A 144,179-nucleotide genomic window follows, 5' to 3' on the forward strand; every position below is an offset into this window, starting at 1 on the left:
GACACGCTGCTCTCGTATTTAACACAGAAATCAGGGACACACCTCCCCTCCCACTCTCCGGGAGTCGGGCCATGGGCCTCTGAGACCGCCACACAGCAGACATCCAACATGCAGAAGGAATAACGCTGCAAAGCTTTGCGCCTCTCATTCAAGCTGCGCCATCCACGCACCATCTTCCCATTTGCACGCAGAGATCACGTTGCAGTTTGTTTTCAGCAATCGGCTTATCTGTGCTCCCACTCCATCTATGAACCAACTGGAGTTTATTGGCTCAGCGCTGACTTTCCTCTTTTCTTTCTAGACAGGATTGTGTGCGGTGAAATGTCCCAATGAATTCCAGTAATTCTACTGAGTCACTGTCAGGCTGCTGGGTCACATGGAGGAAAGCTCTCTCTTTGGCCTAAATCAGGAAAGGGATTCCATCTGAGGCATTTGTTTAGGTGTGCCACAGAGTGTAGGAAATCCCTTACAAACACCTACAGGCTGGAAAACAAACAGAGCCTGTGTGCTTCAGTAATAACGAGTGGACGGCGTGATATTCAGGTCTTGTCGCTCAGAGAAAGCAGAGTGAACAATTTTTTTTTACATTGCCAGTTTTTATTGCTCAATTTTATCTTCCACTGAACATGAGATCATCAGATGGACCAACCAGATGGGTTTCTACTTACTCAGTGGAATTCAAAGACAAGACCTTGAGTCAAAATTTCTCTGTCATGTCTCCGATTTTTATGGCCTGATGGCAACATCTCTTCTCCAGTCCGCTGGTGAGAAAGGAACATTGGTCAAACCGACAATGTTTAAGACCAAGCTGGACGGATCATACATAGTCTGATACTAAACATCTCACCATGAGAGCCATGTGAGCCCATTGAGCTAGGACAGTAGTTCTAGTACAAAAAACCACAGTCAGGCAAAGTATGTGTACAGTAAGTGACTTGCGAGTTCAAAGTCTTATGCTTCTGCTGTTAATTTCACAGTCACATTATTTATTTCATTGTGAAGCTCCAGTGTTTCCTAACTCCAACTGTGGTTTCTCAAAGCGGCCGAATTTCGACAGAAACTGGCTCCTCCTCGTACGCATAACAACAGTCAGAGGAAATTTCATTTTAATGATGTCAAGACAGCCTGAGCTAGATGCAGAAAAACATGAACTTTTTGATGTTTCTCATTAAAAATGCTGTAAATACCAAAAGGCAGCACCACAAACAAATATGTGCATTTTCTTGGGTCAGTTCAGACAGAAAAGTCTGAGCAGAAAACCTCTTTTTGTAATGTGGGACAGAGCAGGAGCATCAGATAACAACAACTAAAGAGGCCTCCATCTGCATGCACCTGGTCCATCACACTGAAGGGCACAGACTCACATTTAAAGCTGGGTGTAAACATTAAGAGTCACTGACTGACTGTTGCTCGTGTGGCTGTAAATCTTCCCAGGCGCTATCGAGAAGAGTGCACTAGCTGTCATCAAGCATCTTGTCTTCGTTCTACTGTCAGTTTCTACTCAAACCAACCCAGTTTGGAGCCTGAAGAGCACTAATTGTGTTATTTCTAAATTTTCAGCCTTTTTTAAGACACGAGAATCACAAGAATCTGTTATTGTCCACTAAGTATATATGTTTAAATAATTTGTTTTGATGCAATTGACATATCACTACCTTATTGACACACACAGCTAACATAGAGCAACATTAGCTGCTGCTAAATGCTCCACTGTGTTCACCAGCTAATGCTAACTTTGTCTGTCTGCTGTTTGGTGCCAGGCAGTGAGTCTACAGTGGATTTATCCAAAGTTTTATCTGATGAGATTGTTCAGACTGAACCAAAACAATAAAGTTGCAAGTTGAGAACCAAAACAAGGAGCTAAAAGACACCAAAAAACTGTAAAGTTGAGGCAAACTGCAGACTCCCATCACTACATGTGAGTTCTCTCACTTTAAACAGTCATTAAAATCTAACAATTCTGATTATAGCAGCTTTAAGATGAGGAAGTAAGATAAGATGGAAGTTATACAACCCTGATTCCAAAAGGGTTGGGACGCCGTGGAGAACATAAATAAAACTGAACGCCATCATTTGCTAATCCGTGCTGACGTACACTCAATTGAAAACAGAGCAAAGACAATGTTTTTACTGTTTGACCTCATCAGCTTAATTGAATTTGATGCAGCAACACGTTTCAAACAAGTTGGGACAGGAGCAGCTAAAGACTAGAAAAGATGTGGAATGCTCCAAAAACACCTGTTTGGAACATCCCACAGGTAAACAGGTTGATTGGTAACAGGTGATAGCGTCATGATTGGGTACGAAAGGGGCATCCTGGAAAGGCTCAGTCGTTCACGAGCGAGGACGGAGCGAGGTTCACCACTTTGTGAACACATGATTGGATAAAGGATATTACTGCACGGGCTCGGGAACTCTTTGTAAGTGATTGCATTGTGTTTTTAATTTACATTTAGCGTCACACTTTTTTGGAATCAGGGCTGAAAAAAAAAAACATTTCTCTGACTGGTCTTTTCTATTACTTCTTCCTATGATGACAAACACTGATCATCTCACTCACAAACACTTCGTGACAATCAGCCTCCCTCTCCTGTCCGTGAGTCTGTACACCCTCATTACCATGACTCAATTCTACTGACTCATGTCCCAGAGCAGATTGTTAACAGATTTCCTTCAAATCTGTGTCTTCCACTGTTGCTATCAAGCCTGTTGTGTTTGCATGTCTCTCCATCATCGCCCACTGGCATACTGCGTTGTATTTACCTCCATCTGTTTGTTAACCGATACACTACAGGATTTGTTCATGTCTTTAAAAATGCAGCCTTTGTTAAGTTGCTGCGGGAGTTGGGACACTCGCTGGCAGAGACCAGACCCCTGCTGGCAGCCGAAAGCCCCCCCTGCTTCGCTGAGAGTTAAACACACCTCCATCGAACTTAGCATTTATACACAGTAACAAATCCACAGCCTTAAACTCCTCCACATGAATACCACATGTCTTGTTAAGGTTGAGGGGTGCTCACAGATGTCACAGCGAGACCCCCGCCTCAGCCACACACACACCAACAGCCACACAAACACACACTTGACAGGGGAAACAACAGGACTTGGTGGCAGAAGGAGCAGCTGCTCTCTGAGGTCAGATTACAGATAAAGAAAACATTTTAGGTTCCAGGCCAGGAAAGCTGCTCTCTGACAAGAGCTGGAAACGCTGCCTTCTTCCTCCCGACACACAGATACACACACAAATGCATTTACAGCAAAAGCTGCATTGCTGCTGCTTAATGCAGGAAATAAACTGAAGGCGATGAGCTGGCCCGTCTGCTCAAAGCTCGCCGCCGACATCGCTGCCTTCCTCAGACTCATGAAAGCATGAGCCCCATCTCCAAAAAATCAGAGTCACCGCCCGCCCCTCTCCCTCCTGTGTCTGTGTTTGGCCCTAATAAATTCTCTCCAGCTCCTCCAATAACTTCCTCCTACTTCCTATCTGGCACGGCGCTCAGGAAACAATCAGAGCCGAGAGTGAGAGGAGGGCTGGACAGCCAACAGCTCACACGGCAAGAGGGAAAAGTTGAGACAAACACACACACATGAACACACACCTCGTGAACCCCTTGTCAAGTCAAACATTTGCAGTTTGACTCCAGCTGCATGCCCGAGAAAACCAACGATGTTCAGAGCAACGTCGATCTGAGTCGGAAGGCTCCGACATCCATTTTTCAAACATTTGCACCATAAAACTCACCGCAACCGATTCTTATTTGTTGTGTTCTTGTAAACAAATCACACGGAGAGGAGGAACGCTGAGGTAAGAGGAGGTTACTGGTTTCCTAAATGAGTCACTGAGAGACTCAGGCAGATAAATGAGTATCACACGCCGAGCCAGAGCATGAACATAAGGCCCTATTCATTCATTGTTGTATTTTAACAGTGCTGGCTATGTGGTCTACCTTGAATTGTAACACTTTGAGAGAATTAAGGCTAAATCCAGTTGAAGAGGGAAAGACTGACACAAAACAGGGCGAGTGCGCCAGAGAGCTGTTTTTTTTTTTTTTTTTAACAGCCTGAATCAGCATTTTAATCGGAAATTTTCCAGGGAACGCAGCGGAGAGGCCATTCTAGCCTGAATTGGTCATTTTGTGGTGAGGGGAGCGGTTTGAAGCCATAATCTGTGAAACCTTTAAGACATGCATAACTTTGCAGCAGAATGCACCAGCCAATAACTCATTTAACCATATAAATTGTGGAACAAGGCATTAAAAGCAGCCATCGCTTTGATCGGGGGCATATAGAGGAGATTTTCACAAGGAAAAACTATGATTACACATAAAAAAAAGTGAACCAGAGACAAAACTTGTTGCACATTTAATGCACTGTATGTACACAGACTCATAAAAGGCTGATTGCCCTGAAAATCACTTGGACACCTGTGTTGTTTTATATTAGGAGCAACCATGACGAATAACTCTGGGCTGTAGAAGGAGATCATCCCCCATCCCAAAACACTGTGAGCACAGGGATTAAAGGGGTTTCACATGAGTGCCCTTGGGTCACTGGAGCTCCAGTGTGACACACAGGCCTCACACACACGTCTCTGAAACACCAGACGGGCCCAGTGCGAGAGTGAGCCCCATGGTATCCGTAACGGAGGCTGCAGAAGCCACAAACACTGGCACACATACCCCCACAGACATTTTTTATGAGCTCTTCCTCTTTAGAGTGCATATTATGTGGAACATCATTCCCAACAGTTGGTCGCCAGAGAAAGAACAACTAAAACGTTTAGCAACTTGGGGACAGCTGACACAAAGACTATACTGTTCTAGGCCACTCCCCGGCTCCTCCCCTGAGCGGTCCGAATAGGAGGCCAGGAAGCTTATCAGTTAAAACCTCATGGTTTGGAGGATATGTAAACATGTGCAGTGCATTAACGTGAAAACAATGTTGATCAATTGTCTTGCAGAAGATTTTTTAGGGTGAAGCAACAGGTATACGTTTAAAGGCATATTTGTTCGCTTTTTGCTGGGTGATACAGCAGCAATGCTTGAATTCTTTGCATTTCTTTCTTTTGCTGTATTACTGTAGCAAATAGCTCAAAGCACAATATGCTCTTCATCAACACAACTGCACTCTTTAACCCAAATCCTGCTGGTTAGAGTGCACATTGTATTCCAGATTGTCATTAATGTCCTTCTGCTGAGAGCTGCAGGCTTTTCTCTGAGGCCCTCTGTGTGCTCACCACGCAGACATAAGTGGTATTTGTTCAGATCTGGGTTGACAGAGGGGCAAGTGTCCACCATTTGGACAAGCGCTTCTGGGGATGGTGCTAAAAAGCGACCAACGTCTGCACAAATGGGCAAAAGCTCATTAGCCGTTCTGCTGTGGGTTTAACACAAACGGGCGAAGCTGCTGCTGACAAACGGTCAACAGACCTGCACTCGAGTAAATACTCTGCAGAGCGAAGACAGGATGCTCTTCAGCACTGGAATCAGCCGCAAGTGATTTGAAATACCGACAACAAAGTATCCAAAATAAAAGGTGGGACGCTGTGTAGCAATCAAATGAACTGTGCTTACTGACAACAGTTTTACAAAGAGTTCCTGAGTAATATCCTTCATACAATCATGTGTTCACAGAGCGGTGAACCTCGCTCCATCCTCGCTTGTGATCGACTGAGCCTTTCCAGGATGCCCCTTTCATCCCCAATCATGATCCTATCACCTGTTACCAATCAACCTGTTTACCTGTGGAATGAGTTTTTGGAGCGTTCCACATCTTTCCCAGTCTTTAGCTGCTCCTGTTCAAAACTGTCTGAAACGTGTTGCTGCATCAAATTGAGAATAAGCAGATATTTACAAAACTAAATGAAGCCGATGAGAGAAAACATTAAAAAATATTGTCCTTGCTCTGTTTTCAGTTGAGTTTATGTCAAAAAAAAAAAAATCATTTGCAAGTTATCACATTCTGTTTTATTTATGTTTTACACAGCGGCCCAGCTTGTTTCGGGCTGCACGGTGTCTCTGCAGTGTCTGATTAAACATATGTTTTAAAAATCAAAAACATCTGAGGATTATAGATGGTTGTTTTTTTTTAACCCTCATGAAGACAACACATGCTCATTAACTCTTCCCTCTGATAAACGGCCCGAAGGAACACAGATGGGGAGTAACAAGAGAGAAAACAGCCACTTGAGGATATTACCCCAAGCAATCTAATTGACCTCCATGACATGGGTTAAGTTGTAAAACTTTCCCCTTGCATTTCACTCGCACGAGTACACAGTGTACATGCTAAATGCACAACGGCTGAGAAACATGAAGTACGGCGAAGAAAAAAAAAGACCACATTGTACATTGGGAGGCCTGATGCATTCATGCTGCATAAAACAATGAAGGGGAATCTGTCAGAGCAGCAGAATGCTTAATCCTTTCCAGATTTACCCATCAGCATCAAAATCTATTATTAGGCATCTTGGCGTGTCTCATTTACCAAGGACACACAGTTGGGTTGTACTGGCTGGCCGTTTCATTTCAGAACATCATTTCCACATGTTACTAGAAAGTACTTCTTAAGAAGGGCTCAAACTGCCGACTTAGCCGCTCAACCGTGACCCAACACGACCAACGGGGAAAGAAAACTTGCCATACGTTATCTGATCATCCTCTATATCGGCGTTGCATCAAAAGATTGCAGCTCGAACAGACACTGCCTGACTTCAAAGAGCCCATTGTATTTAAATTCACAGCCATATGGATTAAAGGCTGAGCAGTGAAAGCTGGCGTCCAGTTGTGGAGCTTCTTACCCCACAAACCTGATGAAAATATTAAAAAATAAACACATACTGTTAACATATTACATTTTAAGACTTCAGGGAGCGTTGCTTCAGTGGAAACTGATAGCAAGAGGCAGACGGCAGTCAGACAGAAACATTAACAGGTTATTCTGCTCACTGCGACCAACCTGACACACCGCATTCTGTTGTTCAGTCAAACCTGTTGACTGGCTGTGATTTAACTCTGCAGCTCATATGACTGTACAAATTTAGCATGAAGGAGGTGCTAACATGTCATCTTTACATTTCTAATCTAACATTTGGCTCGGTCGAAACACACACACACACACAAAAAGTTTGCCCGAGCCTGAACCAGCCACACAGACGGAGAGCAGGTGTAGCCTGAGGTGGCCTGCATATAATTACACAATTAGCCCGCATACATATCCATGCATCTCAAATCCTCACCTGTGAATTATGTACTTAGCAGGACTTTGCAGAGTATCATCACATGCCCTGATTGTTGGCACGAAAGAAAGAAAGAAAGAAAAGAAAGGCGGTTTCTATCTATTTTAAATCTGAGAGTTTAAATATCCATCTGTTTAAATTTTAAGCAACGGCAGGATGACGTGACGTAATTACACAAGAAAACAAAAGTTATTGGAAATTCAAAAAATAAAGATCCTGCTGATCAATACAAATAAATTCATGTTATGTGCTGAAATTCTAAGTGAGCACTCACAAAATCACAGTACTTACATAAACTTTGTTTACCTGGCAGCCAGAATTCCTCATAAATTGACAAACATATTTAAATTCTTCATGTAGGTTTATTTTGGGGGGATCGGCTAAAGAGTTCTGGCATTTCTAAATAAAACCTACAGACATAATAGCAGTGATGTAAGAGAAATCATTTTTGGTATGCAGACCTGTAGCTCTGGATTGGTACATCATTTCTTTGTATATATATTGAACACAAATTGTGTGCATGTTGCGTGTTCATAAATAAAGTTTCTTGAAGAAAAAACAACTAAAATTAGGATATTCTTAAATTAATGAGCCTCTTGATAAACATGTGAAAATGTAGTGAGAATAGAAATGTGTGTTCAGTGTGTGAAAGCGAAATCCTCTCCCCGCCAGACAAAAACTAAAGAGGAAACACATGTTGCTCAAACCTCTCTGAAGCAAAGCAGATATTAAATTATCGTCTTGTTATTTCTGTGTAAATAAGCGAAGAGCCTGTTTTTGGCGTTTTCTGTGAAATCCTGCTGAGCTGTGCTGCTCTTCCTTTGACTGTGCTGACAAATGAAGACGTGCTCTTACCTTTGGGATGCGGAGGTCCAAACCAGACTGAAGTTGTGTATTCCTCCAAATCCTTTTTGTTTGTCTCTGTGCCTGTAAGGTATAACTGCTGGGTTCCTCTTGAGGAACAAGGCTGGAAGTGTCGTCCAGGTACGAACTGTGCGGGACAGAAAACAAACATGTTGGTCCACTTCTGCGCTGTCAAAAGACGCTTTTTTTTTTTTTTTTTGGAATAGTGTATGTCAATGAGCGGTCTGCCGGTGGAAATATGATTGTACAGAGCCTGTCAAAGATATCCCTGCACACTGGCAAAGTCAAACACAATGGACTATCAATCTGCAAATGTTTTCTTCCCTCCCAACGCGCGGAGCTCCGCGGAAAAATGTAAAAAATGACAATGATCTGAAAACTTCACCGAGACAAGCGGCATGAAAAAACTGCCCAGAAAAGGGCTCTAAACAGAAAGAGGGCACATTAGTGGGGAACTCACCTTTTTTTATTCTGGCGGTCACCCTCTTCTTCTCAATGAGCGCAGATGGTCAGATTAGTTAGTTTGTTAGAATTTGGCGCCTTGTTTTTTTCCCGTAATATTTCTCAGAGGTTTGACAGTATAAGTGGAATGTTAAGTATGACTTTGGTATGAAATCAACGCACTACACTGGAAAACGAAGGGGGAGGGAAGGAAAAGACTTCCAAGGAGGAGCCACTGGTGCGCGTCAATCACCAAGCTTGGGGGGCAGTGACTTCTCTGCAGGCTCCGCCCGGCGCGGCGCGGCGCTGCAGGCTCGGCTGCAGCTTCCTGCCCTGAAAGCAGGCTCACACCAGCGTGTCCCTTTACAGGCACATATTAACGTGCATCTGCACGAGCACTGAGTGTTAAATGGTGATAAATGCATGATTATTATTTTTTTTTTTTACACTCGTCTTACACTGTGCAGCCAAATATTATGAGATTACATCCCAAATATGTCAGGCTGCTTTGGGAGAATGTGCATGAATGCAATGATGGATGAAGTACTTAGATCCTTTATTTAAATGCAGTAGTTTTACCACAGTGTGTTACTACTACAAGTAAAAATCCTGCATTCAAATTACACTTGAGTGAAAGTACAGAGGTATTATCAGCAAACGTCAGTTTGCATAAGTTTGATTTATTATAGGCCAACATACAAAATGCTTATATAATCATATAAAACAAAAATATGAAATCAGCATCATAGCTGCATTTCAATTATGTAGTTGATCAAGGTGAAGCTAGTTTTAGCTACTTTATAACTTGTGCAACTTCTCTTGCGCAATATACATTTTTTTGTTTTACTGTGCAACAGCCCGAAGACACTATATTTTACTATTCATGTTGAGTTCATGTGCAATTCAAAATCCACAATGAAACTGAGCCATTCCTAACAAGGCGATATTTTAATACAGTTTTATATATAATGTACATGTACACTTTATAGTTGATTTTATTTAGCTTTTTTTTATTGTCTATTTGTTCTTTTTTTTTCTACCTTTTTATTATTACTTTTGCAAAAATTGACTGTCCCCAACATGGAATCAGTAAAATCTTGTCTTCACATTTTACTGGTCTGTTTCATCCATAACAGCACTTTTCATATTTTAGAAGCTGTTCATACGTTTTGTGTGTAAACTCCTTATCTGTAGCTGTAGCTGTCCAATAAATCCAGGGGTATAAAAAGTGGAATTTCACCACTGAAATGTGAAGTAGAAGTATAAAGTGGCATAAAATGGGAGTACAGCTACCTTTAAAGTGTGCCTAAATACAGCATTTGAGTAAATGCACTTAGCTAAAGTATATTGAATAAATGATGCAAAAGACATCGAGCCCTGTTCAAAGCTCCTAAATTGCCACCCACATCTCAGATCTGTTCAGCGATTCAAAAACTACAATTAAATGGTAATTAAAGTCTGAGTCTCGGGATACGAGCCATTCAGAATATTTACATTCGATGGAATAGTGCAGGACTGAAAAGAGTCAAACCAAAGACACAAACAGTCTGGGGTTTCACTGTAATTATTGCATACAGAAGAAGCTGATAAAGAATATCAGTGTGGAAGAGGAGGATTTTTCAAGCCTTAAAGCCACTGTAAATCAAAGGGTCAAAATTTGGGGTGTAGATGCTCATTAGTTAGCAGAGTCAGACTTTATGGAATAAATAGAGGATTTTTTCATATAAAAGTTGCTGCAGGTCAAAATCAGTGTCGATGGAGCGGTCACACCCAGGAGCATCATTAAGACTGTTTAAATGCTTTAATTATCGAGCAGGCTGAAAGGGACTACCAGTCACAAAGGTGACTACTTAAGTGCTCAAGAAAAGATTTCACCACCTTTCACTTGTAATAGAATATTTCCCCACTCGAGCGCTGATACTTACCCTTAAGTAAAGTCTTTGAACAGGTTTCCCAGCACTGAAATATTTCATAACCGTGAGACCTGTAAGACCGCTTACTGACTGTTAACTGTGAGGCTGGTAAACTAAAAATAAGTATTGCATACACAGCTTGATTTGATGTGGTGTTTGTGTAGCATACATGCTATAATTATGCACTTGCATGCAAGTCTGCTTTTTGAAATATACATCAAAACTGCAGCTGGATCAGTACTTAGCAGATAAATTAGAAAGATGAGCAAATCAGACTATTTTTTATCAGAACGCTTAAATACACTGAATGTAAATAGATTTTATATATTCTATAATAGTGCTGCTTTTTCCCTTCTTTTAGGGCAAAGTGATTTATCTAACAACATAAATTTAGACCTTGAGCACATTTCCATCCAGCAACAGCTCCTTCTGTTGGTCAACAACGTGGTTGCAACACGTAACAGTGTGTATTTATCCACCACTGAGGCACAAAAGCTGCAAATGCAGATGGTGTGAGAATGACTCACTTGTTGATGCATTAATTGCATTAGCATTTAAGAATGACAACAGCGAACTTGGCTGATTGTTTTGCTGGAACTCACGTAAGAGAAAAAGACAATGGGAGAGGAAGAACTCACCTTACAGCATCTGTCCAGAAGAGCTGCCAGCTTTCAGGCTTCATTTAATCTGCGAGTTTGGACAACTGCCTGAGCAGGTTCAGGCAGAATACACACCTCTCACTTACTCTGAAGGCCCTCGGCTCAAACAGGTTTTTCATCCTGAATGAAGCTCCTCTCAACATGTCAGGCAACTGCTGCAGAGCGGTGTGGGTGTTCCTCTAAACTTGCAACAAGAAGGAATCTTCCTGACTATCTGCCAGCTCAGAGAGGTGGACACATAAAACATATGACAACAGTATGCAGCCTTAAAGACTCTCTCTGGAGGAGTTTGTCTGCGAAATACACACATTTATAAATGTTATTTTTTGTCTATATTTGACAGTGATAGTAGAGATACAGATACAGATACAGATGGGATGGAGCGCAGCAAACGTCCCCGGCTGGAATCAAAGTGGGCATGTTGTATATGCTCAAAACCCATTAATTTCTATTATATGATGGTAATTTCTAAACATTTAGGGTCACAGATTAAATGAGATGTATTTGTATAAATGTTGACTTCAAGAACATGAATTCACAGGCTTTATTAAATAACATTATTACATGCCTAGAAATGCAACAAAGGCAGTGTTCAGAAAAATAATTGAATTTCACAAAATGTTAGAACCAAAAAACACGTTATAGAAAAACCTACAGGAGCTCAGATCAGACCCAGTCATCTAAGATGGGCAGATAAATAAAACGACACCATGTTATAATACGAGATACCAAGAACTAAAAACACTGCTAGTCCAAAATATGACACTTAACGTTACTCTAACTCTGCCTGACAGCTGGACTTTATGCTTCACTGAGCTATGGACGGTCTGTGTAAGACAGCTGCTATGAGACTTGATACCTGTTCAGTCCTTATTCTTTAAAAGCTATCAGTTATTTTGAGCGTAACTCTTGTTGTGACTTCATTTTTGGTGTGTTTGCATTTCACAGTCACATTGACATTAGTGACATATTTAAGCAATACAACACAAGACACCACAACATATAACACAGGTCAACAACTGTTAATAATGTGAGTAATCTTAAAACACCTTCACCATCGAGGAGCACCATCACCCCCTCAAAAAATCCATAACCCTCCAGTCAATGAAGTCCTTTGAAGCCATGTGAGTCTGTGTGTGCCTGACAGTTAATCAGACATTTCCACTTAATTACTCTCCTGTGCCAAGATCAGATGATAACATGACGCCAGTTGTGTCACTCCTGGAGCGAATCACACGCCCATAAAGGCAGCAGCACAGCACAGAGTCCTGTGACGATCAAGGAACCATCGTTTGTTATCAGTGCCCATCACAGGAAGTGTTGAGGGCGAGTCCAAAGACGTGATTTGTTGTGATGTTTGTGTAGGTGTGTAGCATACTGGTTTCAGCGTGGGTAGACAAAGGAGGATGTTTCTGTTATTCACACGCGATTTTGCCATCAAAGCTGGAGAGCGCGATGGCAAACGCCTGCACGGCACACATCGGGTAGTTGTAGTCCAGTGTGAAAATGTCGTCAGCTATTCGGCCAAACTGCATCACGATGTAGTCCACTGAAAAAGGAAAGGAATTGTGAAAGTTAATAGAAATGAAAGTTAAGCTAAATACAAATGTTGGCTGGCTCAAACTGACAATGCTAACATGCTGGCATTTAGCAGTTGTAATGTAATGTCGTTAATTAGCATGCTAGCATGCTGACATAATTACAGAATTATAATTCATCCTGAGGGGAAAATGACTGTACCAAATTTAATTTGATAATCCATTCAACAGATGTCAGGATATTTCACTGGAAGCCATACATGTCAACCTGATGGTGGCGCTAGAGGAGAACTCAGGTGATCACCATCGTTGGACGCAGGATTCGTCTTCTGCGAACATGAATATCTGCACAAAATCTCATGGCAATCCTCCAAAAGACCAAAATTCTACTCTTCAAGGAGGATATGTTTGCACGTCACTTTGTTGCAGTTTGCTTGTTTGTCGGCAGGATTACGGAAAAACTACAGGCCCGATTTTCATGAAACTTGGTGGAAGGGTGGAGCATGGGTAACGGAAAAACCCGTTACATTCAGAGCAGATCCACGAATTGTTTTTCTTTCTTCTCATCTTAAATTCCAGTAGATGAGACAGAAGCTCAGCATTCATTCCTCATCCTCTGAGGTAGTCGACACATGTAGTTGCTCAAACTTCATACAGAGAGCAGTCGTTACGGTGCGTTCAAGGACAGTGGTTTCACAGGAGAAGCAGCAATTTTCTCAAACTAAGGTAAAGAGTGCACGACTGGCCTTGTTGGAGGTCTTCACCCTCCGAGCGCCCTACTGGCTTTACAAGATTTTACTCCTTTGTCTTGTTGGTAAACTGCTGTTTTTCTTTAACTAATAACTTCACATCTAGCTGTGAACAAACAAACAACAAACAAACAAGTGCTCGTCTTCATTCATAGATATAAACTGCAGAGGACAGCACTCACGGTCTTTGCTGTGGACGATCTGGAAGTTCTTGATGGAGGCCTGGGTCACTCTGCCGTTGAAGTTGAGCACATGGGACGCAGTTTCTTCGTTCCACACGGGCGTCTTGTTGTGAAGCTCGATAATATTTTCCATCCTTCTGTTCTGGTGCCTTATCAACAAGCCGTCACATTCCTGCCAAGAATTGGCGAAGCACAGGTCAGGAAAACACCAGGAAAGAGTAATATGGTTTCATCCTCGGCTAGAGGTGCCTGCTTGATAATCCCAATTATTAAATTAAACTTTAAATGTTTTTTTGTGCTTTGGATGAACTGATCATTTAATAACACAGGACATGGTCTACAATAACAGCTGTATGCATAACGGACAGTGAAGATTGGATGCTTCTTTTTTTTAAATCCTATTGGAGACGATGACAGACATAATGTAGCACCACCATTTTGCTATATTATATTCTGTTTTTCTTTCTTTTTCATTTTACTCTTCACTCAAGCAGAGGAGACTTACTTTTGATAGTTTTTTTTGTGTGTGTCATTATGTAACAGAGTTTGTATATAGTGTTTGTTCCACTTGCTGTAATGGCTGTATGAGGATAATGTTGTATTCAGGTGGTTAGATGGCTCAATGTCGCCCCCTCTCAGGCAGTTGACAAATGCTCTCTGCTACTTGAAAACACTGCCAGTTAATGAGAGACGTGACCGAGGTGAGTTGTGGGGCGCAGCACTCCGTACAAATTATGTGTATTACTGTCTGTTTACTGTCCTGTATAAGCATAGGTGCACGTTGACTCATGGAGATGTTATTGTGAAGAGTTATGAGTGAGTCGCGGCACTGTTGCGTACAGAAATATACGGTTAACAGCATAATGCACTTTCTGAGTTAGCTAGTTAGCCTTTGTGCTAACACGCGCTATCCCTTTTGTAGCATGCTGCGTGTAAGCTGCCTTGTGAGCCAACTGACCAGTACATATCCTGTTCCTGTTCAGGTACACAATTCATTGTTATTCTATTTTATATGTGATTTTGTATTGTGAAAACACGGCCAGTTAATGAGAGACGTGACCGAGCATGCTGCGTGTAAGCTGCCTTGTGAGCCAACTGACCAGTACATATCCTGTTCCTGTTCAGAATAAACGGCAACATGAACTGTAAACGAGTATCCTGTCCATCATTCAACACAACACAACGCAGAGTCCGAGTTTGAACCAGCCGGCTACAGAAAAGTGCAGCTGCGCATGGTTACAATTACACACACAAAAAAAACCCTCGTTATGTGTTGCCCCTGTGACCCTGGTCCATACGGTCTTTATGACTCTACTCAAAGCAATGAAAAAAAGTATTTGTACATACAAATCAATCCATTCCTCTTACATTTCGAGGTCGGACAGCAACTCTGTCGTTGTCTTTGTTCATTCCTGGAATGACAACCGTCATCCTTCTGGGTCCTTTCATCCCTAAGACATTTGTTTCCTGGTGCCAGAAAAAAGTCAGATCAGACCTAAAACAGCACAGTGTGGATCATTTATGACGAGCTGTCATGACTTACGTAGATGATGCCTGCGAGCTCCTGCCGTGCGTTAGACATGTCCGGAAGAGCTCTGTCTGGATTCAGTGCATTGTCAAATACGGTGAACTTGGTCCCCATTAAATTGGACCTAGACAACATATTAAAGGATGAGAAACTCACAATGAAAGGATTCATTTTGTTTGCTGCTTTTGAATGAATGAACGGCTTTTACCTCAGCTTTCCTACAAAGTTCTCTCCACCTCTTGACAGATCGGTGGCGTCGATGGAGATGAGGTAATTTGAAGTTGCGCTTTTCTTTCGTTTCCTCCCGGCCAACAGGAACGTCTACAAAGAAAGACGAGACAAGCTGTTAGATTTAAAGATAGAGAGAGCGATCTGATGTACACATATCCATATCTTGTTCTACTTGTTGAGACATTACTGTTGCTCTGATGGCAGAACATATGACCTTTTTGTCGTTGTCGAGGTGCAGGTAATACAGAGGATAGAGGCTCTTGTCCATCCCTCTCTGGTCTCGAGTCACTCTGCATTTGATGGTCACGCCCTGCGGAGCCGGCTCCATCACAAACTTCTCCAAGTCGTCAAACTCAATCTCAGGTGATGGCGATCTCTCCTGTTAAAGACGCGGAAATAAGGTCAGTTTAATTAAACCCATGAATGTTTCATCTCACTCTGAAATTGCTACCTGTGTAACGAGGCATTGAACGGCTCTACTGATGAGTGAACTGTGAGATGTGAGATACCTTTTTCTTCTTTCCTTTGCCTTTCTTCTTCTTTGATTTTTCCTCTTTTTCTGACTCGGAATCATCGCTCTCTTCTGCCTTTCCTGAAACATGCAACAAAAATACTCAGATACTTTTCAGCGAGTCAGAAGGAGGATGATGTTGCCGGTAAACCTGCCTTTCTTCTTCGTCTTCTTGTCTTTGTCCTTGTCTCCTGATATTTGGAACATGGATGCGGAGCCGGCCGCGGCTTTCTTCTTTGATTTGGTTGACTTGGTCTCTTCTTCGCTGTCGTCGCTGTCTGATTTGGCAGCTGCTCGGGAAACAAGCGTCAACATTAGCATTCAGATGCATAAAGTCAACTAAGATGTGAGGTCTCATTGGCAACAAAGGAGGTTCAATGGCTTAAGGAAGGACAAACGTTTGAGCTGTGACACTTTATCAAACTATAATCACCTTTCTTCTTGCTTTTTGAGTCTTTTTCTCCGCTTATCTGGAACATTGAAGCTGGTTCTTTCTTCTTCTCCTTCTCCTTTGACTTGGACTTTTTTTCCTTCCCATCAGAATCTTTGTCCTCTGGGAAATGGGGAACAAGTAAAATTTAAAAAATGTTATCTGCTCTTGAATGTGACACCAAACTGGAGGATCGTGTGAGCACACACTGAGGAATTTAACCTTTATATCAAGGGCAAATCATGTACATTTCGTTCAAGTGGACTTGGAGACAAGTATGGAGCGCAAAACAAATTCAGACTGCCATGAATCAGAGAGCAAAGATTTGAGGGACAGATTTATAAGTGTGCCATCCGGATTTTGTATGTGTTCACATTCAGGTTTGACCAGGACACACCCGTATCTGGCTGCTAGGTTTAAGTCTGGGTCATATCTTGTAAGTGTTTTAGAGCAAAGCAGATGAAGCACACTGACTGACATTGCAGATATTTGCTCTGCTCTCAGTCACAGTTGACATGCAACAGAAACAAAGTGCCAAACCCAAGAGTGCATAACTTGGAAAATATCGAGGAAAAGGATGCCAAATTCCTCCCTCATATCTAGTGGCACAAGTCTTGTGTCCTCAAAACCTCGATTACATTCATGATACTGTCAACACTGGGTCTTAAAACTCCTTCCACAATGATGAATCAGTCCCAACGTGCTGTCGTATCTCGACCTGTTGACAGATTAGTGCTCAAATTTGGTTGTGTTCGCTGTGTAGTTTCGGCATAAATGAACTTTAGGAATTGAAGGAATGTGGTTAAAAATCTGCTTAGGTAAGCACTTCAGCAGTAAACTCGTTCCTCAAAATGTGTCTATTCACCAGTGAAAATGGCTTTGACTGGTTGTCTAAATGTTAATGAGTGTGACCAAAGATTTAAAACACTTAATACATATGACAGTGAAAGGCCAAAAAATGCACAGTTTGTACATTTTTAACCTGAAATAAGTGATTTTCTTTTACTTCTTTTTTTTTTTTTTTTTTTTTGGCCATGTGGTGGCAGCAGAAACACGCTATAAACACAGCACTTACATATCGCCATCTTCAAAGTTCAACTGGTTGACGAACAGTTGCCCATTGACTCATTCAGCAGATTCAGAGCAACATCAGCTTTCCTTTGGAGTTGTGTTTCTGACCACCTGATGAAGTTATGTCCAATGTGGACTCTCATTTTAGCTTTGTTTTTGGCTTTTTAGCTGTTAGATGATCTGCTGCACTCAGCAGCTAGCTGCTAAATTTGACTATTCCACATATAAAATACACAATGAAATAAAAATAATTATGAATTCACAAACATGAAACCGCTAATATTGTACAAGAGAGAAAGCTAACGAAAGCAGTCATAAATGCATATTGTCATAAAGTAGACGACTGATATATCATTAAATCCACTTGGGCTACCACAGACAGAGCACCTGGCTTTCCTTCAGAGGAGGAGCCACAAACACAAGTTCGAGCAGGTATCCCTGAAATGACTGACGGCTGTTCTGAGGTGGAGGGAGGTTAAGTTAAGCTCAGAGGCAAAAGCTCTGGAGATGATCCAATCAAATTAATAAGAAAGAGCTGCAACACTCTGGGCTATACCATGCAATAATTCAGCACTGAAGTGTTAAGTAGCTCAATTTCAAATTAAAACTCTGCACTAACACTCAATTTTAGCTCAAGTCAAAGAATAATGAGCCATAAGTCATAATTGACATTTGGGGTTACTACAGCCATGCTAGCAGTTCTGTGAGGCTGAACTTGGACACAGAGGTGCTTTGAGCTAAATGCTCACTACCTTAGTTTAGCATGTTAGCATGCTAAGTGCATTTAACACAAAGTGCATCTGAGGATGAAGAGAAAGTCATTAGTTTTGCAGGTATTTGGTCATGAAGCAAAGTACTAAACTCATGAGAACTATGACCTGACGCTGCTGCTAGACGAAACGTTTGGGCATCACCAAAGTCATCATAACACACCCTGAGGGGAACATGAATGTCTGTACCTCATTTCATGGCACTCTACCCAATAAATGACATATCACTCAAACCCACAAATGTAATCCTCAGGCTGGTGCTTCAGAAAAGGTCAAGGTATCGCCGAAGTCATTAGAATTCATCCTCTGGGGACCACGAATGTCTGTACTAAATTTAATGGTAATCTACACAAGAGATACTTCAGTGGCGGACCAGCCGACATTGGTCAAGATCAGCAAGTCTTCAGCTCTTCTCACTGGGGTTATAACTTTGCCAGCTCGTTGGCAAATCAGTGTTTTCTAATTACGGTTACAAATTGAGAATGTGTTCTACAGTTTGGAAAAACCAACGTCAAGGGTCTGACCTCAGTTTCTCCAGATCTCCTGCAAAGCAAAAGTACTGCAAAATGCTGCAAACAGACCAATCAGACCAAATATTTCCTCTTAAAATGGTAAATTTTAAGTGGGATTAGAAAAGAAAATTAGATGATGATGATGACTTAAAGGCAAGCCACTCACTCGATTTGCTGTGTTTTGTTGCCTCTGCCACCAAGTCAGTGTTTCCACTCACTCACCATTACACCATAAAATCATCTAATCCTCTTAACAACATTAGTCTGCTCTAATAACTGCTGTTCAGATCGCACTCTCAATGCCTTTAGAGAACACTTTTCTTGCTTCTTGCCGTACCTTTAGATTTAGATTTCTTTTCTTTGGCAGAATTTGCGGATGGAGAGCTGTCCTTTGTCGTCTTTTTCTTCGTCTTCTTTTTGGGGGTGTCTTCATCGTCGTCATCATCATCGTCGTCATCTGTGCCTGAACCTACAGAGATGGAATATTCATGAGTGTTGTTTGCTTTTTATCAGGGTTGATTTCCAAATTACGTAAATTACGTTAAAGTGTATGGAATTTAATTAAAGTTAAGTTTTCACACTGGTGACGTACCTTTCTTCTTTTTTGGAGCACTTTTGGCTTTCTTTTTTGGCTCTTTTTCTTTTTCCTTTTCTGGCTCTTCTTTTTCTTTGTCTGGTTTCTTTTTCTTCACCTTCTTTCCATCTATAACATTGATAAGGTTTAACCAATGATGAGATCACAGTAAAAGCATTAAAGTAGCACAGTTTGCTTTCTGAGTGAAAAAGCTTAAAAACATCATCGTCTCTTTAACGCTCCTCACTTTGGATGGCAGGGCTCTCGTCTTCTGACACATCTTCAGCTTTCTTGGTCTTTGTTTTTTTGGGCTTGGCCTCTTTTCCATTCAGCTTGGCCTCCGTTGTGCCGTTTGCCTCCTCTTTCTTCTTTTTTGGCTTCTACAGATTTTCTTTAAAGAGAGAAAACAGATCAGAGGTGAGAGGAGGAGGACAGGAGGACAGATGAAAGATGGCAGACACCTTTTAAATTAAAAAATAATCTTAGAATACTTTAAGGAGCATTTAAGGATCTTTATCAATAACAATAACTCACCATTATAAAGTCAGATGTGAAGCGAGGGGCAGAAAGGGAAAAAAGATTTAGAACAATTGACTTGTTAGTCCTTCTACAGCTATTAATACTGTTGTTCTAGTATCAGTGCAGTAAGACAGTCAGAATGTAATAGTGAATGCAGCAATAAATGTGTTTAGCTTCTGGCAAAGCTGTGTATTTACTTCGTATTTACAGTTTAGGTGCAGGAAGTGAATGAGACAACAGGACCTACACACTCAAACCTGCATTTTCTAGAACTGAATGATCCATAAGTAGTTTTGATAATACAGTTTTGTAACGCCCCGCCAAAAAAAAAACACATTTTGTAACTGCTTTATGTAACTTGCTCAGGCCTCCTCCTGAGTTCTGAGTAAGAAACTTAAATACGGCACAACCGCAGAAAATCGCAGACACACTTTACATCACACATATTAGGTAGCAAGTCAATCCCTTTATGAAAGAGATAAATGAGTGAGCCACTGAGGACGACGCCAGCAGAGCCAGAAAATGTAAAGAAAGAATCTGAAAGTCAGTTGAGCATAAATGTATTGATTCTGTCTTATCTGTTGATCTGTATAAAATGCTGTTCTTTCTTCATCGCCTGCAACATAAGCTTTCATCTGTCTCGTCTAAACACAAGCTTAAGGTAAACTCCAAAGGGGGCTCCAACCCCTGACCCTTGGTCCCCCCACACAATATCCATTCATGTGTTCTAAATGAGGATTTTTGTACACCAGGGGCTTCGCATGAAACATAACCATGCAATAATCAATAAAAAGCCTGTCTTACTGAGCATTTCATAAGCATGAGGAGTCCGATGACTAAACCTTTGTGCAAAGTGACAGGAAGAACGTGTCACTGTCCAAGTCACGCAGAAGGAGGTCAGTGTGATCGCGGTCAGCGGAGACGGTAAAGGTAATCCTATTAGATGTTAGATCCTGCATGATGGAGGTCTATTTGTGTCCACAACTCACTATAATGACGGCAGAGTTGACATTTATCATATTGGGATGAACGGTTAGGTTAAAGGTAATGTAATTTAAAGGTAACACCCATCTAAATGAGCACATTTATGTGTCTATTAAAGTTTTCTGCTGAACTGTTAAAAGAGGACTCACTACAGTTCTTTTCTTTGTTCATTTCTGTTCACTGTATCAAACGCTTGGTTATAACTGATCTATGTAAAACTCTGCTTGTGACCTTTTTGCATTGCTTTCTAAATTCTGGATGACACGTGTTGTCGAATTATTGAAATTGCCTGAGAGTATTTGAATTTAACAAAACAGTTTTCTGAAACTATGAGCACTATCTCATACTAATAATCACCTTTATGGAAAAGCAACAAAGATTTCAACCTGTAGCTTCTGCATTTGATGATCTGAGGTGTGTTTGACAGATAGCTAAAAAAGTTGATTTTTGATATATATGGTAATACAAAAATAAATAAATAAATAAATAAATAAATAAATAAATAAATAAATAAATAAATAAATAAAACAACCTTCAAAGCAAACAGAGCAGGCTTTAAAGAAGGAAATGCTAAAGGAAATAAATGCTGTTGCAGCTGCGGTTGGTTGGGACGGCGCTGTAAGTGGTTTGGGTGCCTGGATTACTGACTGCCTTCAATCCCTCATGCATGCTCTTGCAGATGCATTTCTCAGCAGATGAGCTCCATAAACTCTGAATACCTGTCTGTCTTGGTGAAATACTTCCTTTGCTGGGGTTTGTACGCAGAGCAGTTACCTCACATGTAGATAGGATTACTTTAAATGTCTTTGATTCAGATATAAACAGCTGAAGTATTCCACATGGCAAACTCAACACAAAGCAAACAAAGATATGAAAAATATGTCATGAATGCTTTGCATCATAACTCTACACTCTGCATTGTCAGTGCAAGGGTAAATGTTGTTTTTTGACTCTTTTTAAAGTAACCTTTTTTCATCTCTTAGGTCTCACTCTCCAAATATCTTTACATGTCATCTCTAGGCAGCTGACTGAACACTGGAAGGTAATCTTATTTGAAAGTCATTAAAAAAATGCACAAAAACATCAACCCCACCCTTTTACCTTCTCTGCAGACATGGCGGGAATCCCACTTCAGCTCTACCGCTGCTTCTCTTTTAGAGGTGAGAAAATAAAAAAGCAGGCTTCTCAGCGGAGATAATGAAAGAGTGGGAAAGCCCTGTACTCACTGCGTCTCCATCAGCAGAAAGTTGTTAATAGGATTTATGTGTAAAGCCATCTGCTCTGTAGAAACACGTCAACGGGAGAAACCAACAAAGGCCCGGGAGGAGGGAGAAGATTTGTTTATGTGGTGTGTCCACTATCCACAGAACTAAAACTCATTTTTGTGTCTGGGATACTTGTGGCTGTCAAGATGTTTGTATTTTTTCCCCCACACCTATTATACTATAGGTCAGACTGCTGGTAGCATCTGTTGCTTAAGTCCAACATCTCGGTTCAGTGTTTCCAGCTTCAGTAGCAATTTTATATTTTTTCAAACTGAAATAAAAGGTTTACCTGAACTTGAAGCTGCAGGGCTGAAGAACCCTCATCCTCTTGAATCCTGGTGGGGTAAAAACAAAGATAATTGCATGTTATAAATGAAATCTAATATAAATCTAATATTAGTAACTTAGCTGTTCTTTATCATAGAAATTCCATCACTTACTAACAGCACATGATCCGATCACTTGCCTTAACATGCACGATGTGGAATAAGGCTGTACCTAACGATTGTTATCATTATCAATTTATTTATTAGGTGTTTTCTTTATTAATCGATTAATCATTTGGTACATACAATTAATTTTTTTAAATTGGCATATTTAAATCACAAACTCTAAATCCCACAGATATTTAGTTTTACACCATAGAAGAAGAAACGTGCAAATGTTTACATTTGAGAAGCTGGAACCAGCGAATTTGGGGCATTTTTACTTAAAATCTTTAATCTGGAAACTGGGAGAGTTAAAGAAAAGAGGATCGAATAGTCTCCATCTATCTATAACATATGTAAATAGTCTGGCATACTGTTAATTTCTTGACAGCAAGCAGCCAAGTTGGAGGTGTTCAAGGCTTCTCATCTTACACTTCCCACAGCCGAGTGAGCTCTGTGCTAAGTGCCATTCTTACATCAACAGGTCACACAGGGTATGGGAATTGGGCCTCAGTTGGTCTGCCTGACAGCAACGATTAAAGCCTTCCCCTGATACTTATTGGTTTAGCACCACTTGGCTAGTGCCAGAGGAAAGTGGGTGTGATAAAGCAGTAAACATTCAGAAAACCACCAGGCCTCAGGCAGGACTAATGAAAGGCACGGGGAGGATATCTAACAGTCAGATGGCCTCATATGAAAAACGCTGGGATTACACACACATTAGCAAAGTGTTGTGTTGTTGTGGGGTCCTGCTGACATACCTGTCCTGTGTCCAGGCCTCTTTCACGGTGTGATTGTGGAGGGGCATGGCTGACGTGTGAAGAGGTTACATCCAGATTTTGGTGTGAATGAGCAAACAGGGAGTGTCCTTACAGAAGGATATCCAATGTCAACCACTCCATTTGACCCTGCATGTAACTGGGTATCAGTCTGAGCATAAAAAAACATGCATTCATACAATCTCTCACCAAGTGTGGAGTAGTTTTTCTGGGCAGCAGTGTGATTGTCTCCATCCAGTCTGTGAATGCCCACAAGGATCCATACACATCCTGTAGCCCACAGAGGGGTCACATGACCCGATTTTAAGAGGATTTTTAGCAAAGCAACAGGTCTCTCCATTGACTACCACACAACGATGACGCTGGACCCTTCGACTGGGATTACCCTAATCAGCTACTCACCATCTGTGAGCATTTCTAGGATTTTCATAGAAAAGCTGTGGAGGATTCCATGTAAAAGAAATATGTTGCGAGGGTAAACTCACTGAACTTGGCGAAAGTAAAACAGATTTAGGTTTAATGAAACGGGTATTGTTTTAATTCAGGTGTGTGCAGCTAAACCAGGGTGAAAGTGCACAATCATCAGGAGCTGTAGAGGGTGGTTTATGGCCAGAAGGTCACTTGTTTGGATTCCAGACGGACAGAAAAAGTGAAAAAAAAAACAAAAAAACAACTTTACTTTTAATAATATAATCTCTATTTGATCCAGTGCTTCAGCTACATGTCCTGTATTTGATTAAGTGTGTGAAAAATGCTACAAAATATGACATGAACTTCCCAAAGCGTCGGTACACCGTTACAAACAAAGTGTGATTTCCTCAGTTGACCACCAGATGCTGCTGTTCCCCAAGACACAGAAAACAAAGCAAGAAGCAGCTGTGAGGCACCAGGGGGCACATGGAGGTACCATAACTGAGTTCACGCTTACATATTTTAAAAATGACTGACTAAACCTCAACAGTAATATTTTTAAAAGTTAAAAAATGTAATTAGCCATTGTAGAGGTGGTTTTCTACATCCTCAAACCCCAGCGCAGTCCTGCCTGGTTGTAGTCAGAGCTCACCAAAGGAGATAGGAGGAGAGTAACAGTGGTTGAAGTGAACAGTAACACATGTGATAGGAAATAAAGAAGGAAAAGTAATGTGTTTTGTAGTTTTTTAAGGCCAGACTCTTTGTTTCCCCGCATCACAGTGCTGCTCACGCTGTCCAGTTTGCTGACTGGTGAAAAGGGTCTAGACTAATGGCTTTGCTGGCATTTCTGCAAACGCTTGACAGTAACATGGCAGTTGGCAGGCGGCCTAAGGAAGGCCAGTGACCTCAAGGGAGCAGCGGAGAAGCCATCGGGATCTTAAAGAGACAGAAACTACAGCGAGTTTCTCACAATACACGGTTCCCAATCCATTTTCATGTCACTTGTGTTTTATTACTGTGAGCGAGATGGTAAACATTGTTGAAGCAATGAGAGGCAGCAGGAGTATACCAGAGAGGCTGTAAAACCAGCTCTTACTATACCAACAACTGTAACAACAAGCCTGGATGAAATGAAAACACATTAATCAAAGTTATGGTGAAACCGGGACCATTCAGAGCAGTTGTGCAAACACTAAGCCAGGAAGAATTATGTTAAATACATAAAGGTAGAGCTTCCAGTGGCAGTGACCTGTGTTTGAGGAGCTGGTATGATGATGATATTTTAGTTCACCCACGGGTTCAGTGCTGAAACAGCACGTTGTTGAGGACGTGACCCTGGTGGCACTGTAAAGCCGGGTGAATCATCAACTCGGAGAGGGCCCATATCTCAGGAAGGACAAACAATGAAGACGAAACAGGAAAATCTGGGGTAAATGAATCTATCCCCAAAGGAAGAATTGTTCAAGGAAGGTGGAGGGGTAGAAAAGAAGACAATGGCAGGAGGTCTCGTCCATTCATTATTAATGGAAAGATGCTATTCAGGAGTAAAAATAGTCCCTTGGGTTGCAGATAAAATGAAACTCACAATCTCGCGCTGTTGATTCAACGAGGTCACATCCTGAAAAATGGAAAGACAAGTTTACTATTCTTAGATTCTTATTACTGGTGCGGAAAAAAAACATATTTGTTCTGGCCTACGGGAGGCGCCAGAGGAAGGCGTGGCTATCGGATCAAAAGGCTCAATCTCAGATGGCTTTCATTAGCTGTAGTTTGCCCCCATTGGCTAGGATTTGTTAATAGTGTAAACAGCTCTTCATATTTTTAAACATGCTAATTGTAGGTCCACTAACATTAACATGCTGGAATACCAGTGTTAGCATGTTAGCACTAATTTTCCCTATATGGTTCTCAGAGCAGTGATCAAGTTTGTATGCATCTTAATATCTAGTTAATGTTCATATGTTGACCTTCACTGCTACTGTAGGATGTTACCCTGATGAGAAGTTTTGAGGAGTTATTAGAGAAGTGGAAATTTTAACCTGTTGGTAACGTTGAATCAAAACTCTTTCCTCCCCAGATTCTTCTGGGACCTATGAATGTACAAACTAATGGTTCATAGTTGGTGTATCTGTTCAATATTTGTGAAGATATTTGAAGTGTTGGACCAACAGATCTGTAGAACAGGTGCTTTTTGAGGATTGCACCACTTTCCCAGTCTGTTGTTGCTCCTAAAACCATCAGAAATCAATGAAGCTAAAACAATATATTTATTGTCGTACTGTTTTATATTAAGTATAAGTAAAAACAAGGAAATTATCACATTCTGTTTTATGTAAATCATAAATTGAGCAACTCCAGTTACGCTTATGAGTATGTGTAGTCCCTGTTGAAGGTGCTCAGGTTTCCACTTGGTAAACCTGTTTTAGAGTTTTCTGCTGCTGTTTCAGAAGCCAAGGTATCAAGTTTAATTTCCTCTCAGCACAAAATTATGTCACTGTTTGTACACACGTCGTCTTCAGGATAAGAGACAATGCTGAAACAGAAGAAGGCTCAATGTGCCAAATCTAATAAAGAGCCAACTGAGAACACTCCTTCACTCTCTCTTCCTTCTTAATAAAATCTTCCCAGCAAGGTACTCAGGGATCATATTATGGTTGTACACATTATAGGGCATTACATGCACTTATTGACCCATAGGAGAGAAAAATTGACGGAGGGGCCACTGAAATACACAGTGATGTGCACAATGCACAGTCAGTGGTGATGGCATCACTGCTGTATTGTAAACAGAATCCCATAGTCCCAGTGGAGAGACACAGTCCTCAGACACCAGTGCCACCGAGCCAATTTAGGTCGACTCAATCTTCAAAGTGCATCAGCATACATGCAGATGCATACAGATGTGCAGGTGAATGCACTGCACATACGCATGCACACACACACACAGGATATTATATCTAAGTGTGACTGATGAGCTGCAGAAGAGCATACCAATGATCTGAGGAGATATCTGCACCATTTTCACACCACTCATTGTATCGCACAGCTGGAAGAGCATGTTTTCTCATAATATTCTGCGTTTTTGGCAGCTTCCTGCATGTACAGTATGCTGCTTCCTGCAAATTCCAAGGACAACTGTGTTTTTACAGCCTCTGAGAAGTAGCATTTGTTTCTCCTAATCTTTTACAGCTTTCAGCAGGTTATGTGATCTTTACACCCTTCCCATTGCGTAGATCACTGTGTGAAGGTTCAGTGTGTTTCTGGAGTACGGTAACAGAAGTTTACGGCTTTAAGTCCACCAGGGAACAGAGAGGACGGACGGTCTCACTCATTTCAGAATGTTTACATCATTTTTAGCAAGATGTGCTTGTCCTGTATGTGGCAAAATGTCTCAGAGAACTGCGTCCTCCTTATAACACCTGTACAGCGAGGCTTTACAATAGAGCAAGCACAGAATCAGAGGGAGAGCTTTACCTAAACCTACCATTGTGCACTTTCTAGCACTAATTTTTCAAACTATTCAGTGTAAAATGTGACTGGAAAAGAAACATGGCAAAAGAAAAACAGCACATTTGGAGTGCTATAAAGTGTCGAGAAGGAAGCAATGCGGAGGGTTAGATGAGAATCCCCGAGCCACTGAGAGCAGAAATAAAAGGCAAAGCAGCCAGAACCTTGTGTGAACTGAAACATAAGCAGCGCTGAGCCTCGTGAGAGCTTGACACACATCTGAAATGGAGGACAAAGTATCCAGGAAATAGTGCTGCAGCTTGCATTTCCTATTCTCTGGGTGTCTGTGATACAGACCAGCCTCTCTGGAGCGATCCAGACTACCGTGGATCTCCAGCAGATGAACAGCTGCCTTGACGACGGAGCTGGCCTGAGCTGGCACTACCCTGAGAGCACAGAGTAAAAGTCCTGAGAGCGGTCACTGCCCCGAGTCCCCGAGAGAAAGAGAGGGCGGCGGGAGAGAGTGCAATGAGCCAGCACTCCCCTCGGAGACTTGTCCCCTCCGTTTTTCTGAAACAGGCAGTGCTCTTTTGAAACGGTGCCAACGGAGGCTGGCCCAAGCCCTTGTAGCTGAAACTTTTACAAGCTGTTCGCCAGCAGGAAGAGAAAGACAGAGTTAACATTTGTGAAGGGAGTTTGCAGCTTCTCTCCTCTTCTGCGACCTGACTGAGGTGTCAGCACAATGATTCAGGCTCGCTTTTTTGGTTCATTTAAGCTACAGATTCTTCAAGAATATGTGCAGAAATGTCCCGGAGAGACTGCATGAGGAGGGAAAGGATTTTAAGTATAAGTGTGGAGATAATTGCTTTAAAAAAAAATGAAGAGTCTGTGACGTCACACAGGAAGCTGTCTTGGATATTGCCTGAGGAAAGATACTGATGAGTTTCTGTGGCACTCATCATGGACACGTTTGAAAATTAAAACGTTATGCCCCACTCAGGACTCGCACATGGGATAATTTTAGCTTTTCATTTCTCGGTCCACGGGAAACATCGTCTTTGGATTTGCTCGCTCCCAGAGGTCGACCCTTCCCTTGCCCTTATTTTCGCTTCCGAGCTCCACATTTTGTTACTTGAGGATGTATTGTTGTAAACATCCCAGACCGCTCGTTTGGTTTGTTATGTTGACAGTAAACACTGGTTTCCATTCATGAGTACAGTCAAATTAAATCAGAGCGTCAGCGGTTACCATTCTTTTCTATCAGCTCTGCAACAAATCTGAATAAAAACACAGGCAGGTGCAGAACAACTAAAGTCGTGCGGAGTGACTACCGAAAATGGGAACTGTGAGGCATGTACTACCTGGGAATGCTGCCAACTGCTGACAAAAGGCTTTACTGCACGATTCTGAGAGAAGCCTTTAACTCATTTGCTCTGAAATGCTTCAGGAATATCTGGCACTGAATTGTTTGGCCAACTGTAGATAAATCTGTCAAACCTTTTGGCTTTGTTACAACACAGCATGTAAGTACTCACTTCTGATTCCTTCACTCGAGCTTATTTCTCTGTCTGTCTCTGCTTCTCTCCCCACTCCCAGCCCCTAATCCTTCAGTCAAGTGAGATGTCTATTTGATGATATATAATCTACAGTTCATGTAACTGCTCCCCTTTTGTGTGGCGAGTCAGCTCTGTGACTTCACCTCAAAGCAGAACTGGTCTACTTTCATGCCTATCCCAGGTGGATTTCATATCTTTGGTTGGAGCACGTAAGCACAATTTTGCGACTTCATGATTTCTTTTCCTGCCTCCCTTTCTCCTCGCTGTCTCTCCCTCTTGGCAGCAGGGCAAAAGTGGGCAGGGAGAGAGGAGGGCATGGCCCAGAAACTGCTCTCAAGCCCCAGCCCCTGTTCAAGTGGGGTTGCTTGCTGGTACACCACTCAGCCTTTCCCTCGTCTTGCAGGCGAAAGAGAGGGATGTGGAAATGCATTCTTGTCTCATTTCAACAAACCTTTTTATTTTTTGTGTTTTTTTGTTTTTCCGCCGCCACCATGACCCAATTCTCTGCGAGTGTACACTAGCCTGACCTGTACAAAAAAACTCACCTTCAGGTATTTCTCATTTTTGATTCTGCCTTTGTTTGGGCCTCGATATTCCTCTTTGTGCTGAAGTCTCCCTTTATTCATTTCCGTTGCACTTTTACACCTCTTTCACTGTCACCTTCCACACTGTACACGTGTCTGCTTTGCTTGCAGGGAACACAATGTCTAAATCTCAACCATTTCTGTTCTATTGAGACACAGTGGGATTGTCGCTTCAATAATGTTGTTTCTTGGATTTAATGCATTAAGGAATAATGAGCAAAGCATTTGTATATAGTTACTGTAATGAGCAGTCTGTTTACATCGCATGGTTTGATAAAACAGATGCCCTGAGTAAAAAGAAATTTTAGTGGTTGTGTTACTGCCTCTTAAAGTACAAGACTGTAGTAAAATGCAACATTTAAGTATAATTTATAGCAAGTCGGAGCCTAAAGACACTACAACTCCGGCGGTTTGAACAAACAAATTTAACCCCATCTGAGTGATTATTACCTCTAAGTTTCAAAAAGGAAATTCTCACAGATAAAAGGCATTTAGCCCTTTTTTATCAAACAGTTTGGTTTCTGTGTTGCAGGATTGCTACGTAGGTGCGAGAAACCAGAGGCAGCACAGAATATCCTTCAGCTGGCTACTGTTCGCCATGTATTTTACCACAAAATGAAAAAGGATCTCACACGGGTGCAATCAGCATTGTGGAAAAAAATACATGGTTTGTAAAGCATACAGGCGATCTGTACACTTTTCTTAAATGTTCTTGAATGCTGCTGTTTGATAGACCTGTTCACAAACCAGTATGAACCAGATCCCTCTGTTGGAAGCATTGTTCTATACATGAAGGGGCTTGTATTGTAAGATTGCAGGGTCACGGTTTCAGATCAAATCTTTTCAGTGTGTTTGGGTTTTTTAACCACAAGAAACACAAAAGCCATAAATAGAAATTAAAATTCCCCACATTTACATTTTTTAAACTATTTTCAAGATTATCTAATGTGAACCAGACCTGCTGCGAACTGGCAGTGTAAACATTTTGACACAGACTACTTGCTGTGCAGTTGTGTGTGGTTTTGTTTGCATACATTCGAGCCAGCTTTTGGGTTTGTGTTTGAGTGTGCGATAACGACCGATTATGCACTGTACAGATAGGGTGAATGAAGAAACAGAGGTGGAGGGTGCAGGGAGAGTGGGCAGACACAGGGAAAATGGACTGATTTCCTCCTCCCCCACATGTATCCTCAGATGAACTTGCTAGGCTGCTTGATGACATGTTGTTTGGAAAGCCATATCCTCGCTATTTGCGTTTCTCTCCTCCCCATGGTTCCAGTGAATCTGAGGTTAACAGGATCAAAGTCTGTTTTTTTTTTGGTTTTTTTTGTTGTTGCTGCTGTTGCTTTTAGCAGGTCCTACTGCACACACACGTTCATCTCTTCCTGTTCGTTCACGAAACTGATTCCTGGGCTATCAACAGCATTTGATCTGACTCTTTTGAATACGGCTGTCTTACATAAACTACCACATAAAACTTCTCGTTATGAACAAAAGCCGTGAGAGATCCATCTTGAAATTAGTATCCGGAGGGTCCACATGTCCCACCAGTGTCCTAGAATTAGTTTTAAACTGTGAAGAATATTAGATTGGCAGGTTTCCCCTGACAGAGCCACTTACAACAATAGTTCACTTAGCAAACATTCAAACCTGCGATCGTCTAAACTTTCAGCCACTCATTGTACTGACTTCAAGCTGCTAAATTTGACTAAAACAAACCATAAAAAGTACTTGCTTTCACCCTGGTCTCTTGAGAATGTTATTGCGTGTATAGTAAAGATCCATCTGTAATACTTCACTGATACAACAGAATATGGATATGACACGCAAGCCCAGAGACAGGAAGCTTCCACAGCCTATAACAAAATATACACCACAAAACAGTCTTCTGGCCTTATCACTCTCATAAAACACCATGCAATAAACAAACCCACAATAAAGCACTTAAAACTATACACATAACATAAAAATATTTAAAAAGTGCAAGTCATCCGCACCAGCCTCAACAGCAGTGTACAATCCAATGCCAAGAAAGTAGGGACGCTGTGGAAAACATAAATAAAACAGAACGTGATAACTTGAAAATGCTTTTTAGCTCAATTGAAAACAGAGCAAAGACGAGATCAGCTTCATTGAATTTTGTAAATATCTGCTTATTCTGATGCAGCAACACGTTGCAAACAAGTTGAGACAGGAGCAACTAAAGACTGGGAAAGATGTGGAAAGCTCCAAAAACTCCTGTTTGGATCATTCCACAGGTAAACAGGTTGATTGGTATCAGGTGATAGTATCATGACTGGGTGTGAAAGGGGCATCCTGGAAAGGCTCAGTTGCTCACGAGGGAGGATGGAGCGAGGTTCACCAGTTTGTGAGCACGTGATTGGATAAAGGATATTACTACATGGACTCAGGAACTCTTTGTTACAGTTCATTTGCAAATTATTGCAGCCTGTTTTTATTTTGTTTTAAACAGTGTCTCAACTTTTTTGGACCCAGGGTTGCATATTTGTGCCAATTTAGATATTATGATAGGGTTATAAAGTAGACAGAAGCAGCACAACTTCTGATCACCCACAGCTACGACATGAACACCTACAGCAGAGGACATACGCAGTCAGGTATTATTTTCAATAGAGAAGTGTTTTAACTACTATGACAATAAATTTGAAAACCAGTTTATTTACTTGTCACAAGTAAAAAGTATTTGTAATGCCCACCACCTTTGGCGAAGGGATAATTTCTGTTTGCACATTGTCCATTCAATGCTGTTTTTTCAACAAGCATTAAATAAAAGTGACAGGCGTGTATGTTCAATTACAAGTGGCATGCTAACTCTGAGATGCACACCAAATGTACTTCATGTCAGGACACATGCCTTTTATAAGGATTCAGGTTTGACCTGATCCCCTAAAGCCAAAGCCAGTCCATCTAATGACACCCTGGCATACTGCAGGGGGGCATTTCCTCTCAAATTAGCACCAGACTTGAAATGTCTTGTCCAGTTGCTGGGGATCTGGACCCCAACAAGGGGACGTAAGATTTATCTAAGAGGTTGCATAATGAGGAAATAAGAAAAAATTCTGTTTTTAACTTTAATCACTGCTTCTTCTTTGTGAATTACTGCATAGTTCTACCTCCAACACCATGTGAAAACAATCTGAAATCAAACGATTTGAGAACAGAAAATCACCCTTTGAGTGAACTGTTCACAGGCCACATGACTAAGCACAAACTGCTTCTTGTTAATGGGTCACAAGCAAAAACAGGGTGTGGGCTACTTGTGCAGGCCTAACATCAGATGCTAACATGAGAGATATTTTCCCAAATTAGAACTATATTTCCCCGACTGCCAAAGAAAGAAAGCAAAAGAAAAGGTACCTTTGTAGAGAAATACTGCAAAAAGGGAAGAGAGAGTAAACAGGAACATGGCAAAAAGTAAATAAGGAACTTAAAACTAAAACAGTGACTTTTTGGAGCTGAGTGTGTCTAGTATGATTGTAAGTTCCCTGCAAAACCTGGTTTCTCCAAAAGAAATAGGAAATTGAAAATGGAATTAAGACTCGCAGCACCAACAAAATCCTCAATCCTCTCCATATTTCAATCTAAAACTTTATATTGTAAATAATGGACTCACTGTCAATCAGTTTATAGGCAGATTGGATAGAATTACTCAATTGGCAAGTACTTCTGGTGAGAAAATATAGAGGATAGCTCAGCTATTTGATGCTCCATTGAAATTACAATCACTTTGGAAATTAAGTTCTAAACAAAGACGTCAAGACAGTTACCGCAAGTGAAGACGTGTGGCGGACTGAGCCGACCTGCCAGATGGACATAAATTCTTTCTGACCTGAGTTTATTAAACAGGATGCATCAACGATGATTCAACTGAAACCTCAAGCTCATACAAAACATGACCACTTGCCCAACATATGGACGAAGTCTGCTTATGGAACAATGGACCTTTCTCTGGATGTGTGAACACCTAGCTCGCACAGCACGGACACTGCACTGAGCCTCTGGCAGCAAGCTATGCCACCATACCTTATTGTATGGTATCATACCCCCTTTCTGACATGGCATCCTCTCATTGCTTGGCTGCCAATGCTCTTCTCCTTCCCCGCCCCCCTCAGCGGTGGGTTCTGCCATGCTGCATCCACGACATCAGCCCCTTTTTGTCTCATTGAGATTCAGCCTGGCACGCAGACAATGCCCGTTTCTTGGCACCAAATATTGGAGAGAGCCGCATAAGAGAACCAACCTCAGTCTTTTCCCTCACAGTCGTCCCCCGTTTTTCGCCGATCATCATGGACCAACGCCAACTTGTAATGGGTATTTCTTTTTTGTGCCTTCATCTGCTAAATTCTCAGTTTATTCTGCATTCACTGTAAGACGAGCTGCTCTCGGCATCTCCACCTGAAGCAACAGCGAATGACTGCGTCAGTGATATGCTGATTGTTCTTGTGTTGAGTGAGTCTTAGATGAAGGTCATGGATTTCTAACACCATTCCTACGTTTGACTCTGGAACAGAGCAGCCATTTTCCTATCATCAGCGGCTTGGGGATAGACTGTGAAAGTCAAACCATCACTTCCGAGTGTAAATAAAAAAGAGAGAGAAACAATTGCTTTAGTTTCTGGTTGCAAACCTACATACCAATCCATATGGAGTCGTAATGGAGGTAGTGTTTACCTGTAGCATAGCTTTTGTTAAAAAAGTTAATGCACAATCACAGGAAACAATCAAGGTAAGAATGATTAAAAAAATCAAAGTCTGCATGCCTCACCAGCCTGTGGCTGAGAGCTCTATTCTGCTTGTGAATCACAACTTGTCTGAAGTTATGTTAGCAATTTAGCAGGTTTCAAAGCAACCAAGGTAGAAGAGTGGATGTTTGGATAAGGTACCTTGTTAGTTTTTCTTTTAAATGTTTGCTTTAGATATTATCTGGTTCTCACAGTAATACGATGAAAATGAAAAGACAAAAAACTTTTGACTCGTGCCATCTCTGTTAATATCATAGTGTACGCTGGAAGTAGCCACTAATTTCAATAACTCTAGATAGACAAGTTATCCGCTCCAACCCAGACAACTACACGGTAATGACCCCTCACCACAACAACTTTTCTTGTATAAAAAGTTGAATCCACTCCTGCTTTCACTCCATCCCCTCTGCACCGGCCAGCCAGTTAGAAGAGTTTGATACCATTTACCGTCTAATTAATTCAACATCTCAATTAAGGCCTCCCATTCTCTGATGCCCCTGTGCCTTTTCATTATGGCCCGATGAGCATGCCCTGGCACCACAGCGGCACAGCCTGCCAAAACATTTCAATCACTGTCGGCATTAATTAGGCCAAAGAGGAATTCAGAATGTTAATGAACTGCCCAGCCGCCTTTCAGCGACCATGGTTCACATGCTAATTTATGCAAAGCGTCCTAGCCTTTGCATGGATTGACCATCGTCGTCTACCATAACAGTGTCTGGGATCAGTCTGCTCAGCCAAAGTATGGCTCTATCGGGGCCCAGACAGCTCAGCCCAGCCTGTGTCCCAGACTCTAGCTGGCACAGTAAACAGACTCCTTTTTCAATGGACTTGAAGTGGCTTTCACACTGAGCAAAAAGGGCAATTTTAGCTGAAGTCAAACATCTCAAGCAACACTTTCTTGGCATGGATTTGTGAATCGGCAATCAATGAAATAATTTATGAACAAGCAATTCCTTAAGCCAGACTCAACATCCACCATACCATTATTTAGAGGACAATAAACAGTCTATCTTATGGACAGGGGTTGGACGGAGGAGGAGGAGGAAGCAGAAGCAGGTTGCACCACAGTCCGGGTGCCAAGCAGCTCCGTAAAATGGCCGAGGTACTGCCATTTTCCATCTTTCTTCCTTTGCTTTTTGTTGCTATCTGGTTGTAAAGACGGAAGGGACCAAACTGGAGGAAGACATGCTTAAACTGAGCTATTTTTTTCTGTCTGTGGGGAAATGGAGCTGGAAAGACCCAAGCCAAGTTTGAGAGTAAAATAGACGCTAATTCTTGGCACAGCTGCCCTTCATTACATGCCAATTTCCCTGGAAGTGAGTGATTTTCACCTCGCAGGGTTGCACAACTTACCTCGTCTTTCTGAGGTGACGTGTGTTTTCTCTTTAATGTGCAGGTTATGAAGACAGTGTCTCTTCTGCACATTTAAAGTATGCTAATGTACAGTGTTTCTGTCACATCATTCATTCACTGGTCATATCCAGAGACGGCGACGAGTACAAGTTGTCAGATACTGTGTATCACTTACATAAACACAGTGGCACTGTCAGGCTCGTTGTAAGGTTGAAGAACCTTGATTTTACAACTCAAGCTGAGTCTAGAGAGGAAATTGCTCTTTGAAGGTAATTCCTGATACAACTGTTACCAGTTACCATGGCATGGGTTGTCATGTGAATTATGTGGTTTAACAACATGTGCACATGTTTTTATGATTATGTTGGGTGCAATTTTAGTAGTTTGCTACAAAAAATACATTAAATGCCAAAATGTTTGAAAAGTCACATGGAATTATTTGAAATGACACTTTGACTTAGTCTTTGCAAAGCACAATCTAAAACGTCTAGATGTGGTAAAATCTTCACATCTTGGGTGACTAAAAAATGTGTTTCAACCACTGTTTGTCAAAGGTGAATGTAAAAACTCACATACTCTCTGTTTTCTCTCACAGTTTGAGCGGCAAGTTTCCACTGCTACCTGCAAAAGAGTCTGTTCTTAAGGCTGAGGTAGTAGATTGAATAGTTGTGGGGTCTGGGTCCTCCCTCTGAGATAACTATACAGTCTACTGTCTTTCCTAAGGAGACAGGTTGATCTGCTGTGATGCCGAAGCCTGTATGCACACGGGAAGCTCCGTGGATAAAGGAACTCATGGACTAGAAGAGGAGATCAACACTACAAAGACTTTATATATTTACCCAACACAACGTCGGAACTGGTCTATTCTTACATTATGGATTACAAGTTGGTACATACTGAATGAAGTCTTGTTTTGAAGTATATTCATTGGTGCCTGAAGTTGAGCCTAGCAAGGTGAGGTAGTAGGTTGTATAGTTTGTGGGATGGAGTAAATCCTACTCAGGTGATAACTATACAGTCTATTACCTTCCTTGAGAGGTACAATGAGTGCCTGGAACAAAGCCCACCGACAGCAGCGAAGGAGCCACTCTGATGCCATCTTGTGGACAAAGACTATCATTACTCTGGGACCTCTGCTTGTGTTTCTAGGGCTGTATTCACAAAACATGTCAAGGCTCAAGTAGCTCTAACAGGCGGATTTAGGAGAAACTTCTAATAATGATAAAATAATGAAGGGTGTGCCAGTCCTAACCGAGTGGATTTAAGAGTGACTTACAAAGCATTTCACACTAAAACTCAGCCTTAAGTCTGAGAGAATTCAGCGGCAGTCAAGCAGACTCAAAAGAATAATAATGAATTTTTAATTTATATTTTGATGGTGGCTGTTTAGTAAGGATTCAATCAGCTCACTAACAAAACAATCCAGCAACACTGCAGGCGGTCTCTGCTGTTATGACAACTGTGTTACTTTGCAGTGCTGATGATGAAAGCGTCATCAAACCAAGAGTGCACTCTTCAGACACCAATTTGTTTGACAGCTCACTAGATGTTTATCAAATAATTACTAACTGCCATAAACATAAGTAACACTAACTTCATGGTGATAGCTGGATTATCCAGTAAAACCAGTGTTATATGTGTCTGTGTCTCTGTTTTATGTATGAAATCCGTGACACGATTTCTAATCTAAAATATTTATTAAATCTATCCATCCACCTATTTGTTTCCCACGCACCAGTGTATTGATGAATATCTATATATCTCACATCACATTGATTGTGGTGGACAGAACGAGGAAGTTCACATGCTGCCATCCACAGCGATGTGATCAACCCCACCCTTTCTCTTAGCTCTTGAGTTCTTGTTGTTCTTTACAAAAAGTTGCTCTATAAGCTGCTTGAGAATAACTAACAACTCTTAGTTGGGAGCTCCTGGTGCTGTTTCAGCAGAACTCTGAGCGACAAGATGAAATCCTTCGTGAATATGGCCCCAAAGTAAGTGATAATAATGTTGGATGTGAGATTAAGCTCCACAACAAAAACTGCAGCAATTTCTTTGAAAGAATACAGTTTGGAAATGCGCGGCTGCTTCATAACCAGAATCAGAGTGGAAAACTGATGGACTCATATTAGTGTCATTTATGATAGACAGCAAAGCCAAAAGTGCCACAATCAAAGTCGTGTGCATGTAGAAACAGGAAATGAAATATTGTGGTCTAAGCTATTGCAAATTAAAGTGTCGGGTCACATTCAGCCGCATTGGACGTTTCGTGAAAGTGGTGGTTCGCAAATATGCATAAACTTTCTATGGTGGCAAATGCTAGAAGTTTCAACAGTTGTTTTTGTTTTTTTTTACTTCTGAGTCATTATGTGTATCATTATGTGTCTGTACGCAAAAAGAAAAAGCTGTGTGTAGACTTTTAACTTGAAGAACTGAAACAGTGTAGCATGACTTGAGAAAAATCTAAACCTGTAAAACCTGCAGAAAAGAGGAATTTCAAATGAAATGAAGAAATAAGAAAAGGATGTCTTTAGTATTTTTCAACCTGGACCATATTTTTCTGTGCTGCAATGTAATCCTTCTGGGCCACAGCGCACCTCAAAGTGGTTGTTTTTGCCACAGATTTAGTCAAACTCAATCCTGAATTCACCAGGTAAATGGAGTCTGGTGGCTTCGGTGAGAGTGATATACTGGCTATTTCTTGTTAAACAAAAAGGATCTTTCTCTTTAACAAAAAGGTCCAGCTCTGTAGGCATCGTTTCCATAATGATATCAGACACTTGGAATCTGAGCCTGTCAGTGGCAAAAAGAAACACTTCAAGTGGACATACATTAAATGGGCACAACTGCCCGGAGGGATTACTTTACAGCCCGTTTTGCAGGTGCTGGCTGCAGCACTCTCGTCCAATACTGGACCACTTTCAAAAACTGATGTCCCCATTAGTCACAAAGATGCAAAAACATGGGAAAATAGGATCCAGGTTGAAAGATAACAAAGACACCCCTTAAAATAAAAAAGAGCATAAACACACACAGCATAATGAAATAAACAATGGTGAGTCAAAGAAAAAGTTCTATTCATGTTTTACTTAAATGTACCACCAAATGTTTGTTAGGAGCTGATGTAAAATGTTGACTTGAGAAATATGCATTTTATTCTGAGAAGCTGATGGTTTGCCATCTTTTTTCATTATACACGTATCTCGTTATGACACTGAACTTCGTAACAAAATAGCATAAATAAACATGCGATGCACAAGGGCAAAAGCTGGCATAGGTTGGATTTCTTCTTTAGTTTAGCAGACATGTCTGAATTTCTATGAGAACTTACTCTTGAGCTTGCTTGTTAAAAGGAAAAAAATAAATACATAAGTTAATACAAACCACAAAGTGGCAGTTGGTCATGTATTTTTCACAGATGAAAAATATTAACATCTGTGTAGCGCCATCCGAGCCACCAGCTCTGCTACCAGCTCTGAAACTCGATCAGATGCTGCTGAGACAGAGACTTGCTGACTCAGCACTTCGGTCATTTTTGAGGCTGTACTTTGAGATGTGGTTGTGTTGACTGCTCCGTTTTGAAATGTGCGTCTAACATCCTGTCTAATAATATTTACATGTGGGCAACAACATGCTATAAACAGCTTTCTCTATCATCCAATCATGTAGAACAACGTAACAACCATGGACCTATACAGTGAACATAACGTGACGATTATATTAAGGTGTGTTTCTATTTTTCTGGCCAAATGTACACAGTACAATGCACGTCCTCAAATACATGACAATCATACTTCAGATGTCTGCATTTGGCTTACATGCATTGAGTGCAAACTGCGTGTTTTTTGTTCAAAGATGATGATGGAGTCATCTGCTGACATGAGCAATGAAGAACTGGAACAGAAACAGAAAAACGACAGTGATACGAAACTTGGTGGAAAGCTTGGAGTGGAAGTTGCCCTTTTCCTCTGCAAGACAAGTTTTCGCAATGCACGCAGACAACACACATCCATACAGCCATGACACACAAACACAGATTTCTGAACATTAACAGACCTTTCAGTGCACGTGGTAGCTTTTGGATTTCAATTCGCATACAGTAACTGAGCTTCTTGACTGTTCATACAGTTTTGCAATCATTCTGCTCAACAGTCGATAAAACTTGGTCCTTAAGAACAAAGATGCACACAAACTAGGATTTTCTTCCTTCATTCATTTTTGGCCACTGTTCATGTTGCTGCTGAGATTGTTGTCTGTTGTCTGGCTTGTCTGAGATCCTTGATTTTCCTCTCCACATGCAATGCACCGTCTCCAGATCTTGAGGTACGCGGTCTTGATCTTTTGGATTTTGAATGCATATACAACAGGGTTTACGGCTGAGTTGGCATGAGAAAGCAGGATGCCAACATAGAAAGCTATGTCTGGTACATTATTCGGCCCTCCAAAGTAAGCAATGCAGTTCAATATGTGGAGAGGGAGCCAGGACAGGGCAAACAGAGCCAAGACCAGAGCCAGAGATCCCGCCAGCTGTTTCTCCTTCCTCAGGTAGTTCTGAGACTGGTTCTGGACACCATTGCCTGGTTTCTCTCGAAGGTTTCCTCGAATAGTACAGAAAATGCAGCAGTACAATACAGTCATCACCAACAGAGGGGTGAGGGTGCAGAGAAAAAAGTTGAAGTAAACCAGGTATGACATGGGGATCACTGCTATGAACCGACAGACAATAGTAGAGTTGGCTGAGTTGGACAAGGTTTCATGGTTGTACCATCCAAGCATGGGAGCAAAACTCAGCGGTACTGCAACAAGCCAACATGCAGCAACCACAAGCCAAGAATGTTTCTGTGTTACAGTCCTTTTGTACCTACAGAGATAAACAGTAATTATTGATAGAATAAATTGTTTTCAAAACATGCACAGTACAGTTGGAAATGATATGAAAATATGAAGTCATTGCAGTGATAAATAGTAAATGTCATAAGAGTCATAAAATGACTAGCTTCTGATTTAAAGCCATGCTTAGCAGCACTATTTCACTTTTCTTTGAATAATAAACCATCCAGAAAAAAATCTTACCTGAGAGGGACGTACACCCGGAGGTATCGGTCCACTGCAATAGCTGTCAGAGACAGAACTGAGACGAGGGTGAACAGTATGACCACGCAGCTGATGAAGAGACAGCCATGGAATGAAGTCTCCACTCGTCCATCCACCACCACAGCCAAAGGTATGGCCATGCAGCCGACCATGAAGTCAGCCACAGCCAGAGAGACAATAAGGCAGAAGGTAGGCTGCTGCATGCTCTTACTGGTCCACAGTGCCAACATAACCAACATATTCCCAAGACAGCAGCCAACAGCGATGAGCACCTCCAACAACGTGTAGATCGCTTCTCCAACAGCCATTGTGCTTCCTATTTGGCAAACGCTCGACAAGCAATGGTGCAGTGTGTCTGAATGTGTCTGAGTCTGAATGTGCTGTGCTGTCACTTATCATTCATCTCGGTCATGTGAAACCTTTGAGGAAGTCCTTGGCCACTCTCTTTTTTCTATGTTGTAATGCTTTGTATACAAACTTGGTGAATGGTTACATTTTATATTTATTTGTCAATGTAAGGTAGCATTGAACTTATAATGCTGTGTCAAAAGCTAAAATCAGCAGGCTGTTGCCATAGATCATACGGATGATTTAAAAAAAACTGCACGATAAGAATCCTGATGTTTTTTATGCTGGGAGGAAATGAGACTAATTACATGAAAACAAATGTGACTGGTTTACAGAGAAATACTAACAGTTGTGACGAGGTGCATTTTCATTAACTCACATAAGCAGATTTAAATAATCTTAAATGCATGCAAAGTTTTGTTGACTCCTTGTTTAGCAACGAATACACTAGAGCCTGGAAGGTTAAGTTAACCATGCTGACTCGGCTAACATCACACCAAGCTCAACAAGTCGCTGTAAATCCATCAGTTTCTTTCAGGATCACAGCAAGCCTGAGCTGACGGTGTCCATCATGTTGCAGTGACTTTCACTGCAGTTTATTTCTTTTTGTTCCATTCTGTTGTGGACATATTCATGAGGTAACATGAGCTCCAGTGTGTGTTGGCTTCAAACAGCATGCAAAGCAGCGAAAAGTTTTTTTTTTTTTTTTTTACATCAATGTTTTCTGATAAGCGCTAAATGCAGTTTTGTGAAATCTCCCCCGCTTCTCTTCTCTCTCCCTCTCTTTTGTTCTTGTGGTGTGTCCTCTTCGTGCTGGTGGTTGTTGCGGTGATGGGAGTATATAGGTCATCTAATAACACACAATGCAGTTGCACACATTCACTTCCGACTAACATGCAAGACTATCAGGAAACTATCCTATCAGGTCTCAGTAATCAAAACCATATCTTAGCACTGCACTTTGAAATGATCTAATTTTGTTTCATCCAAACGAAGAAGAATTACAGTAAAATCTCCCAAAATTACACTTTACAAGATGTAAAAAAAACATGTGTGTTCAGTTCTTTGTGGCTGTTGAACTCTTCTGCAGCTATGCAGATTTCACTGTGAAATGACAGGAAACAGCTGTGGTCGCCAGCATTATATGTTAATTCTACGGTATCGTTACTGTATTTACCTTACAGTACTGCTGTACTGCAGACTGTGAGGGTTACAGTGTAATGCTCTAGCTAGTCATGCCTGTACTATATTGTATTTAGACATTATTGCTGTCGATATTAAAAGTTTCTAGTTGTATGTTTTAATTTACAAACAGTTATAAATATACAAGCAGTTCATATTCATATTAATAACGACACCTGTGAAATGCAGGCAAACGCTGTAAATAAAATTAGCTCAGTTCTACATTAAAAATGCAGAACCACTAAAACACCTTGCACAAAAGAGGATGCAACAAGTGACAGCTTTAGGGAACTGAACATTTATTCAAAGGTGGCACTGTATGACAAATTGACAGCATTGTACGACAAAGGTTTTATTTTAATTCTCAGTATCTTCGATACCAAATAAAATATGACACACTTTGTGTTTACTTTCTTCTTGCTTTTTTTTAAACAATCAATCTAACATTTGCACTCAAGAGAAAGCAAATATTCAAATGCTCTCTTGTGCCTGCCAGGTGCTTGCTAGCACCAGTTTAATGTTAATGTAACCCATGTAGCCTGCTTAATGGTCATAGTGCAGGAAAATGAATATTGGACCGGAGTCTAGACTCAGAGAGAGGGGCTGAGGATGAGTGAAGGACAAAAATTTGTATCAGGAGCCTGAGAGATTGAATATGGTAAACTGTACTGAAAGAGAGAAGAAAGATGCACATTGACTGAGGAAATGAAATGAAATTGTCCTAATTTTATATGTTGTAATGACACAGTTTGAATACTGCTTCCCTCTAACAAGTAACTACAGCGGGGGTTTGCATCGGGGTGGAGTAGAACAAAACATTAGGAGAAAAAGCATGATTTCATTTGCTCATTTAGTTTATAATGGGAGACATGAAAGCAGATAGAAATGGTGCCAGCCGGACTGGATCACCAGTTAGCCTTGATTTTCCGAGATCGTATCCGATTGTAAGCAAACTGCATAGTCAAACTGACAATGACACACTGAAGCAGAAAACTTGCCTAAATATTCACCATATTCACAGTATTTCAGTACAGCGCTACAGTAGTAGTAGTAGTAGTAGTAGTAGTATCACTTCAACTTCTTAATAAACAACTTTCAGTATCTTCATTTCCCTTTTCAAGGAAGTGCTCCTTGAGTATTGATACGATCCTCAAATGCTGATTTCGTTGGCAAGTTCCAGGTTAAAACAAGTTCAGTCAGTTTCAGATCAGTTCTGAGCTCTGAGATCGGTACTTGTTTTAGTTCAAGTTTGGGTGCACACAATAACAACTAACTAACAATTAATAATAACAACCAAGGGAATGTGGGCTTGTGACACAGTCCTACCACACTGGTGTCATCAAAATGGGGGAGTGAAGGAAGAGATGATTTACTCCTCAGGAATGAGGGATGAGGAGGATCAACAGTGGCTCTTCATCATCTCCGTCAAGGAAACAATCCAAGATCCAAATCACTTTGAAACCTGTATAAGAACAGGGCTGTTACTTTGACTCCCAAAGTTTCTACTATCCAGTGTCATTATGAATTATCATGCCATTAAAAAGTTCTATATAAGCACCTTTACAGTAACAGCAGATATAGGATTTCATCGTTTTAAACCTGGACAGTATTTTCTAGTAAGAAATGTATTTTGTTCTTCTCGTTTTAACCTGTTATTTACGGATTTCAACATTTTACCAATTACAATTATTATTCACACACAGACCTTACATTTTAAAAACAACATGTCGGTGCATATACTTTCACTCTCTCTCCTTATGCACAAATTGAACTGTTTTAAACACTGGCTGTACTGAACCTGAACAGCATCATTCTGCAAAAGTACTCCACCTCCAATTAGCTGCTAAATAAAAGTAACACATATTTACATTCCGTTTTATCGTAAATGCAGAAACTACATGTCAAATGTAGCTTTGACATCTTACAGCAGTGCAATTCAACAGGTGTAGCTCACAAATTTCAGCCTGAAAAATACAAACACTCTTAGTGCAGTAGCACGTTGGTTGTCAACGGCAGTTAGCTAACTTATGCTAGCTTAGCTTCGCTACAAATTCACTCACCTGGTCACTGTTTCTGTCTGTTGTCGTCAGTACTGCCCGGTTTCACGGACAAATTCATCAAATTTAAACTTCAACTGACTTTCTTACTCGCGCCACACTTTCTTCTTCTTCTGCTGCTGCTGCTGCGTCTTCGTCTTCTTATTCTTATTCTTCTTCTTCAGTTACGGTTGGCAAACCAACTTCGGGAGGTGCATGACTGCCGCCAACTGAACTGGAGGATTCTTTTAGCTAAATCTTTATACTGTGACCTAAAGATGAACTGTGATAAGAAATCTGACAGTGAAAAGTCAAGGTGCTTTGCCCTCTTTGATGACTGAGGAAGGTGATTTCTCTCAATACTCTATTTCCTACAGTGAAGTAACTGTGGTTCCCTACAATGTGTGCGTTTTCTGCTTGGGTGTTCTCATATTCTTTGTCTATTTTCATATATTTATATGACCTATTCTCTGGGGAGTGATCATATTTTCTTCCCTTCATTTGCAGCCCACCATTCTCCCAGCACCATGTCTTTGTATATTATATACTGTAGATGTGTAGCAGTTTCTCTGTCCACACTGTTCATCATTGGTAACTGAGAACTTGGTTTGATGCCCCCAGTTCTTCTGATAATGCCCAACATCCTACAGCTGTACTTCTCTTTCATTCTTCTCTTCATACATCTGTTTGCTCTGGTCTCTTGGACAGCATCCCAGTTAGTATTTTCCAGTTTCCATCTGGGAATCTTCTTTCCCTCATCATCTTGTGCTTGTGTGAATGAAGTCACTACAGGGTAGTGATCAACTGCACTATGTTTTATCACACTCCCTTTGCATACACCTACTATTGCACTGGATACATATGTCAGGTCGAGCTTTGCATGCTGTTACATCATCTTCCTTCCCCTTTATAATACACACCAGACAGTGATCATCTTTAAACTCTTCAACAATGAAAACCCTTTGCATCTGCGCTATCGCTCCCCCATAATTAACTGTGTGAACTGAAATCCCCACACCACTTTACACTGTCTTGCAATGGCCCCTCACCATCCCTTAATATATCTTCACTTAGTTTAACACTCAGATTGTCATAGTTAATCATATCTATATTACCTCTGTCGGTTTGTACCTTAATCACAACTGATTCATGATCCGTGCTCATGTGTACACCCTTATTACTCATTGTGTGTGAATGTTGCAACTCCTCCACCTTTGCCAAGGTTCCCTGTCTCTTCTGACTGCAGCATGTCCCTTTATAATAAACTCCAACTGCGGATTCAACCATGTCTCCTGAATACAAATGACATTATGTTTCTCTCCCAGCTTATCTTTATACTCCGGACACTCTTAGCCATTCACAGTTAATATTATTGCATTCCACTGACGTAGAATTAACACCTTCATCGAAAATGTTTGAAACTGTTTCCCATCAAGGTACTTCATCTGCCATAGAGAGAACAACATCGCACTTACTCACTATCAGAGTTCTGCTTCATCAAATGTTATCAGAACTGAAAGACTCACATTTAATCACATTTCTCTTTGCTTTCAGAGGTTTAACCTCACTCACATTTACATTTCCTTTTAGATCCCCTGACCAATTTTCTGTCACTCATTCTGACTGCCCTCCCTCGCTGTCCTCCATCCTTACACATAATCAGCACTGATCCATTTCTCGATATTTCATTTCTCATTTATTTTTACTTACTTTATACCACTCTTCATACCTCCTTCCACCTTCTTCCACCTTCTTCCATTTCTCCTAACTCGCTTCCTGATCCATCATTTCCTTCTGCCATCTCCTGTCCAGTGACAGTCCAGTGCTCCAACCTCTACGATGACGCTTCTGTCTTCCACTGAAACAAATAAATTCATGTTTTCAAAGTACTTTCAACGTACACACAAATACTGCATAGAGACTGTGCACTGTCCGAGTATTGCAGAACAGTATCTGTTGTATAGACACAACAACAATTCCCTCTTTGGACCGCAGTTGGTCAGTTAGAGTAAAGTTACATAAAGAAAAAAAAATGAAATGTTGCAAAAGTGTTCGGAGGGAATAAACTAGGCTACGCAAAGTGTAGTTTAATCAGAAGATGGAAGTATATGCATGGACGTAATAAAGAGATCAGAGGAATTAGAGACTGTGTAAGAAGAAGAAGCAGTGGAAGGAGAAGCAATAGCAGAAGAAGAAGAAAAAGCAGAAGAAGCAGCAGCAGCAGAAGAAGAAGAAGAAGAACCTGTGGCCTTGGCTATCTAGAGAAAAATGGAGACAGATCTTCTGGAACTTTTTTCACCCAGAACAGTTGATCAGTCATGAGTTCCATGTTCTCCCTCAGGACTCTTTAAGAGGTGTTTCCATGTCCAGCTATGAGCATTAACTCTGTTTTGAAAATGTTTCCGTCAAGGTATTCAAATGTGATTCTTCAAAACGCACATAAAAATATGATGATGGAAACAAAACTGACATCCAAGGTTGTCATCGCCACCCTGGCCTTTTGTCAGGAGTGTGTGCAGCAAGCTGTTTTGCATTGTGTAAATCATCAACCCTGCACTGTGCATCATATACTTATCAGGACGCATCATCATGAGTTATCAGCAATTCAACAAAATCTCTTCATGAAACAAGATGAGAGAGACCTGAAGCAAGTCAGTAAGTGATGAAGAAACTGCAAACCAACCAAAGACCAAACCAGAGCAAGAACTGACAGAGGTCCTACATCCAGTGGACAGGGATGCAGCCAACGGGAAATATGTTCTACAACAATTACACGGTAGGATGCGTTTGTTATGGAGTCTATTTGTCTCATAATAGTCAAAAATTGCTAAGTGAACTTAATCAGGTGCACAGATTTTGTTAACGTTCTTCGTCAACAATAGAGTTACTGCTGCACAATAACTGCCTTAGGTTTGATGGGAAGGTGAGGCTCTTTTTTTTTTTATTATCGCAGTTTAAACGAGTAAGTTGACTAATGAGTCAGCCTCCAAAAAGAATCACTCAATGCAATTCCCTTTCGACAGTGTATGTGGCAAAATAAGAAGTGCACCTTCTTTCAAACACATCAAATGAACCAACAAAAGAACAAACTGAGAGACACAGAACAAACAAACAACGTGGAACGCCCTCTGGCTGATGCCCAGGAGGCTGAATCTTATGAGTGATCTGCACATTTAATATTCAAAGCCACTCCCTGTTTATTTTTAATTGCGCTCCATTCATCTTATTAATCAGAGCACTGAAATCCTTTTGGAAAACTGCTGTGGTTGATCGATTAATATAGACACAGAGACGGCATAGCGGCCGAGTCATTATGTCAGAGCGAAATAAATTCTGCACTGAAGAAGAAAGCACGGTGAGGATGTTGAAAATAATTTTGTTGATTGGATCCGGTAACAGAAGCTTTACTGTTATGTAATCTCTGTTGCACATGTGCAAGCGGATCTCTGTAAGGCCATAATCGAATTCCTGACTCCAATTTATGGATAATGATTTGATGTGTTGCAACCAATGGGATTCGTCCATACAGGAATATTAGAATAAGAAATAACGATGCATATATGTATTTGGTAATTAATAATGGAAGACAAGATATTTTCAGAGAGACCTTATACAGGACAAAATAACCTGATTTTTGTGTAGGATGTTGTAACCATCTGTACTACAATTCTACAAAATGTTCATATATATAGCAGTTTGGGTTACAGGGTTAGACACTGACAACTGACAGCGAGCAGTTAATTGTATAAAGCAATGTAATTTCTGTCATGTTACATTGATTATTAATATGAAACCACACTAATACGAAGGAGCATCATTACTGGATTGATGCGAAACAAGCAAACTGCACCAAACAAATAGATGAATAATAACAGCAGATGCAGTGTACTGTACAATGATGCTCCTGAGTGCTGAACCAACACATTACCTCAGTATTTTTGACACTGACAGTTACTGCGTTTCCAGAAGCGTTAACTCATGTAGACTCTCACTTGAGCTAATGAAGGCATGTGGGATGACAGAGGCCTAATAAAACTGATTCAGTGTCTGCTCATGAACACTCTAATGCATAGACCAGAGCCTGAGATCATAGGCAATGTCCCAAAACAGCATCCTGAGTCATCGCTTTCTGAATGAAAAAAAAAAATCAAAGTGATCAGACGGAATATATTTACAAGCAGACGTTGAATGTGCTTCCTTAAGCAGCTGAAGACCATCTCAGTGATTGCTTGGTCAGTGATACTTGCTGCCAAAGTCTTCTCATGCTCAGACGGACAATTAAATTAAAAGTTTTTGAAAGTAATTGAACTTTTGGACATAATTCCTAACTGCAGTCAACCCTGTACGTCCAATTTACAGAAGGGCTGGACTCAAAGAATAAGAGTTAGACGCAAGACTGTGACAGTGACACTAAAACATTTTACATTTTTTTAAGAAACGCCTCTTAAATAAAATATAACTGCTCCAAAATGACACAAGAATAAAAAAGTTTCAGCAGCAGATGGATACAATTCTAAGAAAAAGAAGTTAAAATGCTGTGCTGACATGATTTTATTAATGACAGGCGATGGAAGAAAAATGTAGATAGAACAAGCGATGAACTGGAGGTCAAGCACCGTGAATCTGTCATTACATAACTCCAATTAACCCGATGTCTCTCATGTATTGATGTTAAATGATTAAAGTGGAAATTGAGTCCACACAGTTTAGGTCATCCTTAAGACAGGAAGACACTTCAATCGCACTAAAGATGAAGAAATGGAACAATAATCGGGCTACGTGACACAGGCTGAAGGCAAAGAGCTGGATCCAGCATTCATCAACGCCGTTAAATATTCATGTAATTGGTTTGCATGAACACCTTAAACTGGTGTTATGAAATACAAATTCATTAAAAAAAAAAAGGAGTTCAACATTTTGGGAATTATTTCTTGATGAGAGTTTGATGAGAAGATTCAGATTCTTATATTAAAGATAAGGCTACAGCTAGCAATTTAGCCTAGCTTAGCATAAAGACTGGGCGCAGGGGAAGCAGCTAGCCTTGCTCTGTCAAAAGGTTACAAAATCCAAATGTACCAGCACCTCTGAAGCAAACTAAGTAAGAAGCTATATCTTGTTTAATCCATACTAAAACAGAAGTGTAAAAATTAATTAATATATTTACAATTATTCTTTTTTCTTTCTTTTTTATTGATACAAACAAGCATTTTGACAAGGATAAGACAAGTGGGCAGTTGACAGACAAACTATTTAATACTGACGCTATTTGTCAGCAACGTATTTTTAGCATCGCATGTTACTGTTCATCACTACTTGCTGCTGATATGATTCATTTGTAATAAGATAAAATCAGCTTTAGTGCGCATGCATCATCAGTTGAGAACTTGTTGGTTAATAGCTTTATTAAAATGACAGTCTGACAGTCATTACATAAAGCTCACAGTTCCTCTCAAAAAGCATGCACACACACACACACACACACACACACACACACACACACACACACACACACACACACACACACACTTACTTAATGTGTGCAAAACTATTGCTGCAGGATGCTGCAGCAAGCAAAGAGTCCCTCCCCTCGTTTTTATGACTTGCTGACTAGGGAGGGAGTAATCGAGAGAGTGAGAGAAAGGATGTAGAAGAGTAGTGATGCACTGGCATCCAATCCCGTGCAGAGCTTGAACAACATGCTAAGGATTAACAGTCCAATGTCCCTTCACGAGCACAAGGGCCACTCATTGTGTAAATGTGGCACAGAGAAAAAGTAGAGTTCTTTCAGGTAGAGAGCATACGTAGCAGAAGATGTTTCTGCTGAAGCAAACGCCAAAGTGGAGGCTAGAAGTTTCAAGAACCAGCTTTCATTTTTTAACAATCTGAGTTAAGGTAAGCAACATCTGTGAAGAGTAAAAATGTCTTCCTCTCCTGGAATCAAGCCTCGGGAGCATGTGGACATGATGTACATCTCCATTGAGACAGCCATTGCGCTGGCCTCTGTCCTGGGGAATGTGCTGGTGGTGCTGGCTGTGTGTGTGAACCGGGCTCTCCGCAACACCACCTTCTGCTTCATCGTGTCTCTGGCCGTGGCTGACATCGCTGTGGGGGTTTTGGTCATCCCTCTGGCTATCATCATCAGTCTGGGGTTTAACACCCAGTTCTACACCTGCCTCTTCCTCTCCTGCCTGCTGCTGATCATCACCCAGAGCTCCATCCTTTCCCTGCTGGCTATCGCCATCGACCGATACCTGCGAGTCAAGATTCCCACCAGGTGAGGAGCTGCTGTAAAACCAGTCGTGTACACTTTTCCTCTGAGAGATGTGATTCAGTCTTTCAGGATTTAGACATGAACTGGTTAAGGGACAGCAGAGATCCATTTGGTTATAATTGTGTTAGATGATGAATGTTGTGATGACTCTCTACAAAAGTATTACAGTATGAATATAACTGCTTCCAGTAAGAACAATAAAATATTCATAACTGGAAGGAAGTAGACATAATTGCCTGTTTCAACCCATTGCAGCTGGCTTGCTGAAAATGAGCCATGCCCAAACTATTCCGAATTATGTTACTGATATAAGTGCTATTCAACCCTCAGCCTGATTTCCGGAGAACTGATACCACATTACACAGCATGCATCAACCAATATTATCTTACATTTATCTCACTAACATCCTCCTCAAACAGCAAAACCCCTCAATTTTCTGATAATCCTGCTTTCTAAAGCTGCCCCAAAAACATTATTAGAGAAACAAATAATTGTAGCAGGAGCAGTGGCCTCTGGTCTTACTATTCTTATTACTTTTAGCATCAGAGAGCTAAATTTGTGCTTTCAGCCCCTGAGGGTCAACAAAGAGGAGGTGCTTCTCAGAGTTGATGTCTGACATGGTGCCACCATATATCGTTGCCTAGTTTAATGTAAATCAATTGGTTGGACATCAAAGGCTTTTAAGCAAATTAAAATGTCCCGGTCAGTCGAAAATACTGTAACTGACACAGACACAGTTTGATAAGGGATTTTGGCAGTCGTCCGTTCTACCTTTTGTTTACCAGTTGCATCCTGGTGTCAAAAGCTGATAAAAATGCTCCTGAACAATGAACGATGGACTGGCATGTGTTCAAAGAAATACTTATCCAGCAGCATGAATGTGTGCATTTAGGTGATTGAAAAACTGTCTCTGTTATCAATAACCCTGTTCAGGTACTGCACCATCGTGACACAGAGGAGGGCATATGTGGCAGTTTGTCTGTGCTGGATCCTCTCCTTCATCACTGGGCTGGTTCCAATGATCGGATGGAATAACCGTGACGCTCAGAGAAACCTCAGCCTTTCCGGCGACATTGTGTGTGAATTCACCACCGTCATGAGGATGGACTACATGGTGTACTTCAATTTCTTCGGCTGGGTGGTGGTACCCCTGTCCATAATGATCGCTCTGTACGGGGAGATCTTCAGGGTGATCCGGCGGCAGCTGAACCGGCGTGCTGAAGCCACTTGTGATGGAGACAGGTACTACCAGAAAGAGCTGAAGCTGGCCAAATCTCTGGCCTTGGTGGTCTTCCTCTTTACTGTGTGTTGGCTGCCAATACACATCATGAACTGCATCAACTTCTTCTGCCCAAACTATCGCGTACCCAAGTTTGCCATGTATGTAGGCATTTTCATGTCTCACGTGAACTCAGCAGTCAACCCGATGGTTTATGCATTCAGGATAAAGCGGTTCCGTGTCACGCTGATCCAGATCGCTCGCCGTTGCATGTTATGTAAACCCACAGAGCCCACTCCGTGTCCCACCAGCACACCAGCCCTGACGGAGAAAGTGGACGTGAACCTGTAACAAAGGCTGCAGAACTCCTCTACTCATGGCTTACAGTGAGATGTGCAGCGGTGGTAATCATGGGATTTCGTGATATTTGGAATATCAACCCATAAACAGGCACAGCAAAGCATTTCATTGAGTGATGGACATGTTCTGATCCATTCACATTTCTTCATCACAGTGAGATTTTAAGCATATGAGCCTGCAATCAGAAAAAAAAAAAAAAAAAAAAAAGATTATCAACCTGTATTGTTTTGTTTTGTTTTAACCCAATTCCTTCTTAAATGATTCATATTGAATTACAATAAATATGTCAACATAAGTGATACATTTCATGTTCAAAAAGCTTGTTGGTAAATTCAGCAGAATAAAGATTCATCCTTCATTGTCGATGTTACAGTTCTTATTTCACATTTACAACAATGTAAACACATTTTAAACTAAGACTAAGAGTTTACAGCCATGCCAGCAGTGCTGAATGCTAACATGCAGGTATAATGTTTACCATGTTCACCATCTTACTTTAGCATGCTAACATGCTAACATTTGATAATTAGCACTAACCATTAGTTTTGTATGCACTGAAAATCCAGTCTGTGGGATTCAGGGGGATCATTTGGCAGAAAATAAATATAATATTCATATTTATGTTTTCGTCAGTGAATAATCACCTGAAATTAAGAATTAATTTTTTCATTACCTTAGAATGAGCTATTAATACAGAGGGAGCAGGTCCCCACTGAGTCTGCCATGTTTCTAGCCCAGAATGGAGAAACTAAAAAGTGGCTCTAGAGAAGAGGTTTCATGTTTTTCATGTCTTTAGCAGCCACCTGTCATAAAGTGTCACAGAGGAAAAAAGGGGTTAAACCCACATGAAGACAAAAAAGGCAGAGCTGGAGCTGTTCAAATACCTCATTTAAATAAAGTGGCAAAAAACAAAGACTGATAGGAGGGTGAGACAGGTGAGGGTCAAAAACAAAGTCGTGAGTCCAAAGGCAAACAAAATCAAAAGTCAAAAGGCCAAGAATCAGAAAAAAGGAGGTACAGAGAGGAAACAACACAAAAACACTAGAAGATACCAGTAAACTCTCCGGACAGGCCGGACACACGAGGTACAAGGACGAACTAAAAACACTTAAATACGCTGGGAGTGAAGAGCAACGAGGGACAGGTGAAGCAAATCAATCACAAAGGAGGTAAGGCAAACGATAACACATGAGGTAAAACTTTCAACATAAAACAGGAAATAACAAAACTAACACTCAAAACCATGACCCTATCGTGTGAGGGGTATTCAGTTTGTTGCAATCTGCAACCTCACCACTAGATGGCACTACATCATACACTGGGCCTTTATAGTGAAGTAATGGACAAATGGAAGTTTTGATGGTGGTGCTTCGTGAAAAGTCAAAGGCTCAGCTAATTAACATGACAGTCTGCATCAAATTTCATGGCAACCCAGTCTGGAGATGGTGAGACATTTCAATATGCTGCTGGAGGAGCTGGATGAAAAGTCAGGGGATCATCGATTCATCCTCTGGGCTCCATAAATGTCTGTTTGAAACGTAATGGCAATGCATCACACCAAAGTGGAGGACAAACTGAGTGACAGACAGACAGATGTTGCTGTATAGAGCTGTCCTGCTACCGTGGCTAAAAACAAGATTAGGCTCAGCACAAAGAATTAATTTCACAATGCTCATGCTGGATGTTGGAGTAGTCATGTGGACAATAGCAGAAGAGTCAGAATGGAAAGATTTATTGAGTAAGATCAATAGAAAGTACAGTGTGTTCTGAAATTTTATGCTTCACGGAAAACCATCCAATACACAGTGAAAAGACCCTGCCTGGAATTCAAATTAACAATAAAGTCACTAAAGCAAATGGAACAAAAGTCTGGCAACATCAAAGCAATCCAGCCATTAGTCTTTATCACAGCATGCAGGCACCTCTTTGGCTAATTCAGCCAGTTTAAGCCATATTTCAACAGCCGAGGCAGAGTGTTGAAAAGGCTCTGGAGCATTTGAGCAAATTACCCACAGAGCATTATGCTGAAGTGATTTACTCCAACTCTAAAGCTAAAGCTTCTGCTAAAGCGGCGTCAGTTCTGCTTTGTCATCAGTTTGACTTCTGTCGGGTCTCAGTCCATGTCACACTGCGTCCACTCACTTAAGGAAAACAAGGTCGAATCAGCTTCAGAACGTGCAAGTTGTAATGTTTTTGCCACTTGCTATGTGATTTAGTGTACACATTTCACTGAGATCCACAGAGATGTTTATTTTCTCAGATTTACACACAGGTATGCAGGTACGCTGTGGCCATCTGAGACCTGCATGGTTGAACAGTTTCATGTGAACATGCTGTATCTCTGTCTCTGCCTGTCCCTCCCTCACATCAACACGCATTTTCCCATCTGTCACCTTCATCCTTGCTGAGGGATTTGAAACTGCTGAGTGTGGTCTAATCCCCAGACCTCGTCTTAGTGAGGCTGGCGCTGAAGGGCCAACCTTGCATTTACTGCCTTCGCACTCCTGCAGCTGGTGGTCGACTGAACGACTGGAGGGGCACAAGCATAGCTGTGGGGACAAAAAGTCAAGAGTCTCTATTTTGTGTATCTTCATCTCAAACTAATCTTCTTTGAGGTAAGACTCTTCACATTCATCCTAAAACAGCTGCAACGAGGATTTGTGAAGCACCGTGAGAGACACTATCTGTGCCTCTTGTAATTGTAAAACTTTTATCATTTTAATATCATCAGATAACTGATGAAAACTTTCACTTGCAGCATTAAACCTCGATAAAATGGCAGACGCAGATGGAGCAGATGGTGGCCAAGACCCGGAGGCTCCAGAGGAAGAGCCGGATGACGAAAATGGACTCTTGTTACACTTTGGTAAATACAGTGAAGCCCGGCGTGCGCTACCGTGGGAGCAGTGGACCTTCAAAGAAAAGGCAAACTTTTATCTGGACCGCATCTTCCTTGGAGTCTTGGTCATTTTTCTCCTCATGTTACTGGGAGAATGTGGTTATAAAATGTGGTATGTGACAAACGTGAAGAAGATTGTAGAGTTTGTGGCAGATTCAGTGGTCTCTCTGTTTGACTGGCTCTTCACCCAGCAGAGACGGGAGGAGCTCTTTGAATTATAGGATGTTAATACAAAATCCATTAAAAAAAAAAAAAGTTGGAGCGCTGCATAAATCATCAATAAAAACAGGCCCAATCATGTGTTCACAAAGTGGTGAACCTCACTTCATCCTCGCTTGCCAGCAACTGAGCCTTTCCAGGATGCCCCTTTCATCCAATCATGATACTATCACCTGTTACCAATCAACCTGTTTACCTGTGGAATGATCCAAACAGGTGTTTTTGGAGCGTTCCATTATTTTCCCAGTCTTTAGCTGCTCCTGTCCCAACTTGTTTGAAACGTGAAAATTCAGAACAAGTAGATATTTACAAAAACCAATGAAGCTGATGAGGTCAAGCATGAAACATATTGTCTTTGTACTGTTTTCAATTGACTATATGTCAAAGAGGATTAAGAAATGTCTGTTTTGTTAATGTTTTACACAGCGTCCCTATTTTTTTGGAATCAGGATTGTGGACCACTTGATTGTATCTCCACTTTGTGTGTGTTTTCGACAGTGATGGAGGCAGACACAATATTGCAAAAGCCCAGTGAATAATCAGTTCATAGCTACATCTTTAACTCCAGTGTTGAATTAATGATTTCCAAACATTACTTTTGATGCTGAATTAATGGAAATAAATAATGTATGCAGCATACTGAGTCATTTGTCCTACATTACACTACACACAAGATTTGTAATATCTCCACCTTCTGATCCTTGTCCTTCATTTACTTTTTTCAATAAATGATTTCTGAAAAATGTCAAAATTTAACCTACATTTTTTTTATATAATATCCATTTCCAGCAGCTACAACATTAAAATGCTGCTTACCAAAACAAATCAGTAATAACAATCTAATAACACAACACTGTGAAAAAGAGCCATTATGCTCTCTGATGACATTTTACTGGGAAAGCTAAAAAGCAAAGTATATAAATAAGCAAAAGTATGTATGAAGGACTTTTACTTGTATTAGAGTATTTTTTTTCACTGAGGTGTTCCTACTTTTACTAAAGTAAAAGATATGAATATATTTGCGCCTATTTCTCACATTTCAAAGATTCAAAGAAGCTGATTGTACTGCAGACATACTGATTCCACCATTTTACATGCAAAGTAACGAAAGTAAAAACAGTAATTAAAAGTGTTCATAGAGGTGCATTTTAAATACTACATACATACAATGGTCGTAGTTTATGGAGTTAAGTGTGACAGACGTCCTTCATTCATGATACAGTCGTTCATCCGTGTATTTATAGGCTGACGTATCGCTCTGTCATCCCAAATGGACCAATTACATCAACGCATTCCACTCTTCTACAAGTTCCGGTACCACCTCCTCCTCTTTTCCGGATTTCTTAGAGTGACCGACGTTTCGTGTCTGTTTAGACTTAAAAGTAAGTAAAATGTTGAATAATTGAGACTTTGTGTGTCGATTATTTCATGTCTGACTGTGTTTTCACTGTGACACGGACTCGACATTTGTTTTTAAGTACTGAAAAGCTGTGGCGTTGCTGGAGGAAAAGCCACTGTCAGAAATGGAGAACGGTTAAGGGAAAACACTGGGCGCCATGCTGCCTCAGTTAGCCCCGAGTCACATTTCTCATAGGTGCATGATGTAATACTGCTGGAAAAACATGTAGCACCGCTCAAAACGATGAAACACAAACTCTGAACGCCGACCTTTGGCTCCTGTCTTTATGTCTCTAAGCGCTGTTTAAATAAACGGAGCTAAAGCTAAGTTGGGCTCCTCCCAGGCATATTTACTCCCTCGTTGTATGACAACTCCAATATTCAGGCAAATTAAGGTATTCTGAAGTAAAGACCGTAACTTTATGTTTGACTTATGTGCACTTAGCAGTGTTTACTTCAAGTACTTACCACGTTTGCGTTTCATGAAAGGCTCAGTGAAAAATGTACCTGTCATTTGGGGAAGACGTGTATTTCTGCCGCCTAGTGGTGACTATAAGTACTGCACAATCTGAATAACAAAGTACCACTGGCCTACATTTGGGTCCTTTAGACAAGAAACAAATTGTTTAAGCATCATTACAGTATTTTGTCAAACATTATTGTCGCCGCTGTCATACATGATACCACAGTCAGAGCTGAAGTGAAGAGTCAGATGCTTAGATGTGAATATTTATGGTTTTCATCATCTTTTTTGTTAGTAAATTGAATATATAAAAGAGCAATCTGAGTTCTCAACTTGGGCTTTGGGAAATTGTGGATGAACTTTTATTTGTGCCATTTTTGTGCATTTTGTATTCCAAACTAACTACTGAGAAAATAACCAGCAGCCCAAGTTGACATATCGGTATTGCTGGTTGAGTCAAACAGTCCTTGTTGTTGTTGTTGTTATTTCTGGTGCATTTGAACTCGCGTGCAGACAAGTTGAGACACCGGAGACGCTCCGTTAATTCGCCCTCCCAGACTTGACGTCAGTATTGCATAATTTGCAGAGCCGCATGCAAATTTTTCATTTGTTATTTTATGTCTCTCCTGTCAATGCAGAATGCGTTACGTGGCCGCTTACCTGCTGGCTGTGCTCGGTGGAAACACCAGCCCCACTGCGAAGGACATTAAAGCCATCTTGGGCAGTGTGGGGATTGAGGCCGATGATGAACGCTTAAACAAGGTAAACCCATTTATCAACAAGTGAAGTTACAAAAACAGTTTTTCCACTGAAAGGCCTCTGTGTCTGAACTTAAATCTTTTATTTCCCTGCAGGTCATTAGTGAGCTGAGTGGGAAAGACATCAATGAAGTCATGAACTCAGGTAAAGGCCTCTCAGTGAACACGTGTTGAAGATTTCAAGATGTCCTGTGAGGATGATGACTAAAAATTGTATTCCTTTCCGTTTCCACAGGCCTCTCTAAGTTAGCCTCCGTCCCAGCAGGTGGTGCTGTGGCAGCTCCTGCAGCTGCTGCTGGGGGGGCCGCTGGGGCTGCGCCTGCTGCTGGTATGTATATACCCTCCAGTCTTCGCTTAAATTAATAAATGGATGTTTTTTAGTTTCTGTATAATTGCTTGAAGTATGATTATTGCATTTCAATAGCAGCAAAAATACTATGATGCCCTCTCACATCAATCTGTAGTAGCTTGTAGCAGTCCTATGTTGGATGTCAGTGCTGCTCAGTATTCTTGCTGACCTCTGTCTGTAGTGTTGACTGTTGTCTTTATCTCCTTTCCAGCGGAAGAGAAAAAGGAAGAGAAGAAAGAGGAATCAGAAGAGTCAGACGAAGATATGGGCTTCGGTCTCTTTGATTAATCTACCTTCTCTGTGTTTAAAAAGCAATAAAAATGTAAAAGGTTTACACACAGCAAGTTGTCTTTTAGTCCTTTTTAATTGGTTTAAAATAGCTGCCATTAGCGTAATTATTCCCAAAGACTTGACTGTTGAGCGCTCTGGAAATAAATTGTCTGGCTCTCAGGGCTTGATGTTGAAAGCTATTTTGTTGCCGGCTAAAAATAACCCAGACCGGGCAACCTGTCATCATTAGGCAATCCAGACCCTGCGTGTGGTCAGTCTGGACTGTCGGCCAGATAACTGAAACCACATAATGACTCTGGCTTAAAGGGAGAAACTGTAAACACAAAGGTGGCCCCACCACCACAGTTCAAAACAGTGAAACCTGCTGCCATGTTTTTACTTCAACCGACAGACGGTTTCGGTTGTCATCTCGTGTGTTTAAGGAGCAAAGTCAATGTTTTGGACTCGAGATAAAGGTTTATTTTACTTTGGTGTAGCTGTAAAACAGACCTTTATCGAGACTAATGGTGAGTAAAGAAAGAAAAAGCTGATTTTTTTTTTTTTTAATTTTTGATTTTTTTTTACACGTAATTGTGACTCACAATTGTCTTATTTTCAGTGTTTTCAGCCATAAAAAGCTTGACAGAATTTAAGTGTTTGTGAGGTTACTGAGGATTACTGAGTGTTGCCAAACAGGTTTCGTTAACAGTAATAATGGCTGCAGCGCAGAAGCAGCAGCCTGTTCATGTGCAGCAGTAACACCTCAGCGCTGCAGAGCTGTCAGTGTCATTAATTACACCTGTGTTTTCCCAGCTATGACCAGCTGAGTCTGTTATGAAATAGGCCTCTGACACTAATTGAGATGCGTCATCAGTCACATCACAATTCATCTTTTGTTATTTAATTTTGACCCACTTCTATTGCGTGAGGGCTGATTTAGTCACTGAAAGCGTCAACGCTGTTTACTCACCCTCAGAGAAAATGTGGGCAGAACTTTTCCACTACCTGCTGCCTTGCATTTCCCGTTAATGTCTCACCTGGTGGTCACCTGACTTTCTGTCTGTTCTCGTCAGAACTTAATATTTAGATTCACAACTCCCAAAACACCAGTTTCTGTGGTTGGTGGCGGACGGTCGTGAGTCCGGAGGGCAGGACGCCGCTGTCCTCACTGAGCTTATTCTGTCCTTTCCTCTGCTCTCATCTTTTCTCTGGTGTATGTCACGTGTATCACTGCGCTGCTGGATGCACAGAAATGAGCTCCGGTTGGGTGTTAAAGTGGTCGGTTTCATGGCTGCAGGGGAACCTGTTCCTCAGGTGCGAGCCATCACTGCATGCTTTAAGCACGTACCTGACAGACTGTGACATTCCAGCTCGTAATTATCCGGCAGCTTGGAATCTATCACAGCTGCTGTCAACTACCTCTGCAAAACACTTAAAACGCTCCAACGTCTCACTGACGTTCAGCTGATCAAACCACGCTGTGCTTGTGGGTGCCACAATTATTTCCATAACATGTCATTTTCAGTGTCAGTTATTGCAGGAACGGACTTGTACTTCTTAAAAACACACGCTCCGATGCGGCAGGGAGTTGTCTTTGCAGTTCAAATGTGGCGGAGTCAGAGGTCTGAGGTGTGGCAGAAACACACTCGCACTCACTCCTCAACCTTCCCACAGCTAGTTTACAACAACCCTGACTCCTAAAATGTTAGGACACTGTGTACAACATGGATGAAGCAGAAGGCGTTAACTTGTGAATCCTCTTTGACGTACACTCAACTGAAAACACGACAAAGACAATATATTAATGTTGTACCTCATTGACTTATTTTCTTGTTTTATCTGCTTATTCTGAATTTGACGCCGGAGATACATTTCAAACAAGTTGGGACAGGAGCAGCAAAAGGCTGGGAAGCTCTGGAGGTTACCTGTTCCTCCACAGATTTTTAGAAGACAAAACTAAAATTATCCAGTGGTTCACCAGAAAAGTCTGAAAAAATAAACTGAATTTTGAGCATTTTTCCTTGTTCCTTCTTTTTAATTTACAAACCTTCAAATTTATCTTCTGATGCTTGTGTGGGGATCCTGACGGCAGGTTAAGAAAAGCTGCCCGGGGGCTCTGAAACCCATCGCTACCACAACTAACAGCCACGAAAAGGGGCACTCGCATCGTTGGAAACAGCTGCAGCCTCCAGCTGTTCGACGTTACTCCTTCTATCTCGCCTTCTCTGCCTTCTAAGCTCAATGAGCAGACTGACCGAGATGTTTCATAACAAACAAACAAAAAAAAAAACAATACATATTCGAGCATTAATAAATTAGATAGCTTTAATTTGAGTGTTTCATATGAATGCCAGCATTCATATCGACAAACACAGGAATCATGTCACATCTGAGTTTAGCTTTGGCTAAAGGTCCACTGTGCAGCATTCAGGTGGATCCATTGGCAGAAGATGAGGGAGCGGACCCCGTCCCACTGAGCCCGCCATGCTGCACTGCCTCTGAAGAAGAAGGCCTCTGACGGGGATCCAGTCAGTTCATCATTCAACCTCACAGCTCGATGCCACTGAATCCTACACACTGGACTTTGAAATAAGGTTTTGCTCATTTTGAAATCCTAGAAATGTAAAAGAAACTATTGCACAGAGTTTTCGAGCTTATAAAAAAAAAAGGCTATTGCATTTTTGTGTAAGTAGAAATCGATGCACAGAAAATATTGGCTTCAGATTTGTCAAAACAGCAGCATATTTCCTGCAGTGTCACTTGTAGAATCACGTGTGTGTGTGACTCCGTCAACACTGAGACAAGCACGCACTCAAATCTACCAAAGCCATTCGACTGGTTTTCCTGCAAACATCCTGTCGAAGCAGAATTACGAGTATTCCATCACAAAGCTGTGAAAATCTAATGAAAATGCCGACGACGTGTCGTTTACAAGCTTTGACGTTTCTTTTGAGTGCACTGTTAAAAAGGGGAATTCACGCTTGCCACACATCCTGAAGCACGTCTGTGTTGCTGAGAGAAGCTGAAGAGTAAACGTTTCACTTGCAGCGATGGTTTTGTGTCCGCGTGGCGGCCTCTCAGCCGTCGCTGTCAGACACGGGATGATCTGTACACACCTGACAAAAAAAGACAAAAAGAGTTTGAACCAAACCTGCTGATGTGCCTCTTTGATTCGTGCTTGTTCATACATTTAAATCCTGCTTACATGTTTCGTGCTCTCCTCTGTTTCACCTCCTTTCAACAGGTCTAATTCTTACCTGATTGTATTCAAACCGGTCCTGTAGATAACGGTTCCCCAGGCCGGTAATGTGGCCCACGTTCTGTTCGGACAGCCCGGCGATCTTGGCTGTGAAGTCGTACGTAAAGGCCAGCTTGACCAGCTCAGGAGCCGTCGGTAGGACAGTGGGAGGATTGTGGATCGGCGACGCTTCCTTCTCCAGATACGCATCGGCCAACCGCTGGAAGGACAAGTACGACATCCGCTGGAAGAAGTTGTTCAGGGTGGGGTTATCCTTCAGCTGGAGGAGACAACGAGAGGAAGACCGTCAGCAAATACAGCTCACCTTGACCCATGTGGGATTTTACTAATACTGAACATTCAGGATGTCGGAGCCCTCATATGACTGATTGAATTATTAGGTTTAAAGATGGTGCATTAAGTCTAATTAGCACTGTATAAATAGGAACTAATGCACAGCAGTCACATGACACGCTGTGTTTTCCGCAGCAGATCTCATAACTCTCGACCTCCTCCCTCCTCCCTCGCTGGTGTTACACTTTCACTGCTGTCATTGCGATTGCACGCCCTGTCTCTGAGGCTGCCTGGGAAGCAGAACGCGTTACGTAACTCACGCAGAGGTGAAGAAGGAAAAGCTGAGGCAACAGAAAAACTCCTAATAAATTCATAAATATCGCGGCCTGATGATATACAGCTGTATAAAGGGATGGCTTTTAACATGAAGTTACGTCATGGAGCTCGTATGTTTTACGATCGTGACATTTAAAACTTTTTATGGCTTATTGGTGCGTCCTCTGCTTTGTGTTGAAGCAGCTGCTTATTAGAAGCACACCTCATAAATCACTTTGATCTGGCAATCTTACAAATGAACTAAAGGTACAATCTAATGAAGTTTCTGTTTCAGACTGTCTGAAACATGTAAAACAACTAAATGAAGCCACGCAGGATGAGTACCGACCTTGTCGTCGATGGCGTCACCCTGCTCCTTCGTCAAAGCAATGATCCTGTTGATGAGTTCCTCTGAGACAGAAAAGCAAAGAGCAGCGGAATCAACGTGCTGACCGACTCGATCAGTTTTACCTGCAGTTACATTTTGTACCTTCACAATTCAACTTAACCGCTTCTCATTCGCTACGAGCTGCCTTCGTCAGAGAAATGCTGTTTAACCTTTGATGTGTGGATTGATTTGGTTTTAAAATGCTGTTTTAGAGCCACGCTGAACGTGGCGCTTTCACACTTTCAGTTCAACGAAGACAAACAGTTTCTCACCATCAGAGAGGGGCTCGACTTCCTCTTTCTCTTTAACCTCGTGGACAATTCTCTCCAGTTCCTCTGACACCTTCTCGTAGTAAGCGTACGTCGGTTCCACGCTGATGACAGCTGCAATGCCAAAATCAGTCGTTTGTAAATGTACTTCTGCAAAAGGGGCACGCAGTAAAAGCATTTTTGCACCAGTGACCCAGATTTCCACTGACCGCGGTGACATTAACAGTGAATCATGTTGGTTTATATCACACACATCAGGTTAATCTATCCAGTTAATCCCGAAGCTTACCTTCAACTCGGGTGATGTCGGCAGGGTTGAGATTGACAGATTTATTCGGTTTTGTTATTGATAGCCGCCGTTTGGAGAACCTCCTTTTCAAGGATTTTGCTCTCAGGGTCTTTCTTTTTGGTGAAGCAGCTGGCGTTGTCGGCAGGCAGGTGGTCACAGTGTCAGAGGCCTCTTCCGCGTCGGAGGCCTCGGGGATCTCTGATGGGCTGTCCTCGTCCTCGTCTTTCCGATAGAAAAATCCAATGAAGTTTTTCCAAAATGAGGGCTTCTTCTTCTTCTTCTTCTTCTTCTTCTTTGGTTTCTTCGTGGGTTTCTCTGATTCTTCCGGAGGCGTCGCGGGAGGTTCGTCCACAGATGTAAATGCACCGATTTCCTCGACGTTCAATCCTTCGGCCAGGTGAAGGGAAGGGTCGCTGGAATGTCGCCTTTGCTTTCTCGGCATCGTCACCCATTTTTCCTTCCTCCCGGTCTGCTTATATCCGGGCGTCCCGTCATTTAGGCTGATGCTGCGCTTGACGTACACCTCCAGCAGACGGATTGTATCCTTCTGAGGAACAGAAATCAGCTGGCTGTTGTTAAGCCGCTGATTTTCTGCCTGTGTTTCCATGCCGACGGGACGACTACAAGAAGAAAACAAAACCACGCACACAAAAGGTTAGAAGACTGCTTTGCATCAAACATAAGATAAGATAAGATATACCTTTATTATCATCTTTTATTAAACATCTGCCATTTCCAGTCAGGAATCACTTACAGTCTCAGCAGACAAGTAGCTTTTTGGAAGAAGGCTTTACAGATAGAACAGTTTATTGATTGCTCGATTAGTCTTTTTTTTTTTTTTTTTTTAAAGCAAAAAAGCTAAGAAATTGTGAGGATTTACTGCTTTTATTGTCTTATCTGCTAATAAACTGAATATCTTTTGGGTTTTGGAGGGATGGTCGCACAAAACAAGCAATTTAAAGACGTCCAATTGGGTTTTTAGAAACATGCAATCAGCGTTTTCCACGATTTTCTAACCAAACAATTCAATTAATCGAGAAAATGGCTTAACAGATTAACAGAGAATGAAAGTAATCATTAGCTGCTGCTCTAAGCTAACGAATGATTATTTCTTGACTAGTTAATTGCTCATTATTTTTTGTGTGTGTGTGGAAAAACACACTACAACACCCTGCAGCTAATGTTGACTTAATCAAATAACTTTGCCTCAGTAACAGTCCAGAATACAGAAGTCATTAGTTTGTTATCGCAGCAGACTTTAGAAACCAGGAAGCTGAAGCCACTGAGTATTTAAAAATGACTTAAACAGCACTTGTTTGTCTGAGCTTTAAATTACACAGAAATACTTGTTCACTACCTCATATTCTTGTCTAAAATGTTTATGTGGAGCAGAAACTCTCCTTTTTCTGTTGCGGCGTCTGGATGTCATAAGACTACACAACAGCCAGAATGAAGGAAGAAGGGTAAAACGAGGAAAAGACATTTTCTCTAGTGTCCTGCAGTCACGTGAAGCCTCAGGCTGAAGCTGCTGGACTCACCTCGTCTCCTGCATGCGTCCTTAAAGGTGTCCCGTGGTTTCTGAACGCGTCTGATGGACAGCAGCCTGGATCTGATGGGCGATGAAGGGACTCTCCGAGGTGCGTCTACACCTGCATACTCCGCCCATGTTCGGACACGTCTCTGCCCTCCTCCCTCACCTGCAGCCACCTTTCTTCTTCCTTAAAAGGACGGAGAAGGCGGAGGCATCTGCGCTCCTGCTCTGCGCCTCCTCACGGGAGTCAGGCCGCCGCGCGTGTTTACGGTTTCACCGCCGCTCTCATCTCTCGACATCCGCGATGGTTCTGGCCACGTTGTTCAGGAAGTCGCAGCTGCAGAGGTCACTTCCGCTCAGAAACCGATGCCTTCGTGTATAAAAGACACGTTTTAAGCTCCTGAATAGGCCGGCGAAAGAAACGCGTTAAAGTTTGCCAGAAAATCACTGTTTGCAGGGTACTGCGTTATCAGTGGTGGAGGAAGTACTCAGAGCTTGTACTGAAGTAAAAGTATTAAAACCACAGAGCGAACAAGCACTCAGAAGTTACCTTGAGTAGAAGTACAAAAGTATTAGTGTCACAGTACCAAAAGTAAAAGTACTCATTATGCAGAATAGACAATTTAATTTTTTTTAACAATATATTTATTGTTTTTGGCATAGAAAATGTACATTAACGAGTACAACATCATTTAAGAACACCTCCTACCCCCACCCTCAACAACATATACATTCCCGGAAAAGGAAAAAAAATAAAAAATTACGGACATTGGAAATAAATAAATAATAAGTAAATACATTAAATAAATAAATAAATGAAACCTACGTGAAATCAAATCAAATCATTATTAGATAGATAGATAGATAGATAGATAGATAGATAGATAGATAGATAGATAGATAGATAGATAGATAGATAGATAGATAGATAGATAGGAGGCATGTTAGTTTCCATAGATGTTGTCAATCACATTTCATTCACACAGTTCATAATAATAATTATTCATTAATTCCAGTCTGATCACTTTCCATGAATTGCATAAAGGGATGCCACATTTCCCTGAACTTATTAAGTTTCCCTCTGGGCACACAGGTTAATTTTTCCAAAGCCAGGCATGACGCCATTTCCCATGCCAATTTAATATTTAGTTAATATTAAATTTTTTAAATTAACGTGTAGCCGTCTTTAATGTTCCAGCTGTTAAAGGTGGTGCCTATCTGAACTGCTTTGCATACTGTTGGTATATGAAATGTATATAATCAATAATAATAATTTCTCAGTAATCTGAATCTGCAAAGTAACTGGTGACTGACAGTCAAATAAAGTAGTGGAGTAGTTGACAACACCGGGGCCGGCGTGTGTTTGTAACTTCATAACGCCTTCAGGAAAAAGTGAAGCCAGGAGCTCTTATTTCAATATGCTGGTGCTGTAATGTGGAGAGCCTGTCATCAAGGAAAGATAAGATAAGATAAGCCTTTATTGAGGCCCGAAGGGAAAATTCAGGCATCGCAACACAATGACCACAACAATTAGAGAAGGGCAATATACTGCATATATTACAAGTATGTACATTTAGAATAAAAACGGAAACTATAAAAGAGAAATTAGACTCAAAAATACAATGCAAACACTACACATACAGGAACAGTCCCCATGACTGGAGCTGCACTGAAAACTCATACTGACACAGTGTAGACCAGAATAGTGTGATTAAACATCATTAGAGCTGTCTGTGTTCATATAGAACAGTAAAACATAAATAAATACACACACACACACACACACACACACACACACACACACACACACACACACACACACACACACACACACACACACACATATTGATATCCTCATATACAGGTAAAGGTATGTTATATATGGTCCAAGTTTCTAATAACTTTACAGTGGCATACAATGTCCATTATTTCTATGCTTAATCAATTGATTTAGTCTAGAAAATGACCATCAGAAGTTTCCTTAACCCTGAGCGGCATCTTCAGGTGTGTTGTTTTGTCCAACCAACAGTTCAAGACCCCAAAATATTCAGTTAACAAAGATATGAAAGAGAGAAAAGCAGCCAATCCTCGTGTTTGAGGAGCTGGAACCACGCAGGGTTTGGAGTTTTTGCTCATCAAAATAATTACTCATTCATTTTCTGTCAATCAACAAGTTGTTTCAGCTCGAAATGAGAACAACGTTAATGAAAATAATGAGAAGAGGAAGAAGAAGAAGAAGAGGAAGAAGAAGGAAAAAGAAGAAGAAGGGCTTTCCCCATTCATATCTCCCTGCAGACATCTTTCCATGATTGCATTGCAGAGTTTTTTCCAGATTATTTCTATGACTGAAATCAATTCATCAACACGTTCACCTTTGTAACGTCATTAATCATTCACTGCGAACAGCGCGCCGGTGACCTGGACGAGCTCTTATGACTTCACCTCAGACAGTATCTCTCAGTTTTTAACCCCTGCTTTCCCCTGAAGTCTGTCAAAGATTTCCAGGAAGTGATCAAATAAAAACTAGTTTCACAGATACACAGAGCTATTTCCCTAACAAGCAACATCTTTATGACCCGTGCATCTGGCTGTGTGAGTGAGCTCTTATCTGGCTTGCTTTACTGGAAACCTGAGAGGTTTTTCTGGAAGTGAAAGCAACGTTACTGGGCAGCTATCTCAATAGTGGTGTAACTGGTTTTAGAGTTAACAAAGCTGCTTCTTTCTGTCTCACATTGGAGACACTACAGCAGACTGTGGTTGGTCAGTATTCGCCTGCAGTGGCCCAATGTGAGCCCAGCCTGCCGACATACAGTATTTCTGTATTGTAATGCTGATTCTTTTCTCTGCTGTTTTTAAAACTTGGGTTTTAAAATGACTTTATTTTCTCCTACTTATGTTCTACTGTGCAGAGATTGTCCTTCATCTGAAACACAAATGATTGGTTTCTTCCCACATTTGTTCCACTGTTTCTGACAGAAAGTACATTAAACTTATGTTGCCATTAAATCATCTTTGCTCAGACAAACTGCTCACTTCATAAGATTGAGAGGAGGGACAGTAAATTTATATCAGCCCTCGGTAATTAAAACTCAGTCTTTTCTTTATATGTATGTAGGTCACAGCATTCACATTAAAGCAAACAAATGAGTGAAAACCTTCCACACGTTCGCTTTAGTGTAATATTAGAAAGGAGCCACAAGGTGTCGCACTACACGCTGGAAAACAAAGCCTGCCCTCACAAGTCATCCAAGATGTCACTTCTGTCCTCTGCAGGCAGACAGGGCTGCTACCCAGGGACATTTTCTCAAGTACAAATACAAGGTACTTGTAGCCTATTTGAGTATTTAAGAGGGACATAATGCTCTTTTTACTCAAGTACATTTATATGACAGCTTTAGCTGCCGTTTACTTCACATACTGAGATTTTAAAGACGAAATGTGATGAATATATAAAATATGATGCACTGTTACGGGTCAAACGGCCCAAAATTATGTAACACAAATGGCTGCTTAAACATGAACAAATCTGTAATGCTAAAAATTCACATGGGCCATTTATTCTGAATAATGAGTTTTTAAAACTTGTGATACTTTAAGGACATTTCGTAATGACACTAATGTACTTTTATCTAAGTGACTTTTAACACATATTGGGGTATTTTTACATCCCAGTATCACTATTTTTACTGAAGTAAATAGTGTAAATACTCCCTCCACCACTGCCTGTGGCTTCAGTGGCTTTGCTTCACATCTCACAGCCCATTTTTTCAAACAGTGACCTCTGAAGAAATTTAATACATTTGTTAGTTCATTTTAAGGTTTAACCTCAGAGAAAAAAAAAAAAAGAAATAAAGTATAATAACCATCCAGTTAATTCCTGACCTCTAAATGCATGAATCTTTCTTTATTCTGCTCAGCCTTGGTTTATGCACAGTTTCCCATTGTCAGAATAATTAAGCTAATTGCCTGTGTAGTATTGCACAGATTCGTCTTTGTTCCGCACTACAGCTGGATGACCGTACTGCCTCTCTAATCGGTCTCTGTAAACAGTTTTGGCTGCGCCAGATGTGAGGAGCAGCCTGTGGTCACCTGAAGGCAACACGTCGTCTACTGTCTGATCCCGGGTGATACTTGAGGTCACCTTCTTCATTTTTCATGGCCGCTAAGCAGGACAAATGTGAGACTCACGTTTCGAGCCACACAAGTCTGGCCATTGACCTCCAGGGCTGACGCAGTGCAGCGGAGCAGTCACCGTGCACTTACCTGTCATAAATCTTTATCTCCTTGAATCATTACTCGCCCTCTCTGTCATGGGACTCCACTCCCCAACCTTAAAATGATAGATGGGGGAACCCCAGCGGAGCAGAACTGAGCCACCAAAGCATATTCTGACAGATAATGGAGAATCCAGCTGCGACTGTGCATACAATATACCATAAATGCTTTACTGATTCACTGTGATGTTAATTATAAAGATGTATTTGATATGCTGAGAGCTGGATATCAAAAACGCTCCTTTGAGCCACTCTGAATTATTAAAGTAGTCCAAAATGTCATTTGAATAATAGACGAGTTTTAAGGAACAAAGTCCTTCTGCCACAAACTCTCAATCGGGATCAGGAGCCTCTCGTTAAATCACTTAAAGCGAGTATATGAGAGTCTGTTACTGTGTAACATGGTTTTATATTCCCTGGCAACATCTGAAAGACTCGCCCATAAACAGACGTTAAAAGAGCTTCTCAAACTGCAGGAATTCATCATGCAAACACAGAGCGTGCACCTCATTGAGAACTGACACTAAATTGAAATAATCTCTATTTTGGTAATTATCACTAGATCTTGTGAAAAGACCAAAACCGACAAAGGTGATCGTCCTGTCGGTGACTTTCATTACAAACCATTGGTTCTGACAGTGCATGTAAATCTGTTCAAATCAGGTCACAGCTACTTAGATTGATTTCTAAAAAAGGCTAAATCAGCTGGGCACTGATGTTTTCAGCAGAGGTTTCTCAAGCAGGAGAAAACAGTCTCGTTGTTAGGGACTATTTTCAGGCGCGGATTTGTGAGGATCAGCAGGTTTAGACAACAAAAGCAATTTGTTAAAGGGAAATATGTAAAAACTGGTCACCTGTCAAAGGTCGCTCCAAGCAAATAGGGGGCAGCATATCACCAGAGAAACTGCTAACTGCTGCTCATTGTACTCTTTGCTGTAGCTACTAGCTGTCTTTAGCTAGTTAGCACAGTTAGCCGTGGGGCTAGTGGCCCTATTAGCTGACTGGAGTCTGCTAAAATATAACATCAAAACTGTTAATTCCTCACATTCTGTTGATAATGTTTACTGATTTTTTTTTAATTTTTATTATTATTATTATTATTTTCTGATATTTAGTATCAACATTTTGTGCTAATGCTAATTACCGGCATCTTCATTATGTTAACAGAAGACGTAATCTGGTCAGCATTGTGTTTCTTTCAAAATGTATTTGCGGTTGCACACTAGTTATAAATAAATGTAATTTCTTGTGGCTTGTGGACACCCAGGCTTTCAGTCTTTTCATGGGATTTGTTGATAATAAGAAAAATAAAGGATATTAACAGCCTCATCTATCAAAGGAATAACATAGGAAAAAGACTAATTCCCAAACATGCTTATTTGAGTGTTTTTATCACACTGTGTGAGGATGCCTGATCCTCCATCACCCCCAGTGAGAAGCAGGGTGAGTCCACCTGTCTGTCCTTCATCCTCTCCGGTGCTGAGCGAGCAGATGGAGCATCTCACCAGCGTAGTTTATCTCCTGCCACAAACACTCTCCTCGTTCATCATAATGCGCCCTTTGCCTTTTGGTTTTTATGCTTTTCATTTCAATCATATCAGGCCTGCGGTCGATAAAGAAGCTGCGAAAGTAATGCTCGGCCCATGTCTGGATGCTCTTGGTCAGCAAAGTCAGGGCACAGAATCAATCGCTCAAGTAATACTGTAGGTGAGCACAGCCAAACTCTGATCAATATTAAACCCATGAGGACTGCTTTGCCACTCAATATTCGTCCCGCCGCACTCCAGAGCACCACTCCGTTCGCACGTTGCTCAAAAACATAGCGGCAAGGTCACGGCAGCGGCGCTCCAGCCTGATGCCACCGTGTGCTCTGTCCCGCATCCAGCAGAGTTACCGTCACTGGGAGAAACAGGAGCCTTTGGAGGGATTCAGTTCAAACACAAGCTGCCCAGTTCCAAGCGGCTTTGCCCTCTGGAGGGCTTGAACTGCAGCTCACAGGCTGCTGTCCGTGCAGGTCTGAAATTGGCTTGTCCGCTGACAAAACAGTAACCCAATCTACTGATATGAGCCTCACTGTCTGAGCGTTCGTGTGATGCCCGCGCATTGTTTCCCTTAAAGCTTGACACAGCTTGTCACTGAGCTGGAGAGTAAAGTGAAGAGTCATGCAACGGTGATATTTTTAGATCCATTAAGGGCTGCGGTACAGTCTGCTGTGTCACAGTGATTGGACCATCTGCTGGTCTTTGAGCGAATTTCTTGGGGTGAATCTTTATCAAAGGCAGGACGGATGGTTGATCTCCTGGTGGAGCAGCTGATGAATTATAAATGGCAGCCTCACATTGGCTTTGACCTTGTCAGAGCCACCTGCCTGTTAAATGCTAAAATGCTATCAGGCCGTCTTTGGTATATCACTGTGCGATCAGTGATCAGCGGGGCAGAAGGGCAGCCCGCTGACCTGACCGTTAACTAGTGACTAAGACGAACAGGCCTCTGAACAGGCTGCAAAAACACGGCCAGCACGCTTCCGCAGGAAATGACCTCAACATCTTCGGCCCACCGAGGAGGGAATCAGCTCAGAAAATCACAAACAGGCGAAATGACCACAAGAAAATGAGATACTATTTTAACAGATTGACAGAGAATCTGTCCTTGGTGCGACTGTATGGGACAGTAAAACATCAAGTGAAACAGCAGCCCCAAGCCTCCGAGGCCAAGATAGATAATCTCATAAATGATTCATTTGGTCTGCATATTTAATTTGGAGCTTTTGAAGCTATCCCAGTCAAAGGCATTGTCAAGCTCACAGCACGACAGTTTCTCCATGGAGAGCTGCGCCAACTGAAAGAAAACATTAATTATGTTTCAGTTCCACTTTTTTTTTTTTTTTTTTTGGATCAAAAACAACAGAAACTCCTCAGTATGTCAGTTTTCCATCTGCTGCATTTGTGCACGACTTCTATTTTTATCCGGGCTGCATCCCACTCGTTTCTTAATTGGATAACAAGCTTGTTATCCAGAACGCCCAGCGAGAAGCGTTTGTCCCTGCAGTCTGACATCTACACCACGACACCAGATATATGTTTTATATATAAATACAAAAACTAAGCCAGCTCTTTCTCCCTCTTGTGATGTGACACATTCTGAGTCAGGACTCACTGGGGAGAGTTTTTTGGATAGAGAGTGACAGAGAGAGAGAGGGAGAGAGGGAGAGAGGGGGATGCCGTCATGATATCTGTGCAGAGACCCAGCAGCGAGCGGGCGTTAAAAACAGCTGACGCGAGGTGATAATGAGCGTTCAGGCCTGAAGCCATACGCTGACACTTACACCTCCATTCATCGGCATTATTGTTGAGCAAAAGTTTAAAAACTTGCAATCTGCTTGATGTCTAACGTCAGTGGAGTCATCAGAGGGAAACTTGTCACGGTGAGGATACATGTTTAATGAAAGGCACTCTTTACAGGATAAATAAAACATAGCAAATTATGACATTGTATACTGCACAATGTTGACACATACAGTAACAGCCCTCAAATATTAAGTGCTTCATAACATAGTAAAGTGCTGAGTACCAACATGACTAACTGATGTCACCTTATTGCATGTCATTTTAGTTAATTACAGGTATTGCTCTTTCCATGGGTGAAAAACACAACACGTTTGTTTACCACCCTCACGATTGCATATTGTAGGATTATTAGAAAGGCATTGATTGTGTTACAGCTACATCCTTTGCCATTTCTACAGTATACAAGCTGCATTTCTATGTTTAATAAACTCACATACAGTACATTTTCCAGATCGGAATGTGGCATGCATATATAGGACCAGTTCATGTTTTCCTGATGAGACACACACGTCATCAGTTCACACATCCAGCTGAAGTATTGGCTTTCCCTATCACATGGAATATAATGACCATTGCTATATGATTAAAATACTATAATATGTTTAGCTACAGTAAATATGTCAAACTGGTTACTGATGATAAGAGTTAACCCTCATTTCAGCACGCTATGCCATGCAATACAAATGAGAGGACGAAGGTAAATGTAGAAATGTTCAAATACAAGAGCGCAAAGGTTTTAGTCTTTGCCCTCCTCTCGGTTTCCTCAGTCTGATCATAAATATATATCTCACATTTCTAATACGGTTTTCTTGCCAACAGCTGATGCCGTGAAGCTCAAAAAGTGCTTAAGAAGATATGTGGAAGAGAAGCTTTCAGTGCAATGAATCGATATGGTTTTAAAGGGTAAATTCACATATTAATATCAGATTTAGAGGGTGAGCATAATGTTGCTACATCTGCATGATCTTGTGCAAAACGGCAAACATAAAAATGAAAGATTAAAAAAAAATAACCTGTGATTTTAAATGCTGAACCTGCTGCATGCAACTACTGCACGTCCCATAATATAAGCCGTTTCATGGTTCGATTACATTTTGCAGCCTATCTACAAGACTAATCGCAGATGTGCTAACCTGCCAGCTATTTATCACACAGATATTGTTACGCCGCGTCATGTGGAGAAGCGCTGCTGGCTGAGCATTCACAACTATAGATTTGCTGATAAGACAATGTGTGCGCTGCTGTCCTCTTGCCTTACACTGACACATTCTGCCTGACCTTGAAAATCACGCCAAGTTCTGCCTCGATTTTGCTGAATATGACCAAGTGTGGACTAACGTGGAACTGAGATGTAATATGAGTGTACTTCCAGTCTGAATGCTATGATTATCAAAACCGTTCTTGATTTCTTGTGGGGGATAAACGGATACGGACCTCAGTGAAATGTCTATAGTACAAATGAGCCATCACATTTCTTTCTTTTTCAGATAATAATGACACCTTTCTCTTCTTCTCATCGAGGTTAACTGACAAAGTAGTTGCTGAGTTGTGTTAATTGCACTTTGACACATCCACAAGCAGACAGACAACTTGTGTAAAGGCTGTCTCACCACACACACAGTGCCTATTAATACTGTAACAGTATGCACGTATGCTGCCATGTTTGGAGTACAAAACAGTGAGAAAGATGAACTGATGTCACCCAGTGCATCTTACTACTGGATATGTTTGTGTTTTTCATGCCCTTGATATAAATGAAACCTCTCTCTATCAGTGCATGCCATTTTTCTCGTTCTGCCAGGTGCCGTTGCTTTTGTTTAGTGAGGGCGTGCTTCCATACTTGTTTGCAGCTGACATTTTCTGGGCAGCCTCTGCCGCTGCATCCATGATCTGTTTCTCCTCCTGCTCAGTTTCACGGTGGTAAAAATAGTTAAAGTTGGAGACGATGACGGGGACGGGCAAGGCGATGGTCAGGACACCAGCAATGGCACAGAGGGTGCCGACCATTTTGCCTCCCATAGTGATGGGGCACATGTCTCCGTATCCCACTGTGGTCATTGTCACCACGGCCCACCAGAAGCCGTCAGGGATGCTAACAAACTGCGTCTGGGGCTCATCCACTTCTGCAAAGTAGATGGCACTTGAGAATAGGATGACTCCTATAAAAAGGAAGAAGATGAGCAGCCCAAGTTCCCTCATGCTGGCTTTCAAGGTCTGACCCAAGATCTGAAGTCCTTTGGAGTGTCGGGAGAGCTTAAAAATTCTGAAAACTCTCACAAGACGGATGATCCTGAGGATTGCCAGGGACATGTTCTGACTGGAGTTCACGTCATCATCAGGGGTCGTAGCCAGCTCTGTTCCCAGGGTTACGAAGTAGGGAATTATAGAAACTATGTCAATGATATTCATGATGTTATTGAAGAAATCACTTTTGCTGGGGCACACCACGAAACGGACGCAGACTTCAAAGCAGAACCAAATGATGCAAATAGTCTCCACGATGAAAAAGGGGTCTGTGAAATATGCCAGCAGGTCTTTAGTGGCAGGATGAGGAGCAGAACTGTCTTGGGTTCCATTAACGATTTGGGTTAAACTCGGGAGGAAGTCATTGTCTTCTCTGAACTCTGGCAGAGTCTCTAGGCAGAAGATGAAGATGGAAATGACAATGACAAACACAGACACCAGAGCTACAGATTTGGCTGCACTGGAGCTTTCTGGGTATTCAAACAGGAGCCAGAACTGTCGCTGGAGTTCGTTGGTGGGCAAAAGGACCTCTGGTTCTTTGATAAACCCTTCGTCCTCGCGGAACTGCTCCATCGCTTCATGACCCAACTCATAGAAAACGATTTCATTCGCAAAGACATCTAAGGGAACATTGGCTGGTCTGCGGATTCTTCCTCCTGACTGGTAGTAGTACAGAATACCATCAAAAGACGGGCGGTTTCTGTCAAAAAAGTACTCGTTTCTCATCGGGTCAAAGTAGCTAATCCTCTTCATGGGGTCGCCGAGCAGCGTCTCTGGAAACTTGTTCAAGGTGCTGAGCTGCGTCTCAAACATCAGCCCCGAAACGTTGATGACAACTTTCTCGTCCTTTTCTTCCATGTAGTGCTTTTCAAACAAATCTTCGTTCTCATAGCAATCCTTCGCCATCTTACTGAAGACGCTGTCAGTGGGAGACTCGCTGTTGATCAGGAGCTTCAGATTAGAGATCAAACTGCCACTGCTGGAGTTTGCTTTAGTGGTCAAGGTCGGAGGAGTGGACGGTGACAGCCCCTCTTGACCAGACTGATGCCCACGTCGTCCTCTATGTGGCGACTGGTGAGGAGAAGTCAAACGGTGGGGTAAAAGATTCTGATCGGGGGCCTCTGAGGTGGGTGAGGTTGGGTATCCAGAGTCATTTGGGTCCCCCAGGTTGATCCCGACATCATCCATGTTTTCAAAATTGACAAGCGGCACCTCCATCCCCTGCGCTGTCGCTAGCCACAGCTCCGTCTATCAGCCTGGTTTGAGTGCAGGAGACAGAGGGGACACCACAACCAGTGCCACGCTGAAGATCCTGGCAGAGCCTCCCTGCTCCGGATTATCATTCAGGCAGCTGTACTGCACTTTTGGATTCAGTCCTCTGAGTAATCTGTAAGGGGGCAAATAAAGCAAAGTTAGGGTTATATTTTGTTAAATCGTGCAATACAGTTTTGTTGGCAGAGATTTTTCTGTCAGCTCCTGTTTACATCAGCAGTGAACCTGCCATCTGATACTGTGCTTGTACGGTTATTTTTCACTCTCAAGACCTAAAACACAAACTGTGCAGGTTCGGCTGTGAAAGTGCTTACTCGAGGTATGGTTAGCATTATTGCTGATCATGTGCTACACAACTAAACATGTTTAATTTCCTCACAGAAAAACATCTGAGCCTTCACTTCTGGCTGAAAGCTCATCAAATCACATTTCTTCCACTCAGTTTCTAACTTCTGCCTTGGTTAATCCATCCCAATCCTGTTCGGGGTAGTCTGTCAGCATCACGTTTACTTTATCCCTAAGTAGCTGTTTATCATTACATTCGTCTGGTTCGGACAGGTAACCAAATCCTCACACACGCTTTTCCGCTGCAACCTCTGTGTCCACTTGACACCGAGGGCCCTGCGTACTGAGAGAGACTCATCTGATTCTGTTTCCACTTGCATTGTAGCAGATAACGTTAACAGTGCAGGAAATAGGACTGAATCGTGTAAGGAAATCATGATACGGCTTATGCAGAAAATAAATGTATTGATTGTGCGATGTCAGCAAAGAGGGGTTACTGAGTCCAAGAGGAAGGACAGCTGAACACGCAGAGAACAGAAAAGTGCTGTTTGATCCACATCCTTGAATCTTAAACACTTTTTCGCTGTTTCTAAAAGCAACTTCTTGCGGCTAAATTGGAAAAATCTTCCCACTGAACTTAGTTAGTTTTTGTCTCACAGTGAGCAAACAATAACAGACACAACAGCTTCACTGACATCACAGATTGGAACAATGAGCACACACAGATACATGCAAATACACGTCTAATTTAGTGTTCAGTTTAAATCCAGCTGTGTGCAGATGTCCGCACCACTCACCCGCGTCCCCGGCTCTGCAGAAGTTGTTGTGCCCTCTCTACCCTGCCTGGCAGCTCCGCTCTGCTCCCCCTTCCTCCCTTCAATCTCTCCCTCATCCAGACTCGCAATCAAGAGTGTCTGTAGCTCTATTAAAGCTCCCATTGGGTAATTTAATACCCTATACGAAACCAGAGATGCCAGAGGAACCCACACGCAAACGTACACATGCGCGCGCACAAACACAAGCAAACACAAACACATGCAGGGAACTCACTGTTTTGAATGTGGGGGTCACCTGGCTTTGTTCTCCCCGCTCCCTCCGCCGTCAGTGGGATCAGTAAGGACGGTATAGGTAGCTCTCTGATAGGAGGTTTACTCTGCAGGAGCCAATCGCCGTTTGATGTGGCGAAGGGAGAGTGGGACCCACTCTTTCCCCCTCTTTCCTGCAGAGTAAGCATCCACATGCAGGATCATCCAATCCACCCTCACCTTGGGGATTAAACTCTATTCTTCCCCTGTTACAGTACATGTCATAGCTCTCAATACCTGCAGCAGCGCACATCTGCCCAGGAGCTTCAGCTGTCTCTTATTTGAAACATTTTAAAGAAATCTTCATCTAACTTTTCTTTCACAACAGCAAATCCATAAGACAGATCCTCTTTGGAAAAACAAGAATTAGCCAGTGCATTAGAATCAGTTTTATTGATAAATGCTATTCAGGGCACACATTTCTCCGCGAGGTGTTATGTATAGATTTGTAAGAGGGTTTTTAGAGTTGAGAGTGTAAAAACAGTCCTTTTCCCAGAAAATCCTGCAGATGTGTTCATGTTTTCTTCATTTCAGTCGTCACCGCCAGCTCCTGCACCTTTGCCACTGCCAGCTATTGAAGGTTCGTCCGATTAATGAAGTAACTCTGTGGCTTTGAAAAAGTGCGACAAGCCTAATTAAAAGGTTAATTTCACATCACCAAAAAATGGCCGCACTTCCTTTTTTTAGTCCTGCTGAATTCTCTCAGGGAGCGAAAACTTTAATCAAAGTTAATCTTGTACTTTCTCAGAAGGGCGGCCAATTTGGCATCACAGGTTGAATATTGTGTTACCCGATCGAGAACCAGTTGCCTGAAGTCAGAAATCATTCCCTCATCTCGCTCTCGTCCTGCTGCAGCCAGGAGTTGGCTGTCTCCTGGTTCCCTGTAACATTGCGGCGTGAGCAGCACCACTGCAGGCACATGGCTTCAAGGTCACAGACAACTGTTTTAAGACTTTACAGCCGACGCTTTGCTGCACATCATCACACAGCGTCACCTCCAGGAATCTCATTATGTGCCCTCACGGGAACATTATGCACAAGTGCATCAATGAATATAAACCTCACATGTTTGTACTTCAGACATACATTCAGGTTTGGCCATGCACACGCAGTATTCGGACGCAAGGACATGCATGTGCACACACAAGCATCACTCAGCTGACTGAACACGCTTCATACACGGAGATCTGTTTCTTGTGTGATCCTGCAATGTCCGGGACATGTCATCGAGAACGCAGTCAGCTGAGGCATGACCTGTCACTTAAACACCTCATAATAGAATTTGCTACCGGCAAAGAGGGACAGGAAGATGGACAGTGAGGGGGCCATCGCAGAGTGTACGCGTCAGGCTGAGAGGGTAAATAATCAATCCATTCCCCGGCCAAACGATTTATGTCAGTAAAAGTGAGAAAGGGGAGGTAAACGGGTGAGATGGACTGCAGCTACTGCAGTGTCACTCGTCTCAGGACTCTAGATTGTGCACCCTAACGTCCCTCCCTCTGTCCTTCTACACAGCCCTCGATCCATCATCCATCCCTCCTCCTCCTCCCTCCTCCCTCCATACACCCAGTCCTCCCCCCGATGACACTGTCACCTTACCCGTTAACAGACTGTGTTGACAAAGCAATTCCTCCATCAGCATGCTTCTGTGTGAACTATACTGACGCTGTATGGGTATAAACGCCTTGTGCACGACATTACAGAGCTCGACTTTGAGCCATAGACGCCTGGCAGGGAGAGAAACGTTTGCTCAGGGCAAATAAATTCTGACTCCAACACTGAAGTGAGTAAACTCCAGTATTCAGACTCTTCAGTAACTACTGAGCCTTTTGGCCAATATATAGCAATACTGATTACTGTGCACTGTTTAAATGAGTAATAATAAATAAACAATATTAGTAAACCATACTTAAAGTCTTCCTGAGCCAATTTTTATATATCATTGGGTAGTTTAATCTATGAAACTGCATCACATTTTATCACACATTTCTAATGTAATCTCTAGTTTTCATTTGTTTTCCTGGTTCTTTTGTTTTATTCAACAAGGCCGGTTGACAGATGCAATGAGGGGAGGAAGAGGAGGGATGACATGCAGCGAAAGGTCCCCAACAAAGGCTCAAACATGGGACTTAGTCACTACATGGTCAGTGTCTCAAAGGCACCACAATACCATTTGTACATACAAATGTAGTAAATTAAAAAGTGTTTTTGTGTCTGAAATGTAGAGGAATGGCACTATGCAGATCCCTGAAATGGTAATACTTGAGTACTCATTTGGAGTGAATCTTTTAGCTCTGTTTTTGGTCTCTACCAGCTCCTGAGGGAAATATCTGGCTCTTTAGCTGCTAGATGCTCCACTGTGTTCACCAGCTCGCCTCTAAATTGTGTCTGTCTGCCGTTTGGTGCTGAGCAGGCGGCGTTTTGTGAGCGAGCTTTGACCTTGTGCTCTGTAAACAGCTGTCTGCTGCGGCCAAAACCGACACCATGAGAGAAGTGAGTGAAACAAAACAGTGAAGTTGTGGGCCAGACAGCTAAAGAATGAGCCAGAACTCAGTTAAAGATCTGTAAAACAGAGGAGAGCCGCAGATTCAGGTGATACGAGTGACGCCTCTCATATCACACAATGTTTTCACTTTGTTATTTGACTCATTTGTTATTAGGAAAATAATCAATTAAAGCTGTTTTAACATAAAAGCTTAGGTTGAACTTTCCTCACATTCCTTCTTTCCATCACATGTGTCTTTGGCAAAGTTACCTTGACACCATACGGTATTCTTGTCAGGTGGATTAGCACTCGTTCTGCTTTGTGATGCTTATTTGACGATGCCTGACGAGGGCATTAAATTCAACATGTCAGAATAGCTTAAAGATAGTATAGGTTGTGTGCCAATGACTATATGAACATTTTGATGAATGTATACGACCGTCGGAGGGCATAGTGACAGGCGTACCGGACAAACACGTAGTTAATGCTGTGAAACAGTCAGTTTGCGTAGGTTCAGGCAACAAGACGACTTGGTTAGGTTTAGGAAAAGATCACGGTTTGGGTTAAAATTAGCACGCTAGTTACATAAGTTCAGTTACGTACGTTAACTTACATACATAAGTTAACATATGCGCTTCAATTTAAGTACATTATGCAAGCTATCTTATGTACGCAAGTTAACGTAAGTCAGTGTTGACTTTTGGTCTCCAGTCTTGAGTTTGACCTCTCCATCCTCCACGGATTGTTTCGCTCTATAAACTGTCACCTGACTTCCTCCTTTGCTCCTGTTATAATTACTACAATTTTTACTGCCACTAGAGGTCACTGCAGAACAGTAAACCTAAATTTAAGCGACAACCCACATGGCCGTTTTTTGGGGGAGGGCAGCGTGATTAAATTTGGATTGGGCGTGCTCGACACTCTGTGTTGGGAAATGACAGAGTAACAAAAACGAGACTTCTCATCTGGCGCACATGATCTAAGTAATTCTATCTCAAAAGCCCATATGCTCATCCATTAAGGGTGACAGGATTTCAAAGTGCATGTCAAGTAGATCGGATTAGACATTCCAGCCTGGTAATCTTATATCTGTTGTAAAGGCAGCTGGTTATTCCAGTCTAGTAATCCTATATATTGTGGCAGAGGTTCTCCTCATTGCAAGTAACATACAAGGTTGGGTCAGGAGCATACAAGGGCATCACAGCTTCGGTGTACAAACCTGCATGCCACTCAAAACACAGTGTTAGGTAATGTTAACTGGCATGTTCATGCAAACCACAAGTTCACATGGATTCACAGTTACTGGCTTCCAGTTGAGCTGACCCACAAGCTCTTGCAGGGGCAGTGATCTGAGTTGCTCAGTGATCCCTTTTGGGTTCATTTGACACGAGGTCATACGAGGTCTTAAATACTAATGTAAAATATTGTCATCTCTCTCATGTTTCTAAAGTTCTTCTGGAGCTTCCTCTACAGTCTTGATTGATGCTACGATTACAGGTTTCTGAGAAATGTTTCTGAAACAATTATGTAAGAGATTTCATCCTAAAAGTAACCTAAATGGCACAAATGGCAACCAAAGAGCTCTTTAAAACCACAAATAAACAATAGCTTGATCAGACAACCAGCCAGATTCTGCATCTGTGTTTTGAACTCCCAAATAAAGATTTTACAAGTTTAGGTCGAGCTGCAGAAAAGCTGCATGAAAGCTCATTTAACCTTTAAGCCTGTTGCATGTCATCCCACCTAACACCAATAATGCCAGAAAAGAGAAATTCAATGCTAAAATTCATGTGACAGAAAAACCTGCCCTGTTATCACACCTCCTGAGTTTTACAAGTCCTTTAACAATGTGTTACCGAATATAACACACACAGTATTCTGTAAATGATTCACCACGATGACATGAGTGCAAATAACCTTATTACAACATAGCTGGTCACATATTTCACAGTCCCTCCAGGCATGTTGTGAGACATAAACATACAAATGAACATCTCCTTCACTGGAAATCTATGAATATGCAAATATTTTTTAATTTAACTGTTTACTGGTTCCATATTGGACCAGGATCGACTTCTAGACTAGCTCATGTCACAGAATCCTGTTCTTATGTGCACGTCTTAAACTGAGATGGAAAGTGAGCACAGAGAAACTTCCCCCCTTCAGCTGATGAACGTGAAAACAGCCTTCTAGCGTCAAACTCTGCACAATGAGGGTCAAACATGCAGGAGGACTGACAAAAAACAAAAGTGTGGGATGGAATAATAATATTTTTTCTGTCCTCTGAAAGAATTCTTCCCTTCAGTGTTTTTGGACTGAGGATTTGTTGCTGATAGAGACGCCTGTGCTCACTCTGAGGACTGTTACTCCACTAAGGAGATTATGCAACACAGGAGATCAGCCCGGAGAATCACCCTCATAGACGAACAGCGCAGACTAAATACGACAGACTTAATTGAAATGTCTGGATTGTTTCCAGCCTCACTAATCAAAAGACAAGTGCTAATCTTGGATGACTCCTTGACCGACATGGTAGGGGGAGGACGCCAGTGTTCACAACAAACCAATCAGCCTGCAGCCACAACATTTAACACTGCAATCCTCAGTGGTTTAAACTCACTGATTAAATTACGTTTTCCTTTGCAAACATCCTCCTGTTTTTCCCTGCACATCCTCTGCTGTTTGTGCATGAAAACATCCTTTAGCATCGATGCTATGAATTCATAATACACTTTAAATTCCTTCTAAGCACTGTCACTGTGCACTAACAGGAATAATTTTCCTTCCAGCAACCACACAGGGAGGATGAATGCCATACACCACCCACTATTTGGACATGAACACTGCTCACCGTTGGACAGGGAGGTTCCATGGCTGCAGGCGCTCCGAGCTCATCCAAAGCCTCCTGAGTTACACTGAGCCTCCTCCTCATGTTCCCATATGGCCTGCTGTAGTGTACAAAATATTATGATAGTGAGAAATTAGCAGTGAGATTCATCAAATTGAGTCTTAGCTGCAAATTTTTGACATTAAACCACCATGATCAGACAAAAAAAAGCAACTTTAAGGGTGAAATGTAATGCACGAGGACAGATCCCAGCACCAAAATCCTTTTTTAATTCTATTCAAACACTAACACTGCATTATCAACACACTGTATTGGTTTAAAAATTAAAAGCATTTACCTTGTTACCCAGCGGTGAAAGAAGCTTGTCTAGACTCACTCACACATCCTCTTAGATTAAGTATCCAGTGGCAGAGTCTTAAGGAGCGGCTGTAAATCTCTGAGGTTTTGACAGAAGGCAGGGCAGTTACAGTTAAATACTCAATAAACAAGACAGATGTTTGGAACAGCAACTCGGTTTCCAATCGATTCACTCGGTCGGGATAACACGCAAGTAAAAGCAGTCACGTGGCGCACCCCTGTTCATACTTTATTTCAGCTTTTGTAGAGGAAACACCTGAGTGTCTTTTTGTGACACTTTATTAAGGACTGCAAAATCTGCAAGACCTTCACATAAGGACAATGGATGTTGCTTAACAAGCCAGAAACTTAAGTGAAGTCCTGTTTGTGCAGCACCGGGCTCATTTTTCTCATCGCTAGTAAAGTCCTGAACCCGTCTGACTGCCTGCCAGGTGCTCTTGTTTGGCTCTCGATCATATTTCACACTCGTGCGTAGGTTTCACTGGTCACAGGCCAGTTTTTCTGTGTGTGCTCACCTCTCTGCCCTCCCTCTTGTCCATTTAGCCTTTGTTAAAAGTCCCTGACGGTTGAAACAAACAATGAGAATGATTTCTTGGGTGGTGCCATTACAAAGATACAGCCTCACTGTATTTTACTTGAGACTTTTATCTGATTTGGTGGTACAAAGGTCAACCACTTCGACTTTTAGCCATGCTAGCAAGGTGGCTCTAGACACACCGCTAGCATCGCAATGCCCATCTGTTGGTTGGTCCACCACTTTGATCATGGACTGCAGGCTGAATCCCTTCAAATCTAACACAGCCTCAGCGGTACTTTGTGTTTAATGCTAGCAAGCAAATATTGTGCTGAATGCTCATGAGGTTTCTTGTTGCCTTATGTAGCCTCCATGAGTTGGTGCATGTAGGGATCAGATATCATCCAGTGGAGCGCTGTCGGTCATTGCTGCCATGGTGTGGCTGCGTGGGCTGCTGCTTTGGGAAAGTTTTAATTTATCGAGTGAAACATCTCAACATGTGCACAAAATTCAGGACACACGTTCGCGTTCCCCTCAGGGATACCTTTGGTGATCCTTTGACTTTTCATCGAGCGCCACCTTCAGGTGAGGATTTCAATTTGTCCAACACAGCATACCCGCAAAGCTAACTCAGACTCAGCTGTACTTTGTGTTACTATCGAGCAAATATTAGCATGCTCACACGCCAAATGTGAACATTATATCTGCTATAAATGAGCATGTTAGCGTTGTCATTTTGAGAATGATAGCTTCACAGAGTCTCTAGTGTGGCCGTACACTCATGTTTTCGCTCTGGTAAGTGACCATTGCACTGCATAAGCTTGAACAGCTGCATTATTTTCAAAGGTAGTTGGTGCTCTACGACACATCACCTCTTATAAATGAAATATTAACAAACAAAAACAATACAAACCAATAATTAAAATGTGCAAAGAATTTCAATGCAGGACTATTGTGAGCACAGTGAGTAACTGGTAATATGCTATTTGTGGTTGATGCACTGGCAGGCCAATGGCCATTAAATGAGCCGTTATATATCTGTATCTCTAATAAAGATAATTAATATTGTGCATCTGTCTCCCACATAATGCAGTCCCTTGGAAATCAAGGCCAATATATGCTTTATCACCAGAGTGCAGCTCTAAAACCCACAAAATATCACGCAATTCTTCACTGCTCATTTCCTCTCTTCTTCTTGGCTTATAAAATATTTCTGCACCAATCCCTTGTGTTGAATCCTCGTGAGGTTTCTGGTTGCCTTGTGTAGCCTCCATGTATTGGTACATGCAGGAATTAGATACCCCGGCATGTGCGTCTCAAAGGTGCTGAAAAGCCCTGGCTGCTGCCATGTTACTGAGGACAGACAGACTGCTATTCAACTCTTCTTATCCAGTGGCACGTTGTCGGCCATTGTTTCCACAGTGTGGCTGCATGGATTGCTGCTTTGGGAAAACAGAGCAGCTATAAATCTTTAAGGCTGCAGAAGTAATGGTAATGGTTTTTACACACATTTCTAGGGATCTTATAAAGACAAATGGGTTAATAGTAGTTTGTTGATAAGCAGAGATATTTTCACTGTTTACAGCTGCCTGTGTTCTTGTAGAAATCACTGAACATCTTTCATGCTGTGTTTAAAATTAATGTTTTTCCCTCCAGTGTGTCGAAGCAGAAGTAGTTTCTAGAAATAGTTAAAACATACATTATATTTACACCATTTCTTCCATTGTATTACGGCTTTGTTCACCACCGAGAGGTTTCTACTGGATCACTCTCTTTGATCAAACATGAATAATAAATGAAGGCAAGCTGCTAAACCTACTTCAGTATCTCTCCTCCCCGTTGCTTGCACCTGACATGAACGCTCCACCCAGGAACCCCATTATGTCAGCGGCAACCAGCTCCAATTTCTTACATTTTAACACAGACATTTACTTTATTTTATTTTATTTTATTTTATTTTATTTTAGGCTCAAACAGTACAGAAAACACTTAACTACATTGCAAGATAAAGCTGAGCTAATCAATATGTTTTTATTAGAAACAGTCAAATGGCTGTGTGGAGTGTGAAAGGAGCCGGTCGTAGTGACAAACAAATTACCCAACTCTGCAGCTTTTCAGTTGGTAACATTGTGCTCCTGAAAGCAAAAGAGCAAGAATAGATCATTGAGGTAATAAGAAAATTTGTAAACAACGACAATTTTCCAGATTACCTATCATATTTTTGACAATAATCCCTCCCAGCACGTAGAAGTTGTAGGTGTGCACAACTACAGCAAGCACAGTACAGTTCAACCAGGGAGTTGGTCTGTAAACAAACGGATGGACGCTCGCAGCAGACGGTTTTATTGTCCACCTTTCAAATGAGTTTAGCTAACCTGCTGCTTGGTTTAAGCTGTACGATTTTCTTCTGTTTCTTGCCTTGTCTGACTTTGTTTTTTGGTGAGTACATGCTTCTTTAAAATGACTGATGGTCAAAACTACGGATATTAATATTGAAGTTGTAATTAACTGGAGTTATCCCTTAAGCCTTTCTAGGGCAGGTTTCCCTCTAATCCCAGGATGAATTGGACACGCGCATCCATCAACATGCACATGCGCAGCTAGTCGTCTATCTTTGTAATGCATTTGGGCAAAGGAACACGAGCAGCGTCATCTGCGCAGTGAAGACGACGCTGTGTTTGAGGCAAGTGGCCCTCTCTTCATCAAGAGACCATTGCATACATAATGAATGAGCTCCATTGTCACTCTATACTGGACTGCTTATTAAGCACATTTGAATGTCCTCGTTTCATCAAGATTTAATTTTCTCCAGATGATTCCTCTCTGTTCTCCTCGTTCCACTAAAACAGTGTTTCACAAGGGAACAGGCATTACTGAACTGATAAGCATAAAGAAGTCAAATTATTCGCCAGCATACACGAGTGAGCAGAAGGTGGAGGGAAGTTAAAAAGCAGCTGGTGGGTCTGAACTAAATGCAGTGCAGTGGAGGCATTACAGATTTCCTGTTCCTGCTCTGTGCACAATCTCAGAGCTGGAAGTGGGATGTAGAAGGGGAGAGGCCTTGGGACTGAGATGTTGATAAAATATTAACTTCAACAGGATATTTAAAGCCTCTGACATTCTTTCCCGGGTCGGCGTGTTGGAAAAGGCCTCCACCAGATGTAGCCGGCAGCGAGGATGCCGTTTCCACCTTAAGCCAAGTGATCATGAAATGATCTGAATCAGAGATCTGCTGGACTGATTTCCTTTGATCTATCATTGCTACATGTCAGGCCATCACATTAATATCGGTTATTTTCAATACAATGGAGAGCTGAGTGAGCTTTCTTCAGTGCTGTCAGGGGCTCTCACTTCTCTTCTCGGCTTTCATACACATCCACTGAATGGCCTCCATTTATGAATGTTTTATGTCGTGTTGTGGTGTTTTTATACCATTTTTAGGTGCTGCATTCTTGACCGGGGCTCAGATCAAAGACAATTCAAATGGTAAAATGGAAAAATTTGCTTGAAATCGTCTTAAATTAAGAATTGGTACCACTTTCTCACACTAGCTGTAGCTAATGGTTTTATTATTGGTTGATATATACTTATTTATAACTGATGGGTTGCATTTTGTGAGAAATCCTCATAGCTGGTTGTTATTCTTTGTATTCGATAATAATACAGTTATAAATGTTGATAATTCATTAATAAATGCTTGTCTACTTTCACTTTATAATATATTTAAATCCTGAACATATCCTCAAATATATTCTGAAAACACTCTTTTAGATGTTAAGTTAGATGAGAGGATAGATACCACGGCCATGTTGGAGCCATTAACCAGTTAGCTTATCTTAGCTTCGCATAAAAGGTGGAAAAGGGAGGAAACTGCTTTCCTGGCTCTGTCCAAATGCACAAAAATCTGTTAATCAGCACTTCTTATCTCTAGTTACATCTTATTTAATCCGCACAAACATCGAAGTTGAACCCCCAGAAAGGCCAGTGAGCTAGCCTGGTTTGAGTCTTTATGCTAAACTGGTGTATAACTGATGTACACACATTGTGGAGTTCTTAACTGTGAATAAAGCCACTAGTTGCAACTTAAGAACCCTTCATAAAGTTAATTTATTAGCAAGTATTAGCTCTTATCAACAATACCCTGCTCCACACTGACACGAGCATCTTTAGCTCACAGGGGGGTTGTTGTTGTTGTTGTTGTTGTTGTTGTTGTTGTTGTTGTTGTTGTTGTTGTTGTTGTTGTTGTTGTTGTTGTTGTTGTTGTTGTTCTTTCATTCACAAACCTCTCCACTCTAACCTTCTAACCTTGGGGCACAAACAGCTTGGGGCTCCTAAACATGACCTCGCTTCATTTGGACTCCACATGTCGTCACCTCAGATGACACAGGAGGGCCAAACCCGCGTTTTTCATTCCCTCCACACCTCAGGTAACCTCAGAGGGCCGTCGTGTACTGGAACATCACACTGACACCTGGCAGTGAAGCTTATCTGGTCCTGCAGCCTGATAATCACTGGTTTCCCCGTGACCTCCCCCCGCTTTGTTTATTCAGCCCACCATGTCACTGTGTAAAAGAGGATTTCCACAGGTTTGGTCTTTCATATTACTTCATGTCTCCTGGTTGTGTGTGCGCTCATGAGCTCCGGAGCATCTGTCCGTCGGTTGTGCTGTGTGCACTCCGACAGGTTCACCATCCCCTGTGAGATGAGATCCATGGCTGGCTGACCTTAACCCAGCCCATTTGTCACCCAGAGGGGTGGGGTGGGGTGGGGTGGGGGGGGGGGGGGGGGGGGGTGCATTCGTTCTCATTCCCACTCAGTGTAGCCATCACACAATATGAGTGTATTGATCCTCCATATGCCTCTGGAGGGAGCAGGCGTGGACATGTGTCCTATTGTGTCTGGAAACCCAACACGAATGTTACTTATGTCAGCACAGGAAGAGACTCATTTACTGATTAGACCAAAGAAAACCTGCAGAGTATTTATAGAATACCTCCTGATTGTTTTTATTTCAAGCTGCAGTGGAAGCTAATGACGTGTTGTGTAAGCATTTCTACTGCATGTGACTGCTGATGTACTTACTATACTATACTCCTCTAAATTTCAGAGTGAAATTTGTACTATTTACTCCATTAAACCACATGATAAGCCTTCAAAATGCAGAGCGTTGTCAAAGATTAAACAAGTAATTCCCAGCCTTTTTTTCTTGTGGCCCCCTTAAAAAGCAGCGTCTAGTTGGGGCTCCTTGTCACACTTCAGATGACGTGAGCAGTTCAACCAAAGAGACTTTAAATAACTGTTTGAAACCCAAAGAGGTAAGATTACATCCAATACAGCGAAGACTAGAGGAAGTACAAATGTTGAATGTAGATGTGTGTATTTTTTCTTCTTCACCCTCCCATTAATCACCATACCCACCAACCCCCCACCCCCAGGATTTACCCTTTCGAGGGGGTCGACCACTGGGCTGGGAACCAATGGACTGAACTATTGAACTACGTGTAAAGAGGCTAAAATGAGCTCCACATTGATCAGCCACAACAGTAGAATGCTACTTACACACTGATGCATCAGTATTAAACTGTCTAATAATGTCATGACAGGGGCCATTGTTCGGTATAATGAGTTGTTTTACTGCAGTACCTTGGATTTTGTTGATAATAATTCTGTACTTCTACCGGTAATTAAGTATTTTTGATTACTGTATTGGTAAAGAATCCAAACACTTCCATGACGGTTTCTTTCTTTGTCTCACTCCTGGACTGTGACGCACAGACATTTCAGGTCATTTCTGCAAAAACTCCCCTAGAGGGCAGTAATGCTTTCTTCATTTTCCCTCATCACTGCACAAACAACACTCCATGTAAAACCGAACATCTATCTCCATGATTTCAGACTTCAAACCTAACAGTTAAAGCGACCGTAAGCAGCTCCACCTCTCTTCAGGACCGACTGCAGGGCATCTGAGGTGATGACAGAAAGCCGTCCCCGGCTGATGGCAGAGCAGGGAGTTAATGAGTGCAAAAAGCTGAACACCTCCTCATAACGGGGTGTGGTCCGGTGCCAGGGCAGCCCTGTTGGATTAGCAGCAACTCCCACAGCGCTTGTCTCCTAATTACAAGCTGGTAAGCACAGTACAAGCCTGTATGACTGCTCAACCGTGCTCCTGTGGGCATGCTACCATCCCTGACAAACAACACACACACACTCACTCCTCCCTAACAACAACAACAACAACGCTGTGGCAGCGGCGGCCACCTGCAGCAGGCCTGAGCCCCTGCCGCCTGCGTCCTTGGTCGGGCTGCTCGATCCCGCCTGCCTCTCCCCCGTGTGCCCTGGTTTCAGCAGAGCGAGCTGCAGAGTGCTGCACTGCATCGCTGGATCAAAGCAAGACTAATGACTACAGCAGAGCTGTAGCTACAGCGCCGAGGCCCCAAGTGTTCCCGCTCGCCATGCAGAGCTGTAGTTAAACCACAAGTGGACTAAAGATAGCACAAAGCACAAGAGGAGACGGCAGCCACCTCTGAAAAAACTGTGCAGGTGTAGATGTGACAGGTGGGGAGAAGTGCATCATAAGACCACAGCAGAGTAACACCGCCTGAGAAATGACATTTGCTTGTTTCAGCTCAAACTGCAGCGGCAGAATTCACGGACACAAACGGCCATTTTCACCAAAACAAACAGCATCAAAAGTCATTTTTCTTCTGTGGCTCGTTACACATGGATGTCAGGACCGCGCTGCCATGAGAAGTTCACTGTGGAGGATTTTTGCCTTTCTCCTCCTCAGCCTTCTCCTTTCCACACTTCTCTCTGTCTCCTCCTCTGCTCACATTCCTCCTCCTCCTCCACCTCCTCCTATCTCTTTCTCCAACAAAAAGGCTATTAATAGAACACCCTGCTCTCTCTTTTGAACTGCAGGGAGCATATACTGTGCACTTAAAGGGAGTGAAGAAGCTGAAGATACCAGGAGGCGTTTGAAAATGTCCTCCACGCTGCCCGTGGCTACAAAGACTAGCTGTCCTAAGAATAACAACAAAGAGGCCTCTGATCGATTCATGGCATTTTGCATCAGCGCAGACGCTCTTCGGCTAAAATTAGCTCCTCAAATCATTACTGACTAAATACCTTGCGAACAATGTGATGTGAGGGGAAACAGGCTGGATGAACATTCGAAAAAAAGGAGGAAAAAAAACACCTCTCACATATTTTCAGCCGCTTCTTTCACACTCGAATGCCAACAGAAATCGCATTATTTTTACACACACACAGAAAAGGTGCAGCAATGACAGGCAATAAACACACTGAACACGGTTTCAGTTGAATTATTATTGGCTTCATTATTGATATTACTTTGTCAGGGTTATGATCATTTGGAAGGATTATATGCATTTTTTTTAATTTCACATGTTTTTCTTGTCCATAGATTGTCCTTTTTGTCTTGTAAAGTGCAGATAATACTACATTTTAAATCCAGACTTCACATACAGTATATAGTACATGGTTTCTGCTCCATCATCCATTGGTTATTATTTACATTATTCTGTCACATTTCATTTCATAGAAAGAAAATCCATTATCCACTGCACCAACGTTGATGGATGTTTTCAGGCCTCTATGACATGGGGGAGAATGGGGGTGAACAACTGTACATATTGTTTCAGAGGATGCCACACTATCAGGCTCTGGGGTCAAAGGAAAAACAAAACATCCACTCTCAAACACACACATGTATACAGATTGCATATTGATCATCTTGTTTCCCGTATGTATGAGGTTTTTTTTTTTTTATTATTATTTTTTTTTTAAATGGAGGAGCCTCGCCTTGAAGAGCTGACGCCGCAGTTCAAACGAACCCAAAGCTCAGAAAGCTCATATTCACATTCGGCTAACGTGTGAGTGATTGACGTACAGCAGCAGAATATTGCAAAGCGTCTCTCCTCTGTTTAAAGGGCCGTTTCAAATGCACCGCCAGCTCTTGGGAACAACGTGTAATTGGTGTCGGATAAAACACAAAAAATTTGTACTTAAACCTTCTCAGCTACCAGCTAATAATCATTCTCTGCATAGATTTCTCAGTGTATTCACTGTTGGGCACCCTTCTCATGGAGTGGATTTGCTGGTGGGTCCCTCAGCAGGTGAGAGATGATATTTTTAGAGGCTGTGGTGCTCCCTATAAAGCAATACAAGATCATTTGAATTGACTTTGTTTCCGCTGGATAAAAACGTTTTACAGATTAAATCTGCAGATGTACAGATGAGGATGAATCTACTCGTCTTTGTGCTTTAAGCAGAACTATCTGTCACATTGTGAACTCCGGTGTATGAGTTGCTACAGTGAATTTGGCTGAGGTACGGTAATGTGCCCAATTTCAAACAGAACGGATAAATGTTGTCTGGAACATTTATCATAAACATCTGTCCGAGACAAATGTAATGAAGACAAGAAGATACAATGCTTTGCATGCATAGACAAATATTTTTGGTCAGACTGTGAATGTTTTTTTGTTTTTTTCTTCCCACATATACATATATGCAAATGGCTGTTGCATAAATGCAGCTGTACAACCAGGCTAAGACACTGACATTCAGTGGTTTGCTCGCTTTCTCTCCCTTTCTCTCTCTCTCTCTCTCTCTCTCTCTCTCTCTCTCATGCACACACACATACACACACTCAAGCACAGACAGCTCCCACATAGCTGTGCATCAACACACCCGCATCAATACTCAACTGATGATCAATAAGATCTGTGGGCTGTGGAGGACCATAAAGGTTAATTCTGTTCTCCACACAGACCCCTCCACCAAAGGTTTATGGGAATATTGCTAAACAACTATTTAATCTGGTTTTACCTCGAGTTATCTCAATCCCCCTTTATGCTACTCTTGGGAAAGCAACAAATATAACCGCTCCAGGTTATTTACTAAAATTCTCTGAAAATCCCTTCAAGGTACATGAAAGCAGACACAGACCTGGACACAGAGACACTTCAGAAGCCTCATGTCAGGCAGTTGGACGAGGCATCCTGAGCACATATTGGCAGCGATGGCATAAAAACATTTCGCCACTGCAGGTTAGAGACTGCAGTGAGCAGAATGAAACCCTAAGAATAAAGATGTACATCCTGGCATGACAGCATGCGTTCAGACAGTTCTTGCTACAGACTTTTTCCAAATCCATCACCTTTCTAATTACCTAAGACATCTGTGAAAAGATGAAGAAAGGCAAGAGACTCGGGAGTGAAGTCAGAGGACCCCTAGGTTAGCCAATATCTGCTACACTGCTGCTAATTATCACTTCCCATATTGACGTTACTGCCTTTGACTGTTACCTTGGCAGTGTTGAGCGAACAGTGGAAAATCTCAGCTGGACACAATCCTAGAATCAGAACCTAATTCACGTTTGATGCCAACTTTTAAAGACAGATTGAGCGTCTGGCATCAAAGACTTCTCAGAGGACAGCCAGACTCCATTTAAATTCTGAACAATTTAACGCCAATAAAAAGCTTTCTGTCACAAGATTCAGTTTCGAACGATGCCCTGCCTTTCAACAACTACTTCACAGAAGGCAATTTTGAAATAAGTGAAGCAAACTTTTTGTGTTTAAATTCAGGGCGTGCGTGAGGCTTGCTGGAAAACTCACCAGCAAAGACAATGCTTTTGAAAGGGCTCCTAAGAGTGTGTCTTTGGCACTCTGAACAGGCTCTGAAACAGGAGGACATAGAAACAGTGCTCAGACTAATAATTATTGTCATTAAAAATCAAAACATGGCAATGATCTGCGCATTGTGGAAAGGCTCTCGCTTTCTCTTAAACATTGCTGTTCAAAGTTTTTTAATTCTCCGATAAAAGTATATGTGTACTGTATATATGTACTGTCTGTATACATGTATTTCATATATATAAGAAATAAATATATCTATTGTAATAATTATACTTTTTTTTTTTTTAGTCTCAGAGGCTTCTTCTTTGAGCTCAAATGCATGCTTCTAGGAATGTTTTTGAGGTCATGCAACACTAGGAGAGTAGCGTAAACCCAGATAAAAGGCAGTTTGGGGGGAAGCTTTATTCCATACACGAGTCCTTAAAAGTTGCTATTTTGATCATGAGGACGTGATCATGTGACAAACCTGTGAAAAGACACCACTGCAAGTCTATCACATCTGCAACTGGGATTAATGTCCAAAACTAGAGTGTGAGGTTACGCCTCAAATCACAGCTCAGCTGCGGTACGTTTACAGCGACCTGGCAAAAGTTTGATGGCAATGACTTAAACATGGAATGTTAATATCGACAAGGACACCGCGTCCTGTTGAGTGCAGGACGTGGCCTCATGATTATTCACTAAGAAATCCTCTAACATACAGCTTTAGGTTCTTGTGACAGCTACCTGCAGGCATCCTTTTAAAAGTGTGGATTTGTATAGAAGGCAGTGTACAGACAAATATACAGTGGTGCGATGAAGCAAGTGGCAGTCGAGAAACAAGTGGAAATTCTCATTCAGATAAAAATGTCATGCAATAATCTACTGACTAGGTTTACTACAGCACCTACCTACCGCTATCAGTTAAGTCACAGTTAACCTACCTATCTATATGAATAAGTATTGTGTGTGTGTGTGTGTGTGTGTGTGTGTGTGAGAAACTGTGAAAAAAAACAAAAACAAGAAGAAACATTCATGTTGTCCTCAAAGCTCTGCAGTAAGACCAGTTTTGGGTGAATGGAAGGGGGGAAGCTTGCATTGCAATACATACAGTACATGTAAGACCAAAGCAGTGAAAAGTCAAGGCCATCCTCAGTCATTCATCAGATACTGATGCCTGCTGGGAAAAAAAAGAACAGAAAAAAAGGTGTCGAACCATAAGCTTAGCGCTGATGGCTGTCATTCATCCTTGAAATAACGTGGTGTACTTAACCACCAACCTCGTCACAAGTCACCCACAGGCCATATCAGCGCAGGAGTGGGCTTGCTTTATGCTCACACATCCTCTTATTTCTAAATGGTGAAGCATAAGACAGTTTTGTTTCATTGGCTCCAGGAAGCAGCATATGTAGCGCACAAGTAGGGCTCTTCAGAAAGCGCATGGCAGAGCAGTGTGCCTTGGGAAATGAGGGACCAGGGGACTAAAGCAGGGCTTGTGTTGTGTTGCCTTTTTTTTCTTTTTTTGAAAGCGATACATAATTTTTTTTTTCTTGCTGTGTTTCTCCCTTTTTTTCTTTTGTGGTTGTGCACTACTCTTGGCTACTGTTGTGAGCAGGGAATCTTTAGGTATTGTTATTTTTTTTTTTTAAACAGCCACACAGACAAAGCCAACTCCATGCAGAAATGCAAAATTTGAAATTTCACTCTGACAGTTATCAGGAGTTTTAAGGGCAAGTTGTGAGGAGTGAAGACAGGATGAGCGCGGAGTGAGCTGATGGTCTTTGTAATTTTCTTTTTTTTTTTTTTTTCCACTGTCTATGATCATCTTCATCAACATCCTGAATTCTATTGCCTTGATTTTTCCAGCACACGTGAGGTGGGAGGCTGTGCACCTGTCCCGTCCAGTTGCTCAGCTCCACATTTCCCGCCGTGACGGGGAAGAAAACAGCAGATGACTACACGTCTGTGAGCATTTTGGTGATGTTTACATAGTTTGTGTTGGCCAGCGTGCAGTTGGCCGTCTTAAGGTTCTCCTCCTGAAAGTCCTCGTTGCTGTTGTTCACAGCCTCCTGGATCTCCATATAGTCCGATTTACTGATGGTGGAGCCGCTCCGGCTCTTCTTCAGCTCCTCGGCTGAATCGGCTTTGGGCACGTTGACCTGCAGGTACTGCGCCTGTTCTTCGCCTTCAGTCTCACGGTGATAGAAGTAGTTGAAGTTGGACACAATGACAGGCACGGGCAAGGCAATGGTCAGCACACCTGCAATGGCACAGAGGGAGCCCACGATCTTGCCGCCAATCGTAGTTGGGACCATATCACCATAGCCGACTGTTGTCATGGACACCACAGCCCACCAAAACGCATCCGGGATGCTTTCGAACTGCGACTCGGGCTCATCCGCTTCGGCGAAGTAGACGGCACTCGAGAACAGGATGACCCCTATGAAGAGGAAGAAAATGAGCAGGCCGAGCTCTCTCATGCTGGCTTTCAGGGTCTGACCCAAAATCTGAAGCCCCTTGGAGTGACGTGAGAGCTTGAAAATTCTGAAGACTCGCACTAAGCGGATGACCCTGAGAATGGCTAAAGACATGGCTTGCTGACCCGCTTGACCATCCTCTGGCCTGTCCGCCAGCTCTGTGCCAAGAGTGATGAAGTAAGGGATGATAGCAACAATATCAATAATGTTCATTATATTACCAAAAAAGCCTGCTTTGCTGGGGCAGGCGAAGAAACGCACTAGAAACTCAAAGGAGAACCATATAATGCAGAGAGTCTCCAGGATAAAGAAGGGGTCGGTGAAGTAGGTGGATGTATAGCTGATGATTGTGGTGTTGGTCTCAGGTGAAAAGACTTTCGCGTGAGACTTGTGCATATCGTCATCATCATTGCGGAAAATGGGGAGGGTCTCCAGGCAGAAACTGACTATAGATATCAGGATGACCATGACAGAGATTATGGCAATAATCCTAGCAGGACCTGAGCTCTCTGGGTACTCGAACAGCAGCCACACCTGTCTCTGAAACTCATTATCAGGAAGAGGCCGCTCCTCCTCCTTGATGAAACCCTCGTCTTCTCTGAACATCTCGATGGCCTCCTCGCCCAGCTCGTAGAAGCGAATCTCCTCTGAGAAAATATCAAGGGTGACGTTGACCGGCCTTCTTAGCCGCCCCCCTGATTGGTAATAATACAATATGGCGTCAAAGCTGGGTCTGTTCCTGTCGAAAAAGTACTCGTTCCTCAGCGGGTCAAAGTACCGCATCCTCTTTTTGGGGTCCCCCAGCAGAGTCTCTGGGAACTGGGAGAGGGTTTTGAGTTGAGTCTCAAAGCGCAGTCCTGAGATGTTGATGACCACCCTCTCACAACACTCATGGTCGGCCTCCGGGTCGTAGTCCTGCGGGTGCCCCGGGTGTGCAGCCGCCTCGTCAGAGGGGTCGCCTGTGGCAACAGTCATTCTGCAGGGGGAGGGGGCCTGCACTTTTCAGTGAGTCTGGGTCCTGCAGCCTGGAGAACTGCAGGCAGGGGCCAGGAGAGGGAGGGGGCTCAACACCGTAAAGACCTGACGGCCACAGGATGTCACCTAGGTTCTGACTGCATGTAGGACAGAAAAAAGCAAAGACAGACAACAAGGTCAGGTACACCTGAGACGTGATTCAGCACTCAATACTTCTGCCTTTTGGTCCACAGATGACAGGAATTTGCTTTGGCTTGAAGAGTAAACAACTGAAAATAGATGAAAATGAAGACACCCCCTGAATCAGTCATAAGATATGAGTTATGTAAAGTTATACTGTCGTGAGAAGGCAGTCGATACAACAATGAATCAGCTCAAGAAAACTTGAGGCTGACACTGCTGCTCCTGACCTGAGCAAATTAATATGCAAATAAACCATCCGTCTTGCATATAAATTGCTTCAATGCAGGTAAACTCACGGGCTAACGGGCATATAAAACGTACAGAAGCTCATAAATTAGGACACTGATATGCTGCAATGGACAGTATCCGGTGAAATGAATGGGACTACCTTTTGCAGTGAAGCCATGCATGAATATGGCAATGCAGCAGGCACCAAATTCATACAGACAGCATCCTGTCTGGAATATCATAGAAAACCACTGCAGTCTAAACACAAACGTGCCTGACGCTTTTAAGATTTACTGCCGTACCAAACAAACGCAACAAACGCTTCATATTAACTGACTTCAGTTTAGTTTTGTTGGAGCGTTTTAGTCTTGAAATGGTGCCTGTCTCTGAAATATTCAAAAACATCGATAAATAATTTATCCATAGAAGGAAATAGGTTCCAGGAGAAAAACTGTATCTCTTGTCTGCATCGTCTCCACTCACAGAGTGGGAGCACAGTTTTACAGAATAAAATCCTAATACAGCAAATGTATACCTGCAGGTTTACTCCCTTTTATCACGCTTCCAGTGAAGTGCAAATCAGGGCATTAACTACAGCATACCAAGACTCAAAAACATATATAACCGAGATGAAGAGATGTCATGTAAGCGTAAGCTGCTCTATCTTGATTTCATACATACCTGCAGACATCTTTTTCATATCTGATGCGAGTTGATGCTCCTGCTGGACACTGGTACCGGGGAGGTGAACAACCAGCTGCGACAGTCAGCTCTTCAATCTTCAGCGGGTAAACAGAAGAAAAAAAAACGAATTTCCAATTGAGGGCAGCCGATGATATTCACCTCATGTTGTCTGCAGCATCCTCGCCGTGTTCGCCGGGTACAGTATGTGCGGGTGTGTCCGCGCTTTCCCCTCCCCGACTCCTTTCCTCCGGGTAGGCTGTCGTGGGATGGCGATTGGCAAAAAGGGAGGAGGGAACCGATCAAGGAGGTGGCGGTGCTTCCCTTAATAAGCAAAGGTGCTGGGATCAGCAGAATGATCTACCTCCACCGTTCCCCTCCACGCCACTGTGACTGTGTGGCGAGCCGCGGGGCTGCAGACAGCCGCAAAGGTAAACGCTCCTGATAAGGTGCTCAGAGAGGCAACATCTGCGCAGGGAGGGAGGGGGGCAGCAAGGCGTGGAGGAGGGAGAGAGCTTAAAAAAAATTAATCTTATTAACAAGATTTAATAATTAGCTAGTTCTGGGATACATGAAGCAATTACGAGTCCTCCTTTGATTTCAGGGTGAGAATAAAGCGGCCGCTCAGTAAATTCCATCAAGTCGTGCGTCACCCACCCAGTCCACATGTGTGTGTCTCATTTACGCGCCACATAAAACAGCATCTCGGCCGGAGTCCGGTGTCTGAGCCGCAGATCTGCTCAGGCTGAGTCAAGTGCACAGAGCCAGTTCTGCGCGTCCCCCCTAATAGCCTACATGGTGAGCGGAGCGGCGTCTTCAGACACTGACTTGAAACGACATGCATGAAAGAATCGCCCTACGTAGTGGGCTACGAGATTATGCAATTACACTGAGCCAGAGCCCCACACACCCACAGAAATATAAAGCGGCCTTTATTGGTCCCTCTGATGGTCTCAGCTCGGCAGGGAGGGAGAGGCTTTTTTTTTTAATGGGAGAAGGACTTCTGGGTGTAATATTTCTGTAGTCAGAAGCAGTGGCCGCTGGGCTGGTATATAAAGCTTAGTCAAACCTGCATTCGGGCACTGCTGTGCATACCAAGAGACGTGCTGGTGATGGAGAGAAGGCAAGGGCGCAAAAAGGCGCTCTCCATCCGCACTGAAGCCTACCACTCCTTACCTTATCTGCAGTGTGGGCAATTTAAAGGGGTACACATCTCCAGCGCTGTTCAGCAGCATTGCTGTTAGCTGGTGTCATGTTTTAAACTGCAGTGCCCAAATTCGGAGGCAAACAAGCATTTAGTGCAGCCTGTTTGGGGCATTTTATTTTATTCTAGCCAGATCAGGTTATTATAAAAGCGAATGACCAACATGAGATCTCTTTTAACAGACAGGTACAGTAACTAATGGCATTGCTGTGACAGTATTAGCCAGCTGCTATTGTTTTGAAACATACATCCCCCACAAACAATTCACCCGCACGTTTGAGGAGACTTTTCTGAGCTTCTTATAAGCGTCCAGAGCTGCACCAACAGTTGTGAAGTCACTTACTGCCTTGCAATTCTTGTTATATTATAACAATATACAGTTATATTTGTAACCTTTTCTGGCAACAAGCTTCATTAATAATAGATATGAGGGTGACCAAAATAGAGCAAACCCTCCATCATTGTGCCCTGCTATATTCAGAACAAAGAACAAAGTGATCAATAGCTGGTCCTGTCCCCGCTATCAATTCTGGAATGAAAGCACCGTGGCCAGGAATGACTTCCAGAGAGGCCAAAGGTCAGCGGGAATCCCTTGGCTGTGAAGGGGAAGGAGGTGAATGAGGAGAAAGCGGGGGGATGAGAGGCCAGCGGGATGATTTGTGTGGGATTCGGCTTTGCCAAGGTTACTCCCAGCAGCCCTGAGAGCATCCCGGCTCCCAGCCTCGTCCCTTCTGTCAGTCTGCCTGCCTGCTGTCACACATGCGGATACCTCTCACTATCTCTTAATGGCTTTCCCAGGTTCCTCATGACAGCACAGCCATTATTTATGAGCTGGGGGCCCATTACAAAGACTGTTAATGCAGGCTCTAAAGCTCAGCTCACTTTGCATTAGCTGCCTGGCTTTAATTAAAAGCGAAGGGTCCCAGCACTCTAAATGCTGTGCGTGTTTCAATCATATGGGGACGTGAAAACGGGCGCTTGTGTGAGTTGGCAGATGAAGGTGTCGATGATGAATTTGCTTCCAAGAGGTATTGATTTCAGGGCCCGTCCTCGTCTCCATCGGGTGCTGTTTTGGCGCAGGAACAACAGAAAATGAACTTGGGGATTGAGAGACTGAAGCATCATTATCATTGAGCCCTGAGTTCAATGACAGGTCCTTCCTGTACTCTGCTGCTGCTTTTATTCATTTTAAGGATACGAACATTTGGATTTATTGTGATCAATATGCAATGAGGGAGATGCAAATTTCTTGTCCAAAAAACAAAAAAAAAGAGTGGCTTGACCTATCACATCTGAACTCCTCACAGGTAAATAACCCCTCTAGTCTTACTGCAAGAGGAAAAATATACTTCTTACAATGCCTTACTTTGAGACACATGCTCATCTACAACAGCTGTTTTGTTTTTTTTAACAAAAGAAGCTTAACTTCTAAAACGTTGAATCTTGTCTAAACGCAAGCAAGAACGCTTCCACAAAGAATATCGTCAGGTTGTTTTTGAAAAGCTGATCGTAGAGACACGGACAGGAAATGACAGAAGGTAATGACGTCCAGCAAAGCTTCCCCACTTAAATGCTATGAATCGTATCCAGTGACCATCAGGTTGCTTCAAACCTGCAAAACTCTGATTTAGAACAGAAACGATCTGATCAAAAGGTATGTAAACTGTGAATCTGACAGGACAGTCGATGCCTTTCATTTGAAATATTTCTTTATTAGTTTCACGCTGCATTACCAACAGGGTCAGGGGGGTGGGGTCCCTCAGTTTCAGTCCATGTCAATTTGTTTTTTGTAAATGTACTGAGTGCATATTTTTCAGGGAATTTGTACCATGAAACAATATCAACCACGCTCCATTATTTGCATTATCTGGGACTGAGACAGGAGAACTGGCTGAACTGGACTTGATGGGAACTTGTAGCTGTCAGTGTATATTTTACACATTGTACAGATAATGGTAGGTGGGGGGGTCAGTAGGGAGCAAACGCACACTTATGCCCCCAAGGCCCCCGAACAGGTTCAACCCACCACGGCTAGTACTGATAGGTGAATTTTGATACTGTTCAATCAAATCATTTCTCACTCATTTCTTAAACAGCTTCGATTGAAATTAGGAACAAATGATAAACAAACAAGACTTCAAATCTGACTTGTCAACACTTGCTGTTACAAACATTTCAATCTCTATCGAAAAGTTTTTTACTTTTTAAGGATGGATAAAGATCAAGAGGTTGAAACTGCTTCGTGTTTTAAACAAATATGGCAGACTAATTAATACCTTTTCTCCGTGCTCAGTCTAATAGCGCCCTACGAAGGACATGTCGCGGACAAACATCTGTTCAGTATATTTGTTTGCCTTCTTTGGTATTCCTCATCCATTTTTTTCTTAAAAACATCGGCTGCTAGAGGAATACTGGAAAATCATGACAAAATCAGCTGCAGCCACAGGCCCCCGGTGACTCAGATGTACATGTGTGTTTCAAAGCGTCAGTGTCAGTTTAGCCCAGTCCCTGGAGTGCACTGCTCTTTCTACCAACACTGGAGGTCTGTTGTAGCTCCTCACTGCTTGATACTGCATTGCAGCAGCCACAGGTTTCCAACACACACACACACACACACACACACACACACACACACACACACACACACACACACACACACACACACACAGAGTATGAAAAAGGCTGCAAACAATAAGGTCCAAAGTCCAACATGATTCAACTTCAGGACTCAGGCCAACATAATGCAATAAAATGGAGCAGATGAGCTCTGCATATCATGTTCAGAGTCTCTGCTTCTAGATATGATGATGCAACACTCTCCCCTGTATAGCTCCTCATTAGTGAATTAATGAACGGTGAAATCATCGCCATATTTCATGCGAACCTTATGGTAAAATGATCTCATTCTAAATATTCTGACTATTTTCGACCAGGCTGTTTAACCCACAGGGTATGTGGCCATCCCGCAACCTTGCTGCTAAACACTTTTTTTCCAATGCATCCCCACTGAAACTCAATTCATTTAACCCTCTGGGAGATGAGTCACTCCAGTATCACAGCTCAGGAGAAGGAAACTGAGGTGCCCTGCAAAAGAGGCCAGGTTACACATACGACTATGGGACCAGGCTCGGAAAGTCGAGGCAATGAATAAAAAGAGTGGCTTAAGTACACAAATATATGGCAGAGCATCTCCTTGTGTCCTTCTCTGTGTCCTCTGGAGCTGACAGTGCATCTGAGGTAGCAACAAAAAGAGGTGTCGATCTAGAAGGGAGGGATAGGCAAGAGCGAGCATTGTGCAAAGAGAGGGAGGAGAAGAAAAAAGGGAGGGAGAAGGAGAGAGTCGTGCTCGTCAGATTGAGGCCCAGCAGGATGAGGGCAGGCGCTGGAAAAGAGCCAGACACCAGGAGAGACACAAGGACACTGGTCCACTGCGGTATACTGCCAAGCTGCATCTCACTTAGCCAGAGAACCTCACGGAAATCTGCACACGCCCACTGCACAAGCTTGTCATCTAAACTCACAGGGTTAGTCGCTACCTGTAGACACACGATAACAGCATCTGTGTGCTGCACAGCCTCGCGCTGCTGCTGCTGCTGCTCTGCAAGTCAAAAGTTAGGACACGCAACGTTCGGCTGAAACGAACACACATGCACGCTTTACTGTACGGCTGTCGTGGCTTCACTCGATTCAGTGAGCTATGCTGATGCTGAAGAGAAGGACTGTGAGTCAGTCAGTGAGTCAGTCAGTGTCACCGTTGCAGGGATACCCTTATGCTGCGTTATACAATGTGTCCGTATGAGTGAGTGAAATTCAAGCCAAGGTAAGCGCTTGCTTCAGGAACACTTGGTTATATTACACCAAGGTCACAGTAGAAATTAGATGCCTTTTGTAGGAAGGGCGCAGAACAAAAATAAAACTGATTGTGTGTCTGTGACAATGAGCTTTTTGCATGCACAGCGAGGCTCTGTCAAAGGGAGCGCTTTACTTTATGCACTGCATGCAGCAGTGACTTATTGCAGCACATTGCTCCACCCCTGAATATTTTAGCAGAGCCTGGTTTTGGGGAAAGTGCACAAAATCCTTTGGCATTAAAGGCACTGCACATATTCACGTCTGCTCGGCGACGTTTGAGAACAAACAGGCGGCAGTGTTTGGGATGTGTGGGATTTACGGTGACAGCTACTGTGTCACTGTGATGATGCAATCCTCTGGTTTTTGTTTGCCGGTGACTCAAGGAACCAAAATATCTGCCTCAGCTTCGTGCGGCCGTCCGATCTGCGGTCCACACTGCTGCTGGACCCGACAGATGCTGTCTCCTTCGCAGGACACCTGAGGGATGAGCCAGGACTGCACACCATCCACGGCCACACAGCCCAAACTTCACACACATCTGACTTTTTACATCAATATTAATCTTGTCTGTCAAGATTTAAGATAAACGGACTCCTGGAAAGTGCCTAAAAGCACCAGAGTGTCAAAATTGTCCAAAGTCAGCATTGTCACTGTAGTCTTTTGCTCAGCCTCATTCGGTTGCCACGGAAACCATCTCCAGGGGCAGCAGTGGGAGGAGGCTAGGCGATGACATCACGCCTACAGCGTCTCTGGTGCCGCTGGGATATTTCAGGTAAAGTTAGAGCACGATGACAAAGCACTTTTCATTTTCCCGCAGTCAGCTGCGCTACTGAAAGATGAACCAGAGATCAGAAAAACACAAATATGTGAGTTCTGGTTTTCCACGTTTCACAGTTTCACACCACGTTGAAGCAGCATATGTTTCAGCTGTCTCGATGACACAGGTTTTCAGCTTTAGTACGCGTTCCCTCTCGGGGGTGGTGGGATATATGCTTTCTCTGACATGCTTTCTGGGCTTTCCTTTGTCTCAATGAAAGCCTCGAGCCTTGATGCAGTCGAGTGAACTTTATGAATAGCCCCCAGAGTGCCATTACATGTTCTCCAAAGAGCAGATGGATGAATGGCACCCTGAGAAAGAATGGCAATATGTCTCATGGATTCTATTTTTGGCAGCACTGAGTTACAGTTTTAGGGCAAATACTGTACCACATAAAAATATCATCTGAGCAGGAAGAAAAATGTGCAGCGCTGTGAATAATTGCACCGGTTGCAGCTGCTGCCTTCCCTCTCCCCTACGCCGATGTGTCATGAGCATGAGGTAAAGTTCAAGGATGACACGCGGCGATCCTGGCAGACGCTCCCCATGTTGGCGTGCTGGGTATCATTAGAGGAAGCGCACCGCTGCGAGGCATCGCTCCTCTCATGTGGTGAATGTTGGCATGACGAGAGAGGAGGGGAAGCCCCGGGTCCCCTCTACCCCCCACCTCGACTGAGCACCATCCTGGTCTCACATCCTCACGTCTGCCTGGAGCGGCGGAGTCAGAGAGGACCAGCTGTGGAGCTGACTGCGATTTTTCTCTGCGTCTGTGTGTGGAATTTTCTATGATACATGCAAGCTCATACACACACTGTGATCCAGTGCAACAGCTCTGCAGTACATCCTGCCTTTACAAAGATAATAATGTCCAGTTTTGACGGACACTGCCAGACAGTTATTAATTTAACTACTTTCATTACCAAGGTTGTAGTTTGCAGTGGTGTTGAACTGGACAGCATTCTATAGAGAGGTGTTCTTAATATTTTGTCCACCCTATTTACATAAATTGGAGGGGCAGAATATTAGGAACACCATTCAATATAATGCCCACTACGACCTCCATAACAAACATAAAGCAGAATCATCACCTTCCCGGCAATGTCCACAAAACCGGACAAATCACGAGCTCTGTAAACGTAGAATTCGTGGCAGCGCTGCTCTCCTGGATTGTACGAGTGTATTTGATGAAGTGGCCGCTGAGTGTACGTGAGTGTATGAACTCTGACTCAGAGTGTGTGCACGTCTTCTCCAGTACTTTCTGTTTTCTAATGACCAGGATCCCACAGCAGAGTGCGATGAGGTGTACCAGCTGTACAGCATTCATACGCACACGCATACGCACACGCATACGCACACACACGCACACACACGCACACCCTCACACACACAGGGACAGCAGGAGAATTAGACACGTCAACATATTTTTTAAAACTAGCACATTAAAATCTTGCTTAAATCTCTTTTTCTTCCTCTTTAATGCTGAGTTGTTTAGTAGTAGTATCGTGACATGAAAGTCTACAAGACGGGTTGGGTAACAGTTTTCATTATTTTCGATATGATAAAGTCATTATTTTTAGAAAATGTCACTATTTTGAGATAAATTAACTCACTTTTTTAAGCAACAACAGAGCAACCCTAGCATTTATGCAGTCGTGTTTCTGGTGTGATGAACACAGGTCCAGCACTCGCTCTCCTTAGAGCTCTGTTCCTGTATTGTGCTGCAGCATTTAGCAGCACATTCACCAGCTAGCTGCTAACTTTGATCTGCCTGCAGTAGGTAGCCTCTGTCTATCAGCGTTTAACTGAAAACAGCTGCCTGCTGCATCTGGAAACAAGGTTACTAACAACAGAGCTTGTGAAAGACATTACACACAATGACATTACACATAATCATCTGTTCAGACATAAATATTGATATGTTTAGCTTTAATGTCAGCTTTTGGTACTTTGATCCTGCAGTTTGTTAGAAAGCTCTACATGAATCAAAGGGACAATTAAAGAAAAGAGTTCACTGAAACAATGTGTCGGAGTGTTTTCCCAGTGTTGGTGCTACAAGGTCCTGAATAATGAATAAATACAGAATTATGTCTCAGTAATTAATCTTGTCTAATAAGCTTCCTGCATTCCTGATATTATCTTCTATACCTTTAAATACCGCTAAAGCAACTTTGATCTCCTCATGAGGCCACAATATCTCAGCCTATTCTTACCTCCTCACAAACCAGAACAAGACAGGCTGAACTGCAGGTGTCTCGACTGCCGTCGAGCTCTGCCGCAGAAGATTAACGGCGCTGGGTAACTTGCAGGCACGTTTTCATTTCCCCTGGTTAAAAATACATTGAAGAAGGATTTCAATTCCAGAAGGGGGGGCAGAGGGAACAAAACCACTCAGCAGTTCTGAGGCAGAGCACCTGGAGCTGTGGGCTGCATGGCGCCCGGCCTGCAGCGCTGAGGTCACTGTCGCTCCACGGGTAAAACTGAGCATTCAGCAAAGTTGGGTCTCCTCAGTGGACGAAAGTCTAAATCAGTGCTTCACTTTAAGATGTTCATGTGTGGACGCTCATATTTTTGTTAGTATAAGTCATCTCCGGCCTTCTGTTCTTCCTCTAATCTTGTGTTTACCTTCCTTAAGTGCTCTGTTTGCGTGTGCAGAGGCCGCTCTGACAGCACATTTGTAGACGAAATGAGCTTTTTGTGTACACAAATCAAACGTGGACCACATTTTACTAAAACAGGCAGTTTTTGTCAAGTTTGACATTTAAATCATTGTCATCAAGACCCGATCTTACCAGAGGAAAACAGACTTAACCAAACAAACGCTTTTCAAAATTATTTTCAAAGCTAATTTGCAGTTAGCCATACGGTAGATTGAGAATATGAGTGCCAGAGTGGGCCACAGGAAATCATGTGTCAGTCAGTTTCATTGGATTATTACAGGAAGCATTCTGTGATTGTTTTGGTACTTGTTTGCACAAGGTTCTTGTAACGTTTCTTCTCTTATTCTGGGTTCTTGAATTCATGCCTTTTGACTGTGACTGCAGTACGCGAGCTTCCATTTGATTCTCCAAAAGTGGATTTCACTTCGTAGAAGCTGTGCATACTGCAGAGCGAATTTCAAGTAACCTTCACGTCCATTCCTGTGCTCCCTCAAAGTCATGCAAACTGTAAGTAAGCGGAGTTTTTCTGGTTCACAAACTGTAACTCCCTTAGTCTCCTGGGAAAATAAGAATTATGGGTCAGACTAAAAGCCTCTAGGTGGAGTTCTAAGGTAGTTTCCTGACCTGCATGACAAATCTCAGACAGCTGCACAGCCAAGTCCAGGACAACACACTGCGTAGAGGTAGTACTCATGATTATATGTATTTTTCTTTATTTGTGACCCGAATTAAACTCATTACATAGATAAGTCCTGAGGTGGTAACCCTTCTTTATACCACAAAAGGGCTTGCACCTTCAATGAAGATGACTTAATATGAATATGACCATAAATAGTTATTACACCAAATGAGGAAATATGTATGTTATGTCATACTGACACTGCATGAGCAAATATGTATATTTAAAGACGTACAGTATGTTATCCTACATGATGTTATTTATGTTTGGGGTCATGTTAGACCACCTATGAATACACTGGAATAATATTCCAACTAGAGAAAACCTAATTTGGGATTTGGGAGGTGTGGTGCTGCTTCAACAGCAAATGAAAATCCATCATATTCGACCATATTTTACAGCTGGAATTGCTGAGACTTTAAGCAGAAGTGACGTGTCATTTTGTGTGCTGGATCATGTCCATCAGCAGCTCTCATGAAGTATCGAGCTAATAAAGCCAAGAAGAATGTTGGCATGTTCATGAGTTGTTAAAGAGGACCTGGGGAGTCTTAGTCAAGGCAGTCAGAACAAATATAATATAAACTGTTTGCCACTAGAGTGATTATTAAGGCACAGCAATATGTTCAATTTCCAGTGTCCCTCCCAAGAGTAATAATTCAGTTGAACCACTTGAGGGCAGTACTGAGCTGTTTTCAGAATGATGAAGTTTCAGTGTTAGTTCAAAAACAACACAGCTCAGCATGAACTCACACACGACTGCACCTACAGTTCAACTGAACAGTAATTAGCATTTGTGTTAATGGAATAATAAACTGACAGAATTGATTGCCAACAATTTTGTTCATTAATCAATCACTTTGAGTCATTTTTCAAGCAAAAATGCCAAAACACTCAGGCGACAGTCTCTCCATTGTGCATGTCTGCTGCTTTTTTTGCCATTTTATATCATTGTTAGTTGAACAAAACAGTAATATTATGGGCATTTTTCACTTTCTGTGTTAATTTGAAAAACTCATGCATATTGCAAGCCCACACACGTGATGAGGAAACACAGTCCTGCAATTTATTTTCAATGGATTCCTTTGAGTTTCGCTGTTTGTTCGTGTCACTGGAGTTTTTAGGCCCCTTCATATCGAAAGCACACGTGCAACGGATGTCTGCTGGCGGGGATGAAAGGTAGCTGACGTCAGACCTAGTTGGCATGCCAACTCAGAGAATGGAGCTCACGTCTGAAGAACAGAGCAGCTGAGGCGGTTTGACTGAGGCTGCGCTGATACAAAGGCTTTTCATGCTATTTCACCACACTTCTACATCTGTCATCCCATCGCCTGAAGCTACAGGCTACAAACTTTGCCCAAGATATCAGTTCAACCGCCTTTAAGGAGCCAGATAAACAATTAAACTCCACATGTTTTCATATCACATTATGAACATACGTCTGCAGCATTTCCCCCTCTCCCCCTCCAAAGACCCAAAGCTGACAGTGAGCCACAGATGGAAAGTCTGTGAAAAGGCAACACAATGCCATGGAGACGTTAGAGGGGGGTTACCCAGGAAACCACCGTCGTCATGGAGACTGCATCACAAGGCGGGCTCAGCCAGCAGGAGGCGCGAGGGGGCGTGACTTCGGGGGCGTGACTTCGTGCACGTGCTCCCTCCTTCCATCACTGCGCACAGGACCTCAAACACACCATCATTAAGACTTTCTGTATTCCAGACCAGCCCCAGCGCGCTCTGGATGGAGTTTAGCCAAAGGTTACAATGAGATCTGGAGCCGGGATCACTTAATTTCCGTTTTATTTAATATAGGCTATATAGGCAGTTCTGGATAAAAATACAATTTTACGCAATTTTACCGAAAGCTTGTGATAAGCGTTTCCATCTACTCCACTCTGCGTGCTAGTACCTGAATAATAATGTGAGCAAGACTCGGTGTTAAACATCTCGGCAGGTTATGATAGTAAATATAACCTAAACAAGCATTTTGGCTATATATTCATTACCATATTACAATATTGGACAATGAAACTTTTCAGCACAAGACTTTTTTTTTTTTCTTTTTTTTTTTGACTGGCGGATAGATGCAGTACAGTAGACTACGCTACACGTGTATCCCAATCATCAACACCAGCGACTTTCGCATAAACATCGAGATATGTAGGCATCGTGTGGCACAATGCACTGCAAAAATATCTGTTTTAACAAGCCACTAACCTGAAATGAAACGTTTTATTTGTTTCTAAAAGCCTGGGCCGAAATGAATACTTTTCCAGTGCAGGTGTTTTTGGGTCATATTAATACTTATTGATCTCTCAGAAACACTCAAAACACGTGAATCTACACTGGAAACGAGTAGAATCCTAATTTGCTTAAAATAAAAAAGGGGATAATGACTTGTTAAAACGGACTTTTACGCAGCGTTCATCCACAGATATGGACGGACAAATTACGATCGGCTATATAGAAAAATAATATTTTAGCTACTGCTTCTTCATGCTCCATAAATGATCCACCCCGCAGTTCATTTACACTTCTGTGAAGATCTTTTTGATGTTCACGCAGTTCTGGTCGTTCTCGGTGGTGAAGTTGGCCTGTTTGGACGCACTGTTGATGCCCTCCTCTCTCACCATGTACTCGGACTTGCTGGGGGATGAGGAGCTGCACGACCTCCTCAGCTCCTCCAGGGGGAGGTGCTCACAGCTGCTTGTGTGCACGTACTGTGGCTGCTCCTCTCCATCAGTCTCTCTGTGGTAAAAGTAGTTGAAATTGGACACAATCACTGGCACGGGTAAGGCAATGGTCAGCACGCCTGCTATTGCGCACAGGGACCCCACGATTTTCCCACCAATGGTCACCGGAAGCATGTCTCCATATCCCACTGTGGTCATGGTTACCACTGCCCACCAAAACGCATCGGGGATGCTGGTGAAACTGGACGAGGGTTCGTCTGCTTCTGCAAAGTAAACAGCGCTGGAGAAGAGAATAACTCCGATGAAAAGGAAAAATATGAGCAAGCCGAGCTCCCTCATGCTGGCCTTGAGGGTCTGCCCCAAAATCTGAAGTCCCTTTGAGTGCCGTGACAGTTTGAAAATGCGAAAGACCCTCACCAGTCTGATCACCCTCAGGATGGCGAGGGACATCGCCTGTTGGCCGCTGTTGGGCTCGTTCTCGGCCAGCTCAGTCCCCAGAGTGATAAAGTAGGGGATTATAGCGACGACGTCAATGATATTCATGATGTTTTTGGAGAAGGAAGTTTTGCTGGGGCAGGCGAAAAACCTGACAAGCAACTCGAAAGAGAACCATATGATGCACAGAGTCTCTATCACAAAGAAGGGGTCTGTGAACAGGCTTTGCAGGTGGAGAGCAGTGCCATTGATCACAGGTAGCACTATGGCTTGGTCTCTCTCATCTCGAAATTCCGGCAGAGTCTCCATGCAGAAAATAACAATTGAAATCAAAATGACAAGCACTGAGACGATGGCTATCCCTCGTGCTGGCCCAGAGCTTTCAGGATACTCAAACAAAAGCCAAACCTGCTTTTGGAAATCACGCTTGGGCAACACGCGCTCCTCTTCTTTTATAAACCCTTCATCGTCGCGGAATTTCTCCATGGCCTCCTCTCCGAGTTGATAAAACCTGATCTCCTCGGAGAAAATGTCAATGGGGACGTTAACAGGTCTCCGTATGCGCCCCCCTGACTGGTAGTAGTACAGGATGGCATCAAAGCTGGGTCTGTTCCTGTCAAAGAAGTACTCGTTCCTCAGTGGATCAAAGTAGCGCATCCTTTTCCTGGGGTCCCCCAGCAGCGTGTCTGGAAACTGGTTGAAAGTTTTAAGTTGCGTCTCGAAGCGTAAACCCGAAATGTTGATCACCACCCTCTCGCAGCATCCCTGGCGGCCGCGCTCGTATCGATCCGCCGACAGGTGAGGCGCCGAGAGCACGGCGGACTCCTCCAGCATGTTTTCCACCGTCATGACGCCCTTCTCCATCTCGGCATAGCCCCAGTTGTCAGACGCGCTCCTGGCCCTGTGTCTGGCGGACGAGGGCGACTGGTTCACACTGTAGGTCTGGTCATCCATGCAGGTGGTCTGGAGGGGCAGAGTGCGCCACGCCTCTCTCAGCCAAAGCCTACAGCTTTGGAGAGCTGAGGCCGACGCCGCTTAGATCTCTTCTAACCATCACCCGTCACCGCGTCTCCACACACTGAGCGCTGCACTCCCATCTGCCTTTTTTTTTTTTTTAAACACGTCGGCACCCGCCCACGGCGCGCATATGTCTGACATACGTCCACAACACGGCCGGTCGGAAGAGCACACGCCTTCATTAAAGAAAAACACTTGTGGGAATCACATCCACACCTGTTTGATCCAAGTTCGATCATGTCTCCGTGAGCACGTGGAGATCTATTATCACACTGTTTAAATTCACATTTAGTGGTATTTAAAGGACAGCTAGTGTTGAAAAGAAAAGAACAGGAAAAACAGACATGCGGGAGGGAAATCAGCTCCATCTCTGCGTCTGGGGGAAAAGTGATTGTGTCTAACACCTTTGACACAGACCAAACACGGCTGTCACCTGTCATTGCTTCACTTTCCCCACAGAAGCTGAGCTGGTGTAATCTGGTTTTGCGGGGAAACTGTGACAGAGGGCTGCGTTGTGAATGCAAAGATATTCACTGACCTGATCTTACAAAAAGAACCTGAAGATTTAACTGCTTATTCTTTGTGTTTCGTGTCTTCTTGCTGAGGTGGGATGTTAACTCTCCATGGTGCTGAAAACAAGCGCTCGCTCTGCAGCGAACGAGCGCTGAGCGTCGTTACGCGCACGGTGTTCGTCTAAACCCGCTTTTTCCTCATGACACTTTTCACAAACACAGAAGCGCCTGGATCAGTCACTTCATTTCCACTCAGGAGAAAAGAGCCCTTCCGCCACGTGGTGACAGGATCGCCTCAAAGGAGCGTTTCTCACCGCTGTGATTAATGACGGAGATGCAAAATCGGCGTCGTTTGTAGTTCACCGTGACAGGCTCCATCAAAGGCGTCTGATACTGTCTGTGGTTTCAGCAGCACATGCACGAGGTTAATGACCTCAAATGGGATTCAAGCCCCAGTCTGGGCTTTAATTCCAACATGTCAAACCCGAAAGAGGCTATCCAAATAAGGCAGCATCTACTACTTGAACATACTCAGAAAACCCTCTTAAAGCAGATAACACTGATCTACAGAACCTGTTGACCTCTTTTGCGCTGCCTGAAAAAATCAGTTGTAGGGCATGGGAAAAGCTCTCACTGTGAGGAATACTGTATATAATAAGAAAAGCACTTCAGTGGTATAAGAAAAACTGAGGTAATACATTTTATAGCCTGTGCTTTAAAATAGCAAGACTTAAAAAAAAGGCACACTCTACAACTTTATTTCATTTAACTGCTTCATTACCAGCTGAGGGACAATAATACTGGAACTCCCTCCAAGGACCTCAAAGTACCACAGTGAGTTCGTGTCAGACCTTTCTGTGCACAGGATTTTAGAAACACTGAGGTCCAGAGTCCGAACTGCACACATTCTTACATCATAAAGGCTTAAAAGTATTAATTTAACTGTTCAGTTATAGATTCTGTACATTTCCCAATTCACACACACACAGACACAATGTGCTTGACAAAATCTAACCTAAAATGAGCTGAATGTTATCACTCTCTGTTGAGTGCAGCTTCCTCACATGAAGTTGTGAGGAAAGCTGACTTTCACAAAACCTCAGAGTGACAATCTTTGCTAATTATTACCACTAAGTTATCATATTTATGCGTGAGAGTCTGGAGACTAACAGCACCCCCACTTTCTCCAGATCATCTGATTCAGCCATAACTTGGTCGTCAGTCTTTTCTCCTTTAGGCAGCTCAGAGGTGGTGTGACCTTTCCTCCCTCAGTCACATGTGAACCTCTTGTTTTTGTCCACACAGGCTGAAACTACGCCTCTTTCTAGTCCATCTTAGACAGATATGCTGTATTTTGTAAAGGTAAATACAAAACTGCAAACACTCAGCCCTGACATATAATTAAAACAACCAAGGATGAAAAAACACAGCTGTTCTTGCTACAACCCAAATTTCCAAAATGTTAGGAGACCTAAAAAATGCAGAATATGACTACTTGCTCATCCTTTTTGACATATACTCAATTGAAAACACTATGAAGACAATATATTCAATGTTTTACCTCATCAGCTTCATTGATTTTTGTAAATACCTGCTTATTCTGAATTTGATGCAGCAATAGATTTCAAACAAGTTCTGACAGGAGCAAGAAAAGACTGGGGAAGACGTGGTATGTTCCAAAAACACCTGTTTGGATCATTCCACAGGTAAACAGGCTCATTGGTAACAGGTATGAAAGGGGCATCCTGGAAAGGTTCAGTCACAAGTAAGGATGGAGCGAGGTTCACCACATTGTGAACACATGAGTGTAAAAATATGTGTATAAATATTACTACATGGGCTCAGGGACAGTTAGAGTAAAACTGTTGATGATTTTACTCCCTTACGTCTGTGTTGATATTGCTAACCCGGCTTGTTGGTTTCCCACACAGTGCAGGCACTTCGCTTATTTTCAATCCCCTTAGGGGTTGGCCTTTCCACATCTCCAACAACCTCTGACCCCACAGACAAACAAAGGAACTAGTCTTCGACTCCTGCAGCACACTCAGAGGTCAGCCTCCAACCCCATCAACAACCCCATCACCATCAATGGTGAAGTTGTTGAAATGGTGGAGAGCCACAAATATCTGGGAATCTCCCTGGACAACAAGCTGCGCTTTGAACAACACACCATTGACATCCGGAAATGGTGCCAACAAAGACTCTCTGTCATCGAAAACTTAAGCCACTCTCCATCCCCCCCATCTCCTATTGATACTCTACAAAAGCATAGTTCAGCCCATTCTTCTCGACTGCTCCCCCTCTTTCCTTAATATGCTGTCAACAACCTCAAAGAACAGCTCATACAAATTACACACAAAGCCTCCGAGATCATTGGCCTCCCAAACCCCAGCTTCCCAGACCTCAACAACACAGCCACTGCACGCAGAACACACAACATAGCACTTGTTCCCAGTCACCCCTCAACCAACTCTTTGTACTCCCATCTGGTCACTGTTAAGCAGGGGTTTTGTCCCCTCTGCCATCACAGAATTGAATAGACCATCCAGATCGTAACGAGCCTGAGTTTGTGTATGTAAAGTTTGAAAATGTGCTCGTATGTTGTTGTGTTCATGTATGTTTTTGTTGAGTTTGATGTATTCTGAGGCTGTACAGAAGGTGGAAACAAGTTTCCTCGCAAAAGGACAAATAAATCTAAATCTAATCTTTACAAACTGCTGCAACATGTCCGTATTCCGACAGAAACATCTGAGAGGAGTCTCTGCTGCAGCCTAAGTCAAGATACACTCTCAGGCAATTCCCCTTCGAAAGTCAAACACACTGAAACTGAATCTTCTCAGAGTCATCTAACTTCACAAACACCCTCCCGACAAACGTCCTGACCTGATGCGGATGCTTAAAAATCCATTTGTGTCACTGCTAACATGCGACCAGATAAACTTCATTGCTAATTGACTGATTGGATCCAACAAACTAACAAAACAGAATCAGTGTGCCAGTCCTGCCTGATGCCGTCTTACTGAGAGGACCCCTTGATCCCTGACTTCCACCCTTCCAACCCAACAGACCCCTGATCAGAGTCAGGTCTCACATTAGAGCAGAAATAATAAGTCTATTAGTCATAAAATGAATCATCAACTACAATCATTTAAGTAATTTATTCTGCACCAATGCCAACCAGTCACTTGTTCCAGTTTCTCCAATGTGATCATTTTGCTGCTTTCTCTGTTTTTTTGGACTGTTGGTCAAACAAAACAAGACATTTGAAGTTTTCCACTGTTTTCCAAATGATTGATTGTTTAAATTTACAAGACAGAGTGCAGATGAACTGATAATAAATAAACTGTTCACTGCAGACCGACACTTAACATCCTGTATGTCAAACACAGGCAGAAATGAGACCACTGTTGACCATGAGAGAGCCCATCATCTGTCTTATATTTATATACACACACACACACACACACACACACACACACACACACACACACACACACACACACACACACACACAGATGTATATATGATGAGGTAATCCAGGTTGAAACGCTTTTTGTTTTTGTTTTTGTTTTTTTACCTTAGTGCATGACAGCAGACATTGTGAATCTTGGGGTTAAAGCTTGTTCATACGGGTATTGATGGTCTTCTTTTCCATTTGAAGAAATAGACAAGAGTTATGCTGCTTAACTCCTCTTCTAATTTTTACCTGATTAGTGTTTCTTTCTACTCACTGTCAACACATACAGCCACACCCACTCGTCCAATTCCTGCACATAAATCCGATAAACATTAAACTGGTCGATCTTAAATTAAATCAGTCCTCTGCAGCGAGGCAATTGTGCTGCTACTAACAACCTCCCAGCAGTTGCATCTCAGTAAGCACGGGAAGTTTAGTCTGGGTTTTCATCTCCATGGTAACAAAACATAAAGTGCTTTGTAAAGAGAAAAGGAGTTAAGTTGAAGAAGTTACATAACTTCCGGTCCAACTCGTGCAGGAGCGAGTAGACCGGAGACTATTTTTCACATTCCCGCTGAGGGATGAACATGTAACATATGAGGATGAAAGGGAAACTCTCTGGGAGTGCGTTTTTTTTTTTTTTTTTTTTTTATGTGTGTGTGGACTGCAAGGCCACTTATCAAACACAGAAGAATCAGCTTAACAATGAAGAGACAGATATAAAGCTTAGACCCTGAGCAGGAGAAACGCACTCATTTTGTAACAACTCATCCAAAAGGCTTTGACGGCAACACCTCCCGCTTTGGTTTCTTTCATCCAATTCACTCTCAGGTGAAACACAATAGATCTAAACAAGTTCATTTAAATGCCTCTGGTCATATTTCTGCGTGTAAACACAGACTGATGGAGCGCTATCAGCTCAGGCTCTGGTTCCAGACTCAGAGAAGCTTCTGGTTTGATTTGCTCTGCAGCCGAGATGAACCTCTGACTGATACGAGGGTCAGGGATGATAATAATTGACGACTGGAGCTGCAGAACGAGTCTTCTACATGCAGTGAAAGTGCTTTCCTGATTACATTGTTATGAGACTGAATGCCTCTGTGCCTCTGTGGGTTTCGCAGAGAGAGACACATCCCAGCGATGCTCCTGTTACAACGCAATTCCCATGCAGATACCATCAATGTGAGAAACAAGGTGTCAGACTTGATATCAAGTCTATTTTTTGAACAGTCACTACACCACAGGTGATTTATTGTCGTTGTAAACACAAGCCAAAGTCATTCCCTAGATACTGACCTTGTTGCACACATGCCTATATGTCCAATCTCCCATGCATTCATAAATTCTTTATAGAGTTTCTATTCCACAAGGTCATTGGGTCCGTTTTCTCCATCGTTTTCTTGCTCATTCTGTTGCCTGCAGAGGATAAAACAGGCCTATTATATATCCAAACCTCTGGAGCTGAAGGCAGCTAAAGATAGACATTTTATCAGTCTGGGAAGTTAAGAAATGACTTATTAACTCTGGCAGAAGCTTTAATTTTAAGTGACATTATAAATGACATTGTGCGTCTGGTCAGGCGGGAGACAGGGGCATTCGATATAATAATCCCCTCCAAAAGATCTTAACTGCATTTTTCATTTTTCAGCATTTGTGTCAGAGAAAAGAGGGCTGGTTTCCATCAAAAGTGACAATGCTTGGACTGCTCTTTGAGTAATGAGGACCGAGGCTTTTTTCTGTCTGTTCAGTCTGGCTCACAGGGGCACACACTGACTGATCGATACAGGCAGAGAGAGAGAGGGAGGGAGGGAGGGAGAGAGAGAGAGAGAGAGAGAGAGAGAGAGAGAGAGAGAGAGAGAGAGAGAGAGAGAGAGAGAGAGAGAGAGAGAGAGAGAGAGAGAGAGAGAGAGAGACCAGCGTCCATCGATCGCCATGCATTGGCTGTGATCCCAGCCAGGGTGGAATCATTACACATTCACATTGTCCACTGCCACAGCTATCATGAGTCAAGGTGAAGGCCAAGGTCATAAATAACGCAACAACACTTTCCTTGCCACGATCTGAAACAGCCAGGCGAGAGGTTAAGTCCTGCTGCTGATTTCAGCCATTATTTTGTCAAATACTGAAACCTTGCGAGCAAATTAAATGCAGATGACTTAAGGCAATTAATAAACATTTTAATAAATCTATTCAATGATAAAAAGGCGACCCTGTCTCCTAGAAATTCCGTATACATTTATTTTACTGTATGTTACATGGAAATGTCTTTTTTAGTTAAGAACTACCTTGGAGGGAGGTGAGAGCACAAAGCACTGTTGTATGAAAGACTGAGGTTTGTACTGTGTGGTTAGCACTTTGATGAACATGGTGAACATTAGGAAAAGACTGTGGTTTCGGTTAAATGTTGATACAGTCTTCCAGCCTCATGCTTCAATTCAGCGAACATGATCATGATCGTTCCCCAAATGTAACCAAGTGCTTTGAGTGCCTAAACACAACTGTGAGGCACAGCAATGCATAAGTTAAATGCTAACGTGGGTATGATAGCATGCTCACTGTAACAATGCTAAACATGCTCATGTTTGGTAGGTAATATTTACGATGTTCAACAACTTAGTTTAGCCTGTTAGCATGCTAACGACTGCCAAAGTGCACAAAACACAAACAAGAGGTGCTGTTAATAGTATACAAAAGTAGTTTAGGAAACAAGGTTGGAGAACACAATAGTGTTTTTTCTGTGCATGGGTCACAATAGTTGTTCTGTTTATGCTAAGATTTTGGACTTGACATGCTGTATGCTTCAGTAAGTCTCACCACCAAGGAAATGCGAGCAGCTGCTGCCACAGCGATGCATAAAATAAGCATGACACACATGGAGGACGACAAGGGAATTAAACAGAGAATCTCATCAAATTCTGTGCCTTAATGCTGAGGCTGCGCTTCAAAGACAAACACAAACCACAGACAGCACAGACAGGCCACTTACCAGCTCATACTTATATATAGAGCATAATTATGTTTGCACATGTCTCTCACACACACACACACACACACGAACACAGAGGCAGAGGCCAGACAACACAGACTTTCCAAGACAATTTCTTGTCGACAGAGAACAAAAAAAATGAAACCTTTGCACTGAACACAAAATCCCATAACTGAATAGTAAATACTTCTGATTAGCATCATCTGACCTTTAACAACACAGGCAGCATCAAATATGAATTTTCATCAGGGTCCTCTCAACTCAAGGTGGGTCCAAATTGCCATTTGAGATACAATCGCGGGCAAAAGTAATGCTCAGGGATGTGCAAGGACGGGATGCAAGTATCAAGAAATACAGCGGCAGATATGGCATGTGATGTGGTACATGTGTTGTTGCTATTCCAAACAGCATCCCTGCAGTGAAATGTGAAGGTCGCTGGCAAGGAGGAGGGCGTATGTTGGGGAAAAGCTCCAGCCTCCTGGATTAGAGATCCCTGGGGAGTACGAGCTCCCTGGCCTCTGTATGACATGCTGTCACAGTATTAGATTGGTGGGGCTACACAGAAAGACCCCCCTGAGAATTGGACCATTGCTTTATGTCTGACATGAGAGGAGTTAGTTTTCAGAGACACAACAGGCATGGGCTTGTGTGCTAATAGAGTCTCTTAAATTGATTGTGGACTGAGCTTGGCCGTATATTTTGTCAAAAGGTTGATGGGAAGGAAGAGATGGGGCTGAAGAAATCAGCCCCATCCAGCCCTCTGGGATTCACTTCCATCTATGTCTTGTGCTAATTTTTTTTCTTATCAGAAACAGAGAAAGAATGAGAGTCAAAACCCGAATAACAATAAGTTTTATCACCGCGTCCACAACAAATATCTACATGTGCATGTAGTGCAAAATGGTTAGGACTGCAACTAAAAATCTTTCATCATCAGTTAATATGCAGCTCTGCAAGACTTAAAGTGAGCATGCTGTAGAATATGTATTCTGTATAAATACACATTCAACAGGTAATATTCAGTCATTCTCAGCATTTGATCAACAGGGTAAATGGCATGAACGTAGCCCGGGAGGACGAAGTCAAACAAATGTTATTCCTTCAACTTTTTTCTCGAGTGCGTCTCAGAAACAGCACCCTGCTGTACCATTTCTGCAAATTATCAGGCTCGCACTTCCCTGCAGTAGCCGGCGCGAGAGACATCTTTGAAGTGCGAACCACAGTTTGTAAGGAGCAGATGGGCTGACTAATGTAACTCCTGACTGGTGCTGTGTGCGCCTCACTGCCAAATCACAGTGAGACATGGCAGAACGGCTCATTTGGGAAAGTAGCAGGCTGCAGCAGGAATCACCAGGACGGAGAGGAACAAGAACTCAATTAAGACGGCTATCACAATAAACAACACAAGACATATGCTTTTTTAATTTCGGTCTTCTCAGCTGCTGATTCACTCCTCTTGTTTATCTGACAATTTGATGTTGTCACTTATTCACTGAGAGCCTGGCGAGGTCTCCAAGTAAAGTATCTCAGCACATGAGCGCTGATGCAAAATATAATTCAGTCATTTAGAAGATTTCTTTTAAGAGTGAAGGAAGGTTACATGTTCACTGAGCTATCCAGAGCCTGACCAACGTCTCAGCTCCGAGGCTGTCAGTAAACGCATGTTGATGGTAATACACTTAATGTGCTGGCAAATGCTCTCAAACTGTCGTTTAGTGAGAAATTATGTATTCCAGAGTGAAGATCCCTAGAGGCACGCTGACCTTTGCAGGAAAAAAGACGAAGACACGACGCTTCCACTGCGAGGGATGCACAAAAAGATATCTAACAGCTCAAAGTCAGACTTTCGAGATCTTGAAATCTGTCTTTCGATGTTAATATCGATTTTGTGGGAGCAATTTTCAAGTTCTTAATAGAGATTTATCCAGTGACTGTAAATCAGTGGTTCTACCACTACTACTACGTCTACTAGTATTAATTCTGTGCCTTATAGAAAGATGACACACATTATCTCTCTCTCTGTCTCTCTCTCTTTATATAGAGTACTAATTACAGTGGTGACACAGCGAATGGCTTTTCAAGTTAAGATTGCTCACATTTATCTTGAATATATGGTTAATTATCTCGAAAATCAACTGAGAAACTGCTGGAAAAATAACCTGTGAGCTAAATACCATTCAGAACGCATTCATCATATTAATGCAAAAATCTACAGCCATGCTAGCGGCTCGCTGAAGCTTTAGCTTAGAGCTAAACACGAACATGCTAACATGCTCATAACAACCTTGCTGTGGTACCATGGGTTGATGTACAATGTTAACACTGCAAATTAGCACGACAAGCAAAGTACAGCTGAGGCTGTTGAGAATGTCATTAGTTAAGTGTTTAGTGATAAACGATTGGAGTATTGACAAATTATAATTTTGACAAAATTTCACAGCAATCCATCCAATAGTTGTGAAGACATTTCGGCCAAATGTCACCCTCATGGTGGCACTGAAGGAAAAGTCAGGGAACCACAAAATGAGGATGTATCATGTGTGACTGTGAGTGTCTGTGCACAATTTTGTTCCAATCCATCAAGTAGATGTTGAGATATTTTACTGGACCAGTTGCAGACTAAAAATCCAATACTGCCAAAGAGCAGCCCTGCCCATCAATTTGCAACATTGCCCACAGCAGCAGCACAACACACCCTGAGATGTTAAAGGGGTAGATACCAAGGTTTGAATGGCACAGCGAGATGTAGACCGTCTGACTGTCTATCAGCACGAAGCACATACATCTGTATGTTAAGGAAAGCTTCAAACTCTTTGTGTAAAAACAAGAGAAAAAAAAAACACTGGTGTTGAATATTTTGGTTTTTTTTAGCAAAGAGGAGGAGGACGAAGAGGATGAACGTGTGGAAGGAGAAGGAAAAGGAGAGAAAGAGGAAGAAAAATAGAAAACAAATACCAGGTAAAGCAAAAGGTTATGCGGCCTGTCAATCCAGCTGCCTAACAATGCTGCATACTGTGCATACGGCCGAGTAAAACCAATATCAGTGTGCAGACAGATGGTGGCATCACTTTGATGGTATTTTGGCATGCTGGTAGTAACCATGGTAACCAGTGTAAAAAGGGGGACCCCAGTGCCTCAATGATGCAAGAGGAATTTTCCTCCCCATTATTCCAGGCTGTGAAATTAACACTTTGAGATTAAATTTCACAGCCTGCTGCCCACTACGCACTGCTCTCCAAGCCACTGAACCTCCACATGTATACAGACAAACACACACTAACGGCCATGCGCGCTCTGGGAGGAAGATATGCAAAGCAGGATTAGAGATATCCTACTTATTTGGCTTTCACTTGCTGCCATAGGGGGGAAACTGAACACAGCGTGAAAACATACGGCACACATGTACGCTCGCATGCATAGATGCAAATTGATTTCACCCACATGCTTCCATGTATGGAGAGACACACACATGCAGAACAGACAGCTTGCCCAAGTTCCTCACAAATAACTCTGCAACTGCAGTTAATGATGTGTCTGTGTGCTGCAGATGTTGTTCTCTAATCAAACGCTTGTCTGCAGCCCCAGTTAGATTCTTATTATGTTCCAGCCACTTGCGACTCGCTGTCTCAGCGTCAGCACAATAAAGGAGCATCATTAACAGTCCACTTATTCCACCCTGACACCTGCTGTGGATTGTAGGACGGTCGTATAGACACGGGCTCCCTGAGGCAGAAATATCTCTTTTATGATATTTCCTCTACCACAAAGAGGGTCTCATTTTCTTGTAGTTTTGGCCATCATTCTTATCGCTAAAATGAACTCACGAACATAACTGTCGAGATTGGAGAACGTGGCAGCATCCCAACAAATGAGGTCTGAAACACATGCACGGTCGACCTTCATCATTGCAAAGTTATCATAACTGATGGAAATGATGGCCAAAGCAATGCCATAAAAGATCTTTATAAGAAGTTATAACAGAGCAGAATTATCCTTTAACTCACAGGGTCTTATATCAGATTCTGGTGATAAGACAGTATATGTGAGTTTTTAACACATACTTTTGTCATTTTCAATCCCACTGAGATAACTCTGATTACATCACTGGGGTGTGGAGCGTCTGTGGAGTGCCCCTTTAATATTTGTAAACTGTATTAAACAACAATGGGTCATTGTCATTTCCATAACGTACATGATCTTCAACTAGAGCTACGGAAAATCTATTATACTGTGATCTAGATCCCTGTCTATGCAAAATCACATATACTGTGATACATATATTTAAATCTATATTGCTCACTTCTATATTAGAGTGCCCTGCAGGAAAAGACTAAAAACAGCACTGTGGATTGATCAGCTCTAAGTTCCAAGGCTGGATTCATTTTTCCCTCTGAAGTGATGCAACAGAAAAAATGAGAATATCAACAATAAACGGAAGCTCAGTTTTCCAGAGAGTATAAGACAGAATCCATGCAGTTTGTGAAAGCATCTAACACAGTGGTCACCGTTACAATCCACTGCATTTATGTCCACTGATTTTTATCTAAACTATTTCCCCAGGGCCATAACTGCTGCTATTTCCAGAACCCTCACACTTTCATGTGGACCGATATGAAAACATGACCACATATCAGCGGTGACAGCACCAGAATCCTTATATGACATTGTGTTACAGGACCATTTACCCTCCCCGGCATCGGTTTGCATTGAAACATTCACCGATAGCGCTGTGAGGGCCTGACTGAGGTAATGATCCAGGTCAGTGGAGATGATGAGCGAGCCTGAGCACAGCTGTGGGAAAGACCCAATGAAAAACACATCCTGTGTGAGCTCGCAGACCCTGTGCACTACTGCACATCCAGTCAGAATAACAATGAGTATTAATTTCAGCATAATAACAAGGATACAATGATGCAATATTTAAGAGGTTTTTCTCTGGCATCTCCCAGAAGGAAGACAAAACAGAGGATACGTCATGTATCTGCTGTATATGCTTCATCTTACTGTGTTGCATAACAAGTTCACTGGACAGGCAGTGTGCAGGGGGCTGCCGCCCTTCATTAACCATACAGTGTAATTGTAAGAGGTTATCACCATAACCAAACAATCAAATCCAATCATCCAACAATGAGGTATGGTTCCCTTCATTTCTTTTTAATGCTAATGGCCAGGCATTTCATCTTTTCTAAAAATCCAAACAAAAGCAAACAAAGCAGAAAGCTTTATGAGGACAGACTTCAAAGCATCAGTCCTCATTAGACAGACTACGCGCCTTTGAAGACAAATCAGCAATCCTCAGTTCGAAAACACAGATGGATCTCTCTAAAAGCTCTGTTTTCCTCCCACTAGGGCTCCTATAATTATGAACACATTAGCTGGATATATTGTTTTTGGCTTTAAATGTGTCGTATACTGTATCTGGAGCAAAGTGGTGTTGTACGTGTATATACTATCAACTGACCGGTGTAATCAATTCCACCGGCGGCAGTTTGATGCTGACAGGCCGTGCAGCGCTAAAGTGTAACCATAAATCCCATGGAAGTCTGTTTACTGGCTCCATTAAGACGTTTGGTGCTTGAACTGTTTCTGGCAGCAGTAATCAAATGTGATAGAAATGAGACCAATTACTGCACACACCATTTAGAGGGATGGTTTGTAATTGGCCCGCCTGTGGGTTTGCAATATATTGCATATATTCTAAATAATATATTAGAATATACTAACCAGAGCATACGGATTCATAGTTCATAGAGAACAGGAGATCATAACTCAGTTTCAAGTACGGATGTAATAATATGTCCATTCAATCATTATCAATGAACGAAGTAAGACAATGGTGATCTTTGGTCCACTGATGGAAGTGTTGCCATATTTATTTATTTGCAATATTATGAACTGGGTGTCAGTCTCAATATTCCTGGGAAAAATGCTGTATTAACTTAATGCATAATTTTATAATGAAGCAGTCACAGGGAATGCAATGTGTTTATCAATGAGCTTTGCACGGAGCGCTATCTTTCAACAAAAATACATCTGCAACTCAGGACAATAGTCATTTTCAGCTTTTTTTTTTTTGACAGCAGATCAGTTTGAGATGTTGCAGGGAGTAATGGAACAGGGGGGAGCAGCCACAGGGAGCTGCGAGATGAAGAGCTGCAGGCAACAGGCTGCACACCTCCAACTTCTCAGCAAGGTAATCAGCTCCTTTCGCTGAGCCCTGCTGTTTGCAGACTCATGCCGCGTGCAGCGTAAACACAGGTCACAGCTGCTCACAGAATGATGGAAAAAGGACAGTTATTCTTCTTTACTAATAGTTTGTTTTTCTGCCTCTAGGATTCAGTGACCTGTAGCATTAAACTGCATTTGCTTTTACCACCACTGACTATAGGTGTCGCCAAATGAACCAGGACTATCCCACACTGTCATCAGTCATATATAGTTTGTTTTGAAGTTGTAGTCTTTATTGCAGGGATGTAACTAGCTATAATTTTCACTTTTGAACAGTCTTTTGCTGATTTCTCAGATAATTCAATTAAAATTTGGTTTACAAAATGTTCTCAGAAGCCCACTTTAAAATCTCCAGAAAGACACCAAAAACAGTGCTACAGTGCTTTTGAAACAGCATCATTAAAAGTCAGAAAAGAACAAAACCTCACGTCACATATCCTCTCCTCTGCAACTAGAATCTGCCACAAAAAAATCCAAAATGATTCCACGAATAGAGTATAATGTTCTCTTTTCCCCAAATTAAAACTCTGCATCCCTCACCACATGGAACTCATTGGAAATCCTTTTGATTTAAGGTATCTAGAGGCCAGAGATTGCTGTGGAACTTAAGACTGAGTCGGCAGCCTGCTGTGACTAAATGAATGTGACTAATAGCAGAAAATGAAATATGAATTTCATAGTGATGCTGACAAAGAAGGAGTATTAGTTAAATTAGTCACATCATATCCAACACCTGATCTGCTTATTGAGCTTAGAATGGCCACTGATACTGATAACGGCGTATCGGATCAGTGTATCCCTAAAAAAAGTCTCATTTTGTAATTGTCCAACCAGAAGACAGAGGTGAAGGATGAAAGGACACAACAATCATGAGATAATAAGCAATAAAATATAAAAGGGACTTTGTTTCAATCTCACCTAAATCACATCAGGATCAATGCCTACACTCATCTAAAGCTACACGTTTCCATAGCTAATGCTATAGACCTCTGACTTTTGGGAAATTCGGTCTCAGTTTAATGCAGTTCCCTGTTGAAACTATGTGCTGTTTACACTTGTGAAATGTCTTCTGCATCATGTTATGGATATTTCTCCAAAATTCAGCCTGACACATTTGGTATCTTTAGGAATCTCTATAAAAACAATGTTTGGCCTCATGGTATGAGTTTGAAACGTCTGACGCACCGGCAGGTTAGTGGGATTCACACGTTCACCAAGTACAGAATGCCAGCTCAAAATACTGAAACGTAACACTTGAATCTTGGGGAGAAATTCAACCTAATGACAAAATAATGTTCTCAGATCTACGCTTGTCCTGGAGAGTCCAAGATCCTGTCAGAGTAGATCCCAAAAACCACACAAATCAGCTTCTGATCGACACAAGACTTTTCCACGACTGCAGCTAACCAAACACCCAGACACACACATGAAATTATCCAAAGCCTTCCACAGTGTTTGTTATCTTGAGCGAACATATTTGTGCAAATGTGTTAAAGTATGAGCCGCGCTGGGCTCATTTACTGGAACGAGCGGTGCTTGCAAAGCGCTCGCACAGATGCTGAGATCCATGCACGCGGTGAAGAAAGCAGAAAGTGACACATTTATTCAGAAACATCCGCTCAGACTTTAAATGCGTCACGTTTGATGCCGTTCACGTTTGTCCTCTCCGCACATCTCACTAAACAAACACGTAAGAGATATTGGACACAGTGGCTGCTCTCGCAACACCGAGGGGAGGTCTCACTCCTTCCTGCCTGTGCAATTGCCTTAGCTCAATGATTTATGAAAAGGAGAACAATCTGTGCACAGATGGGACATAGATATAAATATTCTGACCTGTCACAAGGAGGCCAGACTACTCTGCTTCTAGCTTTAGGTGATCTATGACAATGCACATTGGGCTCACTGGGGCTAGGCTGGAATGAGGCACCAAAATGCCTCTGATAAAGGGTGAAAAAATGGGGAAAAATACCTACAAAACCAATGTGAAGTTGTGTTTGTGTTCTTCATCCAAACCATTAAGGTTCATCGGCCTTGATTGTTTCTGCTCAGATCTTTAAAGCGACAAATGCCGTCAAACAGACCTGATTTATGATGACAGATAACCATCTGCTTTATGAGATACTAAACTTTGCGTGCGGTTTAACGCATGGTCACTCCCGACAGCCACAGTTGTTTACTACCGATATCTGATCCAGCCGGCAGATTGCCAAGACAACACATCAGTGCATTTTTTTTCTTTTGAAGGTTCCCAGGAGAGCCAAAGGCAATTTTCTGTGATGAAAAACCCACCCAAAGCAAAACGCTCATTTCACTGTTCCATTGATTTTGGACAGTACAGCCAAGCCTGCTTAGATTGTAAATCGGAGCATCGAGATTTAATTGGATGGTGTTATTAGAGGCCGTTGGACATATTCGATGGCTGATTTTAACTTATTGGCGTGTGGTGCATCTCGGCTGATAAGTACAATAAAGAAGCCACTGTAAAATAAAATACACATCAGCCTCACGAATTCACTATTTCCCAGGACTGTCTTTATCAAGTGTCATTTTCATGTGTGTTTATCTACTAAAAAGCACAAGGATTTTCTAGAAAGTAACTTCAGTTTGGTGGTTAATATCTGAATTAATGACCAACTCTGAGGGGTCAAAGAAATGTGCCAAATCCCTGTAAAGTTGTGCAGCCTTTGTAGCTTCCACCAATCAGAATGATACCAATCTTTTACAATATTAATATTAGCACATATATGCAGGTTTATTTTTTATTTTAGTCACTCTTTCAAACTGGCTATTTGCACTTCAACGCGCATCATAGCATCCTGCTGGAAAAGGCGTGAAAATTAGCGTGTCCACATGGTTGTCATGTGTCCTTCACTGCTGATCGGCCGATAAATACGCGTGACTACCGCAGATCATTTGACACGGGAATGAAAGCCAATTGTTCCCTTTCCTCCTGACAGAAGCCAGATGTTAGTGGGTGTTTGTTTGTTTTTTCTTCTTTTTTTTTTTGTCCAGTGTGAAAAGGGCTTCACTCTCAGTGTCTTTTGTCATGGTCACATGATTTTCGTTGATCCACTTGATTGGTTGCTGAACATAAAAAAGGGCAGGGCTTTTCTAATATAAGCCTGCCAGAGGGAGACTCCAAAGAGTGAACGAGGAAGAACACACGCATGCATGAAGGTTGGCCAAACTGGATGCGAACAGCCGCCTCACATGTCACAGTCACACGTTTGTTGATCCATCCGTCTGTCTGAACCTGATCCCTAAGAGGTTTGTCAGAGCTCATAACAACATTAATATTTCCACTCCCACACGGCCACTAGAGGTCCTTTACAGGTGTTCATGACATTCACACGAACAACCAACGCTGTGAGGATAGTCTGAAACGAGGTGCTGTTACAGTCACAAATTCAAACTGAGCTTAACAAATGGATTTTTTGAAAATCATTCAATCCTTTAAAATATTTGTCCATACTGACTACAGCAATGTACTGCTGCAGTATCTTGATTAGCAGAGAAAGATGCTCAAACAGTTGATACGCTGACACAACTGACAGAATCCGAAGTGATCCATCAGTGTTTACGATCACCACGCTGTGTCCTACATCCTGCACTACGCTGCACTCCTCTGAGGCTCTGCGCAGCATGAAATGCACGCTGCTGTCTATATATAGTCATCATTGTTATGCAGGAATACCTTATGGATGAGCATGAATAAAGGATGCGTTCTAAAGTAGTTTTCTGTGAAGCTTTTGTCTGTTCCTTAACAACAACATCAGTCTCTTGTGATTTGAAACAATCCTATACCATGTCGACATCCAGCCAGACCATAATGCATTCCAGTCTTGGACTGTCACAAAGATGAAGTCACTAAGGTCACAGGGGCTCTATTGTGTATGCTACGCTGCTGCTGCTGCTGCTGCTGCTGCTGCTGCTGCTGACATTTTGTCTACTTCCATAGGTCCTCACGATACGATCTGTGAAATCCTTCCTTCACAAAGAAAGCTGCATGAACCAATAATGTAGAGTTTTCCAGCAGTCGGTCTGTGCATCTGTTGTTGTTGGCTTCACATAGTGAAAAAATCCCTGAGAGGATTAATTTGCTCATGCTTCTAATGAGCAGTTGGACAGGCATACCTGCCCTGTCGCTGCTCCTCTGAGGATATAGGCATCAAAACAGGATGTGTTATTCTATACATCTACTGGCAGGGTACAGAGAAACTGCACGCATGAGAAAATGAAAGAAGAAATAGGATTACTTTAAGCATCTAAATTAGAAAAGGTTCCTGAAAACGACTTCAAAATGCCAACTGTTTCTGGCATGTAAACATTTAAACAGGTTAAACCCACAGTACAAAAATATAACACTAAATTAAAAGACTGATGGATATGTGAATGAGCTCTATGAGAGGAAGAATATTCAATTAAGCTATTTTCACGTTACAACTCTCCATTCATAATCATGACAGCTCCTTTGGGTTTTTTTAATATAATAGGACAGGACTTCGACAGTGTCACCAAGACTCCACAGGAGGGCAGCAGATAGATTTTGTTAATCCCACACTGCTCACACTCCTGGCACACTGCGAGGTGTTTTTATCCATCTTGATTCAATTTCGAGGATATTCAGGAGCAGCACTGCTGGACTGAAACAGACACCAGACAGATTAATTGAAAATGACAGCAAAAGCTTTGTAATGCTTTTTTCTCTTAACCGCGTGGTGTCGTGTGGCCGGCTGACCCACCAACCTGTGTGTGGATTAAGGATGTTTAAAAGGGAAAATCACATGCATGCTGCAACCTCATGGCCTGGGGTCTCAGGAGCCAAGGACACAAATGTGCAGTTAAGCCTGGTGCACAAAGATTTACTTAACTTCAGGCTAAATCATCCCTGGAGGTCATAAAATGTGTAGCGAGCATACCGTCATATAAAGACCTCAATCAATATTCAGCGATTGGTAGCACCTGTTTGAATGTTATTTACGTTCTGGCAGATTATACTGTGGAAAAACATACATACATTTATGACCACTGGGACGCCATAAATTCCACACAACGTACCGCAGTAAACGATTAGCCATAAATCATCTGCAGTATATTGACTTTTTCAGAACGTATTTTAATTCAGACTGTGCCTGAGCGCAGCCGTGTTGGGAATTATGTTGATATAGATTGGACACATCTGGCATCCAGATTTCCAAATATTTGGGAGCCATCTTGCTTGTTAGCTTTCATGCAACAAGTGGGCTTAATTAAGTTTGGTTGTGTGAGATCAGACCAGATGATTATGGGAGAATTGCATTTCTACATGAGGAGGTCTGATTCAATGATGCATACCTAAAAAAAAAAAAAAATGATTCAAGTAATGAAGTAATTAAAATATCAAATATTGTATTATTATATAGTGCTGCTTCAAAATACTGTAATGAAAGTTCACAGAAAGCACTATGGCTAAGGACTATTTTTTAACAGTCTTCTGTGGATGAACACGCATTCCAGTCTTCCACAGGTAATTCACAGACACAATGTAATATTTTTATGGACGTGTCAGAGGGCAGACATATTCGGGAAGACATGATATCTGTGCTCAGTGAGGCATGCTGCAAGAAATCTCAGGTCACTGCAAGAAGGAGAACCACATCATGGCTGAGAAAGACCAGAACCATCACATCTTAAAACCAGCAGGGCAGAGGATTACTGGTGCCCATATACGTTCTACAACTGGAAATGTTTTGTCATATTTAACTTGAAAACCATCTGCTAGATTTTAAGATGCATGGCATTTATTCCACCAAGGTCAAATGTCCCCTTGCAAAGTTAAGTGAAAAAAATTGTGCATCAGCCTCTTGACTCAGATCTGAGATTCGAACCTATGCACTTTTTGAGAAGAAGAAGACATCCAATTATTAGTCACTACACAACATGCAGAAGAAGGGAGGGGAAACTGCACACGCCATGCTTAGTGAAATTCTTTTCTCCGCTTTTAACCCATCCTGTCACGTCCTTCCTCCGCGGCAGACCAGGAGCGGTGGGCTGCCAGCCGACAGCGGCTGGAGACCCAGGTTCTTTTGTCACCATTGGTCAGGTGGGGATCTTAATGCATGTTTTTAGTTGGGTTTTTTTTTAAATGGAGGATACCCCAGGTGAACACGGGCAGAACATGCAAACTCCACACAGAAAGGCCCCTTTTTTTTCCCTCGAGCAGCAGGCACAGACAGCGCCCCAGGTTGGGATCGAACCCGGGACCTTCTAGCTGTGAGGCGACAGTGTTGCCACTGTGACACCGTGCTTTTACAACCTGTATGTTAGGTACAACCTGTATGTTCAGCTATGTATTCAGCTGAAGGTAGGGGTTCCCAAACTGAAACTTAAAGATGGGTCACAAGGCAAAAACCTGTTGCATTGTACTGTTAAGATGCAAAACAGCGCCAGGATCAGTTCGCTTAATTGGCTGACTTCCTGTGTGAAGTGTACTCTGCCCAACGTGCTCACATTATGAAAAATAATTCACAATTAGGGATCCTCTATAGTCAAAGAGCATTTTTACCTCACAAAAAATAAAAATTTCTCCCCTCACACATCTGGTGGGCCAAACTGAAACTTGCGGCCAAAAGTTGAATAAGTTGTTATCCAATATGAACATGATCCCGAGGATATCAGGCTGTTACATAAGAAATCCTTCACAAACAGACAAGACAAACTTTTTCAATTAATCCAAAACATGTCCTAACAATTGAGAGATACAGAGAACAATAACCATTCAGAACCTCACAAGGCTAAGACACAACAATGAAGTAACAAGAGAGGCAGCAGAGGAGAACGGAGAGAAAAAAGATGGACAGGACCAGAATAAGAGCAAATATGTTTTAGATTTTAAGAAATCACTTTCAAGTTTGCTTCATTTGTGTCACCCCTGACACAATACTCTTTTTTTTCCTCTGTGGTGGGTCTTTAAGCAAAGAGAACTAAACCAAGGACACTTTGCTGACCCTAAATTCACTGTATTTACTGTATTCATCCCATCCAAGTATCTGTAACCGCAACACAACGGGAGAGAAAAAGTCCCTGTAAAGAGACACAGGCCTGTGTCTCACTCCATGTGTCCTTAGCAAAGGCGGAAGGTTTGATCACATACACAGTTTCAAAGGTTGGAGGGTCACCTGATCCTCCGTGTGTGTGTGCGTGTGTGTGTGTGTGTGTGGGTTGCTCAATGCCTTGGGGCAATGGTATAATAGGCACCAACCCACCCCAGGGGTCAAACCTCTCCAGGCCTTGGACAAAGAGTCCCACCTCAGCCATATTTGATTTCAAGGGCCAATCTTTGAATTGATGGGCTCCGGACTTTCCCTGTCTAGCCAAAATTCTGCTCTGTAAAATTTTGCCCAATTAACGTGATGGTCTCAGTTTGTAAAAGATCAAAAGGTCAGACTGATCTACAGTATTTCTGGTGTTTTCGATTAGGGTGATAATCAGTTGTAGTTGAAACACCCTTGCATAAGTCCTCTCTGACTCATTTGTTCACCACTTGAACAGTTCTTATAAACCATTGCGCCATTTATAAATAGAATAGAGATATGTTTCTAATCTGGCAGCAGGGCAGGTTGAAAAAGAGTAAATATAATCTAAATTTGAAAGATTTAAGATCATGCATCAATCAAAATGAACTGAACTATTGCTGCTCTCTACTGAACGGGTGCTTGAGTTTTTACAAACAAAGATGTCTGTACCCATATGAGGAAATAGCTGTGAAAAATATGGGCAGTTTACAACAAGTATGTTTGATATAGGGAAACATTCCAGCTGGATGACAAATACTCATGGAAAAATCTCGGTGTATGTGACAGCAGACTCCTCTGTCAAACCCTGTTTTCCACTGATTCAGTATATCACACTGCAGCACAGAACTGCTGGGCAGTGGCACTGAATCAATGCCGCAGGGCACCAGCGGTGGGAAGACAGCCAACCCAGAGATATAGGGCCTCGTAGAGAATGGCAGACTATATGACAAACCCTTATTGTGGCAGAATGCCACTTTGACTGACGTACATCCTCTGGCATTGAGATCACAATCATCATCAATGACCATCTTGAAATGACATGCACACACTGATTATACAGGCTGTATGTTCTGTAAAACATAGGTTGCAGAAGTTTAAAGGACCACAATTGTGCTATAATTTGTTTAAGCCGATTACAGTAGCTACAAATTCCACGATCCTTTAAATGATTGTTACAGTTTTTAGACTGATTTTCTTTCTCCAGGCCAGCCACGTGTTTGTCTCTTGCGTGAGCTTGTTGGAGTTAGCTAATCCATCAAATTATTGGCCCCATCCAAGATTTGAGTTGGCAGCTGAAAAGCAGTGCTTTCATCAGCTGTGAAAATCTAACAATAGAGACAAAGTACCAAAGATGAATGTTATCAAAAAGATGAAAAATCTGAAAACTCAGAAGGAGACAATGTACCTGAATGTTTCAACATGTACTGTTTAAAATAGTTTCTACTCTTCTATTGAGATGTAAGCTCTGTAAGTGGATTTTCACATCATAGCAACATGTATTTAAGCCAAAGTCTGGAAGGCAGGATGTCAATTTAAAAATACGTGTTGTTAAAGGGCCAAAGTCATGGAAAACCACCACAGCTTTGAAGCGTTGCATCGGCACGAAGGTAAAGATAAAGATAAAAAAGGTAGCTTGATATGCTGACAAAATTGTATACTGTACAAAACAAAAGGAAATGCGACTAAATCATAGTTTACACTTATTTAAATTTGACAAATTCATCCTTGAGTGCATGAAACAGGTTGGCCATCCGACCGTCAGTGACGAAACCAAGCAGAAGGAAGTGAAACACTGTCCTGATGTGAAAGTCTGAACCATCAGCACCATCAGATGACAACTGTGGTAAATGAAAGCTCATCTGTCAGCAGTCAGTCCTCACAGAGCGACACAACCTCCCACCAACCACACACACACACACACACACACACACACACACACACACATACGCTGAGCCCTTTGTAAACAAACACTAAGTAGAGAGAGTAGATCCCTCGATCATCATCATCACAGCTGTAAACACAGATGTGCCGAGAATCGTGTCATGAAACAGAAGGAGACGAGGCTGGAGAGGAAGTACAGGAGGTTCTGAACAAATCATTTGCACATTTGAAGAACTGGTGTACAAAGCCTGTAAAAGATATAAAGCCAAACATTCAGTGTTTCTAAAATAGAAGGGCGTTCAGAGAGCGCAGACCTCCAGAAGCCAGAAGCCCACTGTTCCATCAAAGGCAGATCAACAAACCGCACCATTATGTATGTCTAGGTATGTTTCCTATCTATTCACATTTGAGATGTGAGTAAGAGTATAATTCATTGCATGATATGTCTGTGTTCACGTTTCCACAGCCACACCTTAGTTTGAGAAAAAAGCAATGTTACCATTGTGCCGGTTCTCCATGAAACCATGGTCCCCGAGCGCTCCATCAAGACTGCTTTCTGTATGAAGCTTCAGCAAGTACACGTCTCGACTACCCCAGAGGATTACTGGCGCCGCTGAATGAGGTTTGTGATATGGAGGCATTGCATTTCTACAGTTAGCTATGTTTCGTTACTGTTGAACTTTAGTACCATCTACTGGATTTTAAGATGTCCGGCATTTAACTTTGTATCTGCCCCGTGATTCAGATCCACCCCAAAATTTAATGGGCAATTCCATGGTTCATGCAACACTGTTCCATGAAAATTGTGCCTGTGGTTTTTCCCGTAATCCTGCTGACAAACGAACCAAAACACAAACCAAACTGAAGCTATAAGAGGTAATAAGAGGGAACAGTGGCGAACGTATGAGGTTGAACGTTGTTGGTTGAGAACCGTAAGATTTCAAGACAGTAAAGAATCAAACAGCCTGACGTGAAATTACAGAATGGTGGTAAAATTTTTTGAATTCTTCTGTTCTATAAGAAATTGAATCCAATGCCGAAATGGTCCTTTCTGTCGAAGACAACACAGCCATTGTCCTCCAGAGGAGGGGAGCCTTTTCCTGAAAGGCTATCTGCCCGGTGGCCCCGGGCTAATCTGGGCAGTGTGGAGTGGAGGTCACAGGGCACATGCTTAGCCTGGTTTTAACCGGTGGTCTGAGATCAGATCCTTCAGATCATTACGTGGGTCAGGTGTTCAATTTGCTATAGATAATCTGACAAAGGAGCTAACATGCCTTTCATAGATTTCCTTTTTTCCCCCCGTGCATTTGTTTCAGAGGAGGCTGACCGCCGCTGGCTGTGAGACTCCGTTAAAGATTGATGGCTGAGCCCAAACCAGATTAAACAACCTAAGGTCAAGAGTCAAGAGTCTCCTAACATGCGTAGTGAACCTGTAACAGGGCTGTCACTTTAAAAGACAAAAATAAAGTTGGGACAAATTGGCAGCACATACTGTTCTCAAATTAATGTGAACGCAGCCCATGTAGTCTTAAAATACGCTGTGGATACAGTCACACTGGATTTCACTCCACATTTATTTCTATGAATAATGGGATGTTTTCGTTGCCAGCTGTAAATTGACCGAGCGCCTTTCCCTTCATACAAAGTCCAAGACTGAATGAGACGCTGCTTGGCTGCAGTGAGAGGAAGGACATTAATAGAAGGCAATGAAAATAAGGTGATAAAACACTGTATAATGTTCTATTTGCGGAATACTGTTGTTAGCCTGCTAACCACAGTAGCTCCTGCAATTAATATTTACAACCCTGCCGCTGCGTTGTTTCCTGCCCGGTCTGCTTTTAAACTTCAGCATGAGAGTAAATTGAGAGTAACATGAAGTCCAGAGAACAGATTTTTCAGCATTTTACTATATCGCCATGAATATCATTATCAAAAAACTACCCTGTGATATTTTGATAGTATTCTAAGGCCTACCCATACATGTACCCTCTGCCAGTCAGTGAACAGTTAATGTATTTTAGGGACACCCCTGCAAGAGTAGAAGGCTCTAATTCCAATCAGTTTTTCTGTTCAATCTCGGTTTGAGCCGTTGTTGGAATTTTTAATAAAAAAAGCCTGTAATATTATTTGGCATGTTCACTGATGACTTTCCAGCTTAGATTTGAAGACCTACACAGAGTCAGTCTCATGTAAGCAGGGAGATTACTGCAGAGAAAGGGGGCATGAGAGGAAAAGACCCCGCAGCCAGCTGACACACATGAGCCCAGTGCTCTGAGCACAGGATGGGACATCGAATTTACTGAGATCATGGAGATAAGAAGGGCCGAGCCAATACACAATTCTATGTCACCAGAAGCACCTGACAGTCTGGTCTGACATGCACAGGGAGCCAATGACATGAAGCTGAAATTTGTGAAATGTGGTCAAAATCACCGTCTTTGTGGTAATCAAATCTGAATGTTTCACAGAATGAAGATTAAACCCTTACTTCCTGCTCAGTTCCACGAAGTCAGCTGTCTTTTCAAACGCTGGGTCTGAGTTGATGTGGCTGATGAAGGCCAGATGTGGATCACCACAGCGCACACATTTCTTTTTTTCTTCTTCAGAGAAATTGAGAGTTACAGTATTGCTTTACAGGATGAGCAGACCTGTGGTCCTCTGGGAAGTACCATTCATGACACTGGTGCTTCAAACTGCGCTGAACAACACCTTGATTTAGTTTTAGAAGGAATTTGTTAGTTTAATAACAAGTGTTTGGGGTTTTTTTTTCTTCATTTCTGGTTTATATTTCTTTGCCAAGAACTTGTCTATCACAAAGGGTCATTGTAACAGCATGTTTGTTGTTGCATCCATTTTTTTAGGCTAATTGACTCCCTTTGGGATTGTCAGCAACCTATATTTAAACCTTTTCATGTGGTTCCACTCAAATCACACTAAGTAAGACATTTTTCTACAAGAAAAAATAACCCAAAACAGGGCTAAAAATGGTACTCAGCTGTTAAATCCTTGTTCTCTGACCATGTGCATGTTATATTCCCCTCAGCTTCAATGATACTATCAGAATAAAGGTTGAAAGAAGAGATGTCTCACTTCATTTTGCGTCCCATCATCTCAACCTTGAAGGTACCATAAACATGAGCCATAATGCTCTTCCTCTCATCTACTGTGCACAGACTGAATAGCTAATCCACCCAATAAGAGTCTCTCATTCCATGACTGGCCTCCATCTCATTATGTAAGAACAGATCTGGCTGTTCAAATTACACTACTTATAAGATAAAGTAATAATGTATAGTATATCCCATCCTGACCTTCAGTCAACAGCACAGTTGCTGGAATAAGAATGGCTCATAAAAGTCAATAAAATGCAAACACATACTTTCCCATGGTCAAGGGCTGGCTGCGTGCTACTGCCAAATTAAAAATTTCAAAACCATTTTGTGCTTACACAAGATACTGCAATACAAAAACAAACAATAAAATGACCTTCCCTGTATTTTCACTCCCTCAGGAAACCTGTTTACAGCTCATGCAAAAGGTCTGCGACCTTCAAGTTCAAATCTGAACACTGGAAACATTCATCAATTGCTATCTGTCTCTGAAAACAAGCATGTGAGACTTATGTTTCCTCCTCAGTTGCTTTTATTCCGGGGCATGTTTCCTCCTCTGTTACGTGTATTAGCAGCCATGTGCAAAGAAGTCCAAAATCTGTGATAAAGAGCAGAACAGTCTGGTCTGGCCTGAGTGACTAAATGGGTTCCTGCAAATGAGTTTTACAGGAGATCATTCGGGGGGCAAGGTTTCAAATCCCCAAAGCAGGAAGAATCCACTGATGTAGCTTGTCTCTTATGGGTGTCTGGTCATTCATATTCCCTAAAAAGGAGTCTAACTGTAATGTTAATAGATGACAAATTGAGTTTAATCCATCATAGAGAAGAAATAGACCTACTAGCTGAAAAACGATCAGAAAACCAGAGGGCAGCTTCTCAAAACGTGGCCATGACCACTCTTAAAAACACCAGCTGTGCCACAAAGAGTTCACAGCAGTAATCAAAGACAGTGTAATCCTTGTGTAATATGGTAAGCAGGTTTTGTTTCCATATGTTCTTATAAGGATGCACATGTGTGAGGCTGGGAGTGGCATAAATACAAGCACACTGAAGCGCTTATTTAAAAAAAGAAATCTCAACCATTATCTAATTTATGTGGACAGGGTGAAAGAAAAACTCACATGATCCAGTGACCTTGCATTGAAACTACTTGTGGGGGTTGAGATTAGAGAGAAAGGACACAGATCTATACAAACCCACCCTCAGCCACATATGTGTTTTTGCCACAGCTGGATTAGTTTATGCAGTCTCACCTGTAAGCTCAAATCTCTTAGTGAAACATCAGCACTTTTCACTCACACACACTCTGTAACTTTATCCTGTGTGAGAGCTGGTGTCGACAATTACGTCAGTTTAAAAAGCAGTTGACCAATTTCAGCAGTTTAACATCTGGGGCAAATAATGAAATGAAAAGAAATCCTCAAATTCCTGGTTGGCAAGATGTCTTGCATCTCTTTTTGGGATGATAAAAAAAAAATCCAGCATCAGAGTTCAAAAGTTCACCAGTACTGACTATAATATCAGTCAAATGAGTACATATGTAATGAGAAACCCTTAGAAATGAATTGCTGAAAGAAGGTGAACGCATAAACATCTGCCTCTGTAAAACATCTGCTTTTGACAAGAAGAAACCCAAATAGAAATGGGTTAAACATTTGAGGTAGCAATACTTTTGGGAAATCCTAAGGAGACAGAAAACATGCTGCTTTTTGGGATTTTTTTTAAAGTATTACATCAAATGGAGAACAAATGTCCTTCTGCAAGTAAAAACACAGATAAAGGTTCTAGGCAATGGAAAAGAACTGTGAAGCATATGTCACAAAGAAAAATATCACTGGGAACAAACTGTGCAGAAAGGTGCATCAGTGCTATCATGTTGCAGATTACCAGCATAAGAATAAGGGGTACGAATGAGGAAAAAGCCCAAACTGAATGAAGGGCTGCATCGCCATGCAAGTAGCAAGACCAACTGTCTACAGCCACGCTAACAGCTCTGTGAGGCTGCACTCAGGCACAGCAGTGCATGAGCTAAACGCTAACATCAGTATGCTCACACAGCAATGCGAACAAAATGGTGTTAGTGGGTGTAATGATTACCACGATCATTATCTCAGTGAGTTAGCATGCTAACATGTTCTGACTGACTAAACACAAAGTACAGCACAGACTGACGGGAAGGCCATTAGTGTTGCACATATTTAGTCATTAGGATTTATCCTCTAGGCACCGCTGTTATACAGATTTCATGGCAATTCATCCAATAGCTGTTGAGATAAGTAGTCAGGACCAAAGTGAGGGAGGGGCCAGCTGAAGCCACATTGATAGCCTTGCTGTTATAGTACAAATAGGAGTTTCAATTTAATGTTTATTCTGGTTGATCTACTGTAGAAACTACAGCAACTGTAGGAGCAGTGGTACTAACGTGTTTCATGAAACCTTCTCTGAACGATACTTAAACATACAATTCCATATAGTAAAATATGTTAAACATATAACCAAGTGAATCATCACTAACCCTTGCTGGTGGCTTTCAGAGAGGCAGGCACTAGGACCTGCAGCACTCCACAGTCAGGCAGACCCTGCAGCCACTTGGACGCTCCTCACTTACTTTCAGAACACTTTTCAAACAAGTGCAAGCCTCAGAAAGGACTGTTTGGGATAATTGACAAAGCATTTGTTCTTCCCCTCCCTGGCATCTCGTGGATTTGGTCACAAACTGGAATAAATTTCAGTGATCCTCGAGGGTCTTACGTCAGTGACGAGAAGAGGGAGCTTTTGCAGAGGTAGAGGACTGTTTCACCTTCATCTGCTCTGCATGAATCTACAGTAACTTGCTACTGTGTAAATTACTACAGTGTAAAATGCAAAGCAACAAAGTAGCTGTTGTAGTACATGTTTTTGCATTACATTAAATCCATTTAGAGACAAAGGAAGGAGAGTTTTTTTAGAATACTGAATAGTTGCATATGTTCATCTTTCAGGTGAGAGTAAAACCTCTGTTAACAATCTGAGGACATAAAGTGTTGAACAAGGTTAATTTCTCCACTTTCTATGTGCATGTCTCTACGATAGTTACCTGGTGAGAGTTACGTTTCAAACAGATCATGTGGGCTTAGGTTTGAAGATCAGACCCGACAGGGAACTGATCATCTCCTCCATCCCCTCAGAAACTGCTGAAGCTTAGCCTCGGGCTCATCAGGTTACAATAGCAGCGATCAGACCTGCGCTCGGCTCCTTGGGCTAGGTAACATTCTCAAAGCATTCCTGCAGAGTTTTTGTGTTTGTATGGCATGTTGGGTTGGAAACGAGGAGCTAGCTGCAGGGTAGTTTTCTCAAATTGTGCTTGCCACAGAAGTAAAACAAATGATTGCATTCTTGACATAATAGCAGGTGATTATGCTCGAGAAGACTTGCTATGCTATTTTGATAAATAGCCACTGTATATTTGTCATTTTGAAATAGCAATTCAAAGAGAGCTCTAAATATACATATGATTTATAACTCATTTGCACTCTCTTGTAATGACCACCAGAAAAATCACCTCTAGATGTTTGCTGGGGTGGAATGTTAAAGTATATAATGAGTTTACAGACAAAGACTGGGTCTGCTTTCGCGCTACATAGTGAATATGGGAACAGAGCAACTCATTTATAAACTAAACCATATGGCCGTTATCAACTGGCATGAAAAATAAACTATCAATAGGGAGGCTTCTCTGCACACACAAAAGAGGCAGTAGTCAGTTTACAGTGACAAAGAGAGTGATGAAGTCAGAGTGATGAAATCAGAGGGGGGTGGGCCGAAGGTAGGATGCTGGTCTCAATGTTGAGTTACGGTACATTTGTAAAGGAGAGGAAATAAACAAAGCCTATTTCAGTCTTTTCCCCCCCAGTGCAGCTCTGATGGTATCTGTGTTTGGTCTTTTGTCTATCAAATTGTTCATCATCATCAATGGCAGCTTCATTTAAAGACTAATTTTACTCTCTGCGATGAGGGTTTGAGTTTGTCGTCAAGTCTCCCGACCTTTGAGGTTGAAGTCGAACTTCAGTTACAGTTCAATTACAAAATACATGAATGCATGTGAGGTGACACAGCTTTGCCGTGCTTTCATATCGGCTAAAAACACCTTTTCAGTCGCGTCATATACGCACGTTTTGTCTGTTACACACTTCCCCAGTAAAAGCGGGTTTTACAAAAGTCATGAGATATAAAGGAAACGCCAAAAGCTGAAGTTTGACATTGTGCGGAGCAAGGCCACTACACTCAATTTGCACAAGGTTTTGCTGCCAAAGTTCGACTAAACTGATATCGGAACTTGAACTCAATTGAACTTTGACCTTAAAGACTCCACAACGTCTTCCTGGAGTTGTGCAACTCTACTCGCCATTGCAAAAATATCAGGGCAAAATTAGGATTGTGACTGTTTACATTCCAATGGCGCCTGTAACATCCTAGTTTGCTGCTTTGTAGCACTATGTGGTGTTTTTTTCCACATGCAAACTATTAACTCTTGTGTGTTTGAAATGTCAAAAAGTTGTCTGACACATAATTGTGAAGCCGCTGAGCGAGTGGTGAGCGAGGCCGCCAGGATGTGAGACAGAATAAAAGCTCCACGTAAAAGAGGTACACGATGTAGATGGAAAAAACATGAAATACCCTGTTAGTACCATTAACACGTAAAGACCCCGTTATTGAGGTTTGGAGTCGTTGACCGTCCCATTAAAACGACAACAAACATTATCCACCAGATGTACATTTATTGCTTAATAGAACTAGTTTCAAGTCTTGAACCGGTTTGATTTTTCTGTCAGTGGTTCGCTTTTAAATCTTGTGATGTAGGACTGGACCTCGTTACATCTCCAACGAAGCGAAACAGAGCTGAAGATAAACAGCCAGATGTCTGTCTAACAGGCGAATGGAAAGAAAAGATGGATCATACATAACAAAACTCAGAATGACAATAACCCAGAGTGTGCAGGTTTATCAGGGTCACCTCTCTGCAGTGGACACCACTCATCTCTTCTTCTGCTCTAGTTCAGAAAAAGGTGTCGCTGACTGTCCAGAACAGGTTCGTTTTAATACACGCAGAGGCCTGAACAGCCTGGTTCTACTCAGATGGACCATACAGCATCTGAAAACCTGTCTGAGAGCCCGAGCCTGGCCTGCCAGACCCTGTTCATCCACCTGTGGCACAGATTGTTCAGCAATGAGGAATGCTGGTGTGTAGAACAGCTCCACTGATGTACATTGCTGCCCTGCATACCAGAAGAGGTGGAAAAAGACAAATGAACTCCACATTTTTGCCATCACGTCTACCACAACGCTTGCAGACCGAGTTTAACACTGCATGCAACACATTTTGTTCATGAAAAAGTGAAAAAAGGTTCAAATCTGAACAGGTTGGAAAATTGTGGAACTGCCACAACATGTGGCAAACTTATATTCAGTTTGACTGCAGCCGAACAGAAAAGTCAGTTTTGGGTTGGACAAGAACTGGCCATCACACATGCTTTCCACTGGACACTTTCCTCTATTGCTCTTTAAACATTTCTCCGATCCAAAAATGAAGGATTTGGGCAACATGGAGCAAACTGCAATAACAAGTTAACTTTAGGGTCGTATACATTTAATGCAGTTTTTCAAGAATGGCAAGCCTGCAATATTTGCCTAAGCTGATAACTATAATTTAGTCATGTCTAGATCAGCATGGATATTGATGTGTTATTCTACTGCTGGGCAGCACTCTTGTTTTTGCTGGATTGAGGAGAGGAAAGTTTGGAGTAGTGCTGCTGAAAGTTGATTAATCAATTAGGCGACTGGCATTTACTCGTGACAGGACTCTCAAAGATTATCTCGTTAAATGTGATCTGCTATTTTTCTGTTTTACATCATTGCAAATTATATATATTTGGCTTTCGGTTGGACAAACAAGCAATTCAAACTCTTCGCTTTGGGCTCCGGGAACTTGTGATGAATATTTTTCCCTTTCCGACGTTCTATGGACTAAACAATCAATGAGTTTATGCCTAAATATTCTCACAATTGACGATTCAGAAAGACATGTCAGCTGAGGACAAGTCACAGGAAAACAATGTCCCACCACCTTAATTAGCACCTTCGTTTGGGAGGTCCAGACATACTCATTACTCTGTGTTCAAGTAATCAGCAACACATATCATTGTCAAGACACACAGAAGCATGAGTGCAGACACGTGGCTTTGGGTGAGCGGTAGGACATAAAGCAAACACGCAAATGATACCATTAATTCAAAAATGTGTTTGGCTTTATTGTGTTCAGAAGTCCATATGAATGACCCACTAGAGAAAGAAACTGTACTAAAAGGAGTTGTGTAGCGTCCACTTCGTTCAGCCGCCTCATGGTGAGCAGCTGAGGAGTGCAGCGGCGTATGTAGTCATGTGAAGGCTGAAAGAATTTAGACTTTCACACAGAAGAGGCACCTGGTAGGACGTGGACACGCTGTACGTTAATTTAAATCACTTTGTTTAAAGATTACTGCTCCTTCCCATGTTTAGGTGTCATAGTACACAGGATGATTATTTTGATAATTTCCCTCTTTTTCTGCCCCCCAAAAAGCAGGACTGTAATTGTCTACAATTACAGAATCTTCTGTTATTCCTCCCCTCAAACCTGATTAGCCACCCTTCATATATAATTGCATCAACATCTATCCTTCCATGTAGACATGTCCCATCATCTCTTGCAGCCTCAGGCATAGTTCAAGGAGCATGGTACCCACTTTAAGTACATGGTGAGACAAAAAGGCTACTGTTGTAGTGTTATCTCTCCTAATAATTCACAAGCAGCTCCTCTGATATGATGGTGGACATTAATATTGACCACTGGTCCGAATTCACAATTTCTAACTAAAGACAGCAGATTAAAATGGGATACAAAAACAGTGGAAAAGTGAATATCTGTAGGGAGAAGCAGCAGAGATACAACAAGCCTGTGCCTGTGATTGAGCTGCAATGCCTCTCTCCACTGAAGTGCCCCTGCAAGCAGGAGTACCTCATCATCTCAGAGTGCGAGTTACAATAAGGCCACACACACAGTGTGTGAACTGTGACTCACTCTGCTCATCCAGCACGCCAACTGCAACTCAAGCCCATCTGCAACTTCTGCTCTTTCACACACAGTCGACTCTACATTAATGCCATTTGAGAAGGGAAACGTGCTTTCAGAATGGAAATGACTGATGTGTATTTTTCAAAATACATGATTATGTTACCGTTCAACCCAAAACTCGTACTGATGGCGAATGTTTTCCACGATCTTTCGATATTGTTGAAGGCAAACTGGATCAACATGGATCAATGGGCCTGTCCAATATACATATTTGTATTCTGACTCCACTTTTTCAAGCTTGTAATTTGTCTGAGTCATCGCAGTCACAGAGTATGGACTAATTGTGTAAAGGAATCTTCTTTTTTGATTTGAGCCACTAAAAAAAAACGCCCAGACGACCGCTAACAAAGACGCGATACAAACAGTCAAATTTGCTTGAAACAGAAAACGTCAAACACATCCCCACGTATGCATTTTTACATACACACCTCGTCCTCTGTGGCGTCACTTTATTTATCCCTCCATAACAGCGGGGGTGAATTTATTTGGAGAAGGTGGAACCATAATATAGGGATACAGAAAACTGCAGTGAAGAGAACAATAGCTGCAGTAAAAGAGGCGCAAAGGTGTCGGAGTGTGTGCGAGAAGCTGCGTGATTGGTCACGAAGGTGCGGGTATATCACACTCTCAGTGAACCCAGACTTTAAACAGTCAATTTGGTGAGAGTTTGCCACAAAATGTCAAAGCAAAGATGAAAATAAAATCCAAGATAGGAAAAGGAGTCCTTTTTCCACAAGGTGGCAAAACAATAGCGATAATTCAGACAAACTTCAGGCTGTCGCATTGAACTGAGAGCTGCTGGACAAAGAATTTAGATACTTTGGCTAAGGAGGGTTGGCTCTTAATAAAGTCCAAAGCTAATATGTGGTACACTTACTACAAATGTGTACATCCTTCTATAAAAGAACCCACTATGAGCCTCTTTGGACCCTCTGCATCCTGGTTTTCATTCGGCGAAAACAAAAACAGCAGCACTTAGGACATACGGGTGACACAAAAGAAGAGTCACCACAAAGACAACAGGCCACAATGCAATATACTACAAAACAACCACTGAACTG

General features: G+C 42.2%; 8 protein-coding genes and 1 pseudogene across 8 annotated transcripts in view; 3 read left to right on the plus strand and 6 right to left on the minus strand.

The window, feature by feature from the left end:
- Window positions 1–12,117: 12,117 nt before the first annotated feature.
- tulp1a (TUB like protein 1a) lies at window positions 12,118–21,959 on the minus strand. Its single transcript, XM_070958281.1, has 13 exons — window positions 21,815–21,959; window positions 19,458–19,590; window positions 19,229–19,339; window positions 18,974–19,105; window positions 16,287–16,406; window positions 16,009–16,143; window positions 15,852–15,934; window positions 15,557–15,721; window positions 15,320–15,432; window positions 15,127–15,235; window positions 14,952–15,050; window positions 13,584–13,755; window positions 12,118–12,663 (listed from the first exon to the last, which is right to left on the minus strand). Exons 1-13 carry the CDS (start codon window positions 21,827–21,829, stop codon window positions 12,530–12,532), a joined length of 1,521 nt encoding a protein of 506 aa, XP_070814382.1. The 5' UTR covers window positions 21,830–21,959; the 3' UTR covers window positions 12,118–12,529.
- A 17,418-nt stretch (window positions 21,960–39,377) lies between these two features.
- On the minus strand, window positions 39,378–40,703 carry LOC139329200 (adenosine receptor A1-like; annotated as a pseudogene).
- Window positions 40,704–49,733: 9,030 nt separating this feature from the next.
- Window positions 49,734–51,919, plus strand: LOC139329064 (adenosine receptor A1). The gene is made up of 2 exons (XM_070959190.1): window positions 49,734–50,235; window positions 51,167–51,919. The coding sequence occupies exons 1-2, from the start codon at window positions 49,880–49,882 to the stop codon at window positions 51,801–51,803; spliced, it is 993 nt and encodes a 330-aa protein (XP_070815291.1). The 5' UTR covers window positions 49,734–49,879; the 3' UTR covers window positions 51,804–51,919.
- Window positions 51,920–56,229: 4,310 nt separating this feature from the next.
- Window positions 56,230–58,242, plus strand: rplp2 (ribosomal protein, large P2). The gene is made up of 5 exons (XM_070958942.1): window positions 56,230–56,312; window positions 57,430–57,553; window positions 57,646–57,694; window positions 57,785–57,877; window positions 58,110–58,242. Exons 2-5 carry the CDS (start codon window positions 57,431–57,433, stop codon window positions 58,184–58,186), a joined length of 342 nt encoding a protein of 113 aa, XP_070815043.1. The 5' UTR covers window positions 56,230–56,312; window position 57,430; the 3' UTR covers window positions 58,187–58,242.
- Window positions 58,243–60,470: 2,228 nt separating this feature from the next.
- On the minus strand, window positions 60,471–64,819 carry LOC139329275 (uncharacterized). The gene is made up of 6 exons (XM_070959480.1): window positions 64,500–64,819; window positions 62,962–63,581; window positions 62,676–62,786; window positions 62,365–62,426; window positions 61,426–61,686; window positions 60,471–61,284 (listed from the first exon to the last, which is right to left on the minus strand). The coding sequence occupies exons 1-6, from the start codon at window positions 64,511–64,513 to the stop codon at window positions 61,246–61,248; spliced, it is 1,107 nt and encodes a 368-aa protein (XP_070815581.1). The 5' UTR covers window positions 64,514–64,819; the 3' UTR covers window positions 60,471–61,245.
- An 8,810-nt stretch (window positions 64,820–73,629) lies between these two features.
- On the minus strand, window positions 73,630–82,756 carry LOC139328774 (potassium voltage-gated channel subfamily A member 10). Its single transcript, XM_070958776.1, has 3 exons — window positions 82,670–82,756; window positions 82,336–82,432; window positions 73,630–75,744 (listed from the first exon to the last, which is right to left on the minus strand). The coding sequence occupies exon 3, from the start codon at window positions 75,573–75,575 to the stop codon at window positions 73,884–73,886; it is 1,692 nt and encodes a 563-aa protein (XP_070814877.1). The 5' UTR covers window positions 75,576–75,744; window positions 82,336–82,432; window positions 82,670–82,756; the 3' UTR covers window positions 73,630–73,883.
- Window positions 82,757–94,473: 11,717 nt separating this feature from the next.
- Window positions 94,474–98,343, minus strand: LOC139328641 (potassium voltage-gated channel subfamily A member 2). The gene is made up of 2 exons (XM_070958515.1): window positions 97,389–98,343; window positions 94,474–96,433 (listed from the first exon to the last, which is right to left on the minus strand). Exon 2 carries the CDS (start codon window positions 96,294–96,296, stop codon window positions 94,800–94,802), a length of 1,497 nt encoding a protein of 498 aa, XP_070814616.1. The 5' UTR covers window positions 96,297–96,433; window positions 97,389–98,343; the 3' UTR covers window positions 94,474–94,799.
- A 9,998-nt stretch (window positions 98,344–108,341) lies between these two features.
- LOC139329318 (potassium voltage-gated channel subfamily A member 3-like) lies at window positions 108,342–110,796 on the minus strand. The gene has a single exon (XM_070959540.1). It carries the CDS (start codon window positions 110,674–110,676, stop codon window positions 109,123–109,125), a length of 1,554 nt encoding a protein of 517 aa, XP_070815641.1. The 5' UTR covers window positions 110,677–110,796; the 3' UTR covers window positions 108,342–109,122.
- Window positions 110,797–138,706: 27,910 nt separating this feature from the next.
- ngfb (nerve growth factor b (beta polypeptide)) overlaps window positions 138,707–144,179 on the plus strand; it is an 18,283-nt gene continuing 12,810 nt past the window's right edge. The window contains exon 1 of the mRNA XM_070959638.1: window positions 138,707–138,754. The gene's annotated coding sequence lies outside the window, so the exon portion shown is untranslated. The remainder of the gene's footprint in view (window positions 138,755–144,179) is intronic.

This window comes from Chaetodon trifascialis, chromosome 3 (genome assembly GCF_039877785.1).
Source record: "Chaetodon trifascialis isolate fChaTrf1 chromosome 3, fChaTrf1.hap1, whole genome shotgun sequence".
NCBI classification, from domain to species: domain Eukaryota; kingdom Metazoa; phylum Chordata; class Actinopteri; order Chaetodontiformes; family Chaetodontidae; genus Chaetodon; species Chaetodon trifascialis.

What these genes read in the sequence shown, in the direction of transcription:
- tulp1a (XM_070958281.1), bottom strand. An exon ending in CTCAAAAAGCAAGAAGAAAG is followed by an intron (nt 16,144 to 16,286) that starts GTGATTATAGTT and finishes TTTCCCGAGCAG; the next exon opens with CTGCCAAATCAGACAGCGAC. An exon ending in CAAGAAGACGAAGAAGAAAG is followed by an intron (nt 15,935 to 16,008) that starts GCAGGTTTACCG and finishes TGCATGTTTCAG; the next exon opens with GAAAGGCAGAAGAGAGCGAT.
- LOC139328774 (XM_070958776.1), bottom strand. Translation starts at nt 75,575, where the DNA reads ATGGAGGTGCCGCTTGTCAATTTTGAAAACATGGATGATGTCGGGATC.
- rplp2 (XM_070958942.1), top strand. Translation starts at nt 57,431, where the DNA reads ATGCGTTACGTGGCCGCTTACCTGCTGGCTGTGCTCGGTGGAAACACC. An exon ending in ATGATGAACGCTTAAACAAG is followed by an intron (nt 57,554 to 57,645) that starts GTAAACCCATTT and finishes ATTTCCCTGCAG; the next exon opens with GTCATTAGTGAGCTGAGTGG. An exon ending in TGGGGCTGCGCCTGCTGCTG is followed by an intron (nt 57,878 to 58,109) that starts GTATGTATATAC and finishes TCTCCTTTCCAG; the next exon opens with CGGAAGAGAAAAAGGAAGAG.
- LOC139329275 (XM_070959480.1), bottom strand. An exon ending in AGTCGAGCCCCTCTCTGATG is followed by an intron (nt 62,427 to 62,675) that starts GTGAGAAACTGT and finishes TTTCTGTCTCAG; the next exon opens with AGGAACTCATCAACAGGATC. An exon ending in ACCGGTTTGAATACAATCAG is followed by an intron (nt 61,285 to 61,425) that starts GTAAGAATTAGA and finishes TTTTTTTGTCAG; the next exon opens with GTGTGTACAGATCATCCCGT.
- LOC139329064 (XM_070959190.1), top strand. Translation starts at nt 49,880, where the DNA reads ATGTCTTCCTCTCCTGGAATCAAGCCTCGGGAGCATGTGGACATGATG. An exon ending in CGAGTCAAGATTCCCACCAG is followed by an intron (nt 50,236 to 51,166) that starts GTGAGGAGCTGC and finishes AACCCTGTTCAG; the next exon opens with GTACTGCACCATCGTGACAC.
- LOC139328641 (XM_070958515.1), bottom strand. Translation starts at nt 96,296, where the DNA reads ATGACTGTTGCCACAGGCGACCCCTCTGACGAGGCGGCTGCACACCCG.
- LOC139329318 (XM_070959540.1), bottom strand. Translation starts at nt 110,676, where the DNA reads ATGGATGACCAGACCTACAGTGTGAACCAGTCGCCCTCGTCCGCCAGA.